The sequence below is a fragment of the Bos taurus genome, chromosome 2, assembly GCF_002263795.3.
Source record: "Bos taurus isolate L1 Dominette 01449 registration number 42190680 breed Hereford chromosome 2, ARS-UCD2.0, whole genome shotgun sequence".
Lineage (NCBI taxonomy): Eukaryota > Metazoa > Chordata > Mammalia > Artiodactyla > Bovidae > Bos > Bos taurus.
The window spans coordinates 14636973-14781151 of NC_037329.1; the positions used below are offsets into that span (position 1 = coordinate 14636973).

At 38.6% G+C, this 144179-nt stretch overlaps 1 protein-coding gene across 7 annotated transcripts; it reads right to left on the minus strand.

Annotated features, from left to right (window-relative positions):
• Window positions 1–17257: 17257 nt before the first annotated feature.
• Window positions 17258–114070, minus strand: ITPRID2 (ITPR interacting domain containing 2). 7 transcript variants are annotated; one of them, XM_005202266.5, is made up of 19 exons: window positions 113707–114070; window positions 53772–54020; window positions 53373–53418; window positions 50431–50480; window positions 49531–49587; window positions 48105–48144; window positions 47921–48019; window positions 46498–46706; window positions 44923–45623; window positions 38688–38760; window positions 34722–34810; window positions 31793–33001; window positions 29588–29665; window positions 29382–29509; window positions 28857–29007; window positions 27695–27760; window positions 26559–27023; window positions 18993–19109; window positions 17258–18424 (listed from the first exon to the last, which is right to left on the minus strand). In XM_005202266.5, exons 2-18 carry the CDS (start codon window positions 53983–53985, stop codon window positions 19005–19007), a joined length of 3780 nt encoding a protein of 1259 aa, XP_005202323.1. In that variant the 5' UTR covers window positions 53986–54020; window positions 113707–114070; the 3' UTR covers window positions 17258–18424; window positions 18993–19004. The 7 variants fall into 7 exon arrangements, with proteins under 7 accessions (XP_005202323.1, XP_005202324.1, XP_059731849.1 ...); XM_005202267.3 differs by lacking the exon at window positions 113707–114070 and having other exon boundaries at window positions 47921–48016; window positions 53772–54219; XM_059875866.1 differs by lacking the exon at window positions 113707–114070 and having other exon boundaries at window positions 53772–54219.
• Window positions 114071–144179: the final 30109 nt, after the last annotated feature.

The window sequence follows — 144179 nt, forward strand, 5'->3', positions numbered from 1 at the left end:
TATACAAGTCATGATTAAGTAAGTATCACTCCCTTAGCAATCCTTATCACCCAGAGCTATAAACTCTCCCTTCTAGAGACAAGATGCTAACTGCTCCATTGTACTGACTTAAAAGTTTGTGTTGAAATTATATGAAATTTCTGCCAGTTGAATATTCAACTTTAGGTTGTATGTCTTTCAGAATTATATTAGCTTGAAAATAATTTGACTGTTACATATCCATTAGAGCTCTAATATTCTAATAGTAGAACCTCTCAAAAGTAAATAAATAGTCCAGGTATAGTATATTTTATTTCTAATATTTCAGTGTTGATAATAAATTGGCTTGATATATTAGTTTTTTTCAACTTTTTAAAACCCACACCTCACCAGTTCAGAAGATTTTGAAAGGTTGTGTTTTAAAAGACTTACATGCCAAAGAATTATTTCTTCAAATATAAAATTATAAAACTGAATAAAAACAACATACCTATGCATATATGCATAAATTGAAACACATAGACAGAAAAGCTTGGTGTGCTGCAGTCCGTGAGGTTGCAAAAAGTTGGGCACAACTTAGTGACTAAACAACAGCATGCACATTCACACATACAGCATATATTCTCATAACTGCCTTTGGCCAACTGAGAATCTCTGCTTAGAGGATTTTTAAAAGCTCAACTCAGTGGTTCATTAATTCATTTTTTAAAACTGAGAAACAGAAAAGAAACAGGAGTATTATGCTAAGAGGAACAGGAGCTTCCCTGTAGCTCAGATGGTAAAGAATCTGCCTGCTATGCAGGAGACAAGGGTTCGATCTCTGAGTTGGAAGGATCCTCTGGAGAAGGGAATGGCAACCCACTCCAGTATTCTTGCCTGGAGAACTCCATGGACAAAGGAGCCTGGTGGGCTACAAGTCTGTGGGGTTACAAAGAGTTGGACACAATTGAGCAACTAACACATACACATATGCTAAGAGAATGTTGTCAAGGACATTCTTATTAAAAAAAAAACGATGAATGATTGCAGATAGCCAAAACTAAGGATTCGAGTTTTCTGAAACCCCAAAGCCTTCGAATAGGATTTGATACAGGATAAAGCATCTCATCATTGACAATTACCCTAATTAATCATTTATTGTGGTGCCAATTAAGTGTATTATAAATAATAGGAAAGATAAACTTCTGACAAATGTATCTAATGTTGAGCTTTTCCTGAATTAAATAAAGCTTTAGCAAAACAAATCGAAGAATTTTGATTATGGTTCATTTAACATAAAGTTGGAATAAAATCAACTGTATTTTCATGCATATTTGACTCAGATAATCAATACATCATCTTGAGAGTTAATACAGTACTGTCTATTTTTGCTTTCTATTCTATTGTTATTATTCCTACCTTTTGCTAATAGCTAATATTAATTGAGCTTTTGTCTTATGCTAGATGATATCCTAAATACCCTTATATTATTATACCTTATTAATCTCCTCTAGTAAACCGGAGAGGAAGGTGCTATTGTTATTTTCAGGAGACTGAGTAAAAAAGTGGCAGAGCTAAGCCTGGAACTGAGGTTTGTCTGCCTCTAGATTGGGACTCTTAATGCTTACATTCATCCACTCCCTTCAGTTAACAATATTTTCTCGTTAACTAAAAATATTGTAAATACTGTAAAAATAAATGTGAACACAGATGTCTTGTTTTTTTTTAGCACACTCAGTACAGATTCAAACATGTAGCCCAGGTCACAGGAAGAACTAGTTTGTTTTACATACCTAAAGTCTCAAGCTCATTGTTCAAGGAAGAGTGACATTGAAAGGAACATTTATTGATAAAATGTTATATTCTAAGCCACTTATGATATTTTAATCTATAATCAGATATGGTAATGCACAGATTTGAAAAAGGAAGCAATGTTCTTAGAGCAGAAAAGTAGGATTCAAGAAATCTCTTGGTGAGGAAATAATTTGTAGGCCTTGAAGGGCAAGAAGTAAGAAAAGAAGAGGAGAAAGGAAATGTTGAAACTGAGAACAAACTATAAAAGAAATACTCATTGCTCTAGAGTACCTGGGTTTTTCAATCATAGAAGTATTTCCTTATCTAACAGTTTAAGTTCATACTATTACTGATTGTCCTAACTGGCTCCTGTGTTCCTTTTATTTTTGTTATTAATTGGAAGGTATAGCACACTTTGAAGAACCTGGTTTACTGCCAGTTTTGGTACAATTCATTTAATCCATAAACCAAGACATGTTGTAAATGAATGGTTATCTGTTTCATTGGTGGTCCATGTTGGGTTCCAGGTTTTACTGATGAAGCCAAGCATTCTGTCACTTGGATTTCTAAAAATTAGTTTATTTATAAAATAGACACAATTCAAAATCTTTGGAAGGTTAAGCCTGTTTTGGGAAACTGTCCCCAAAACCATAAGTGATAATTACAACTGTATTCTGTATCTCACATAATTTCTGATCATGGATACAGTTTTGTTCACTGCTACTGTCTATGGGATTGCACAGAGTCGGACATGACTGAAGCAACTTAGCAACAACAACTGTGTCTTTTTATAAATAATTTCTGTCAAATATATATCTAAAGTCTAAAGAAGTAGAACATCTTAAAAAAGATGGGGTGTTTCACTCGTTTACCTTTCCTGTTATGTGCATTCCTGATGCTGCTGCTAAGTCACTTCAATTGTGTCTGACTCTGTGCGACCCCATAGATGGTCGCCCACCATGCGCCCCCGTCCCTGAGATTCTCCAGGCAAGAACACTGGAGTGGGTTGCCATTTCCTTCTCCAACACATGAAAGTGAAAAGTGAAAGTGAAGCCGCTCAGTCGTGTCCTACTCTGCGACCCCATGGACTGCAGCCTACCAGGCTCCTCCATCCATGGGATTTTCCAGGCAAGAGTACTGGAGTGGTATGCCATTGCCTTCTCTGGTTATGTGCATTACAGGCAAAATAGACCAAGAAAAGACTCTCCTAGGAAATTAACATTTACTCCAAAAACTGGTTTAGGATTATACCTGACAGAATCTGTGATGTTATTTGTGTTCTGGTTTTCACTTCTTGGACAGCAATTGAAAGACAACAACAACAACGAGAAGATGCGCCAAAATAAAATTTCTCTTTTGTTGAGAAAGTTGATCCAAATGCTGGCAAATTTGGTAATTTAGCCAATGTGTGGATGTGAGAGTTGGACTGTGAAGAAAGCTGAGCTCCAAAGAAGTTATGCTTTTGAACTGTGGTGCTGGAGAAGACTCTTGCAAGTCCCTTGGACTGCAAGGTGATCCAACCAGTCCATCCTAAAGGAGACCAGTCCTGGGTGTTCACTGGAAGGACTGATGCTGAGGCTGAAACTCCAGTACTTTGGCCACCTCATGCGAAGAGTTGACTCATTGGAAAAGACCCTGATTCTGGGAAGGATTGGGGGCAGGAGGAGAAGGGGACGACAGAGGATGAGATGGCTAGATGGTATCACCGACTCAGACATGGGTTTAGGTGAACTCCGGGAGTTGGTGATGGACAGGGAGGCCGGGCGTGCTGCGATTCATGGGGTCGCAAAGAGACAACACGACTGAGCGACTGAACTGAACTGAACTGAACTGAACTGAAAATAAAACCAAAGTGCTCCGGCCGTGACAGACCGCACAGAAGCAGGGCGGAGAGGAGCTACCCTACACCCGAGGTCAGGGACAGCGGCAGAGGAGCTACCCCACGTCCGAAGTCAGAGGCGGCGGCAGAGTGGAGCAACCCCACGTCCAAGGAGCGGTGGCTGTGCGGGTGCAAGAGGGCCGAGGGGAGCTACTCCACATTCAAGGTCAGGAGGGGCGACTCGCCCAAAGTAAGGAGTAGTGGCTGCGCTTTGCTGGAACAGCCATGAAGAGATACCCCACGTCCAAGTAAGAGCAACCCAAGTAAGATGGTAGGTGTTCGAGAGGGCATCAGAGGGCAGACACACTGAAACCATACTCACAGGAAACTAGCCAATCTGATCACACGGACCACAGCCTTGTCTAACTCAATGAAACCAAGCCATGCCGTGTGGGGCCACTCAAGACAGGCGGGTCATGGTGGAGAGGTCTGACAGAATGTGGTCCACCGGAGAAGGGAATGGCAAACCACTTCAGTATTCTTGCCTTGAGAACCCCATAAACAGTATGAAAAGGCAAAATGATAGGATACTGAAAGAGGAACTCCCCAGGTCAGTAGGTGCCCAATATGCTACTGGAGATCAGTGAAGAAATAACTCCAGAAAGAATGAAGGGATGGAGCCAAAGCAAAAACAATACCCAGCTGTGGATGTGACTGGTGATGGAAGCAAGGTCTGATGCTGTAAACCACAATATTGCATAGGAATCTGGAATGTTAGGTCCATGAATCAAGGCAAATTGGAAGTAGTCAAACAGGAGATAGCAAGAGTGAACGTTGACATTCTAGGAATCAGCGAACTAAAATGGACTGGAATGGATGAATTTAACTCAGATGACCATTATATCTACTACTGTGGGCAGGAATCCCTTAGAAGAAATGGAGTAGCCATCATGATCAACAAAAGAGTCTGAAATACAGTACTTGGATGCAATCTCAGCAAAGATAATGATCTCTGTTTGTTTCCAAGGCAAACCACTCAATATCACAGTAATCCAAGCCTATGCCCCAACCAGTAATGCTGAAGAAGCTGAAATTGAACAGTTCTATGAAGACCTCCAAGATCTTCTAGAACTAGCACCCAAAAAAGATGTCCTTTTCATTATAGGGGACTGGAATGCAAAAGTAGGAAGTCAAGAAGCACCTGGAGTAACAGGCAAATTTGGCCTTGGAATACGGAATGAAGCAGGGCAAAGACTAATAGAGTTTTGCCAAGAAAATGCACTGGTCATAGCAAACACCCTCTTCCAACAACACAAGAGAATACTCTACACATGGACATCACCAGATGCTCAACACCGAAATCAGATTGATATATTTTTGTAGCTAGAGATGGAGAGGCTCTATACAGTCAACAAAAACAAGACCAGGAACTGACTGTGGCTCAGATCATGAACTCCTTATTGCCAAATTCAGACTTAAATTGAAGAAAGTAGAGAAAACCACTAGACCATTCAGATATGACCTAAATCAAATCTCTTACAGTTATACATGGAAGTGACAAACAGATTCAAGGGATAAAATTTGATAGAGTGCTTAACGAACTATGGATATAGGTTCATGACATTGTACAGGAGGCAGTGATCAAGATCATCCCCAAGAAAAGGAGATGCAAAAAGGCAAAATGGCTCCCTGAGGAAGCCTTACAAATAGCTGAGAAAAGAAGAGAAGTGAAAGGCAAAGGAGAAAAGGAAAGATATACCCATCTGAATGCAAAGTGCCAAAGAATAGCAAGGAGAGATAAGAAAGCCTTCCTCAGTGATCAATGCAAAGAAATAGAGGAAAACAGTAGAATGGGAAAGACTAAACATCTCTTCAAGAAAATCAGAGATACCAAGGGAACATTTCATGCAAAGAGGGGCACAAAAAAGGACAGAAATGTTATGGACCTAACAGAAGCAGAAGATATTAAGAAGAGGTGGCAAGAATACACAGAACTATCCAGAAAAGATCTTAATGACCCAGGTGACCATGATGGTGTGATCACTCACCTAGAGCCAGACATCCTAGAATATGAAGTCAAGTGGACTGCAGGAAGCATCACTACAAACAAAGCTAGTTGAGGTGATGGAATTCCAGTTGAGCTATTTCAAATCCTAAAAGATGATGCTGTGCAAGTGCTGCACTCAATATGCCAGCACGTTTGGAAAACTCAGCAGTGGCCACAGGACTGGAATAGATCTTCATTCCAATCCCAAAGAAAAGCAATACCAATGAGTGTTCAAACTATCGCACAATTGCACTCATCTCACATGCTAGTCATTCCCCATGGCTCAGACGGTAAAGCATCTGCCTGAAATGTGGGAGATGTGGGTTCCATCCCTGGGTCAAGAAGATCCCCTGGAGAAGGAAATGGCAACCCACTCCAGTATTCTTGCCTGGTAAATTCCATGGACAGAGGAGCCTGGTGGGCTACAGTACATGGAGTCGCAAAGAGTCGGACACGACTGAGCAACTTCACTTTCTTTCACATGCTAGTAAAGTAATGCTCAAAATTCTCCAAGCCAGGCTTCAACAGTTCGTGAACCATGAACTCCCAGATGTTCAAACTGCGTTTAGCTGGATCAAATTGCCAACATCCATAGGATGATAGAAAAAGCAAAAGAATTCCAGAATAACATCTACTTCTTCTTTATTGACCATACCAAAGCCTTTGATGTGTGGATCACAACGAACTGGGGAAAATTCTGAAAGAGATGGAAATACCAGACGACCTTATCTGTCTCCTGAGAAATCTGTGTGCAGGTCAAGAAGCAACATTTAGAACTGGACATGGAACAACAGACTCTTACAAATTGGAAAAGGAGTACATTGAGTCTATATATTGTCACCCTTCTTATTTAACTTATATGCAGAGTTCAGTTCAGTTCAGTCCAGTTGCTGTCGTGTTCAACTCTTTGTGACCCCATGGACTGCAGCACTCCAGGCCTCCCTGTCCATCACCAACTCCCAGAGTTTACTCAGACTCATGTCCATTGACTCGCTGATGCCATCCAAACATCTCATCCTCTGTTGTCCCCTTCTCCCGCCTTCAATCTTTCCCAGCATCAGGGTCTTTTCAAATGAGTCAGTGCTTTGCATCAGGTGGCCTAAGTATTGGTTTCAGCTTCAGCATCAGTCCTTCCAATTAATATTCAGAACTGATTTTGTTTAGGATGGACTGGTTGGATCTCCTTGCAGTCCAAGGGACTGTCAAGAGTCTCCTCCAACACCACAGCTCAAAAGCATCAATTCTTCCATGCTCAGCTTTCCTTATAGTCCAACTCTCACATCCATACATGACTACTGGAAAAACCATAGCTTTGACTAGATGGACCTTTGTTGGCAAAGTAATGTCTCTGCTTTAAAAAATATGCTGTCTATGGGTTTGTCATATATAGCTTTTATTATGTTGAGGTATGTTCCTTCTATTCCTGCTTTCTGGAGGGTTTTTATCATAAATGGATGTTGAATTTTGTCAAAGGCTTTCTCTGCATCTATTGAGCGAATCATATGGTTTTTATCTTTAATTTGTTAATGTGATGTATTACATTGATTGATTTGCAAATACTGAAGAATCCTTGCATTCCTGGGATAAAGCCCACTTGGTCATTATCCTCAATGGTGAAAAATTGAAAGCATTTCCCCTAAAGTCAGGAACAAGACAAGGGTGCCCACTTTCGCCATTACTATTCAACATAGTTTTGGCCACAGCAGTCAGAGCAAAAAAAGAAATAAAAAGAATCCAGATTGGAAAAGAAGAAGCAAAACTCTCACTGTTTGCGGATGACATGATTCTCTACATAGAAAACCCTAAAGATTCCACTAGAAAATTACTAGAGCTAATCAGTGAATATAGTAAAGTTGCAAGATATAAAATTAACACACAGAAATCCCTTGCATTCCTATACACTAACCATGAGAAAACAGAAAGAGAAATTAAGGAAACAATTTCATTCACCATTGCAACAAAAAGAATAAAATACTTAGGAATATATCTACCTAAGAAACAAAAGACCTATATATAGAAAACTATAAAACACTGATGAAAGAAATCAAAGAGGACACAAAAGATGGAGAAATATACCATGTTCATGGATTGGAAAAATCAATATAGTGAAAATGAGTATACTACTCAAAGCAATCTATGGATTCAATGCAATCCCTATCAAGCTACCAATGGTGTTTTTCACAGAACTAGAACAGATAATTTCACAATTTGTATGGAAATACAAAAAACTTCGAATACTCAAAGCAATCTCGAGAAAGAAGAATGGAACTGGAGGAATCAACCTGCCTGACTTCGGGCTATACTATAAAGCCACAGTCATCAGGACAGTATGGTACTGGCACAAAGACAGAAATATAGATCAATGGAACAAAATAGAAATCCCAGAGATAAATCCACGCACCTATGGACACCTTATTTTCAACAAAGGAGGCAAGAATATACAATGGAGAAAAGACAATCTCTTTAACAAGTGGTGCTGGGAAAATTGGTTAACCACTTGTGAAAGAGTGAACTAGAACACTTTCTAACACCATACACAAAAATAAACTCAAAATGGATTAAAGATCTTAATGGGAGACCAGAAACTATAAAACTCCTAGAGGAAAACATAGGCAAAACACTCTCCGACATAAATCACAGCAGGATCCTCTATGATCCACCTCCCAGAGTAATGGAAATAAAAGCAAAAATAAACAAATGGGACCTAATTAAATTTAAAAGCATTTTTACAATGAAGGAAACTATAAGCAAGGTGAAAAGACAACCTTCAGAATGGGAGAAAATAATAGCAAATGAAGCAACTGACAATTAATCTCAAAAATATACAGCAATTACTGCAGCTCAATTCCAGAAAAATAAACGACCCAATCAAAACATGGGCCAAAGAACTAAACAGACTTTTATCCAAAGAAGACATACAAATGGCTAACAAACACATGAAAAAATGCTCAACATCACTCATTACTAGAGAAATGCTAATCAAAACCACAATGAGGTACCATATCATGCAGTCAGAATGGCTGCTATCCAAAAGTCTAGAAACAATGAATGATTGAGAGAGTGTGGAGAAAAGGGAACCCTCTTACATTGTTGGTGGGAATGCAGAGTACAGCCACTATGGAGAACAGTGTGGAGATTCCTTAAAAAACTGGAAATAGAACTGCCTTATGATCCAGCAATCCCACTGCTGGGCATACACACTGAGGAAACCAGAATTGAAAGAGACACGTGTACCCCAATGTTCATTGCAGCACTGTTTATAATAGCCAGGACATGGAAGCAACCTAGATGTCCATCAGCAGATGAATGGATAAGAAAGCTGTGGTACATATACACAATGGAATATTACTCAGCCATTAAAAAGAACACATTTGAATCAGTTCTAATGAGGTGGATGAAACTGGAGCCTATTATACAGAGTGAAGTAAGCCAGAAAGAAAAACACCAATACCGTATACTAACACATATATATGGAATTTAGAAAGATGGTAACAATAACCTTATATGGGAGATAACAAAAGAGACACAGATGTATAGAACAGTCTTTTGGACTCTGTGGGAGAAGGCGAGGGTGGGATGATTTGAGAGAATAGCATTGAAACATGTATATTATCATAGGTGAAACAGAATGCCAGTCCGGGTTCAATGCATGAGACAGGGTGCTCAGGGCTGGTGCACTGAGATGACCCAGAGGGATGGGATGGGGAGGGAGGTGGGAAAGGGGTTCAGGATGGGGAACACATGTACATCCATGGCAGATTCACGTTGATGTATGGCAAAGCCACTACAATATTGTAAGCTAATTAGCCTCCAATTAAAATAAATTTTAAAAAATATATGCTGTCTAGGTTGGTCATAACTTTTCTTACGAGGAGTAAGCATCTTTAATTTCATGGCTGCAGTCACCATTTGCACTAATTTTGGAGACCAACAAAATAAAGTCTGTCACTGTTTCCACTGTTTCCCATCTATTTGCCTTGAAGTGATGGGACCAGATGCCATGATCTTAGTTTTCTGAATGTTGAGCTTTAAGCCAACTTTTCACTCTCCTCTTTCACTTTTATCCTGAGGTTCTTTAGTTCCTCTTCTCTTTCTGCCATAAGGGAGGTGTAATCTGCATATCTGAGGTTACAGATTATTTCTCCCAGTAATCTTGATTCCAGCTTGTGATTCATCCAGTCCAGTGTTTCTCATGATGTACTCTGCATAGAAGTTAAATAAGCAGGGTGACAATATACAGCCTTGATGTACTCCTTTCCCAATTTGGAACCAGTCTGTTGTTCCATGTCCAGTTCTAACTGTTGCTTCCTGACCTGCATACAGATTTCTCAAGAGGCAGGTCAGGTGATCTGGTACTCCCATCTCTTTCAGAATTTTCCACAGTTTGTTGTGGAAACAACAGTCAAAGGTTTTGGCATAGTCATTAAGCAGAAATAGATGTTTTTCTGGAACTCTCTTGCTGTTCTGATGATCCAATGGATGCTGGCAATTTGATTTCTGGTTCCTCTGCCTTTTCTAATCCAGCTTGGACATCTGGAAGTTCATGGTAAATGTACTGTTGGAGCCTGGCTTGGAGAATTTTGAGCATTACTTTACTACCATGTGAGATGAGTGCAATTGTGCAGTAGTTTGAACATTCACTCTTTGGCACTGCCTTTCTTTGGGACTGGAATGAAAACTGACCTTTTCCAGTCCTGTGGCCACTGCTGAGTTTTCCAAATTTGCTGGCATATTGATTGCGGCACTTCCACAGCATCATCTTTTAGGATTTGAAATAGCTCAACTGGAATTCCATCACCTCAACTAGCTTTGTTTGTAGTGATGCTTCCTAAGGCCCTCTTGACTTCACATTCCAGGATGTCTGGCTCTAGGTGAGTGATCACACCATCATGGTCACCTGGGTCATTAAGATCTTTTTTGGATAGTTCTGTGCATTCTTGCCACCTCTTAATATCTTCTGCTTCTGTTAGGTCCATAACATTTCTGTCCTTTTTTGTGCCCCTCTTTGCATGAAATGTTCCCTTGGTATCTCTGATTTTCTTGAAGAGATGTCTAGTCTTTCCCATTCTACTGTTTCCTTCTATTTCTTTGCACTGATCACTGAGGAAGGCTTTCTTATCTCTCCTTGCTATTCTTTGGCACTCTGCATTCAGATGGGTATATTTTTCCTTTTCTCCTTTGCTTTTCACTTTTCTTCATTTCACAGCTATTTGTAAGGCCTCCTCATACAGCCATTTTGCTTTTTTTCATTTCTTTTTCTTGGGGATGGTCTTGATGTACTTGATGCAGAGTACATCATGCAAAATGCAGGGTTGGAGGAAGCACAAGCTGGAAACAACTTTGCTGGGAGAAATATCAATAATCTCACATTCGAAGATGACACCACCCTTATGGCAGAAAGTGAAAAAGAACTAAAGAGCCTCTTGATGAAAGTGAAAGAAGAGAGTGAAAAAGCTGGCTTAAAACTCAACATTCAGAAAACTAAGATCATGGTATCTGGGCCCATCGCTTCATGGCAAATAGATGGGGAAACAGTGACAGACTTTATTTTCTTGGGCTGAAAAATCACTGCAGATGGTGAATGCAGCCATGAAATTAAAAGACGCTTACTCCTTGGAAGAAAAGCTATGACCAACCTAGACAACATATTAAAAAGTAGAGACATTACTTTGCTGACAAATGTCACCATAGTCAAAGCTATGGTTTTTCCAGTGGTCATGTATGGATGTGAAAGTTGGACCATAAAAAAAGCTCAGTGCTGAAGAATTGATTCTTTTGAACTGTGGTTTTGGAGAAAGCTCTTGAGAGTCCCTTAGACTGCCAGGAGATCAAAACAGTCAATTGTAAAAGAAATCAGTCCTGATATTCGTTGGAAGAACTGACAATGAAGCTGAAGCTGCAATACTTTGGCCACCTAATGTGAAGAACTGACTCATTGGAAAAGACCCTGTTGCTGGGAAACGTTGAAGGCAGGAGAAGGGGATGGAAGAGGATGAGATGGTTGGATGGCATCATTGACTCGATGGACATGAGTTTGAGCAGGCTCCAGGATTTGACGATGGACAGAGAAGCCTGGAGTGCTAGTCCATAGGATCTCAAAGAGTCAGACATGACTTAGTGACTGAACTGAACTGAACTGTCCAACTTTCCCAACCCCCCTTGATGAAGAGCCTCTTTTTCCCATTGTATATTCTTGCTTCCTTTGTCAAAGATTAATTGACCATAAATGTGTAAGTTTATTTATGGGTTCTATGCTGTTCCATTGATCCATATGTGTGTTTTTGTGCCAGATCATGATGTTTTGATTACTGTAGCTTTGTATGATTGTCTGGAGTATGTGACCTACTTTGTGCTTTTCCCTTAGGATTGCTTTGGCAATTCTCGGTCTTTTAAATGGTTCCATATGAAATTTAGGATTATTATAGTTCTGTGAAAAATGTCATGGATAATTTGATAGGGATCATATTAAATATGTAGATCATTTTGTGTATTAAGGCCATTTTAACATTAATTCTTCCAATCCAAGAGCTTTGAATTCTTTCCATGTCTTTGAATCATCTTCAGTTTCTTTTATTAATGTTTTATGGTTATTTCTAGCATTGTCTTTCACCTCTTTGGTCAGGTTTATTCCTAAGCTGTTTTTTTTTTTGATGTGATTTCAAAAGCAGTTATTTTATTGTATCTTTTTGATATTTCATTGTTAGTATAAAGAAATGCAACAGATTTCTGTATGTTAATGTTGTATCCTGTGCTACTGTGATTAATCTTTTTATCCATTCTAGTACTTTGAATGTAGAGTCTTTAGGGTTTTCTACATAGAATGTAATATTTTCTGCATATTGTTGTCATTGTTCAGTTGCTCAGTCGTATCTGACTTTTTGTGATCCCATGAACTGCTGCACACCAGGCTTCCCTGACCTTCAATATCTCCTGGAGTTTGCTCAAATTCATGTCCATTGAGTCGATGATGCCATCCAACCATCTCCTCTTCCATCTCTCCCTTCTTCTCCTGCTTTCTGTCTTTTTCAGCATCAGGGTCTTTTCCAGTGAGTCAGCTCTTCTCATCAGGTGGCCACAGTATTGGAGTTTCAGCTTCAGCATCAGTCCTTCCAATGTGTATTCAGCATTGATTTCCTTTAGGATTGACTGGTTTGATCTCCTTGCTGTCCATGGACTTCTTAAGAGTCTTTTCCAACATCACAGTTTGAAAGCATCAGGTTTTTGCTGCTCAGCCTTCTTTATGGTCCAACCCTCACATCTGTACCTGACTACTGGAAAAACCATAGCTTTGACTGTCTGCATATAATGAATTTTATCTCTTCCTTTCCAATTTGGATACTTTGTCTTTCTTTTTCTTGCTTGATTACTGTGGAACTTCTAATACTGTACTATTGAATAGCAGTGGTGAGACTGGGGGATCTTTGCCTTGTTCCAGATTTTATCAGGAAGACTATCAGCTTTTCTGGAGAAGACAATGGCACCCCACTCCAGTACTCTTGCCTGGAAAATCCCATGGGTGGAGGAGCCTGGAAGGCTGCAGTCCATGGGGTCGCTGAGGGTCGGACATGACTGAACGACTTCACTTTCACTTTTCACTTTCATGCATTGGAGAAGGAAATGGCAACCCACTCCAGTGTTCTTGCCTGGAGAATCCCAGGGACGGGGGAGCCTGGTGGGCTGCCATCTATGGGGTTGCAGAGAGTCAGACACAACTGAAGCGACTTAGCAGCAGCAGCAGCTATTCACACCATTAAGTATCATATCAGCTGAGAGTCTGTCATAAGTAGCTTCCATTCTGTTGAGCTGTGTTCCCTCCGTATGCAATTTGGTAAGAGGTTTTTATCATGAATGGTGTTGATATTTATCCAATGCTTTTTCTGTATCCATTGGGATGATTATATGGGTTTTTTCTTTTGTTGATATGGTGTATCATATTTGTTTGTTTTAAACCATCCTTGTGGCCCTGGGATGAGTCTAGTCTGGTCATGGTCTTTGATGTGTTGTTGGATTTGGTTTGCTAATATTTTCTTGAGAATTTTTGTATCCATATTCATCAAAGATATGGGCTGTAATTTTCTTTAGTATCCTTATCTTGTTTTGGTATACATTTGTTTCCAGTTACTACCTTTGGGCTATAATGAAAAGTTCCCTGAAGATGGCCTCTAAGTTGACATACCTTTGGATATAAAAATTCCTTTTCCTGCTTACCAACCGTCACGTGAGTGTATGTTCCTCGGTTCTTTGTCTCGTCACAACAAAGATTTGGAGCGACGGACATTAAAGCCCTCGGCGCATCACAGCTCTTGGGTCTTGGACAAACCGTGCTACAGCTCTTAGGCAAATCAGTGTTACAGCTCTATTTTATTTAGAAGATAGCAGGAAAGTGAGAGAGAGAGAGAGAAAGAAAAGAGCGCATGCACGTGGGAGAGAGAGTCCATGAGAGAGCGCTTTGGCTCCTGCTTTTATATGTTTTTTTCCTCCACCTGGGCCTGCCCTATGCAAATTGGGCTTAGCCAGGAGTGCTGTTTGTTCTGTTTGTTCTGCCTGAAGTCTTCACTCTGGTCCTCAGACCTTCCTTGTCTTTTAGCCACCGCAATTTTGGACTCCTTTTCCCTATTCTACTAACACAACTTTCTCTCTCCAAAGTAACTAGCAGATAGGTAGTAAGACTTACTAATATAAATCCTTGCTACTAAAAGTACAGTTAATGGATTAGAAGCATCAGTTTCTCCTGAGTGCTTCTAGAAATGCAGGAATGTGGAGCCAAGAAAGTAGGACCAGGACCTACGCAATCAGAATCTTCATTTCCACAAAATCTCAGGTAATTTGATTTCCATGCGTGGAGAAATATAGAAGCATTACTCTAAGTGGTATTTCATGAGAATTTTTTGTTGTTGTTCCAAAGGAACAAAATTGAAAATTGAAATTCAGTATTGTCCACCTTCCACTTAAAAAAGGTGAAAGATATAACCAACTGAATTCAGTTTCAAAGAATAGCAAGGAGAGATAAGAAAGCCTTCTTAAGTGAATAGTGCAAATAGAGAAAAACAATAGAATGGGAAAGACCAGAGATCTCTTCAAGAAAACTGGAGATACCAAGGGAACATTTTATATAAGGATGGGCACGATAAAGGACAGAACTCATTAGCATGACTTAACAGAAGCAGAAGAGATTAAGAAGAGGTGGCAACAGTACACAGAAGTATACAAAAATGGTCTTAATGACCCAGATAACAATGAGGTGTAGTCAGTCACCTAGAGCTAGACATCTTGGACTTCACAGTCAAATGGGCCTTTGCAAACTCTACTATGAACAAAGCCAGTGGAGGTGATGGAATTCCAGTTGAGCTATTTTAAATCCTAAAAGATGATGTTAAAGTGCTGCACTCATTATGCCAGCAAAATTGGGAAATTCAACAGTGGCCACAGAACTGGGAAAGGTCTGTTTTCATTTCAGTCCCAAAGAAGGGCAAATGCCAAAGACTATTCAAATTACCTTATGACTGCGCTTATTTCACATGCTGTTAGTAGCAAGGTTATGCTCAAAATCCTTCAAGCTAAGCTTGAACAGTACAAGAACCAAGAACTTTCAGATGTACAAGCTCAGTTTAGAAAAAGGCAGAGGAACCAGAGATCAAATTGCCAACATCCATTGGATCATAGAAAAAGGAAGGGAATTTCAGAAAAACATCTATTTCTGCTTCACTGACTATGCTAAAGGCTTTGACTGTGTGGATCACAACAAACTGTGTTAAATTCTTAGAGATGGGAACGCCAGACCACCTTAACTGTCTCCTAAGAAACCTGTATGCAGGTCAAGAAGCAACAGTTAGAAACAAGCATGGAACAATGGACTGGTTCAAAATTGGGAAAGGAGTATGTCAAGGCTGTATATTGTCACTCTGACTGTTTAACTTGTATGCAGAGTATATCATGCAAAATGCTTGGCTGGATGAATCAAAAGCTGCAGTCAAGATTGGCAGAAGAAATATAACAGCCTTAGTTATGCCAATGACACCACTCTAATGGCAGAAAGTGAAGAGGAACTAAAGAGCCTCTTGATGAGGATCAAAGAGGAGAGTGAAAAAGCTGGTTTAAAACTCAACATTCAGAAAACTAAGATCATGGCATCTTGTCCCAACACTTTATGGCAAATAGAAGGGGAAAAGTAGAAGCAGTGACAGATTTTGTTTTCTTGGGGTCCAAAATCACTGTGAACAGTGACTGCAGCCACGAAATTAGAAGATGCTTGCTCCTTGGTAGGAAAGCTGTAACAAACCTAGATAGTGTATTAAAAAGCAGAGACATCACTTTGGCAACAAAGGTCCATAGAGTCAAAGTTGTGGATTTTCCAGTAGTCCTGTACAGATGTGAGAGTTGAACCATAAAGAAGGCTGAGCACCAAAAAATTGGTGCTTCCGAATTTTGGGACCCTTGAAGAATCCCTTGGACAGCAAGATCAAACCAGTCAATCCTAAAAGAAATCAATGCTGAATATTTCATTGGAAGGACTGATACTGAAGCTGAAGCTCCAATATTTTGGCTACCTCATAGGAAGAGCTGACTCATTAGAAAAGACCCTGATCTGGGAAAGACTAAAGGCAGGAGAAGGGGACAGCAGAGGATGAGATGGTTAGGATAGCATCACCAACTCAATAGACATGAATTTGAGCAAACTCTGGGAGATAGTGAAGGACAGGTGAGCCTGGCCTGTTGTAGTCCATAAGGTCACAAACAGTCAGACATGACTAAGCAACTGAACAACAAGAACTAAAATATTCTTAATTACTTAAACTCCATCCTTTCTATTTCCCATTAAGTCTTTACTGAAACTAAGTCTTCTTGGTAAAGACTTACATCTCCAACCATCCCAGGCTCCCTCCTGCAAATTCTTTTTATGATTTTCATGTTTTTTATTTGGTACTTCTAAACTTACCCATTCAGGAAAAAAAGGTGCCCTGTTCTTCCATTTAGACCCCCTCTCATTCATTTCAGCAGCTAGCAGGGTGGCTTGAATACAGTAGCTTTCAAATGTTTGAGTACACAAGCTTTACATGGGCGTCAACATGAAACTCTGATAGTGCTTGAGTTCATTTTATTTTACATGCCAACTCTGTAAGGGATTTTCCCATTGAATCAAGCTATTTAATACTGATTATCAAATTCTGGGTTCTTATATAGTCAGAAAAGAACTGTTAGTGGCTACAAAGCTGATTAGTTAAAAATCATTGATATCTGTATTAATATTAGTATTAATATCAGTGCTTGGTTTATATGTATCATTACTATTATTAGAATTGGGTAGTCAAATTGCTGAATTTGAATTTGGCCAGAGAATAAAGTAGTATTTTAATGTCTGTTCTTTGTAGCTTAACAGTACAGTTTAAAGAAAATTTTTGACTCAGATGGTAATAATTAAGACGACAGAACTAGATGAGACCAAGAGGCATCAGTGTGCATTCTTTCTCCATGGTGGTCTAGTATTAACCACATTTTTGAAAGCATCGTAGACGCCTTTTCAGGAAAAGAGAATTTTAGCCCAGTAGATTATATGCTCCAATTCTTTTGGGTCTTGTTACTTATCAAATCTAATCCAAATTCTTCATGTTGTGGTTCAAGAAAATAAATCACTAAAAACATGTTAGGCAAAATAAATACTTTATTAATTTTTTTTTAGAAATCAGCCTTTGTGTGATGTGATAATTCAAACATTTAAAAAACCTTTTAGATATTCTTTCAAAGTATATTGTTAACCTCTCAACCACTTTTGATTAAAATTTCACACAAAGAAATATAATAGGAGTTGAAAATTATAAATGCTAAAGAATAATTCTAATAACATCTGGTTGTTACTTTACACATTTATTTAACATATATAAAACCAAATAGGAAACTACCTTCCTTTCCCCCCCCCCCCCCCATAAAACAAACAGTTCTCACTGGTTAAGAATGAATTAAAATTTGTTTATGAGAAAACAAAAATCTAAATTACTTCCATTATGAAAAAACAAAACCAGCTTATTCATTTCTATCCATTCAAGTCACAGGCCCCATTATTTTGGCAATAATCTACTATTTAGTCTAAAAGAAGAAACATGTCCTTATAATAAAGAAGTCTGGACAATGCAAAAAGTACATAGTGTTTAACATAAGACATGTTTCCAAAAAAACAAACAAACAAAAATCCCCAAACTACATAAGCTACAATAAAATTACAATTGTCTTGGGTAAAATAACAATGCTTACAGTGTAAGAACATTAAGTAGTTTTAGGTAACATAAATTCTATCCTACTGCTATTAGTAACCTCCTCAAGAATTAAAAGCAGTTTTTACAACAGGATAATTTTTCTTCTTGGAAGTGACACTAATTAACAGCAGTGGAGGGAGTATCATTGGTTGTTTCAAGCTCTCAAAAAATGAATCAGTTATTGCACAGTAAATACCTCATAGAGGTCAGTGTTTTAAGAAGCTAGTCTGAAGAAATATGTTATTTATAAGTTGGTTAATTATGGAAGTTTTCAAGTTTTAAAATTAATTCTACCTAGGCAATCAACTGGAAAATACTGACATACAAATAAATATTAGGCTTTTCAAATGGCTATGGTTTTGATAGTTTAGAAAAGAAATAAAGTCAGCAAAGTGCCTATGTTTCTATGTTTTTTGAAAAGATATGCACAGAAGAAATAAACATTGTATACAGTAGCCCAGCTCAGCAGCAAGTATCTTCTGAAGCACAAATGACACCCCCACCAGTGTATATCCTTGATAACTCCAGTATCACGCAGCTAACAGGACCCACGCAAACCTTAAAAAAAGGAAGAAAAGTAAAAATTAAGCATTTTTCAATTATTACTGAAAAGTCTTTAAAAGGAAGGATGAGAATAAAGATTCTCCATTATCTATTATGACATGATTAGATATGAGACCTAATGTACTATGTACAATGAGATCTATGGGATATGTTTCTTTAAAAAACAAAAGACACTAAAAATTTATGATTAAATCTTGAAATCTTGGTATGCACGCATGCTTGAATTCTTCATCCATTTGAAGTAATATTATAATCAGGGCAGTGCTATCAAAATTCAGGTTTGAAGGTCCCAATTTCCCCAATTCCAGAATTTATTTACTATAATGAAATTTCAATAAAATGATAAAATATCAATATAACTTGGAGGTTTGAGATTATGAGATTTGAATCACTTACACTTCAAATGAGGTTATAAAAGGTTTTCACACTGTAAAATAACATATTACATACTTCCTAAAAATAAAAATTTAGCTAGGGAAACAGACCTATATACTAAGAAAAAGCATTAAAAACTAAGTACTAAGTTACATTTAGCTAAACAAAGAAATTCAGAAAAATTTACCTATAAATTCCATTAGTGACTATCTTGCTTAGAATTGGATGCTTTACTTGAAGATACTGCTGCCAGAAGTCCACTTACAATTTCCCGTCTGATTTCCCCAACAATAGACTCTTTAATCTAGAATGGAAAAAAGAAGAAAACAAGAACTTAACAGTATCACTATAATCCATTTTATTCTGTTATCAGAAAAAACAAGTAAATAACATTTAATTTCTACAGTCAGCTAAACTACAGAGAAAACTAAATCTTTGTGTAAATCCTTCATGAAATAGAGAGAGAGAGCAGGGAATCACATCCATCTATCCTCAAACTCAGATCATGTTCTGAGATCTTGTCTAGCATAATTCAAATAACTCCATTACAAAATAACACAATTCTCAAGTTGAGAGCATTAACAAATGTTAAAGCTTCATAGATAATTTAGCCTATGACACAAAATAACCTGAAAGAACTGATTAAATATTATGTTCACTTTTATGTTGTTTTTCTTTTAAATTAATGTCTATCTACCTAAAGGCAGAAAGCAAAGAGGGACTAAAGAGCCACTTGATGAAAGTGAAAGAAAAGTGTGAAAAAGCTGGCTTAAAACTCAACATTCAAAAAACTAAGATCATGGCATCTGGTCCCATCACTTCAAGGCAAATAGATGGGGAAACACTGGAAACAGTGACAGACTTTATTTTCTTGGGCTCCAAAATCACTGCAGATGGTAAATGTAGCCACGAAATTAAAAGGTGCTTGCTCCTTGGAAGAAAAGCTATAACAAACTTAAGACAGCATATTAAAAAGCGGAGACATCACTTTGCCAACAAAGGTCCATGGTTTTTCCAGTAGTCATGTGTGGATGTGAGAGTTGGACCATAAAGGAGGCTGAGCATGGAAGAATTGATGCTTTTGAACTGTGGTGTTGGAGAAGACTCTTGGGAGTCCCGTGGACAGAAAGGAGATCAAACAAGTCAATCCTAAAGGAAATCAACCCTAAATATTCATTGGAAGGACTGATGCTGAAGCTGAAGCTCCAATACTTTGGCCACCTGATGCAAAGAGCTGACTCATTAGAAAAGACCCTGATGCTGGGAAAGATTGAGGTAGGAGGAGAAGAGGAAGACAGAGGATGAGACGGTTGGATGGCATCACTGACTCAATGGACATGAACTTGAGCAAGCTCCAGGAGATGGTGAAGGACAGGGAAGCCTGGCATGCTGCAGTGCATGTGGTAGGAAAGAGTCGGACACGACTGAGTGACTGAACACCACCACCAAAACAACCATAAACTCTAAATAAGTCAATATTTAGTTGTATGGTACGTTTGTCACCTGACTGAAAATTTTGCTTTGGATGAGGATTTACATGTCATTTTATTGTTAGAAAACGCAAACAGATCTAGAGGCAATGACAATTCCCTCGAGATTTTCTTCTCCAGATGCCCAAACACTACACATGCACACCTACATCTTTTTCTCTCTGATTTGTGACCCCATGGAATGCAGGCCACAAATGTCTTCTATCTATGGGATTTTCCAGGCAAGAATACTTGGGTGGGTTGCCATTTCCTCCTCCAAGGGATCCTCCAGACCCAGGGATCAAACCCACAGCTCCTGCATGTCCTGCATCGGCCACAGATTCTTTACTAACTGAGCCACCTGGGAAGCCCAGTGCATCAGCTCTGAGTAGCCCCCTGAAGGCTTTACATGTGTGCTTCCTCAAATAAACTGGTAATGCCTTCCCGAACCAGCACTCAGGACACACTCAACCAGCTTTTAAAAATTCTACATTTTCAGTTTCCTGCCAGCCTGATCTCTTTCCTAAAATGTTGCTAAGTACATCCTGAACACATCTCAATGGAAGTCTTTCCAAAAATGGCTCTGTAATAATGTCATGCAATATATACGTTACAGAATATATATATTGTGGTGTTGGAGAAGACTCTTGAGAGTCCCATGGACTGCAAGGAGATCCAACCAGTCCATTCTGAAGGAGATCAGCCCTGGGATTGCTTTGGAAGGAATGATGCTAAAGCTGAAACTCCAGTACTTTGGCCACCTCATGTGAAGGGTTGACTCATTGGAAAAGACTCTGATGCTGGGAGGGATTTGGGGGCAGGAGGAGAAGGGGACGACAGAGGATGAGATGGCTGGGTGGCATCATGGACTCGATGGACAAGAGTCTGAGTGAACTCCGGGAGTTGGTGATGGACAGGGAGGCCTGGCGTGCTGCGATTCATGGGGTCGCAAAGAGTTGGACACGACTGAGTGACTGAACTGAACTGATACATAAATATTCAGAGAGACAAATGTTCCTTAACTACCAACTATCTATACTGAAATATATTTAAATAAATAAAATCTTCTCATTTTACCTTCTAAACTTTAAACATCAAAGGTCTGTTAAGTTCATAGTCCTTCAGATTTGTTTTTTAAACAAATATATATTGGACACAAACATGATACCAGAATTTCTTTGCCACAGCATACAAGTACAAATGCAGTGTGTTAAATTAGATCCTCTGTAAATCCATATTTACAAAAGACGATGACTTAGCAGAGTCTTTCAGTCCTGTTGTCCAATGCACATCTCATCACACTTCACTCAAAAATTCTTTTTCATTCTTCATCATTCAAAAACAAACTAGCCCAAAGTATTATCTACAAACCAAAAAAGTATGCCAACATTTGGAGGGTAGGGATGGGTACAGACATCACTGCAGTAAAACATAAAAAGTCTCTACCAAGGATGTCATTATCTATGTGTGCTCAGAACAAACATTTCATAAAATATTAAAAAGGAAAAACTGTTAACTCATTAATGACGTAAGAACAGAATAAAAAATGAGAGACTAGTATGGGATAGAAGAGGAAAAAGTTATCAGAGAATAGCGAATTTTAACATAGTGATGAAAAAGTAAGGCCAACTGCAGACAACAGTGAGGATGAAAGCAGTAGCAAGAGCACCTTAAGAGAGGGAGCAGAAAGAAGCCTAGCTGGTAAGATAGTCCCCACTAGTCAGAGAGCAGAAGGGAATCAGAATGGAAGGGGTGCACTCAAATGGAAGTTTATCAGTGTGTTCTGGCACACAGTAAATGCTCAATGAATGTCTGAATAAATGCCATCAATGAGAGAGTGAAAGAGTATCACACACAAAAAAGAACAGAAAGTGAAAAAAAAAGGACTACATATAAGCACTGGAAAATGACAAAATGCCTTTGATTATTTATTGAAGTAACAAATGTATGAACACAGAAATTAGTTCCAAAGTCTCCCACGTTACAGAGGTGGGGAAGGATAAGTAGTGAGAAAATCAGTGGAATGGATGGTGAAGTCCATTTTATAACTTCCAAAAAGTAATATCCACTGAAGACCGACTCCTTGAGATCAAGGAATGCACATTGGCATATTAACAAGATGACAGCAAGCCTAAAGTGTGGGACAACACATCCATTTATTAGCCTCTACTGAGTGCCTCCTGTGCGGCAGCCATTATTACAGAGATCACTAACAGAATTGTAGTAAGGACACAGGCAAGCTGTGTAGTTACCAAAATACATACAAAAGTGTGCCAGATGAAATACAGTTACTCAGAGGCATGGACCAAGCCTAGGAACGTCAATGAACAAAGAAGAAAACTCTATACAGAGCAATCTATCTTTAACTCTGACATTTAATTCTGTTCAATTTGCTTCTGTGGACACATGCTCATTTATTCTATTAAGTTATCTTTTTTACTTACTTTTTGTTTCAGTGTTCTCTTTCAAAAGAATTCTACTGTATCAGTATTATAAGTAATGAAAGCATTCTTTTAAAAAACTTCACATATGGTGAAATAATGGAAACAAAGGCCTGACAGACATCGTTGTTTTCATGCACCCATGAGAGCAATAAGAAAACTTCCCTAAAAGTGTTTGCCAAACATGCTTAATCCTCACCTGCAAAACTGTTCAACCCAAGCTTAAATCTTCCCTTCCTGAATAATGGCTTTGTTTATAGGGTTAGGGACCCAGAATTTGCTGGGAAGACAATTCTGTTTTTCTTGGTAGCTGATACAATAAGAGTTTAAAAAAACTGGAATTCAGTAACATTAAGGGAAAAGATTACCCATTTTAAATGAACAGAATCAAGACTAATCTGAATTTAAATATTTTACAAAGTTTAACAGAACACCATTGTAACTGAGCTAAAATGATAATAACCCAAATGATTTTTAAAATTATAGATGACATTAGACTAATTTATCCATTAACATATGCTTTTAAAGTGCTTCAAAAGTTTTTTTTTTTTTTTTAAGGACATCAATGTTCCTCTTATGCCCTGTTTCATCTACTATACAATTTGCTTGGTAAGCTCTTCTTTGGAGACATTTAAAAGGATCAGTGTTAAGCTAAAGTTCCTCCAAACTATGTCAAATTCTGAATCAGGAAGTTTCTAATTAACAGTAACAAATTCTGAAAAATTCTTCAACCATTTGTCTCACATGTCAGTCCTTCAAATTATAAAATCTCCGATATTTAATAGGGAGGTTCTTATAAATGATTAAGTAATTCTCTAGCACCACCACAGTATGATGGGAACAACCAAGTTTTCTATATATGCTAAGTTCTACCAGCCCAAAAAAATCAATGTTCTGGTTTAGGGATGCTTTGAAAGTGAAAGTGAAAGTCACTCAGTCTTGTCTGATTCTTTGTGATCCCACAGACTATCCATGGAATTCTCCAGGCCAGAATATTAATTAGAGTGGGTAGCCATTCCCTTCTCCAGCAGATCTTTCTGACCCAGGGATCAAACCAGGGTCTCCTGCATTGCAGGTGGATTCTTTATCAACCGAGCTATCAGGAAATCACTTATAGCACACATCAGGCCATCCATTAGCAACATTAAAAATGAGGACTCAAGTATGCATTAAAAGAGTATTTGTGCCAAATGAGTATATAAAGTCCAGTTTCCAAGGAAGTTTTTCAAACCAAAGCAAGCTAAAGGGAACAAAAATACCACATTTTGTGTCAAGGGAGTACCTTAAAACTGATTTCCTCAGTTAACAAATACATTATGAAGAAAAATAATTACTTAGTTCTACTCAAAAATTGATCTTTGACGTGAAACACCATCAGTCACACCTAACTAACTGAGCAAGGTGGATGTACAGAGCCTGCTAAAGAGTAGCCAGATACAACCAACCTACAAAATAATTACATTTATAGGACAAATAAATTTATAGAATTAAGATCTTTTAAATTTCAAGTTGGTAATTCACGTCATGAAAAGAAATTACATACATGCAGTGTCTTCCGCTATTGACAGAATGCTTGTTTTTTAAGTGTTAACTTGTCTGAATGCCAGCTGAACCTAGGAACAGAGCACCCAACATGCGCAAACATTGAACAGCTACCAGATGTCTTAGTTCACTGTGTTGTGAAGCACACCTGTCTGCACCTGGCATTACAATTTCTGTTAGATTTCATTATCACCCCCCTCTACCACGTCACAGTAACTCACAAGTAACTTATTTTGCAGCCCTTCCAAAATCCAATTCCAGAAGCAAATTTCAGGTCTTTTTCAAGGCAGTGTCACACTATTGTAGCATTTATTTCTTAACAAAACAGTGTTAGGGTTTTTATTAGGTTTTCATCTTTTCAAAAATCTGTCACTGACAAAAGTTTTGAATGTTATGCTTCTAATACTATTTTCCCCATGAGCTCTGTAGTTTTTACTACACAAATCTGCATAGCGTGATTTTTAGGAATGCATATATTAATGTCATATAAAGCAAAACTGACTTTATTTTCAAGGTACTTCTCAAGCTACTGTCATGCAGCTGTAAATGATGGCACCTCATACATAAACTAATCTTTGGACCCAGAGGAGCAATGGCTCATTTGAAAAAAACATTTTGGTATGTTGCCACCATTCTTAAAAAAAAAAAAAAAAAATTAATTTTGTACTGGGTATAGCCCATTAGCAATGTTGTGAATTTCAGATGAAGAGTGAAAGGACTCAGCCATATCAGCCATATATATACATGTATCCACTTTTCATCCAGGCTGCCACATAACATTGAGCAGAGTTCCATGTGCTACAAAGTTACCATTTTAAATACAGCAAGGTGTCCATGTCCATCCTAAACTTCCTAACTATCCCCCTCTCCCTTCCCCCTGCCAACCATAAGTTCAGTTCTCTAAGTCTGCAAGTCTCTCTCTGTTTGTAAGTAAGTTCAATTGTATCATTTCTTTATAGATTCCACATACAAGGGATGTCATCCTGTATTTCTCCTTCTCTGACTTAATCACTCAGTATGACAATCTCTAGGTCCATGCATGTTGCTGCGAATTGCTGCCACCATTCTTGACCTATAACCACTAAAAATTTGTTCAATGTTACTCACAAATTAATTCTAAAAATGTGTTACATTCACATTACTGAATTTATTGGAAGTACAAAGATTAAAAAGGAGCCACTGACTCTTATTTCTCTGGTTCATTTCAGTATTTTCCATTTCTAAATCCTTACTTCTCAATACATTATACTAAATGCTTTTCTGTATGATTTTTCAACTATTCCCTGAGTTAGTTCTATTTACCTTCCTACTAGACTTTAAGCTTAAGGATTTCATGGTCTTACATCCATTTTTCTTTTCTCCTTTACAGAGCAGGTACTCATTAAGACACTTGTAAACCATTTTTCTTAAAAACACTGTAGGCTATTCTTTTTACTAATGGAAAGAACGAATGATCCTTTTTATCATGGATTTTAGTATCCCAGTTGGAAAGAACTATGAATAATTACAGTTCTTCCTCAGAGTTATTCTTAAGACAGGGACAGAATGAAAAAAATAAATTCAACACGTGTAATTTTTATCTTATGCATTCTACTGAATTTTGCATCCGAAGACACAATGTAATTTGAGAAAAGGAAAAAACAAAGTCATACATAAATATGTACCTATAGCAGTTTCCTTTTTTAAATGATATCCATACTGTTCCTTACTGCCTGATCCTGGTGTCAAAAGCAACTATTTTACTAATTTCTGAAACATTTTGCCTTTGATTACTAGTCCTCCTAAGTTTCTGCAGTCCTTTCGGTAACCTAGAACTATTGCTAAATGTTTCAGGTCTGCATACTGCTAATCACACAAGGTAAACTTTAATTCTATATTTCTATCTTTGAATGACTTACATAATTTCTATAGGTCTCTACTCACTAAACCAAATAGATTAAATGCTTCATACTTCTTAAAATCTCAACTGACATTATAAAATGGCAGATTTTAATCTTGGAAGAGATCTAAATTATAATCCTTAATTTTACAAAGGTGGAAACAGAGGTCTAAAGTCCTCGTCACATGTTCACCTATTTTGAAACCCGCACATACCTTCTTCACCAGAGTGAATATAGAGAATTGCAATTACTTCACATGGGAGTATGAAATTTGCAGAAACAGCATTACAAACATAATAGACATGAGCTAGATCAATGGGAAAATTACTGAATACAGTGAATCAAAGGAGTACCTTATAAATAATTAATGTTAAAATAAAACCTATTCAAAATAAATTAATTAAGCATAGATTTTACTCACCTCCCTTATGACTTGCTGTAACTCATCTTGCTCCACATTTTTATGCACTTCCTCAGCAGCTGGCAATAATGAGACTTTTCCCTGTTCTTCCTCCACTTCAGATTTAGGTCCTACAGCTTCTGAGGTTTCTTCAGTTGCTCCAGCTTCCTCAGAACTTTCCACATCTGGAGGTGTCTGCACAGAGCCTGTTCTAGAAGGAGCAGTTGGTGTTAGGGCCACTGATGCTCGGAATAATTTCTTGCTTGGTACCAGATGGGTTTTGGGTTTGCCCACTGAGTCAATAGGAGGTACTCCAGTTCTTCTACTGGCATGAGAGGGACCAGAACATACAGACGATGACTCTGATGTTGCTTGGGAAAAAACAGATTCTGAGCTTTCTCCAGGAGGAATTTCAAATCCCATTTCTCCATGGCCCAGGCCCAATTCAGACTTTAGGTATGACTGTTCCCGCATCAGTTCAGTGACCTAGAGATCAGAAAAACTGTAATTCTTCTCTCTTTAAATTAATATTCGTAGTTAAAAGAAGATTAATATCCTCGATGCTGCCCCAAATCATTTAACTTGTAGAGACATGATTCGAATGCACTCATTTAGTTACTACTCAATTTCATTTGCAAAAACAGCAAGAAAAATTAAAATTCGCAGTGAGATCAAGCCATAAAATATTTAACTAGGCTATAGCTGGATGAAATTTTACTTGGTTCCACATGGGTGTCCAAATTACTTACAAAGAAAAGTAACCAGTAAAAAAAACTCATAATGCCCTCAAATGAACTAATTCATTTAAAATACAATAAAAATCAATCTTTGTTCAAAATGTAGTCATCTTAAAGATCCAATTACCTAAAGAACCTGGAATCAGACTGCAAAAGCACATTTCCTGAAATATAAATTACTTTTTATGATGCATTATTTCCTTTAGGCCATGAAGATAAATCATTATTGCAATTAACTGGCTTTCTAGTGGCCAAAGATGGCAACAGACTTCAAGAAGTGCCAGACTCACTTCTAATCAAATTAACTAACTTATCAAATTGTGTATTTAAATTTTTTTTTCATCTACATTAGGAAAACTGTGTGTTTATCAAATATGATATCATTCCCTTCCCCAGTGATTTAAAAGGAAAGAGGCTTACTGGTTCCATTACATTCAATGGAGAAGGGCATGACAAGTTATCAGCGCTTCTACTGCCACACATTCCCTGAAAAAGCAAAACAATATATATATATGTGATATATGTGTGTGTTTCTGTGTGTAGTTTTTTCAAATTGCAAGTGCTTTATAATAAAATGAGCTAATTATTTTTGCTCTAAAGCAGTCCTTTATGTCACAAAAGTCAGCCTCAGCTGTCACAGGATCCTATAAAATGTGTTACTGTGACTGAAGGTTGCATAGAAGATGTTCTGATTCTCTGATCTCACCAATGCACATTTCTCAGAATAATAGATCAAAACTGTTGATGAGATCAAATAGATCAAAACTGCCGATGAGATATTCATTGACAAGATATGCATAGTCTGTGCTATCATATACATATACACACACACACACATTCTTACTCTACTTGCTATGTGTGCATATATACGTGTGTGTTCATGCAATTGTTTTTAACAAAATCAGTTATGTTCAATTAACAAAGAGAAGAATTCACTGTTTCAACATTTCAAAACAATATATTCTACAACTGAAAGATTTTGGCAAAAATAAGAATACAATTGTTGAAGTTCAGATTGCATGAAAAGGAACATTAGGAGTAAGAATAGAGAGAGATAGTGTTTGTCTCTATTTTTGTTTGTATACAGGTTTTTCTGCTTTTACAAAGATCTTATTTGATTCCTCAAAAAACATACAGAATGGAAAAGATCCAAAATAAAGGAAAAATGTAAAGGGAACAGTATTTTTTCAAAGGCAAGAAAGGGTGGGGGAAAAGGTTACATGAAATACATATGTGTGTGTTCTTCAGTTATACACAATGAGTAACATCTAAATTAGTCATATGCTAACCTACTATCATTTTTCCTTTAAAATCCTTAAATTTTTGCATTGCTCTTTATTCTCTATTATTAAATTACGATTTTTCAATATATTTATATATATACAAATATGCTAAATATTTAAGAAGTTAACCACAACTTACACATTCCATTGATTTGTCAGAAAGACTCATTAAACACGGCATGTCTCTAATGCCATTTTTAAAATATGTTGTTTTTAAATTAAGGCATTTGTCTTAAATTGTGTGGAACGCTATTAACAAGTTCTGAGTGAAAAAACCGTGACAACCCGAGGAAGCATACCATGAGTGCCGAGGGGCGGAAGGCTGACGGCAAGTGCACAGGGCGGAGCTGCTCCTCCAGCCCCAGCAGGCGCTCCTCCAGCTGCAGCTCCAGGTCCTGGAGTTCCATTCGGACTGAATTTCTCAAACTCTGCAGCTGATCAACTTCATACCTATTAGTAGGAAACTCAGTGTCACAACTCTCACAAGCTTTCGGAAGTTACTGAAACTCCAAGTTCTATAGATTAGCACAACAGCGTCTGCAATGAGTATAACCATTATAACTGCTTTTTCTTCCTCTAGCTTCCATCACAAATATTCCAGACAATGAGAAACAGATTCCAACCACTGTCTTCCTCAGTTCAGCGAAGATAGAGAAGTTTACTTAGCAAAACATTGTGCCCAATTTTATTTACACTGGTTCACAGACTAGATAAAGGGTACACAGCAGTGTAAATAAAAGTCAGCTTCCAAGAAAAAAAAAAGTTAAAATGCTTTTTAGAATGAAAAATATTTTAAGTCAACGTTAAGACATATGAACTGTTACCTTTCCTCCTCAGTCATATGATGATAAACCATGGTTTGCTGACGCAGCATTGCCAATTCTAAATCCATCATTTGCGTTCTAAACAAATTCAGACTCCGCCTCATTACTTGGAGCTCCTGGAAAGTATTCTAAAATGCAATATAAGAGCATTAACTTCTAAATCACACAAATTATTCTGTAACACAAGGATTTAAGTAACAACTTACTTCATAAAGAGGTAGAACAGATGATTTCTGAGTACTATACGGAGCAGCAGCAAGATCAGGTCCTCTCATCATAGGGTACTTCAAAAGAGTGAAAGTCTGATTAGAAAGCAATGTTAAAGTGACTACTTCCACATCATCTAAGGTGTTAAAAAGGCAGAATTTGGGGAGTACATATGTTTCTCTTTGGGGCATAAAACAAAACCTAAAACCACTTCATGTTGTACGCCAAAATCAGATAAATCAGTCACCAGTACCACCTACTACTCCTATCTGTTGTAGTTATAAGTCAGTGTATTTGGAACAGGAAAGAGGCAAAGGAACACATATAGTTTAAATCTATTAATATGTCTTACAGGACCTCCTTCTTGCCTTGAGAAAGTAGAAAAATAAAAACAAAACTCAGAAATACAGAAGCAATAGCAAATGTCATTCTGAGATGACAGAAACGACTGACTTGGCTGAAGAAAGTAGCAAGCAATCACCACATTCACTCTTAGATATCTGAGTATCTACTATGCACCCCTTAGGTAGTGAAAAAGATAAAAGGAAGATAGAAGGCATTCCCAGCCTTCAAGCATTCTCACAGTGGAAGAAACAAGGAGAAAACAGAAGTAGAAATATATACATAATATTGGTTGGGGTTGGTGTGGGGACTGCTATGATGAAAACAATCAAAAATCCAGATTAGGTTTGGGGTTGGTATGGGGACTGCTATGATGAAAACAATCAAAAATCCAGATTAGGTTAAGTGTTTTCGACAGTGGTGACACTTGAGCTGTATCTTAACAGTAAACAGGACTTAGTCAGGTGAAGAAAGGCAAGGGCAGGCCATCCCAGGTTAAAAAAAAAATGTGGCATGTGTTAAAAAAAAAAAAAAAAAAAAAAAACCAGACAGCTAGGGACACACACCTAGGCAGGAGCCTGCATGTTATGTGGAGCATGCTCACAGGGAGTGGGCCTGGAGACACAGGCAGAGGCCAGGAGATACACAGCACCTGTCTCCTGAGGTGGGGTGGAGTGAGGATGGGGAAATCAGCGGAGTCACTCATGAACACTGAAGAGAAAACCACATCTCGAGCAGAACAAGCTGGTCTAGGCAGGTGGAACATGAAGGTGTAGGTGGACAGGACCCTGGGAATCCCCAGCTTCCCGTAACTGCAGCTCAAAGGTTAATTTCTCATTTGTAGACAGAACTACATTTTGTAAGGAGGAAAGAGAGACACCCACTTTCTGGTTAGACTGAAAATCATTAGTAGAAGACAATCATCATGAGGATAAAATCGCTACTTAAAAGTGTGTTTTACTACATAACTTGAAAGGTTTCCAACTTTCATTTTTACTGTCAAAGGGGCTTCCTGTCTACTACATCATCATGAAAAGGAACGTATCATATACACTCTAGGCTTCTCGACTCTTAGCTGAACACCCCCTTCATTACATTACACTGTCATTTTCTTCATTCCTCAACTGCCTAATCTAAGTAGCTCAGGAAGAGATTTAGAAAGGAAATGTGAAAGGCAAACCAACAATTTACTTCTCAAAACTTATTTTGGAAATTGTTCCCATCCCACTAACAAATCTGAGAGCAGGGACTTTAAAAGTGACAAGACATATAGACTAGATCCACACGTTTACCTGATTTTTTTCTCTTCTTTTAACCCAGTGGAAGCAGACTAATTCTGTACCAGGAGACCAGCATCAGGAGTCAGCAGACGAAGGAAAAGCTTAGTCAGAGAGCAACGAGTGGAACCAGGAGAACACACGGCCACACAAGCCAAGGGAGGAAAACTTAGAAAGAAGTGGTGAACACTGTCAGATGGAAGAGAAAAGGACAGACAGCACTTGAGAAGTTTTCTTTTTTAATGACAAAGACAACTTGACTAAGACAGAGACAATGGAGGATAGAGGCTAAAGAAAGGAGGACACCTAAAAAAACAAAATCTCCTCTCCAGAAGGGAAGGAGACTGTGAACAGAGACATTCACCTTGTTCAGAATTAGTTACAGCTTTTTCCTTGAGCTAGGAAGGAAGAGGCTGGGGCGGGGGTCGGGGGGTGGAGGGGGGGAAAGTACAGATAAATTTAAGGATGTAGGAAAATGAGGCTGAGGTGATTCATGTCTGATGGCTCCTAGCTTTCCAGTGAATTACGAGGTACTCAGACCAATAAAAGAAAACAAGAGTAAGAAAGATAAACTTGGTTTCATACCTGGGAAAGATTCTGCAGTGAGTTTCTAATATCATGCAACACTCTTCGCAACTGCATCTCGATGGCAGAAGGGGGGTTCACAGAGCACGCTCGGTAAGGGGAGGCAGCATGTCTGTGTGAGTAAGGACATCCGAGAGGGCACGGGAAGGCACTGCAGGCGGCGCCTGCTACACTGGGAACACTGTGAGTGCTCAGAGTTCTCATGTGTTCACACAGGTGCCTTTCCTGCCACTCCGAGTGGAGAGAGTGAAGGGAGCAGGTGGACTGAGATACAGGCGCTGGAGCAGGCAGCGAGCAGGCCGGAGTCCTCCGCTGATGGCACTCCTCCAGCCGCGTCACCTCACTCGGGGCATCGGCTTCTTTCTTCCCAGACGTCGGAGAGATGAAAATAGTGGATTTGACAGAAGACTGACCATCATGCTCAGTCACTTCTTTCTCTAATCTCTGTTCCTCCTCCTGTGTATACTTGTAGGTGAAGGATGGTGGACTGCATCTGGTCTCTTTTCCAGGGGACAACCGGACATTGACAGATGACACAACCCTTACTGGGCTCAGCAAGGTGGTTGGTAAAGACTGAGACCTCCTTAGAGGATAGCCAGCTTTTGCAAACAGGTACCTCTGTTTTAACAGATCTTTTGACTTTATCAAACTACGCCCCACTCTTTGATTAGACAGACTACAAACCTTCATTTGCGCTCTTTGTAAAGCTGTATTAACTCTGTCCACAGAAGAGGGAGACCCCGTTGTATTTTCAGCCCCTTTCTCACCACATTTAGCTTCAATAGAAGCCAATGATTTAAGAATATGGTGGGTGGTATACTGGACAAATTCACATTCGCTGCTTTTATCCACATCACTTTCAGCACTTGCTTCCCTTAGTAATTCCACAGGCTGTGCTGGAGACACATCCTCTTTCCTTTCAGTAATTTCAGTAGCGTGATCCCCTGCACTCCAGGTGGACTGCTGATGCCCTATGTTCTCAACAGTCTGGCACAGGAGGGAATCCTGGCCATCTGACCTTTTCTCAGCAACTGTTGCTGCCTTTTCTCTTTCTATCTGAGGACACGTAAGAGACTCCTCCTCTGATTCATTAAAATAACGCTGGTCTTGCACTGTTGGTGTGACAAGGTCTTCTCCAAATGATGTGACTGTTGTCTCACTGTCGCAGCTATCTGCACTACTCCCCATGGCCTGCAAGGACTCATGAACCTGTGAAAGGAAAACAGGTAGAAGGATGGGGAACTCAAATAAGTAGTAGCATTAACAAAATACCAAACTGCTGTGAGGCTTCTTCACTTTCGGGGTCTCCCACCTTGGTTTTGGCCCTGGTGCTGCTCTAAACTGCTCTCAGTGTCCTTGATCAACAACAACTCTGCTTTCTCACAAAGATTATTCCAGATCTTTACTAATTTCCTTAAATACCCCCTTTCAACACCCATCTCCTTTCCTTCTTGGAAGAGGAAATGGAAACCCACTCCAGTAACCTTGCCTGAAAAATTTCACGGACAGAGGAACCTAGCGGACTACACTGCACGAGGCTGCAAAGAGTCGGACATGACGGGGCAAATAAGCACTCCATTCCTTCCAACATATGACACTGACTCAGAGAAAACAGACAAAAATGTCTTAACCTCTTCCTCAATACCTACAAACTTCCCTGTACCTTACCCCATCATTCCCTCCTCTCCATTCTGAAAGAAAACTGTGTCTTTTTTCAAAGCGAATCCGTCCAATCTATACTTCTGACCACCTCCTCTCAAAGGTTAGGGTATTTCTCCAGGTTCATCCCAGACTTTTCTGCATCAAGCTCTCTTTCTCTTAGCCTTCTCTTAGCCAAACAACTTTCCTAAATCATTATTGTATAAAAAAGACAAAAAGACCTGTAATCCTTACCTATCATCCTTATTTGAAAAAAGAACATAATTCATATCTTCTCTGTCACTGATTTACTCTCCAATCACACTTCTCATTCAATGCATCAGAACTACTCACTTAAGTACTCAATTTCACAATTAAACAAATTTTCATCTTTTCACTCCAATGGCTACAGCTCTCCTTTTAAAAGTTTCTCCTCCATCTCTCAATTTTTATGCCTGCTGGATTATTCTTAGTCTCCTTAGAAACTTCTCACTGTCTACTCCTTAAATGCTGTTTCTAAGGTACTTTTTCAGGTTCTTTTTTTCTCTTATTCCAGTTTTCTTTAAAATTTCCTTACAGATGTTTAAAACACTTTTCATGTACATTATGTACTGCACACATAAACTATAAGTTCCTTGAGAACAGTTTAAGACATGCCTGTCTTCTGGATTATCTAACACACTACAGCATAAAAGTCAAGTAATATTGAGCAAGCTATGAAACCACAGTTTTAGTTAGTTATTAATTAATTATTATAAAATACTGAAATACAGGCACAAATTGTAAAGAATCTGCCTACAATTCTGGAGACCTGGGTTCGAGCCCTGGGTAGGGAAGATCCCCTGGAAAAAAAAATGGCTACCCACTTAAGTATTCCTGCCTGGAAGATTCCAGGGACAGAGGAGTCTGGCAAATCCATGCGGTAGCAAAGAGTTAGACAAGACTGACTGACTAACACTTTCATTTTCTCTCATTGAAATACAATGATGATAGAAAATTAAAAAAAAAATAAAATAGGTTAAGGATTAAAATACTCTGTTTATTGGTAGTTCAAAAATGAAGAAGCTTTTTTGGTTGTTGTTTTTAAATATTCAGTCAGAGAAAGATGAATAATTAGTGTAACTTAACATTTATAGACAAATGCTCAGATAATAAGACTAAAACTCTAGGATACAGATGCTATCATTTGAAAAATAAATACTGCACAGATTCTCTTGAATATATAGACAGTGAAAAATCACCTAAATATAAAGAAGTTAATCATAACGCCTACTATGATAGGAAATATTACCTGAAGATGATTAAGCGAGAGGCAGTCTGTCGAATCTTCAGCAAAACCACTGCTATCAGAGTGCTGACTTGCAGTACGTAATAATTGATCTACCAAAAAAGAAATGCAGTTATACAAAACTGCTATATAGGACTTCGGTGAGTACCTTTATTACATGATTTCCAAAAGATACATGGTACACAACAGTGACTCTTTCTGAGAAAAGTATGCATTACTTATGCCAAATTGTGGCTTCAAAGCATAGGAAGTGACCTGAATTCAAATAAAACTGAATCACATCAGAAATTCTCAGTGTTGCAAATTAAGCGCTAATTATCATGTATTTTGGTCTTATCCTTGGAGAACAACCTGCTGAAATGAAAAATGGCTCTAATAAAAATTAAAGTCCCAAATAAACCATTTTCATTATGTAAAATATGTAAAGACACTTAGGTGAAATCAGAAGTTTAAGTGCAGTGTATAAAACATGTACGGGCTTCCTTGGTGCTCAGTGGTAAAGAGTCCACCTGCTAATGCAGGAGACAGTGTGAGGCCTGGTCCACAAGGGCCCCACACGCCACGGAGCAGCTTGGCCACGGGCCACAACTACGCAGTCTGTGACTAGAGCCCATGTGCCACACCCCTGGAGCCTGTGCATCTACAGCCTGTGCTCCACAACGAGCGAGGCCAGTGGGGTGAGAGGCCCACGCACCATCGCTATAAGGCAGCCCCTGCTCGCCACACCTAGGGAAGGCCTGTGTGTGGCAACAAAGGCCCAGCATGACCGAAAATAAATACATAAAATTCTATGTATTTAAAAACACCTATTACCTTCCCAATAAGAAAATAAAAATACAATTAAGGCCAACAAATTAATAATTTATATGCAAGAAAACTTAAATGTCTCTGATGTTTCAAATGCTGCAAACATTTGTAAGTTATGAAACAATTATTTCTTAGCTGAATGAAAATCACATAGGTTCAACTAGAAGGTAATATTGTTAATTTTTATCATTCCTGGTTAGTATAAGCTAAAAAAAATTTTTTTAAGTAACTAAAAAAGCCAACTAAGCACAGTAGGCATGATTCCATGCCCAGTTACACTGTGAGCACCATAGTAGGGGAGACTTTACAGCTGTTACATTTACTGAGGATGACATTTCATGACACAGTCAAGTTCTGCAGAAGCAATAGGCTAAATACTCTGTGTTTACCAAGTCCACATTCATTTAAGATTTGAATGACAGGAAGTACTCCATAATATGTTTGAATAAAATCCAAATTAATTATTGGTTGCCTGACTTTGAAAAATATTCTAATTACCTTAGGTTCAACCTGGAGCAACATGAAATGGAATAATATTTTTCCCATTAAAAATGTAAAATAATTCTGTAATGTTTTGAAGTCAAAAAAATTGTATAATATAAGGAACTGATCCATATCTTGATAAGTTTAGGTAAATTGTAATAATTGTGAAACTGAATTAGAGTAAGCTGTTACTACAGGTACTAATTATGCAGTACATTATCCGAGAAAATGATTAACATGCCACAGGAGTCATCACCATAATTGTATGTTTGCATACCTTTTTAAAAAGAAAAACTAGATTGTCAGTATTCTGAAAACAGGAACCTTATTTATTCCTGTTTGTATCCCAAGTAACTAGAGCAAGCCAACAATAAAAACGTATTTGCTGAATTAATCAATCTCCATAAAGTTATCTCCATAAAGCAACAACAGACTTCAACAGTTGCTTAGAGGATTTAGAGGTGAAACTGCCCGATCTGCTTGGGCAAAGGGCAGCTGCCAAAGAGCCCAGGAAGCCCTGACCAGCTTCCCTCCGGTTCTCTCCCCTGAGTCGTCTTGGCCACCGTGCAGCACCGCCCGTGCCAAGCGCCTCCTCCGCAGTCAGCCCAGTCTGAATTCACACACACACCAGGTCAAGTGTGGACTGCTTAGGCTTCAGAGCAGATGTCAGGCAGTGGAAAGAACAAGGAGACCTGGGTCAAGTCCTGGCTTTATCATCGTAAGCAGTAACTCCTCTCCTCAGAAAATGAGACAATAGTTCTCCTACCTTACCGTATTACTTCAGAAACTAAGTAGAATGTAGGTGAAACCGTTTTTGTAAACTATAAATCACGATTGAGACTCTTTAGTCAGACATTTCAGTTTCACAAAAAGCATAGTTTACCAAAGAAAAAGGCAGAATTAAAAAGAAACAGACTTGTGTCCTAACTGAAGAAGTAAGACATTATTTCTAATTAAAAACTAGGAAGTTAAAGCAAACATTACAGTGAGAACAAAACAAAAGGTGCCAATTCTATTTATCCAGCATCACAGAGAAACAGTGCACCTGCATACCCTGCTAGGCCAAAGAAAATATTGAACATCTTTGGCAGTAAGGACACTATTGGACTGTTCTTAACATGCCAGTGAATGTTAACTTGTGACATGAGTTGCGTCACTAAACCTCTATTGTAAATCCTGGGACTGCATCTGAGATTTAGATTACTGTAGCTTCAGAAATTCTATTACCAAAGTGGGAAGCATTTTTATACATGCGCTGTGTGCACTTTTACTAAACTTGTGAGATGAATATATTACCAGTGATTCAAATTCTGCCACTAGGATTAACATACTTGCATATCACATCAAAATTTGGAAGGCTACTTTAAAAAAAATGACTAAAACACACTATTGTTCTTTCTCCCTCTTTCATGCATATACACAAAACTATTTTACTGTTAATTTACAAAGATGTGATTCAAAAAAGAGTTACCATTTTTAGTTATGGCACCAGAAATAAGAGCTCCTACAGAAGACAAGAGGAAGAAACTCAGATGTGAATACAAACCACATTCCATCTTTCCCACTACAGGAAGCTTACTCCTCAAGGATCTTAAGGTAATTATACTGTTTTCATCCCCCTTTTGACACAGGGCAAGCTGCTTTATCCAATGCATCCCTGTACCTATCTAAAGCAAAGATTCCTGGATGGCTATGAACTCTGCCTTACAGCTCAGGAACACATATATTTATGGGCTCACAAAGGGAAAAAAATTAAGCAGTAAAGTTCATTTTGTGTCTGAGCAGAACTGTGGTGCCCTAGGGAGAGTGGGGATCTTGTTTGTCAGTACTGTACTGCAATAGAAAAAGAAAATTTATATGCAGATTGTTTCATATGGAGTCACTCCAGAGATCAGAAGAGAACATGTAATTTCCTATTCTAGGAACACACATATGAATCTTGCTTTAAAAAAAAACAAAAACAAAAAAACAGGGTGGTTCAGCATGTGTGAAGTTTTAAAAATAAATACTCCTACCTTCAGTGGTCATTTAACTTCTCTTCTCCTTTCCTTTCTCCCTAAATCTCCAAAGCTTTACAACTTTGAAGATGATCAGACATGTTTTTCTTGTTGCAAGTTAAAAGTGAAAGAAATTGATTCAAAGGGTCTTTGGTCAATAATTAATAACTCAAGAGAAGAACAGTACCTACAGCAACTCACCTTTGATCTACTTTGAATTTAACTAGCTTTAACTATCGCTGAGAAACTGGTGTTTTCTGCCAGAGGTACATTCATGTATTATACCTAGGAGCTAGATTTAAGTAATGAAAACCCAGAGGTGGCTAATACAAGTCTACATCTCAAACATAAGCATGTAAAAAGCAGGCCTGACTTTGTTGCTCTACCACTTCCCATCTAGCCCTTGTGCAGAACTAAAACATTATTTAGAATACACATAACTGTGCAAGGAGGTCATTACAAGATAAGTGAATTAAAATTACTTTATGAGCACAAAAGTCTTCAGGAAGATACCAAAGATTCTACAATCAAACCATAATGAAGCATGTACACCTGTGTTCTTCATCTTCTTTTTATATTTATAAGCACTGCAAACACTGACCGATGAAAAAACCCCTTTTCCACATCACCCAAAGACATTTCGGTAATGTGCTCAGATACCAGTGAGTACAGGCTTACTTACCTCTTTTTGACTTGTTAAGACCTAGCTGGTAAGTGGTTGGAACATGAGGAGCTTCTCCCTCTGTACTTTGGACCTACAGAAGAGTTTTAGGTAGTTAAAACTTGAAGAATCGGTGGCAAAGAAGAATACTTCTTAATAATCATTTACTAACAACCAATCTAACTAAGAAGGTACCAATGCTTTATATATTTAAAAAGTGCAACCTATCTCAAAATTGTTATAATGTCCCACATCTCAATTTTATGATCTATTTTTCAGTTAACAACAGGACTTTCTAGCTAACAAAGAAAACTAACTACATGCGTAAAGTATAATACTTCATTAAAAATAAGTTGCTATTAAATGAAAAACAGAGCCATAAGAAAAAGTTCTTCTCTAAATGTTAAACTTAGAAGTGTAAGGTCAATCCCAGAGAAACACTAGTACACTCACTGCAATCACTTAAGGCGATTACAAGTCTTGTATCTTGAAAACCAGCACATCGTGCTCCCATTGCAAAATCTTATAAAAGTCCACAAATTTTCAGGTTTCACATAACCACTCATGTGTAAGATGGCTTTGTCTTGACATAAATGTTCTTTCAAGACATAACTTGGAAGTTGTATGTGGACAAGCAGGTTTCATTACAGGATTAAAATGTGAAAGATCTTAGCCATAAATTCTCCATGAAAATTACGTTCAAATAGATACCAAACCCACAGAAGCTGTCCTTTTATGCTGTCTTTTTGTTTTCCTACCTGAACAACTACATAATTTAGGAACTGCCTGATTCTTTACTCATCATACCCACTCCTCCAATATTCTATCTATCCTAACAACTTAACTCTATCCTAAAATTAAATACTTGCGGGAGTATAATACTAATGCCCAACCGTTTACTCTGAAATGATTTGTACTTAAAATACTAAATAACATCCTAGTAAAGTGGGAAAACCCGCCAAACGTTTGGGCTTTTGGCCTTGAACAAACTGGAAAGTAAATAGCAAACAAGTTTTAGATAGAACCCTGTTTTTGAGCTATGAATCCCATTCCAGAGTAAGAAATATTCCATAGGAATGAGAGTAGAAAAGCCAACATGAAAAACTTAAAAGGTTAAAGATCTTATTATCCAGTTTTAAAACTGCTCTGATCTGTGCTTTGTTCTTAGCAGTAGCAGCAGCTACATAGTTGAACATGAATCCATGTTTGTCTATCTTTTGAAAACTGAAAGCATACTGGTCATTTAAAACCATCACCTATAAATTACATATAAAACAGTTTCTACTATTCTTTGTTATTATCAAAAAATTATACTCTTCAAAGCAGCAGACATAAGTTCAACAGGAAAACCATTGTTTTGTGTGCAAAGAAACAAAATACATTTTCTTTTTATAGTCAACAGAAGGTCTATTATTAGCCTCTATTCAGGCCTAGCCTACTTCAAAGAGTTTTCTGTAAAACCAAATATCAAACAGACTGAAAAAGTATAACAGAAACCAAAATGTCTCCTTAATTTTATTCTAAGAATCTCAGCTTAGGCAAAAGATTATGATCTCTCGTTTTTAAATGCAGAATTATCACATATTCTATTCTTCGTGTGTGTGCTCAGTCATGTTCAACTCTTTGCAACCACATGGACTGTAGCCCTCCAGGCTCCTCTGTCCATGAAACTGTCCAGGCAAAAATACTAGAGTGGGTAGCCATTTCCTTCTCCAGGAGGTCTTTCCGACCCAGAGATCAAACTGTGTCTCTTGCATTGCAAGCAGATTCTTTACCACTATGCCATAGGAATTCCCTATTCTATTCTTCAGATTTATAAATTTAGTCACAAGATAACATGACTTTAATGTATATGTATCCTCAGTGAACTATCCTTCAAGATGCTACTCCACTGTCAAAAAAAACCCCAAAAAACAAAAAACTCCCTCTCCCTCCACTACAAATTCCATAATTAACAACAAAAAAAAAGAACAGGCCCTTAAAAATGAGCTGACAGTATCATATTTTACTAATAAAGCCACTAAAGTTAGGATCCTTCCTCCCACTTACTTAAAATCATCAATCACTTGGAAGACAGAAAAAGACTTGCTAGCGATAATGGTTGAATTTCACAGCTCATTATGTTTCAGTATTAGTTATAGTCTATGGAGTCGCACAGAGTTGGACACGACTGAAGCGACTTAGCAGCAGCAGCAGCAATAGTTATAGAAGTGCAGAGGAAAGCATTCAAATTCAAGATGGGGTGCCCCACAGAAAATTATAATCCAAACACAGATCTTAAGATTTATTTGGCAAGATTTTTCCTATTCCATGGTTTTAAATCCTTAGTGAAATTCTGGTCCTTTGCTATAAGTTGATCTTTTATCAACTACAGCTAAATATTGATAACTGAATTAAGTGACGGATAATAGGTGTTCCCTCTACTATTTAATCTCTGGGTAAGTTTGAAGCTTCTCATAATAAAAATTAAAAAAAAAACACTCAAAATGATAAAAATCACTGGGTCTCAGTGTTTTGGGATTTAAAGCTATAGGAAAACAGCTTTAGAATAATCCACACATTTGAGTTACGACATTTTAAAAATGTTTTAATCAAACAAAGATTTCTTTTTGAATCAATGTCCTGCTACTACGCAGATACCTAGTTTGGTTTTTCAAAACCTGTCACATTTATCTTGACTAAAATACATCTTCTTAGGCACAATACTGTTGTACTGTGTTTTATAGAGCAGCAAACACACAGAATGTTCTAACTCAACCCTTCCTCTAAGATTTAAAAAAACGTATACAGCAAAAAGGTCTTCCCAGGTGGCGCTAATGGTAAAGAACCTGCCTGCCAATGCAGGAGACATAAGGGACATGGGTTCAACCCCTAGGTCAGGAAGATCCCCTGGAGGAGCGCACAGCAACCCACCCCAGAATTCTTGCCAGAAGAAGCCCATGGACAGAGGAGCCTGGCGGACTACAATCCATAGGGTTACACAGAGCTGGACATGATTACAGCGCCTTAGCAGGCAAAAAAACAAAAACCAACTTAGTATAGCAAAAAACAAAACTGAAGCTTCAAAAATCACAATCCTAATTTTTAATGATGCCTCAAAAAATTCAAAGGAAAGCATTATTTTTCCAAAGAAGTGGCATGAAGCTGTGCATTGCATGACTTGAGTTCTTGCCAGTGTCTGACCCTATTAACCGTCAGACTGTACAAATTGTATGGCATAATCAAAAGGAGTAGGTTTGTACAAAGACCCAAATTCAAGTCTTATTCTGAAAGACCAATGGAACAAGTTAACTGTCAGGTATTTGACTGGTTTGGGATTTCTTTAACTCAGGCCAGTAAATGTAATAAGAATCCTGAAATTTAATGGCTAAAAATAAGTAATGAAGTACATAAGTTAAATCAGTAATCAGTGTGAAGACAGGATTAGAAACATTTACTAAAGCATCAGTAGGTTAAAAAATTGCATATGCAGCTGATGGTATTTTAATTTAAATATAAACTTATTTATAGAGACACAAGGTAACTTATTTACAGAAATACATAGATAAAAACTCTCCTTCCTTTAACGTTCAAAGTATAAGAAATTTTTCCTTTACACCTAAAAGATGAACAATTGCTTATAGAGTAAAATCATTCTGGTTTAACTGTGAATCATTCATACTACTAATCTGTGGCTCTAGACAGTTACCATGATGTATCTATTCGAAATAAATTATTTCAAGAACACAAGAATAATCCAAGCAAGTCATTAAGAATTAGAAAACTCAAGAGTAGGTCTTTAAAACTTTCAGATACAATGAAACTAGCCTGCAAGATAGTTTTTATAAGGAAAATTGATTTTTAATTGAAAAGTGTCTGACCCTTTTTTTTTATCTTAAGAGATAGTCATTTTCACTCTCCAAGGCCTGGCTCAGTCTTGTCATCTATTTAACTCTTTTTACATTTAAATAGTTCTCTCTGCTCCTGGTGACTGTCAGATCTTACCTTCTGCCTCAGGGGGACCACGCAGCTTCATACAGAGAGCCACGTCTGCAATTTTTTCTCCCACCTAGTTACCTAGAGCAGTTGGCATTCAAGGAACCTGAAAACTGGCTTACTGAGAGACAGTGTGTGTGCTCTAGCTTATATTATTCTCTGTTTTTACAAAAGGAAGAAAGTTCCCAATAGGAATCAAGCCTCAAGGGAAAAGAGTGCAAAAGAAAAAAGTAACAACCTACTTTGAATAGGATCTAAAAGTTTGCTTTAATAAGATTGTTCTCTTCATTTGTTGGTATGATTCAACAAGCTTGGGAGAAAAGGAAATTAAAGAAACACACTATTTCCTTTCTTTATCCATTGTTCTACAAGCTTTCTTTACAGTTCCCAAAGGGATTAAAAACACAATTCTAAGAGGTTTTTATCCATATTTGAAATATATCTGAAGAATAAGGATTATCCTTAAAATTCCCTGTATTTACAACATAGCTATGGTTGACTATGTATTATTTTTGGAAAACAGAAATCTTCAGTTATTCTTAAACCATCCATGCCTGTAATCTTGGACTTCAAAAAAATACACTTCCATGTCAAGTTACTTTCTTCAGTAACTGCTCTTGCCAGCAGAGGGAGCAAAAAAAAAAAAAAAAACAAACCCTGCCCATAAAAAAACAACCCAGTTTTAATGTTCACTTGCCACCAAAGTACATCTATCTAGCACTTAATAAACATTGTAAAGAACTTTTGTGTATGGTATCAGTAACAAAACTTTGGCTTAGAACTCAAGAATTCTAGAAATTAAAAAGCAACATGTAAGAGTGTTTTTTCATCTGAGTCACTAAATCAGGTCTACAAGTAACCAACAAGTATTTGCACTCTATTTGACTGTCATAGAAGAGGGGCCCTAAAGGAAGGCAAGAAGGTACACTTTATGAATGCTAGGACAAGTTTAGACCAAAACAAAGACAAAAGAGCAACTCAACAACAAAATGGAACAAAAAGGTTCTATTAAAGTTGTCATCTTCTGAATTCATTATAATGAGAAATAAAGCAGCTTACCAAAAAATGTAACATATTTCAAAGGCCTGCTCTTGCCTCCTTTTTAGTTGGAATTAAAGTACTAAAAGATGCATTCAAAGACCACAAAAAAGATATGAACAACTGGAATTTTGCAATAAATGAAAAGTCTTAACTGAATGAGGGATACACACTCACCTAAGAGGACATTTTATGGGCAGAATCAATTATCGCTTCCTAGTTCCCTAAAACAATGGCAAGCGATTCTAAAACAGCTGTGAACTATCACTATTCTGTAATAAAATTTAAAAAGAAAAATTACACCCTGTACAATTTATAGCCACAAATCGTCCAATTTGAAATTTATGTAAACTAGTAAGAAAGTCAGTCAATCCTAAAGAAAATCAACCCTGAATATTCACTGGAAGGACTGTTTTGCTGAAGCTGAAGCTCCAATGCTTTGGCCATCTGATGGGAAGAGCAGACTCATTGGAAAAGTCACTGATGCTGTGAAAGATTGAAGGCAAAAGGAGCAAGGGGTGACAGAGGATCAGATGGCTAGACAGCACCACTGGCTCCAGCTCAATGGATATAAATTTGAGCAAACTCTGGGAGACAGTAGAAGACCAGGGAGCCTGGCAGGCTACAGTCCATGGTGTCCCAGCGTCCGACACGACTTAGCGACTGAACACCACCACCACCAAAGAATATCATGTTTAAAAAAAAGTAACCACTCACTCACTGGTGGTCTTCCCGGGCTGCAGAAATTCTTTCAAACCTTCTTCCTCAAGGTTTCCTATAGCTTCATGTTCTTTCTAGTCCCATACCCAGACCTAACCTCAAAATCTTCACACTTACCCTTCCACTGAGATAACATTCAGAAAAGCTTGCCCAAAGGCACACAGCAATTCAGTGGCCCAAACAGAATTCAAACCCATCTGACTTCAAAGCCTGTTACCTAAATCTAACTACTATGCAACATTGATCTGAGTTTGAATATACTCTCTCAGGGCATTCTCACAGCATCAAACTGTTAAAACTGAGAAAGAAAAACAACGGTGACAGAAGATCCAGAGGAGCTATTATACTGACACCACACAGTCCAGTGACATCTTGGTCTGTGAAACAAAAAACCTGAAAAGTCAAAATCAAGAAGATTTTTTCTAGTATACATCCATTCACCAACTTTCATTTTAAAGACATTTGGGGGCACTGTTTTCCCTAACTCACTGGTTGAAACAGTCCTCATTAGTTTTCCACCTACCTCTTCCATTTCAAAGGAGTCCTTCTGCTGTGCCATTATATTTCTTATGGATGGGATCATGAGTGGTGCACATGGCTCTTTTTCAGGTGTGCACAAAGGGACATTTTTCAGCTCCCCGCTATTTTCCAGCTCACTATGACTGGACATGTTGAAATCACCACCTAAATCAGTTTCTAGAAAACCAGATTCCTCATCCAGTTTATTCTCATGACTTTGAGTTTCTTGACTTTGTCCACTTTCAGCTTCACGGTTAAAATTACTATTTGCTTCATCAGAAAGTCCATCAATGTCAGAATTCTCCACAAGAGCTGCTGAACTGCCTGACACTTCTTCTTTAACTGTAGCCAACACAGAAGACGACTCTTTCTTCTTCACAACTTTCTGAGACTTCTGATCGTTTTTATTGCCACTTTCTTCCATCACTGAAATGTTTACTATCTTTCCTTTGTCAACTGCCAGGGAAGGAGTACTGCCTTCTCCTTTCTCTGTTTTTTCAATACATAAGTTTAGTTTCGATAGTGTTTTCATTAAGCGATTTGCAGTGTTACTCCGGGTTAGAGGTGGAGGTGAGTCTGTCTCCTTGTCAGAGGTCACTGAGGACATACTTCCAATTCTCTGCAGGGGAGTCCCAGAGACTTGGGAATATAAAGAAGAAAATGCGTTGGCCACAGTAGTAAGCACTTCAATTTGACGAAAACGGCCTACAAAAGTAAAAAAATAAATAAATTATATATGTATATATATATATTTATGTTTATATGTGTATATATACACCTATTATTAATTAAACCATTATTATGGTTCAGAATTTCAATAACTGAACTACTTAGATCACAAAGATTATGAAACCAGATTCTTTTCTTTATCTAACACTTAAAACCTCTCTATTTACTGTGGAGAGGGAGAAAGATTTTTCACTCTTAAGTACTAGAATTTATGTTTTAAAAAATCACAAGGAAGGACAAAGCATAACGACAACACGGAATAAAATAGACAGGACTGCTATTGATCTATAGCTGCTATTGAACTCTTCCAAATGTTAAGTATATATAAGCATATATTTTATACCTAATGGGAGGGGGCTTGGATTTACAGATCTCTTAAAACTAATCCAAGGACCACCGAGTTTCCCACTGTTGGGAATGCCTGGTCAATAGAAAAAAATAAATAAATAAGCAGAAGATTTAACATGAAAAATCATCAAATTAGCCATACCTTTATAGATTTATAGGAAAAGCATCTGAAAGTGACTGACCTCAACTAATAGTAAAAGGCCTCTCCTTTATTTATTTTCTTTTGGAACAAAAGCAATCTGGAGATATGTGTAAGGTTCCACAGGTAAGTTACATTCTCCAATGTAACACTTAAGTGGAGAATGGGGTGGGAGGATAGGTAAATTAACTTCTATAAATAGAATAATAAAAATTTAGAATAAGCAAACAGCTTTTGTATTAACCTCAATAATTAAATTTCCACAATTATTCTTAGAAATTAGTAAGGCCTTAAAAACAAGACCATCTTGCTGTGTAGATGAAAAAATTTTTAAAATAATATGCTAACATTTAAAAACCTTACTTGTTAAAGCGTAATTTGGATTTTCTACTTCCATCCGTTGCATCTGTGCACTCAGAAATACTTTAATATCTATTCCTCTGGCAAATGATGATGAATTAAAAAATCTGGAAGGAATTTTGGAAGCAATATCTGGTTCATCTCGTCCAAATCCAAGATTATACAGGATTTCTTCAGGGTCTTCCTCATAAAGTTCCAACAATTCTGAAACACTAAAAAAGAAAAAAAGAAATCAAGATGTAAAGTAAGTTTATAGTCCACATCACATTATAAATGAATTCACATTCCTACTTTCTTGTGAAAAGATCCTATACCCCTTTTACTCTTTAAACCATTATTTATTTCAACATTTTTATACATTATGCACCAAATGCGATAAATAACCCTTAAAAGGAGTCTGTTCTTTCAAGCTGTTAGTTTTGCGAAAAAGAGCTAAGCCCTAAGAACACCAATAACACCCTCAGTAAAGAAACTATCTGATTCCTCACCTTATTTTTTTTGTCATTTTAAGAGATGTCCAGTAAAGCAGCTGAACAATTAGAGGACAGATGAGGGAGAATAAAGAGTAAACAGATTAAAGAAAAAATGAAAAGTGGAAAATGGACTAGGAAGTTGGTACAACTTTGGTATCAAGGGACACTCTGCAGAACTTGAGTTTTTCTGCTATCTTTCGCTGTCCTAGAAGAGGCAATACAGGTAACAACTGATCTCAGAAAGATGAGGGAGGAGCTTACTTTCAACTTTTTTCTAACCACTTGCACCCAGGAAGCAGGAGGAGTAAAGTAAGGAGAGTTTGGATAACACAGGGGTTAATTCCTGCTCTAATTCTATTGGGAATTGAACACTTTGTAACCCTTATCTCTCATGCCGGTGATAATCCAAGCTGAGACTCACTGGGGAAACCAGGAATGTTAGAGACAGAAGGTGAGCAGAAGGAAATTTCAATTTGTTTCAGAGAAAATGTTCAAATTTCACAACAATAATCTGGACAATAAGCTGCTTGTTTATGCATATGTATTTGCTTATTTTTATATTTTAAAGATATTTGGTTTTATATGAAGATAAATCTATGTTTCAATATCAAGCTTTAAATTACAAAGATTTATTCTGATATTTATATCAGAGTAACTCAAGACTCTAGCAGAATGGAAAATTTTGGAAGTAGAAATTATTCCACTATGGAATTCCTCTCTCATAGGGCTCAAAATACTCATTATGGATTCCAGCAACATTATTAACATATTTGTTAACTTTTACTTAATCTTAATTAAAAAAAAAAGACACTTCCGTCAGTTATGTTGATCTATGAAACACTCTGGATTCCTTTTGACTTCACACTGTCAAGCCAAATCCAAGGCTAAAAAAGTGATCAGATTAGGTCATCTACAACACAATGTAATTGCAGTATAAGCTCAGAATAAGGTACCTTGAGACTGTCCCACTACTTTTCCCAGATCCAGTGGAATTCATACTTCTTCCCTTCTGATGAAACTGTAGTCTTCTCTCTTTGGCCAAAATATTACTGCTATAAACAAAAGTATATTATATAAATTTTATCTCCACAAATATTCCTAATGTTTAGAAAGGAAAAAAAATAAACAGCTACATACCAATTATCAATTTGAGCATCAATTTCATGAAGGTGGTTCGCTAAAGGTAAAAAGAGTAAGTGGAAAGCACAACTATTAGCAAGACAATAACTAATGTGATACAATCATTTAAAAAGCAAATTAGCCACTGATTCTTTTCTTACCTATCTGTATATTATCTTTAATGACAGATTTAATGTGCCAGGACAAGAGTTTGGTATATTAGACATTTAGCAATAATAATGTGGCTAATTTGCCTTATTCTAGGTTCATCAACTGTAACAAATGTGCTAGTCTAGTAGGGGGATGTTGACAACAAAGAAGCTATGCATATATAGGGCAGAAACCATATGGGAAACCTCTGTACCTTCCCCTCAATTTTTCTCTGAAAAGAACTGTTTAAAAAAAATAAAAATGAAGTCTTACAAAGAAATTCCATATTGTGAGGCTACTAAGGTAGTTATTAAAAGTGCTATTTACAATAACATTGGAAATGCATTTTAATACTGATTGGGGAGCAGTAAGTTTAAGCTTTACAGTTTATTTTATAGAGTTTATTCCTGGAAAAGATATTAACAGAAATATAAAAACTAACATATTCACATATTCTATAGAGTTTTCAGTGTTAGATGGCTCTTAATAAGTAATCTATCACACAGATTGGCTTCAAACAGCAAGAGATCAAGAATATTAAATTCAGTGGGTAAATTCACTATACATCAACTTACAATTCAAAAAGATTTAATAAAATCCTTAATTCTTTTTTTATAAAAAGCACTCATTAATAACCTAGCTATACAGCAACGAATAATTTCAAAATACCAATAAAACAATAAAAAATTCTTAAGTTTACATTGTGGAAAGCTTTATTATGAATCCACAGGAAAAGATAATCTGCGAAAATTTAAACATAGCACAATACACTTTTAAAATCCTAATTTAGCTTTGAACAGACATCAGTATAATGATTTCTAATTAACTTCTAGTAACTCTAATTTGTCTTTTCCTTTAATCTTCTAAAAATCTGGAAAAAGAGGAAGGAAAGACAGGCACTTGAATGCAAAAAAAAAAAAAAAAAGACAAGCTGCAGCTTTATACCTCACACTAAAATAAGTTTCACTGCAATTTTCTCACATATAAATATTTAAGCTTCCTTTTGTGGGACAAGTCTTCCCTCAGTTATATCACCATTATTTGCCCCCAAACAGTTCCTTTAGAGCATTAAAGTCCAATGAAAACCTTTGAGTATTTCACAATGGTTTTTCAGAGCCATTTCTACAGGTCTCCAAAAGGCTCTCACTAGATTAACACCTAAAAGTTTCTGTAAAATGTGTCTGAGCCACTTTTAAGAACTTTAACTCTGAGGGTCATAAACCTGAAAACATGTCACTTTCTGTTTTTTTTTTAATTTTAAAACTATATGAAAATACAGTTCTTCCAAACATACCTTCAGCTCCCAATGACAAATCATCTTCAAAACTTCCCCCATTTCTCACAAGCACACCTGAAAGAAACATCAGAAGATTCATCCCAGTCATCTGTTCTTCCTGACCCCCATATAAAATCATTGTTTTAATTTAAACAAACTGACCAAGCAAAATATAAGACAGAGTAAAGGATTTCAGACATGAATGTCCTCATAAGTTACTCTCCTTATAATTTCAGGAAGAAGACACACGTTTTCACTTCATTGTGAAGGAAACCATCATTTGCAACCAGGTAAAATTGCTAGAAGCTAGAATCTACTGGCTACTTTATACTCAATAAGCCTTTAAGACGTTGAATTAGATAATGTATCTTACCCAACAGTTTCACGGAAAACCAGATTCCGGTACAGTCACTTCTTTTACCCCCTTATATTAAGTTGGGAGCTCAAGCTAGATTTTCCTGATACTGTAAATAGTTTTTATATGCCTTGCCACTACCTGCACATTCTTATTGTACTTTGAACTTTAGAATTCCACCTTGCACAGGTGGTAAAATTTCAGGTGTGGCAATTTCAGTTCATGTAAGCAAAGAAATGACCTAATTCACTCAATATATATTTTCCCTATGTTTACACATCACATTTCTGTATTTAATTAGTCTCTATAATATCTAACTGAACAATAAAAAAAAACGAGTTTCACATTGTGCAAAGGCTTAGTAATTTGTTTAAACTCACCACAGTTTCTATGGTTCATGACAAGGTTTCCCCCTTTTGGCTTTTATCTTAGAACTGCATATTTTATAAACATGAACATCACTTTTATAATTTATATATACACACGCACACATTCACTTTCACTCCCAGGACAATAGTAGGACCCTTATAAAGAACAGATTTAGAAAGGCAGCTTTCTCTTACCCTTGAGCGTACTACCGCTTTGTTCATCCAGTGAGGCTCCCAAAGGGGTACTGAAATCACAGAAACATATCAGCCTTAGTCTTAAAAAGCTGTCTGGAGAGCTGCCATTGCCCTGCCCGACACTTTAAAGGGTTATAGCTAAGCGAGCTTCTAATCACAGTTTAACATTTCTCCCAAACACATAGGGAATGCAAGTGGATTACATAAGTAATATGCTACCAAGCAAATACCTATCATCAAGTCAGCTCACCAGGAATGATTTAATCACATGTCTGATCTGCCAGCAATTAAGAGCAAGAATGGCAATTACAAATGATATGAATTGGCATTTTCTTTACAAAAACAGAAAAAAGAGAATGACAGTAGGCATTTAGAAAATGTCTGCTCCTCTCAATCCCTTCTCTAGAAACAGGAAACAGAATTAAAAGAAAACAAGTCCTCATCTCAATAAAATTAAAAAGTCAAAGTCTAGTTAGAAACAAGGCTCAACAGTTTTCTTAAATCTCATCTAGCATTTTAGAGCGCCACTCAGCACCTCCCTTACACCAACTATTATCTTTTCTGATACAGTAGAGAAGTTTGGAATTCATTTTATGCTTTTAAACTGAAAAAATACATATATTCTTCATTTAACTCTGAAAAGATTATTAAAAAGTTGGCTTGAGAATCTATCTTAAGAATTAGCCATTACTAAAATTCTTTCACGTTCTTATTGTTCAAACAAGTCTTTTAAATGCAAAATATTTATCTCTTTCTCAAAACTAAGCTAAAGAAACAGATTATTTTATTATAAAAGTTCTACTTTGTGTCATAAGTCTTTTGCCAGTAACAATTTGTACCTGTTATAGATTCACACCAGACATGGAATCAATCATAAAAATATCAGTTTCAAAAAAATATTACTGAAACGCCAATATTAAAAGTTTCTACAAACAAATATACAAGCAATGGCAATTCTTTAAAAATTAGTGTTTTTGAAATCTAAAAGAATAAGCAGTGACCATAAAATCTCTAAGTTTTTGCACATATTTTAAAAAGCTAAACTTTATGCCTTCAAAAAAAGTCATTCCTCTCCCATGATGGCTTCTTGTGTAGGACAAAACACTGCCTTACTCCTGCAGATATCTCTACTGGCCTGGGCACCAACAGAAGATGGCAAATGAGCAGACTATAACTGGCATTCTCCTTCAGAAACAAGTCTCTCATAATTGCTGTCTTACAAATCTTATCAAAAACTCTATATCTTCTTAGAGGCTACTTTATTCAAGCAATGTGTTTCCACTTAGCCTGTGGTGGGGGGAGGTGGATTTTTAAAATAAAGACTCCCTTTAAGAAAAAACAACAAGGTATCTTTATTCAGGATATAGAAAGCAATAAGAAAACAAAGATTATTTGAGAACCTATCATGGGGGAATATGCTGTCTTTAAATCACCTGTACATAATATACAAAGTAGACTGAGTCTAGGAAGGATCCTAAATTGTTACAGGGGAAAAAAAAAAAATACAGTCACATATACTCTACAGTCAAATCTGTGATGATTAAAACTCACAGTAAAAGACTGTTCTAGCTTTCCAGAGTACAAATGAATGTCCCTTTTGTACAGAATAGGTACAACAGTAGGGAACAAGAAAGAAATTGATGAAAGAAATCCATGAGGGAAGAAGCAAGAGAATTTAGAATCTGCCTATATAAATCAAGATTAGCAACAAAACTTCAGGAATTTTCAGAGATCACATGTCCTGGTGAATGTTAACATTTGCCCATTGCATTTATCTGTAAAGATGTACTTATTTATTGTCTGCTTGATGTGATCTCTTATACAATCTTAATTCCTACACGTCATAAAAACATGATTCTTCTCTTGCTCTTAAACATTTTTTTGTGTATTTTTACAAAGAGGGTCCATATATCTCATATTTCAGAAGGGTCTGTGATATCCAGAATAAAAGGAGTTCAATAATGGAGTGTTCAGCAAGACTCCAAGCAATTCACCAAAACAGGATACCAACAGAGCAGTGGCCAGTATTTTGGGTCTTTAGGAGAGAAAAACAAATTGGCATCTATAAGAATCAGTTCTCTCTCCTCTCCCAAAAGAGACTTCCCAAACTCTGGTACTTGGACAAAAAGGTGAAGAAAAGCCCAAATTGACATGGCAAAAAATATATACAGAAGCAAACACCTTAACAAAAGTTAAAAAGCCTACATTCTTCACAGGAGATTTTTTAAGTAGCAAATAAGTTGGAAAAAATAATTAAAATATGAAACAGGCACATTTTACTGTAATAAGATATGATCAATCTCCTTTGTACTTTATCAAACATTTCTGTGCCAGCTATCAAAGCATGTAATTAAACTGATTTATGTAGCCTGAATGTCTTCAAAGCTCTATTTCCCTTCTGTGAATTCCAGGGCCATCTGACAAATCCACGTCCAAGGTGTAAACTAGAACAAAATTAGCTAGTTTTAATAGCTCTCCAAACAGAATTAAGGCACCAGCATAAAGTTAAAGCCCAGTTAATGTAGTTAAGTAAATTAAACTCATTTAAAACACATTTGAAAAGGAAATGACTCTATGCCAGATGTACAGATGCCAACACAAATGCAAAATAAAATACTGTGTGAAATGTGACATGCCTTTCAAATAAAAACGGGCCAGCATAATAATATGGCATGATTATCTGTTTTAGGTTTCTGATCTCTGATGCTAACATCACGCTCCGGAACTGAAGTCCTAACAACTGTAAAGTCAACATGGTCACCAAATAATCGGCGGTCACAGCACTTCCATTTCTAATCGTTTAAAGGAGGAAGCTATCCGCCGGCTTACTTTCCGGTTCAGAGCTTATGAGGTTCACGGGACCCACAGGGACTGCGGCCCGAGTCACTCCGCCCGGGCGTCCCAGCTGAGCGGATCTCCCCCGGACGCGAGCGAGGACTCACCGGCAGTCCTTGAGCCATATCGCGATCTTCTCGTTGGGCACGTTTCCTGCAGGACAGAGCGAGGGGACAGCTCGTTACCGACCCCAAGGGAACTCTGTCCACGGGGTCACCCTGGATACCCCTAGGGAGAATCTTACTGGGGACAAAATGCAGCCTAAGCCACACGTAGCAGTGACCACCTGAAGGGAAATGATGGCACCGGGGTGTCTGTGTTGACGCTGGAGACGCCTTGCCAAGCGCGCGCGTTTAAAGGTCGAAAGTGTCCCCTCTCCCCCCTGCCTGGAGCCCAGGAGGTCTTCCAGAACTCAGAGCAGTCGCCCAAGGCGCACGAGACTTTCCTCCGCCAGCCCGCACTCCCCCGAGCTCCCCGCCCGCCGCTGCCCGGCCGGGCGCACGGACCTCTCCCTGCGGCCGCCGGCAGCTTCGTTCCGGAGAGGTCGTCCTCGTCCTCGTCCTCGTCCTCGTCCTGCGTCGTCGCTTCTGTGGACAGGTCCTCTGTCTCCGACGCCTGCCAGGAGCCGCGGCACTTGGCCCAGGCCTTCCTCCTGCGACTCGCCACTTGCCACTCGAGTTCCTCCTCCGCCTCCGCCGACGCCACCAGGGGCCGGTCCATGGCCACACTGGGGGCTCCGCAGCCCCAGCCGGAGCCTGTGAGAGACACGGCGGCGGCAGGGACCCCCGCCCCTAGCTGTCAGCGCCCGCCGGGCTGGGGGCCCCGGGGAGCGGGAGCGGGCGCGGGAGGAGGAGGAGGAGGGGACGGGAGGGAGGGAGGGAAGGAAGGGGAGGGAGGGGGCGGAGGGCCAGCGCTTCACATGAAGCCGGCCGGGCGCGGCGCGGGAGCGCGAGTGGCCCGAGCGAGCGCGGCTGGGAGCCGAGCGCCTGCCAGCCCCCTTCCCGGCTCCCCCGCCCCCGCCTCCGCCTGACGCCCAGGGGCCTGGCCGGCAGCCGCGCGTCAGCGCGCCCCTCCCTCGGCGGCATTCCACGCCCCCTTCCGGCCGGGGGCGCGCGGGGCGGGCGCGACGAGCCCGGGAGCGGGGAGACCCGCCCCCGAACCCCCGCCCTCCGCCCCACGCCGCGGCTTTTGCGCCTGTTTGTAGGTTAATAATCTTTGCTTTCTCTCAAGTTCTCCTCGCACCCTAAAAGAGAAGGAATGTAGAAATGCCAAGTTTCCTTGAACGCCCTTCTTCACCTCAAAACAAGTGTCTGCTTGGGCTCCCCGAAAGTTACTCTTCGAGGAGTCCAAAGATTTGTGTACAAGGAATTGTGAAGAAAGCTAGGAAAAAGAGGCGCATAATTGGTATTTGTCAAAATGTCTAAACAGGAAAAGACTAGACTTCGTGGAGTGCTACTTTATGCTTAAGAACGTTATTTAACGTGCTGTGTTATGTATGAAATTGAATTAAGAGTGATTTAAGCAGGAAGTTCCACGTTGAAATTGGACTTATAAAGAGGTGAAGGAAAATAGAGTGAGAAACGGCTGGGGAAAGTAGAAATATTTGAATTTGGGTGCTACCAGATACAAATGATGTCAAGGTTTGGAATTATTTTAAAAATGAGTTTGAGCATTTCCTTTTGTTGTTTTTAAACTCCTACTAGCAGAAAGACTATAAAATACTAATCAGCATCATATCCAAGATCCAGAATAGCTTTCCAGAGTCATCACGGTATCATTCTGGGCCTTCTACTGTAAAGTATGAGGGGGAACTATAACAGGGGTACTGGTACATCACTGCCTTGAAATTTCACTATTAATCTTTTTTTTGAATCTCAAAAACTTTCGTTTACAAGGGCCCTATAGCAAACTACAGCTAACAGTTGAATTGCCCTGCAAAATAGGCCAGAGTCTAGCTGCCTGTAGGAAAGGTAAGCAGGAGAGCCAGTGTGGATGGTACCTGGAGAGAAGGCATTGAAAGGGCTGGTTCAGAAGTCCCAGAGAACAAACCTTGCTGTCTTCAGTTTCATTCGGGGCCCAGAGGGACGCCAACTTACTTAGCTCTGTCATTGCCACATGCTGTTGTTGACTGTATCCTAGCCTCTCAGTTCATTCCTTTTCTTTCTATCCAGTACCTCCATGATCTTCAAGATCCAGCCAAGTCAGAAATTTTCCTGGACAACATCTTTCCACCACCTCTGGTCACATCTTTTCCACAGTTCCTTGGTATGTAACTGAATGTCTGTCTCATTTATTTTGGGACTGAACTTGTGCAGTAAATAATATGACTGGCTTCTAAGGGTATGTCTGGCTTCCTAGGCAGCCTATAAAGGGAGAGACCAAAGAACACTATTCTATATTCTTCTTGCATCCTTTACACTTTTAGCACAGTGCCTATCCCATGAGGAATATTGAGTTCTCAAGGTGAATTTTCTATGCTTCACATTCCTCAGAATGGATAGTCAAATGGATAAAATACTTGACTCTATGTTGTATCTCTTTGGCCTATTATCTTTAGTTTTGTTGTTTAAATACTTTTAAACAACGAAGAATTTTTTAGGGTAATGAACCACATTTTATATTTAAAAACCCAGCCACCAGGACCTCCCTGGCGGTCCAGTGATTAAGACTCTGCGTTTCCAGAGCAGGGGGCACCAGTTCCACCTCTGACTGAGGAGCTAAGATCCAACATGATGCATGGCATGGCCAAAAAGAAAAAAAAAAAACCCAACCAAGTCAAATAATAAAGGGGGGAAAATGCCAGCAGATCCTACAGGACTGAGCGACTTCACTTTCACTTTTCACCTTCATGCATTGGAGAAGGAAATGGCAGCCCACTCCAGTGTTCTTGCCTGGAGAATCCCAGGGACGGGGAGCCTGGTGGGCTGCTGTCTATGGGGTCGCACAGAGTCGGACATGACTGAATCGACTTAGCAGCAGCAGCAAGCTTAGAATAACATTAGATAATAGCTTCAGTGCAACAATTCTTAAATTTCTAATTACACAATCATGTTTTCTTCTACATGATGATTTTTAACCTAAAACACTGAGGGTACAGAAGTAATAGAGAAGGAAATCCTTGTAACAGGAGCTATTTTGAAAAGTAATGACTTATAATTGTATTCTCAACTTTGAGATTTTACAAAATTTACTGTGTTTCATTTATGAGGAGAGTCCATCTGTTTGCTTGCTTCTTCAAGGATTTTTCTTTTTTCCAAACAGCTACTATATTGTAGACCATCTGCCACTACACTTTGCAGAAGTTCTACATAAAGAATAATGTTTGAGTTACTAATCCCCATGGACTTCCCAAGTGGCACTAGTGATAAGTCTGTTCAGTCATTCAAGTGACCTCATGGACTGCATGGACCTCATGGACTGCAGCACACCAGGCCTCCCTGTCCATCACCAACTCCCGGAGTTTACTCAAACTCATATCCATTGAGTTAGTGATGCTATCCAACCAACTCATCCTCTGTTGTCCCCTTCTCCTCCCACCCTCAATCTGGGTCTTTTGCAATGAGTCAGTTCTTCCCATCGGGTGGCCAAAGTATTGGAGTTTCAGCTTCAATGTCAGTCCTTCCGATGGATATTCAGAACTGATTTCCTTTAGGATTGACTGGTTGGATCTTCTTGCAGTCCAAGGGACTCTCAAGAGTCATCTCTAACACCACAATTCAAAAGCATCAATTCTTTGGTGCTTAGCTTTCTTTATAGTCCAACTCTCACATCCATACATGACCACTGGAAAAACCATAGCTTTGACTAGATGGACCTTTGTTGGCATAGTAATATCTCTGCTTTTTAATATGCTATCTAGGTTGGTCATAACTTTTCTTCCAAGGAGCAAGCATCTTTTAACTTCATGGCTGCAATCACCATCTGCAATGATTTTGGAGCCCCCTCAAATAAAATCTGTCACTGTTTCCACTGTTTCCCCATCTATTTCCCATGAAGTGATGGGACCGGATGCCATGATCTTAGTTTTCTGAATGTTGAGTCTTAAGCCAACTGTTTCACTCTCCTCTTTCACTTTCATCAAGAGGCTATTTAGTTCTTTTTCACTTTCTGCCATAAGGGTGGTGTCATCTGCATATCTGAGGTTATTGATATTTCTCCTGGCAATCTTGATTCCAGCTATGCTTCATCCAGCCCAGCTTTTCTCATGATATACTCTGCATCTAAGTTAAATAAGCAGGGTGACAATATACAGCCTTGACGTACTCCTTTCCCTATTTGGTGGTAAAGAAACTGCCTGCCAGTATGGGAGACTTAAGAGACAACAGGTTCAATCCCTAGATCAGGAAGATGCCCTGGAGGAGGAAGTAGTAACCCACTCCAGTATTCTTGCCTGGAGAATCCCATGGACAGAGGAGCCTGACAGGCTACAGTCCATAGGGTCACACACAGTTGGACACAACTGAAGTGACTACTAATGCCTACAAGGTGGAGGAAGAAAAATATTTCTACTAGATGCAGATAATCCCATCCAGCATGCTATAGTGGAAACAGTAGAGTCTTTGGTGTCAGACTGAAGTTTGAAATCTGTTCCTATCTCCTTCTGTCTCTTGTATGGCCCGGGGGTAAAGCAGCTGATATCTCTAGCTATTACATTCCTCATCTATGAAATAGTGGTCATGATAACTGCCTGCCCAAAGGTGAAGTGAGGATTACAGGAAGCAAAGTAGATGTTCAGTGAAAGTGAAAGAAAGTGAAATCGCTTAGTCGTGTCTGACTTTTTACGACCCAGTGGACTGTAGCCCACCAGGCTCCTCCATCCATGGGATTCTCCAGGCAAGAATACTGGAGTGGGTTGCCATTTCCTTCTCCAGGGAATCTTCCCGACCCAGGGATCAAACCCAGGTCTCTCCCATTACAGGCAGACACTTTAACCTCTGAGCAACCAGGGAAGCCCACAGATGTTCAGTATCACTACTGAAATTGGCATATTGCACAAAACAAAAATCAATCTCATGTGGGGATTTATTCTTATAGTAAATGACATCTACATGCTTTTGCAGCTGAAATTTTTAAACATTATAAAGTCAGGCTAGGACAGAAAACCAACTCCAGTTAATTTAGCCAATTTTAAATGGAAAAGCATATATCAAAAGTGAAACATTATGCTCAGTATAATTCATTACTGATAAAGAAGGCTGAGTGCCAAAGAATTGATGCTTTTGAATTGTGGTGCTGCAGAAGACTCTTGAGAGTCCCTTGGACTGCAAGGAGATCAAACCAGTCAATCCTAAAGGAAATCAACCCTGAATATTCATTGAAAGGACTGATACTGAAGCTGAAGCTCCAATATTTTGGCCACCTGATGGGAAGAGCTGACTCATTGCAAAAGACCCTAATGCTGGGAAAGATTGAGGGCGGAAGGAGAAGGGGACGACAGAGGATGAGATGGTTGGATGGCATCATCAACTCAATGAACATGAGTCTGAGCAAACTCCTGGAGATAGTGAAGGACAGGGAATCCTGGTGTGCTGTAGTTCATGGGGTTGCATACAGTCAGATATGATTTAGCGACTGAACAACAACAGGGCCTTAACATATTCCTCCAAATTACAAAACAAGATTTGCTAGTGGGAAAACTGGCTCGTAGCTCAGTTGGTAAAGAATCTGCCTGCAATGCAGGAGACCCGGCTTCAATCCCTGGGTTGGGAAGATCCCCTGGAGAAGGAAATGGCCACACACTCCGGTATTCTTGCCTGGAGAATCCCATGGACAGAGGATCCTGGCAGGCCACAGTCCTCGGGGTCACGAGACTCAGACACGACTTAGCGACTAAGCCATCAGCCACCATACTAAGGCAATTTGGTTCTAGTTAAGGTATTGTTTCTTTAGTATTTACATAATTAAAAATTTTATTTTGTGCATCAAAATCTTAATAATTCAAAATCTGATCAGAACATGGTATAGTGTTGCAGTTTACCAAATTGAAATATAAAATGCTACACTTTTTATTTAATCTGCCACTCTATTTACTTAACACCTTCCAGATCCCTTTGTCATAATAATAGAATTATCTGGAGGAAAGAATTCTGTATAAAGTAAGTTTGGTAAACTCTGCTTATTCTCTCGTCTCCCCCAATCCCAACCCAGTCACAATGAACATTAAAGACCTGAGAAGTCCTCAAGTTTTTTTTTTTTTTTTTTTAAATAAAACTGTTTAACTTTGTTTAACCCAGCATTTCTAAAGTTCATTTTAGCATGTAATCTTTTGGGCCCCCTCAATATAACTGTTAACATTTCCAGGGATACTAGTTTAATGAACTACCGCACAATTGCACTCATCTCACATACTAGTAAAGTAATGCTCAAAATTCTCCAAGCCAGGCTTCAGCAATATATGAACTGTGAACTTCCTGATGTTCAAGCTGGTTTTAGAAAAGGCAGAGGAACCAGAGATCAAATTGCCAACATCCACTGGATCATAGAAAAAGCAAGAGAGTTCCAGAAAAACATCTATTTCTGCTTTATTGACTATGCCAAAGCCTTTGACTGTGTGGATCACAATAAACTGTGGAAAATTCTGAAAGAGATGGGAATACCAGACCACCTGATCTGCCTCTTGAGAAATTTGTATGCAGGTCAGGAAGCAACAGTTAGAACTGGACATGGAACAACAGACTCGTTCCAAATAGGAAAAGGAGTACGTCAAGGCTGTATATTGTCACCCTGCTTATTTAACTTAGATGCAGAGTACATCATGAGAAACGCTGGACTGGAAGAAACACAAGCTGGAATCAAGATTGCCGGGAGAAATATCAATAACCTCAGATATGCAGATGACACCACCCTTATGGCAGAAAGTGAAGAGGACCTCAAAAGCCTCTTGATGAAAGTGAAAGTGGAGAGTGAAAAAGTTGGCTTAAAGCTCAACATTCAGAAAAAGAAGATCATGGCATCCGGTCCCACCACTTCATGGGAAATAGATGGGGAAATAGTGGAAACAGTGTCAGACTTTATTTTGGGGGGCTCCAAAATCACTACAGATGGTGACTGCAGCCATGAAATTAAAAGACGCTTACTCCTTGGAAGGAAAGTTATGACCAACCTAGATAGCATATTCAAAAGCAGAGACATTACTTTGCCAACAAAGGTTCGTCTAGTCAAGGCTATGGTTTTTCCTGTGGTCATGTATGGATGTGAGAGTTGGACTGTGAAGAAGGCTGAGCGCCGAAGAATTGATGCTTTTGAACTGTGGTGTTGGAGAAGACTCTTGAGAGTCCCTTGAACTGCAAGGAGATCCAGCCAGTCCATTCTGAAGGAGATCAGCCCTGGGATTTCTTTGGAAGGAATGATGCTAAAGCTGAAGCTCCAGTACTTTGGCCACCTCATGCAAAGAGCTGACTCATTGGAAAAGACTCTGATGCTGGGAGGGATTGGGGGCAGGAGAAGGGGACACAGAGGATGAGATGGCTGGATGGCGTCACTGACTCAATGGATGTGAGTCTGAGTGAACTCTGGGAGTTGGTGATGGACAGGGACGCCTGGTGTGCTGCGATTCATGGGGTCGCAAAGAGTTGGACACGACTGAGTGACTGATCTGATCTGAAAAGAGGATGAATGGAAAAATGTTTCTGAACCAGTGAATTCTTCAAAAACTTTCAAAGATTTGTTTACAAATCATATAATTAAACAATGCAGAAAGGTGGTTAGTTTGCCTTAGGCTGTTTTTTTTTTTTAATATTTTAAAGTCATATTAGCCATTAAAGTATTTCTGTTTATTGTATATATTTTAAAGTAATAAAATTGAATATTTAAGGTCTATGATTTAAACCTATTACCTATTGTCTGGTTTTTTCCACATTAGCAAAAACTGTTACTATACTAGTTCACTGTCCTCATAAATAAGTATTAACATAACAAAATAATCTTCTATTTTGATTTGCCTCATTTTCCCGAGTATACATCAGAAGATACAGGTGTTAATACCACTGGAACTTTGCCTTACAAATTATTTATATAATCTGAGTAAATTTATATACTTTCTAATTTTGTGCAAATTAAAAACTTGTCATTTATCTCTCATTTCACCATTCCTAGGTCACAAGGTCTTCAGTTTGCCACACAGTGCTAAATTTACCCTCTCCATGGTAAAAGCTTTTAGTCTTCGTGCTTTCCTTTTAGTGGCTCAATTTTCTGGTGTTTCTGAGCAACAGGTAAAAATGGCTCATCTGTTCTTCATCAACAATGACATGAAGCAACATTATATAACAGAATAAGTTTTATTTGTTAAACTCATTAAGGAACTCAAAGAAGGTTTTGAAAATCCTCATAACTGGACATAGTAACACATGGGAAAGCCAAAATGTATTTAATTCATTTGTGAAGCTTTAAGATCAGTCCTTTTCTTCATTTTCTTTTCAGTCCTGCCTTAAAATATTGCCTTTAAAGGACTCTGATGTTTTGAATCATGAAAGCTTTGGAAAAGGTATATTTATTGATATCAAATGCTCAGTCTTTGCCACTTGAATTAAACATTTTTCTATGGTACACAACAAAACAGGAGGACGTCATTATTGCATTTTGCAGTTTTCACAGTTCTTTTATGTGATCAATGTACTGATACGTATTTTCTTCCTAATTTAAGATTAATTCCTAGCTCTTATGTTACCTATATGATTCTTCCTATTTAAAGGCATTTAAAACTTAAAAAAAATTATTTCACTATGCATATATTTGGAATTATATGTTTATTATAATTGTAACCTCTCCTTCTACCACATTTTATGAGGATCAGAAAAACAGGTTGGTAACTAGATGAGCCATGTATCTATATAATACTGATAATCTATAAAAGCTTTAAATGGTACAGACCTCACAAATGGTTCTTTAAAATATACACCACCGCCCCACCCCCCCCCCCCCAACACACACACACACATACAGTCCTTTTAAGAAGTAATTCTGATGTGTTCCTGAACCTGAATAAACTATAAACTGCACTGGCCTCTCCTACCACATTTCCCCTCTCTAATCTCCCTTTTGCAGCCCCTTCATGCCCATCTCAGAACAAACAATCTGCATTCAGAACAGGACCGTTTACAAGTTGAATGGAGTTATTTTGGGTGAGTCATTGAAAACACAGTACAAAACCTTTCCTCACTCACCAGAAATGCATTTTTAAAATAAAGCCAAAGAGAACAAGGCTTGGCAAGTTTGAGGACAAAATGGGGAGAGAGCGGGGTTTCTGCCAGACTCAGCCAGGATTCTACTCAACCATTTTTGGCTATTCTTTACATTCAGTTCCACCAACTTTCCTTACCATCATTAACCAAAATGTACAAGATTGAGCAGGTAAGCCATCAAAACTAGGGCATTCAGTTTCAACTAGCTCTGCACTGGTAGGTAGGGTCAGTAGATCCTTGAGAATTTAGTGACAGTTTTAAATACCCACTTTTGTCCCCCTGAATTCAGAAGTTACATACTTACTTAATAATTTCTTTTCTCTGATTAAATCATTTTGACAAATAATGATTATAGGCAATTTTTAAAAAGTTGTGTATAAATTCAGTATGCAATCTTTTAAAGTAAGAGAAGTTTTATGAGAGTTAATCCAACAATAAGATATTAAAGGAAATAGAGCTATAGAGACAGAAAATAATAATCTAGTTCCTAAGAACTTTTAAAATTGAATCAATATAAGTCTATACAATGGCTTGATAAATTTGGGGGTTTTAATATGCAGGTATTCAAGATTCATGCAACAATGTAAGGTCTTATTTATTTATCTATCTATAAAACATGTCACTCACCTTTTATCCTACAGAGTGCTTTCTAGCTGAAATACAAGTGATTACTCTTCTACAACCTATTACAAATCAGCTGAAGCTCACATCTCATAAATGAAGAAAAACCTAGAATCTGCAAGGAGACATCCTTAACATAAAATGGTAATTTAGAACTCTTTCACTGTAAAATTTGATAGTTCCTGAAAATCATGTTTGACTAATTAGCACATTACTGTGTGCTAATTAGTACATCCTGTAGAGGAAACTACTCTTAAAAGGGGTCCCTGTTCACAAAGAGTCTATCCCCAAGTGGTGGGGACAAGCCAGGCTCTAGTGCCTGGAAAATCCCATGGGCGGAGAAGCCTGGTAGGCTGCAGTCCATGGGGTCGCTAAGAGTCGGACACAACTGAGTGACTTCACTTTCACTTTTCACTTTCATACATTGGAGAAGGAAATGGCAACCCACTCCAGTATTCTTGCCTGGAGAATCCCAGGGACGGGAGAGCCTGGTTGGCTGCCGTCTATGGGGTCGCACAGAGTTGGACAAGACTGAAGCGACTTAGCAGCAGCAGCAGCAGTGGATATAATTATGCAAGTATTCTTGAACTCCCTGCAAATTATCAGTTTCCACAGTCAAGGTGAAAATTATTGGTTAGGCAGAATGAAAACTCTGTGTTTGAAAGTTAATCTGGCTATGGAAGCATGAGGGTCATAATAAACAAACACATATTTCCTGCTGTAGTTAAAATACAGTAAAGAACTCTGGTTTCCCACAATTTTTTCCTTTTGTGATTAAACAATTGCTTTAAAGTTATAAAATAAGTATTTACATGACCTTCAAAGCTTATCTCTCCTATCTAAGAATGAGTTTATTGTATTTAATTGTATTGAAATATGATCTACATATGATCAAAGGTTAAAGGACCAAATATCTATTGGTGGGAACCTCAAACTAAGAACTTCTTCACAATCTTATTTCAAAACAGAAAAATAAAGCAAACCTCCACTAAAATTTCTTTGAGGCAAGAAAGTTCATTACTGATGTTTCAGTGGCGTATTTGGCCTGGATTCCATTAGTATTAATCAAACAGCTTAAAGTTGTGTTTGTTAATAGATTGTTATTAAATGAAATAACTACAGGGTAAAGGTCAACACACAGGTTGTTTTGCTTAATTTTTTAAAATTCCCCTGAGCCTATGTCTTTCCAATATTTTTAAAAACAACTCAGCCCAAGTTGGCACCTTAAAACCTTTAAACACTGTAACTACACTAGTGGATAATCAACTTGAAGAAATGCTGTTAGAGAGCATTTATTTCAGTAAACCCAAGGAAATAACAGTGTTAAAAATGGGTACTTTTGATTGAGCACTTGCCTTGTTTCAGACACTGTATTTATACCTGGATTTACAGTGTCTGGTTTAATACAACTCTATACAAGTTTGTCCCTGGAGAAGGAAATGGCAACCCACTCCAGTATTCTGGCCTGGAGAATTCCTTGCACAGAGGAGCCTGGCAGGCTACAGTCCATGGGGTCACAAAGAGTTAGACATGACTAAGCGACTAACGCACAGAAGCGAGTTTGTAATACTTGGACTTTACAGATAAGGAAACTGAGCTTCAGAGGGGTTAGTGCTTGCCCCAGGCCACATACTAGTAAGGGGCAGAGTGGAACCAGGACTTTCCCCCTGCAGAGCCAGTGCTCCTACACAAGATGTGTGGATGTCTTAGATTCTCCAAGTCTAGTTAGAGAAACCTTGGCAACCATTTATTCTCGTCAAACCGAGGGCACTTTGCACTTACAGTTGATGGGCAGAGGAAATCAGTAACCTGCTACCACTCCTTAACTTTATGAAGGAGGAAACTGAGCTGAGAAATTTGCCTGCCTAAGGTCAGCCATCTTAGTTAGTGACAGAATTAATTACGGCTAAAAATCCATATCTTAGCAGTCCTACAAACATAAAGGCAGAGATTTTGTTTTAAAAAAATTGTTTTTAATCTCATCAATCTTCTGAAAAACTCAGAGAATGTAAAAACAAAGATTTGCGTATCCAGGCTCCTTAGCAGCATGTAACAGTACACAAGTAAAGTTGATACTTCAGGCCCCAAATCTGTAGCTCCACCTAGCCATATTTCTGGAGAGGACTTCAGGTTGGAGACAGTGAAAACAAGTATGTTCTCTGCAAACAAGTATGTTCTTCAGCTTATGTTTGAGTCCTTGCTTCTAGGATAACATCCTGTTCTCTATTAGATGCAAGACTAACCCAAGACAAGCCCAAGACTGTAATACCCTTGGCCCAGCCGCTTTTTTGCTCTCAGAGGACTTTCTCAAAGGGAACAATGTTCATGATCAAACCGAGGGGGTTTTTTCTTCTCAACCTAAAATCTGGTCTTCCCAGTAACTTTGACTGCCCAGTATAGGACATGACATTTTAAGACTTCGCCTATGACAGTTGCTCAGTCGTGTCCAACTCTTTGCAACCCCATAGACTATACAGTCCATGGAATTCTCCAGGCTAGAATATTGGAGTGGGTAGCCATTCCCTTCTCTAGGGGATCTTCCCAACCCAGGGATTGAACCCAGGTCTCCTGCATTGCAGGTGGATTCTTTACCAGCTGAACCATAAGGGAAGTCTTTGCCTAAGAGCTATTATAAACTCTTTTATGAAGAGAAACAACTTTCAGAAGGATTTTCTAAAGAAACTTCAGTCACTACTGTGACTAACATATGATATGTGGGCATTTTAATATATTTACTCATGATTTAAATACATGCATGCATGCTAAGTCACTTCAGCCGTGTCCAATTCTTTGTGATCCTATGAACTGTAGCCCGCCAGGCTCCTCTGTCCATGGGATTTTCCAGGAAAGAAGTGGAGTGGGTTGCCATGCCCTCCTCCAGGGGATCTTCCCAACCCAGGGATTGAACCCGCTTCTCTTGAATTGGTAGGCAGGTTCTTTACCACTAGTGCCACTCAAGCAGACCAGCAAAGAGCTGGGTGCCTTGTTAGTATCAAATTATTTTCAAGAAGATGGTTTTTACAAAATCACTGTATGATTTGTGCAATGGCATCTGCCTATATTGATTCTCAGTTTGAACAGTGACATGGAATGAAATGTGCCATCTCTAATAAGAATCTTGTTAAGTATATCGCCCTGTATTCTTTATAGGAGAACCTCAGGATAAATATCCTTTTACAATATTTGTTCCAAGAAGAGTTAAAATTACCAGGACATTTTTGTTTAATCTCACAGGCACTGGGAGTTGGATAACTGACAAAGTGTCTGTTTTCACACTGGCAGCTAGAAAATTGAAAGCCAAATGTGTGGCTCACTCATGGTAGATGAGTAGGTCATCATGGTATGCATCTTAAACCTTATTCATGGATCTATTCTGTCCCCACCCTTTTTTTTTCTCTTTCGTCTTTATTTCTTTTCCTTATAATAAATTGTATAATTTTTGTTATTTCTTTTCTGCAACATGACAAGGACTAGCTAAGGAAAGTATGTGAGAAAATATTATGCAAAATTGTTTGTTTCCTACACAAATGTTTACATTCTTAGAGGGACATTAGGAGGGATGTAAACAAAGATATTCTGTTAAATGACAATATTATGGCTAATATTTTTCCAGCCTTTTAGAAATTGTATTTACAATTTAAGGATAAAAACTTATTTGAACTTTAAAAGCTCTAAGTATTCCAGAGATACAAATGTGGGAAGTATGTGCTGACCCCATGCAGTGTACTTCAGTGTGATTATGTTAAGGCAAGTGGAAAACTGTCATCAACTAAGGTTGAAATGGTAGATGAGAGCTAAATTTTAAGAGCCCTGATGTGCTATTCCAAGGGAGTGTGTAAATGCCAGTGTGAAGTTAGAAGCAGCTTTCAGTTTTTAACTGAAGTGTTTTACTGAAAGCTATATAACTATAACTATATAGTTGGAAGAATAGGGCATGAGAAAGCCTCAGGCAAGAGACCCAGTTAGGAGGCTAATTAGTGGCAGGGGTTGGAGGATGGAGGTTTATAAAAACTAGAGTTAGACAGTGGAGATGGGGCTGCAATCAGATTTGACATATTAGAATCAGAAGGAAAGTTATGACCAACCTAGATAGCATATTGAAAAGCAGAGATATTACTTTGCCAACAAAGGTCCATCTAGTCAAGGTTATGGTTTTTCCAGTGGTCATGTGTGGATGTGAGAGGTGGACTGTGAAGAAAGCTGAGCGCCGAAAAATTGATGCTTTTGAACTGTGGTGTTGGAGAAGACTCTTGAGAGTCCCTTAGACTGCAAGGAGATCCAACCAGTCCATTCTAAAGGAGATCAGGCCTGGGTGTTCATTGGAAGGACTGATACTAAAGCTGAAACTCCAGTACTTTGGCCACCTCATGTGAAGAGTTGACTCATTGGAAAAGACTCTGATGCTGGGAGGGATTGGGGGCAAGAGGAGAAGGGGACGACAGAGGATGAGATGGCTGGATGGCATCACCAACTTGATGGATGTGAGTTTGAGTAAACTCTGGGAGTTGGTGATGGACAGCGGGCCTGACGTGTTGTGATTCATGGGGTCGCAAAGAGTCGGACACGACTGAGCGACTGAACTGAACTGATGGGTGGGGAGGAAGAAATAGAATGACCTCCAAGTTTGCTTTCTACTTTAGGTAAACGGATAAGTATTGGTGTCATTTAACATGACAGAGAATTTAGAATGATTAGTCTTATGGAATTAATTTGTTTGAGAATAAAGAGAATAGAGAAGAAAGGAAATGAGTTCATTATTGGACATATTGGATGCAAGGTTAGAAACATAGTACAAAGTTGGAACTATGGATGAAAAGATTGTAAAGGTGTAATGTGTGTCTATGTATACGTGTGTCTGTGTGTGTTCGGAATCGTTATATCAGACAGCCAGTTTTTCTTCCATATCATTCTGATCAGCCTTCTTCCTATTTCCTGGGTAAGCAACTCCAAGCCTACTGAGGCAGTAGTCATTAATGACTTCTGAAATGTCAAATCTAGTGGATCCTTTCAGCCCTCATTTTCTAGATTTCTTTATAGCTTTTGTCAGGATTGACTATTCCTCACATTTCTTTCCTGATCTTACATTTGCATACTTTATTACTTCCCAGTCTCCTTTACTAACTTTCATCCTTTTCCTAGTATAAACTATTAAGTTCTTATACTCTCTTTGACTGAAATGGAGAAGACTAAAGACGGAGGAGTTCTGGGAGAAATAAAAGTTTGTTCAGTGTGTTAAGTTTGAAAACCCATTAGACATACAAGTGGATATATTGAGTAGGTATTTGGGTATTATGAGGGTTTACCTGGTGGCCCAGATGGTAGAGAATCCACCTGCAGTTCCGGAAACTCGGGTTCAATCCTTGGGTCAGGAAGATCCCCTGGAGAAGGGAATGGCAACCCACTTCAGTATTCTTACCTGGAGAATTCCATGGATAGAGGAGCCTGGCGGGCTACAGTCCGTGGGGTCATAGAGTTGAACATGACTGAGCAACTAACTCTAACACTTGGGTAAATGAGTATAGAGTTCAAGGGGAAAATCTGGACTAGAACCTCAGTTTCGGCATCATCAGCATATAAATGGTATCTGAAGCTACAAATTTAGTTGGGGCCACCAGAAGGGAATTGGTGGAGAATGTTAAGATGAGGTATTTAAGGATACTGTCTTGGGGTGCTTCACATTTTCAAGGCAGATAAATGAGAAGCATCCATCAAAGGAGGCTAAGAAAGATCAGCTAGCAAGGTAGGAAGAGAACTGAAAGTGGTATTCAGAAGGCAACTGGGAGAAAAAAGGTTTTAAAGAAGAGGAAATAGTAAACTCTACCAACTTCCTGAGAAGTTGATTAAGATGAAAACTGAGAATTGACCTCTGGATTTGGAAGTTGAGATGTTATTGCTGACCTTGACAAATAATTGTGGTGGGATGGTGAAGAATGAAGTCTTGATTGTAGTGGGAGTCTCTAGGGCTAATTCCTTTTAAAAGAGGGAAACAGGAAATAGCTGGGGTAGTCAAATGATAACAATTAATTGGTTATGCCAGAACAAAAGAGCAGGAAAGCCATTACATATAAATATACAAGCATTCAAAATCATGAATATCTATGTCTGCTAAGGTTGGAGAAAAGCCAGTTCTAAAGTTTTGATCCCTTGGAGTTTATTCCCACTTGATTTTAATATTAGACCTTCTTATAATTATTATACTATCATTTCCCAATAGCGTAGTCATGAGAAAAGTAAAGGTAGGAAATTTCCATGTACACGGTTGCTGGCTCTTTCTTCTTCCTTTATATTAGTTCACATTACCCATGGTAATGTGAAATACAGACATCTGATGAAGAGAAGGATGAAGATAGGAAAATAGTTAAAAGGAAATGTTGAAGGATTTTTTTTTTTTTATAGTACTGCATGGGAATTAAAACATGTTTACTGGTGAGAAACAGGAACAAGTAGACAGAAAGGTTAACTATACACAGAAAATGTTAGGTATTTGAAGGGATAAGATCTTGAGAAGAGGATAAAAATTAATTTTAGAAGGTGATTTCTTTCTTTTAAATGGGAAGGAGATATAAATGCACCAGTGTAGTTAAATTTCCAGAGAAAGATAATTTAAAGAAATTCACACCAACTGTCCTATGTGTACTCTGAGAATATGGCCAGATCATCTGCTGAAGTGATGGAGTGTGAGCCATAAGAGAGTAAAGGTTTGGAATAGTTGCTATTAACAATGGAATAAAACTACAGGAGAAGTAGAAACTTCTATAAGCACCTGATAAATATTGCCTCGTTTATTCATCATAGTATCTCTATGAGATGCGTTCAGTTATTATTTCCTTCTTACAGATGAAAAAAAGGAGTCACACAGAGATCGTGCTATTTTGCTATGGGTACCCAGCTGGTAAGTGGAGGAGCCAAGAACTCGGCTTTGGTGGTCAGGCTCCAGAGTCCATGCTTTTAACCACTTGACAATGCTGATGACAGTGATGTAACTTCCTTTAGCAGGCTCAGGTACATTGAAGTGGAATTTCAAGAGACAAAATTTTGGATTCCTCCAGGAGAGGATTTCAGTGCTTAAGTGTGATGACAATAGAGAGATTAGTTGATGAGATAAACTACAGAAAGAAGGTTGGATAGAAGAGGTAGGGCAGGGGATGAAGAAGCAGGGTCATAGAAGGACTTAAAGATGTGAATCTTTGCTGTTTTCTTAAGGTTTTGGATTATTTATGAAGCCTAACTGTTAGTTTGCTAGAAGTAAAGAAGAGGGATAGTTGAAAGGAGCAGGAACTCAGATTAAGATAGAATGATTGTGAAATGTAATTAAGAGAGGTGAGGAGTTTCTGGGAAAGACTGGGTAGCATTGGCAGTAGATCACTGAAGTCCAAAGGAGTTAAAGGCCTGGGCAATAGAGGCGGTCAAGAAATGATGAGTCCAGGGTGTTGGGTGGGGCATCTCTGTAAATACTGAAGTCACGTATGAATCACTCCAGATGAGACAGGAAACAGGGTGGAGAAAATGGCTGCAGAAACCAGCAGATGACAATGTGAGTTTGATGAGGGAATGAGAAGTGGCCTAGGATGAGAGAGCAGGCTGACGACACAAACAAACTCCAGACGGTGGAGTCACACGGGCCAACCAAACTTTCTTGTAGCCACCTGCCTCTGTGAGTATGACAGGAAAGCCAAAACGGCCATTACCCCAAGATGTGTAAACTGGCAGCATTCCTGAAGAGCTTTTTAAAGGAGTTGAACTTTTGAAATGATTAAAGCCTTAAATTACCTCAGAGGCTCAACACATTAGCAAAGTAAATATTAGCACAGTTAATCTAGCCCATATAAAACCATTATCATGTAAGTACAAATAGGGCCCTAAGGATATGAATATGTTTTAAAAGGTGGGAGAGTGGAAGGAGGAAGAGAACACAGGAAATTGAGGTTTTGGCCATGGGTAATGTGAACTAATATAAAGGAAGAAGAAAGAGCCAGCAACCATGTACATGGAAAACCTCTAACACATGCCCTAGGAATGATGTAGAAAAGGGGAAGTATGCAAATGAGCCATTTCCTTCTCTTACTTCAGAATACTCATTAGAATTTTTTTACTCATTTTACATACAGTGATATGGGCCTTCCTTGTTCTAATGAAGTTAAAAGCCTCAGAAAACAAAAAATAAATTTTTACAGAAAAAGATCCCACCCCTGAATCAGAAGGCAGGCTAAATTACATAGTTACAGAACTAACTACCTAATATTAGAAGAAATTGTGTTTCAGTCAACAAAAATTCAGATTTGCTTTGGTGACCTGCCAAACCATCACTGCTCTACTTTCTTCCTTACCAACAGAATCCTTTTTATTCCACTGGATATTGGCATCTACATATAATACTAAATGGTATATTAACCATCTTATACCATGAGTAGAGAGCTTGCAAAGAAAAACCAAGATTCTGATAAGTTTCCCAGATTTAGGAAATAATAATGCAAGGTCTCCATTAAATTTGAAATTTCAGTTAACAATATCTCATGGGCTATACATTATTTAACTAAAAGTCAACTTGTTGATTCTGACAACTTGTTGATTCTCTGACAGAATCAGAGGTATGCAATCTGACAACTTGTTGATTCTCAGGATGAAAACATGGAAAGTTGGATAGATCCTAAGTCACGGATGAAGTAATTGAGTGGCTGAATAGCCAACTCTGCATGAATGCTAAGCCGCTTCAGTTATGTCCAATTCTTTGCAACCCTATGGACTATAGCCCACCAAGCTCCTCCTCTTGTCCATGGGATTCTCCAGGCAAGAATATTGGAGTGGGATGCCACGCCCTCCTCCAGGGGATTTTCCCGACCAGGGATCGAACCCGTGTCTCCTACATTGGCAGGTGAGTTCATTACCACTAGCACCACCTGGGAAGAATGTTTTCATATTGGGCATATCTTCCTTACTGTTAAGCCAATTCTTGTTGTGTTTTCTGTTACTCACAGCCCAAAGCATCCTAACTAATGCAGTTTTATCAGCCCTCTCATTTAGTAAGTCAGTAATACATATCATTCATCCGTAAGTATCAACTTACAAATTGTAATTAATAGTGTCAAATGGGTTCTTTGTGAAAGTTCTTCATTATGAAGCCCAGGTATATTTTCTGAATGTATAGTTTTACATCTTTGTGTAGTTGTCCATAAAAATTATTTATGTGTAATGCATAACATGTAATGTTTCCCTCTGCACAGTTTAGCTGGATTGGATGTTCTCTAAGATCTATTCTAGTTCAGAAAATGTTAATTATTATGGGACAAATGAAAGAAACATGGGCAGATATTTTCTTACTTGGTAAAGCACCTAACAATAAAGATTATTCAGTGTTGCTACTGCTGCTGCTAAGTCGCTTCAGTCGTGTCCGACTCTGTACGACCCCATAGACGGCAGCCCACCAGGCTCCCCCATCTCTGGGATTCTCCAGGCAAGAGTACTGGAGTGGGTTGTCATTTCCTTCTCCAATGCATGAAAGTGAAAAAGTGAAAGTAAAGTGGCTCAGTCGTGTCGGACTCTTAGCAACCCCATGGACTGCAGCCTACCAGGCTCCTCCATCCATGGGATTTTCCAGGCAAGAGTACTGGAGTGGGGTGCCATTGCCTTATCTGTATTCAGTGTTAAAAGGAATTATATAACAAAGGGCTTCTTTTGACAGTAGTCACTTATTTTAAGAGTTAACAGGGCTATATTTATAATATTTGATGAAAAGCAGTAATTCAACAACTCTGACATGGAGTTTCTTGAGTTATGAAAAGAGATTAGAATGAAGTCCTTTATGTAATTACATGGTTTTGATTCTTAATATCCCAGAGTACAATATAACTTGTGGCAAAATAAAACAAGATAAATAATGAAAGATTTCTAAATTATTATAATCACAGGCTAGGTGGCTCTGAAAGCACCAAAAATTCTGAATTTTCTATCCATTTCCAAAGATTTACCAAAGGGCCAAATCAGTTTGTAAATGCTCTTCAAGTTCTATTTTCTACCATGAGTACAACCACAGTGTTTTATAAACAGTACAAGTTTTGCTTTAACTGACCTCCTTCAGTCAGTTTGGAAATGGCTTAAGCTGACAGGTGCTTTTTATGTGGCGATATGTATCTGTGTGCGTATGCACAGGGCTGTGTGCGTGTATGTCTGTGAGTGTATATGTGCACTACTTATGCTTGTGAGCCGTCCAGAGGTTATTACAACAAGAAGCCTCTGCTCTAGCCCCCATGTTCATCCTCAAGGCAGATCCAGCTGCACAATACCAGAGCAGGTGAAGTCGGTTTTCCCAAGATCTACAGGCCTGGGTAATGGAGGGGGGCTACCAAGGAGATTGTAATCAACACCTTTATCTGGCACAGCAGCACTCTTCAAAATTATGCTCTTATCTGAAACTAGTCATCTCATCTCTCTCCCTTCCCTTTCTTTACACAGTTCTATTTAAATGTAATTCTGCTCTCTTTCCAAGCTTGCCTTCTAAGAAAAACTAAAACAATGCAGTTATAGACACCATTTATTTTAGAAAACTGTCCAATTACCACTGCTGTCACTCATACACACATTTTGATGGACTTCCCTTGCACACCCCTCAACAAGTATATCAAAGTATCCAGCAAAACCGAGTAATTCCTAAGAAAGAATTTTTTTTTCTCCTTAGAAAAATAATTTTATCCATATTGGATTTTAGAAAGAAGAACCATGGTACATGCATGCATAGCCACACACCTCTGCAACAGACTTGAGGGGAAAAAAAGAAAGAAAGAATAGAAACATTTAGCATTCAGTGGGTTGGTTCAAAAACACTGGAGATTGAAGAAATATATTTAGAAGTTAAAAATATTTTCATAAAATAATTTTCATTTGAGATTGATTTTAACCTATATAGCAGGATGTGTTGTTTCGCTGCTTCCCCCTAAAAATTAATAATCATACAATATAGGGACCATTCATTGAATTGACCTTGGAAGGATATTTCTAGCTTACTGTTTCCTTCTTTATATTATTTATTTATACTAGGTAAAATTTTGTCTCCATGTCTCACATAAAGAAGAAACAGAAATATAAACTATCAATGGAAAAGAACACTTCTCCAGGGTCATTTATTTGAAATATTTTTTAAGGGAATTTCCTTCCTCAATTTTAATTATCTAGTAATAGCCTTTAGTTTTCTACTGTATCCAAGTATTGCTACTCTCAGAGGTACAAGTTGAATTCAAATATCATTTCTCAAATAAATAGTGCTAACCATTAAATAAAATTTCTTAATTTATTTTCCAAATTATTTTTAAAAGATGATAAAAATTTAAAACTATTGCATAAATATGACATGAAAGATATGGGTTAGGTCATGGTGTATGCTTCCTAAATAGCCATATAGAGTATTCATTTGGGTCTACTATTGCATATGTGATTTTATTTTAAATTTTTTTTAATTGGAGGATAATTGCTTTACAAACATGTTGATTTCTGCTGTACAACAATACAAATAAGATACAACTATATATATATATAACCCCTCTCTCATGAGTCTCCTTCCTCCATCCCATCCCACCCCTCCAGGTCATCAGAGTGCCAGGCTGGGCTCTCTGTGTTATATAGCAGCTTCTCACCAGCTATCTGTTTTACACATGATAGTGTATATATGTCAGTGCTACTTTCTCAGGTCGTCCTCATGCATCAGTACAGTTCAGTTCAGTTACTCAGTTGTGTCCAACTCTTTGTGACCCCATGGACTGCAGCATGCCAGGCCTCCCTGTCCATTACCAGCTCCTGGAGCTTGCTCAAACCCATGTCCATCGAGTCAATGATGCCATCCAACCATCTCATCCTCTGTTGTCCCCTTCTCCTCCTGCCCTCAATCTTCCCTCAATCTTTCCCAGCATTAGAGTCTTTTCCAGTGAGTCAGCTCTTCACATCAGGTGGCCAAAGTATTGAAGTTTCAGCTTCAGCATCAGTCCTTCCAATGAATATTCAGAACTGATTTAGTTTAGGATGGACTGGTTGGATCTCCTTGCAGTCCAAGGGACTCTCAAGAGTCTTCTCCAATTCCACAGTTCAAAGGCATCTATTCTTTGGCGCTCAGCTTTCTTTACAGTCCAACTCTCACATCCATACACGACCACTGGAAAAACCATATTTTTGACTATATGGACCTTTGTTGGCAAAGTAATGTCTCTGCTTTTTAAGATGCTGTCTAGGTTGGTCATAGCTTTTCTTCCAAGGAGTAAGCGTCTTTTAATTTCATGGCTGCAGTCATCATCTGCAGTGATTTTGGAGCCCAAGAAAATAAAGTCTGTCACTATTTCCATTGTTTCCCCATCTATTTGTCACAAAGTGATGGGACCAGATGCCATGATCTTCGTTTTTTGAATGTTGAGCTTTAAGCCAGCTTTTTCACTCTCTTCTTTTACTTTCATCAAGAGGCTCTTTAGTTCTTCTTCACTTTCTGCCATAAGGGTGGTGTTATCTGCATATCTGAGGTAATTGATATTTCTCCCAGCAATCTTGATTCCAGCTTGTGCTTCATCCAGTCTGGCATTTTGCATATTGTACTCTGCATCTAAGTTAAATAAGCAGGGTGACAATATACAGCCTTAATGTACTCCTTTCCTGATTTGGAACCAGTCTATTGTTCCATGTCCAGTTCTAGCTATTGCTTCTTGACCTGCATACAGGTTTCTCAGGAGGCAGGTAAGGTGGTCTTTAAGAATTTTCCACAGTTTGTTGTGATCCACAGTCAAAGGCTTTAGCGTAGTCAATGAAGCAGAAATAGGTATTTTTATGGAGCTCTCTTGCTTTTTCTATGATCCAACAGATACTGGCAATATTATGTCTGGCTCCTCTACCTTTTCTAAACCCAGTGTGAACGTCTGGAAGTTCTTGGTTCACATACTGTTGAAGCCTGGCTTGGAGAACTTTGAGCATTACTTTGCTAGCGTCTGAGATGTGTACAATTGTGCAATAGTTTGAACATTCTTTGGCATTGCCTTTCTTTGGGACTAGAATGAGAACTGACCTTTTCCGACTAGAATGAAAACTGACCTTTTCCAGTCCTGTGGCCACTGCTGAGTTTTCCAAATTTGCCGGCATATTGAGTGCAACACTTTCACAGCTGTATCATCTTTGAGGATTTGAAATAGCTCAGCTGGAATTCCATCACCTCCACTAGCTTTGTTCATAGTGATGCTTCCTAAGGCCCACTTGACTTCAGTCTCCAGAATGTCTGGCTATAGGTGAGTGATCATACCATTGTGGTTATCTGGGTCATGAAGATCTTTTTTGTATAGTGGTTCTGTGTATTCTTGCCACCTATTTTTAGTATCTTCTGCTTCTGTTAGGTCCACACTGTTTCTGTCCTTTATTGTGCCCATCTTTGCATGAAATGTTCCGTTGGTGTCTCTAATTTTCTTCAAGCGATCTCTAGTCTTTCCCATTCTGTTGTTTTCCTCTATTTCTTTGCACTGATCACTTAGGAAGGCTCTCTCACCTCTGCTTGCTATTCTTTGGAACTCTGCATTCAGATGGATATATCTTTCCTTTTCTCCTTTGCCTTTACCTTCTCTTCTTTACTGCATATGTGATTTTAAATCTCTACCAACAATCTAGCATCTTTGAAAGAACCATGTACATATTTTCTACCACCAGTAATTTAACACAGTAACAGAAATGTCCTTGAATATTCAGAACACACTGCCTGCAAGCCTCTAGTACTTCTTTTGTTGAGTACCAAAGGTATACCATTTTATTATCCTTATGCCTACTTTAAATGCTGCTCAAATGCCTTCAGCGTGCTTCTTCAATTCAATCCTGTTTTACCAATTCAAGCTCGTATCCCACTGACACAAACAGTCTTCTCCATTTGGTTGTATCTTCTTCCTCTTCAGTAAATGTGCTCCCCCACTCACCACCCCCCCCCCACTTCATTTCCTTGTTCTTGCCACCAGGAATGCCTTCTCCTTTACCTTCTACTTTTATTTGAGTGCATCTTTTCCAAAAAACTCTTCCTTAGTGTTGTTGTCCATATGGTGCTCTTGCTGTCATTTAATATTCATTGTTCTAATTCCTGTTAACTAGTTTATTCTTATGCTTTTTGTAAGCTCCACCCCTTCTTGCATTCTGAAACACATTGGAAGTTTCTGTACCAAACTTTGTTTATTCATTGTTCATTTTTGTACAATTCAAATTTCTAGAAATGCTAAGTTAACAAGTAAAAGAAAAAAAATAAGGGGTTTACTTGTATGAAAAACTACATTCAGGATCCCTTTCCCTTATTTTGGAATGTAGTTTCTAAATCTTTCTCCTGCTGGCTACTAACAGGAATATCATTTCAAGTTTAGATCTGCTATTCCCCCCCTTTCTTCCTTATGGTGCACAAGGTAATACTGCTACTCCTAAATCACTTCAGTCGTGTCCGACTCTGTGCGACCCCATAGACAGTAGCCCACCAGGCTCCCCCGTCCCTGGGATTTTCCAGGCAAGAGTACTGGAGTGGGGTGCCATTGCCTTCTCCAATGCATGAAAGTGAAAAGTAAAAGGGAAGTCGCTCAGTCGTGTCCGACTCTGTGCGACCCCATAGACAGCAGCCCACCAGGCTCCTCCATCCATGGGATTTTCCAGGCAAGAGTACTGGAGTGGGGTGCCATTGCCTTCTCCAACAAGGTAATACAGTGGTTTTCAAATTTGTTTTTTTAGGACGAGTTTTTTGTTACACTCATTCTTACCCAGAATTTCAAATATGTGAAAGAGTTTCAGCAGAATAACTTTCATTAAAGAATGTAGTGTGTGAGGGGGAAAGTGAAGTCCTGCCTGCTTGACCCTTCCACAGCCCCACCAGTGGCTCCTGTGGCTCCTTGGAATTCTGGAGGCACCGTGTAGAAACAGCAGAAATCTTGTCTTGGCTCTGCTCTCTTTTCTTTGTTCAGGCTTGTGCAAGTCTCCTCAACCTTAAAAGCAATGATCTTGATCTTCAGAGACCATTCCTACGAACTGCAAAGTCTCACAATGCCAGCAGTACTCAAAACAAATGAAAGATTCAAGCCTAGTCTATTTTGTATTCTATTAGTGTTTTCAGTCAACATTTTTAGATACTTTATTATAAAAAAATTGGTTGATATTTGATAAAAGTTAGTATCAAGGATTGATTAAAGATTTGAACAATTCAGGGGGTATTTAGATTCTGGTTTGTACGTACCTTTCATTATCAGTAAATTTCAAAAATTCTACTTTGAGGTAGCATTTCAAAAAAGAAACCAAAGTGTGTATTCAACATTCACAACGTCTAACGGTCTGTATTCCTTCAAGGAAGCAAGCAGTGTAACACAGTGTTCCTACATAGAAACAATCTGGTATGAACATCAGTCAGATACTTGCTTTGGCGGGTGTTTTCACTTAACAGAATGTGTGAAGAAATACACAAACCTGGTGTCAGGCAAAGGCCACTGAAGAGCACTATCGTTCCAGGTAATAAAATATACGGGTGAAATTAGGCCATTTCATTTTGGCTGTATTTAAAAAACTGTCTCTACAGGGCACTGATTCATTTGTAAATGGAAAAAAAGTCAGGCAAAATACCAAAACAGTAAGTTCCATTTGATTCCGAGCAACCTGTTAAATAAACCATCTTTGCTTTTAACTGCAGAGGACTTAAATGTGCCTGCCAATGTCTGTAATTCCTTTTTAGAATTCCTGGTTTCCCCATCAGATAAACTTGATTCAACTATCAATATAAAAGTCCTTTAGCTTTCAGTTTGGCTTGATCAAAACAACTTTTGAGACTACTAAATCTTTTTACCAAAACTTTTCATTTTACAAAATAGATTTATAATGTGAAAATCTAAATGAAAAACCCAACTCATCCAAATGTGTATATATATGAATATATATATATACACAATTTTAGAAATATTTATTGCTAAATATAGTTATTTCTAATGAGTTAAACTTTGCAAATAAAAGTAATACAATTATAAAACTTACTGAAAATTTAATTTTTTACCATATAACCCTTATTACTGACAGGTTAAATAAAAATTTAAAAACACTTAAATTTATCAGTCTATGTACATTTTTATTCATTCAGTAAGTAGTCATGTCATGCGTTTTGTACAAGAAGATACACCCAGATAGGAACTGAGTACTAAGATTTTGTTTCTGATACCCAGAAACTTGCAAACTACTGAGAATCATAATGAGGAACGTCAGTATCAGGTAATTATCATCTTAATTGTATGCTGCTGCTGCTGCTGCCAAGTCCCTTCAGTCAAGTCCAACTCTGTGCGACCCCATATACGGCAGCCTACCAGGCTTCCCCGTCCCTGGGATTCTCCAGGCAAGAACACTGGAGTGGGTTGCCATTTCCTACTCCAATGCATGAAAGTGAAAAGTGAAAGTGAAGTCGCTCAGTCATGTCCGACTCTTTGCGACCCCATGGACTGCAGCCCATTAGGCTCCTCCTTCCATGGGATTTTCCAGGCAAGAGTACTGGAGTGGGGTGCCATTGCCTTCTCTGCTTAATTGTATAGGCAAGTATTTTAAATTATCACTTTAAAAAAATGTTGAAAAGCAAGTAAGTTCTGAAAATGAATCAAAGGGGAACATTTTTGCCTGGAGAAGCAGTGAGAGATTCCTGGTCATACTTTCTTTCCCTTTTCCTGTAGAACCAACATTAACCAGCTTTAAAAGCTATAGGTTATAAACAAAGAAACAAAGTTTCTGGTGAGGGTGAGGAGAATGATTTTGACTTGGGAAAGCCCGATGGAGAAGGGAAGAGTAAAGATACAAGAAAGAAATGGAACTAATATACACTGAGTACTTACTTAGCAATTGAACGTTTGAGTCTATTAAGACACTTGTTTCTGCTTAAAGGGAACCAGTTAGAAAGCTATTGAAACCACTGAGGTAGGAATAGTAGATGAGCAAATAGGATTTCTTATCTTGCTCTATTTAACTCTGTCCCAATTGGCCAGTCCTTGAGGGAAGAATAAAACTAATAGAAAATGTTAAATAAGATTTTCTTTCATGTATTAGTGCCTTGAATTTAGTGATCATCAATGTTTTTATTTGGTTTAATTAAGCTATAAGTTACAAGGGAAATGGGTAAATAAAGGTAATGCTCAGAAGAGATATTATGAAATGAGTTTTGGAATAGATGCTACCCATGAATATAACTGCTACTGATAAGGCCCATCAGAAGTGTAATATAACCATGAAAAGACACTTGAAAGTAAAAAGATGTTGAGTTTGGGGTCTTTAAGGGAAAGATCCCATTATTTTTCAATAGCTGAAATACATCAAAATAAAATCCCAAAGCAAAGCATTCTGACAGTTAAAATGTTGTAGTTTCATTTTTATTTAAAAGCAATCTCTAACTATACATTTGTGTTTCATTTATCTACATCAGTTCTTTATTTTATGTTCCAAATAAATTTCCCTCAAATTTCTAGCAATAGTAAATGGGAATCTGGTTCTTCCTATTTCTCCAAAGTTAAATATCTTAAGAGTAGAAAGACAGGCAATAATTTGAAGTTATGTATGCCTTCCAGAGACTCTATACTTAGTTCATTTTTATATTTAACTAGTGAGAATCTATTATCATTGGTACATTTTTACATCACATATCATAGAATTAGAGTGCATCTTGTCTGAAGACAAAGTTTCTGAGAAAAGAGCCAGATATTTGTGCTCAAGTATAAAACTCTCTGGTAGGAAATGATGACCAAAAGTAAATCAGCCTTAGTGCATATTTTAAAAATAAGAATTATTTGATAATTGCTTCTGTTAAGAGCTAGTTACATACCAGCTAACCTAAAATATTGATAGGAAAGGACTTGCGTGTCATACTAAATTACAATTGTATTAATTTCACTTTAAGAGGAAACATTTTTTGAACTTCTCTGGTTCAGGCTAGTCACAGCAATATCAATAAATCAAAATTCCCATAGTTATTTTATTGTCCACATGCCTATCTCGGTATGCTGCTTCCTATATTATAAAGTAATAGTGTTAAATGCTGTGGAATTCCATATTTTACTTCTTGTGGTATGCAAATTCCTCACAGAAAAGGTACATATAATGTTCAGACATTATTAATTTTGACAATAATCAAAAGTTTTAATTTGGCTATTTAAATATGGTTCTTAAGGGAAAATTGCTATAGCACAGGATCTCAAAAATTTTTTTTTCATTGAGAGGCCAGATAGTAAATGTTTTAGGAATTTATGAGCCTAATTGTCTCTTGTCACTAGTCAGTCCTGCCATTGCACCATAAGCAGTATCTAAGTGACTGAGCAGGGCTGCCTTCCAATAAAGCTGTGTTTTCAAAAGCAAGTGGTGGGTCAGATTTGGCCTCTGGGCCATAGTCCACTGACCACTGTTATAGGACATATAAACATTTTGTATTTTCTCTGTTTAACAAAGATGATTGCTGCTGCTTGCTGCTAAGTCACTTCAGTAGTGTCCAACTCTGTGTGACCCCATAGACGGCAGCCCACTATGCTCCTCTGTCCCTGGGATTCTCCAGGCAAGAATACTGGAGTGGGTTGCCATTTCCTTATATTTAATATATATTATATATTATTAAATATATTGAGATTTGTGAGGATCAAACAAACCCATGGGGAAGGACTTTAAACACTAAAAGTATTGATCAAATGGTACAAATGCCTAGTTTAAGATAAGTAAGTCCTAGGGACCTAATGTATAATATGGTGATTATAGTTAATAATACTGTATTATATACTTGCAAATTGCTAATTGAGTAGATCTTAAATGTACTGTGGTGTTGGAGAAGACTCTTGAGAGTCCCTTAGACTGCAAGGAGATCCAACCAGTCCATTCTAAAGGAGATCAGTCCTGGGTGTTCTTTGGAAGGACCTCATGCGAAGAGTTGATTCATTGGAAAAGACTCTGACGCTGGGAGGGATTGGGGGCAGGAGGAGAAGAGGACGACAGAGGATGAGATGCCTGGATGGCATCACTGACTCGATGGACGTGAGTTTGAGTGAACTCCGGGAGTTGGTGATGGACAGGGAGGCCTGGCATGCTGCAATTCATGGAGTCACAAAGAGTTGGACACGACTGAGCGACTGAACTGAACTGAACTAAATGTACTTACCACAAAAAATGGTAATTATGTGCTATGCTAGAGGTATGAACCACCAGGAAAGCCCATCTAGCTGTAAACATATCAGGACACTTTTTCTAATAGTATAGTCAGCGAGAATTATTTCATGTTTCTAACACTTGGGAAGATTTGGAAATATGTATTATTTATGATCCTCTATTATGTTTAATTCTATTATAAATAGGAATTATGTTTGAAACCAATTTGGCATTTTTGGACTTTGTATTTCAAATACATAGAACCAGCAATATTTCTTTTTTTCTACACCTAAAAACTAAGGTACTGATTTTTTTAATGAAATATAGCCTCATTAATATAAAATTAGTATCATTGCCATATGATTATTCGGTATGAGGAAATTAGGAAAAAAAGAAATGAGCTAAAGAAGTTACAGTATTAGCACTGTTGCCAAGGGAAGCTGATGTCACTGTCCTGTGGAAAAGTAGAGAAAATATTGAATCTGAAATTCTCCATGTAAAGTGGGAAATATAAATTCTGACCTAGCTAGACAAAGATACTCCTTTAAATTATTTTAATGTAAAGACTGTTTAGATGAAAAATTGTGATTTATCCATAATAAATTATCAATAATAGATTGAGGACAATTTATTATGGATTGAAGAGGGGTCGCCTGGTGACTCAGATGGTAGACTCTGCCTGCAATGCTAGAAGACCCAGTTCAACCCCTGGGTCAGGAAGATTCCCTAGAAAAGGAAATGGCAGCCCACTTCAGTATTCTTGCCTGGAGAATTCCATGGGCGGAGGAGCCTGGTGGGCTATAGTCACAAGAGTCGGACACAATTGAGCGACTAACACTTTCACACATTCAATAGACTGAAATATTCAGATTGCAGTGACAGATGACTCACAGATTTATTACATTAAAATGTTTCTGCTTCAAAGACAACCAAAAAATTGCTTCAGAGTTTTAGAGAAATACGTTTTGGTGTTTTCAGAGTCTCAAAAGAATCTTAATTGCATAAGTTATAATACCACATTAAGTGTTCTTAGGAATAACTATCACAATTTAGAGAGTTATGACTTTAAAAATATCTTGTAATAATATTACATAATCTAAGGAAACATTTCCAGTTAAGCAGGTGGATATTACATAATTTGCATTTTTAGAGCATATAAGGGGAGACAAGAGTGTTTCAAAAGATAAGGGAACTAACAATTCCAGTAACATCATCACTCATTTGAATTAAGATCAAACACTAGACAAGTTAGTGCTAATCAGATGTTTTTCTGACCTATATAAAATGATTCAGCTCTCCCACATCTAGTTACTAGTGAAAAAATTAATGAATTATTTAATTGTTTGCTCCAGGTTTGGGAATGTTCTCTCTAGATTCTCAAGCAGATATGAATTTGATGCATACTTCTATATTAGTACTTATCATATTACATCATAGGTATTTTATATTTGTGCACATAGACATTTCTAGTGCTTAACACAGAGTTGGGCACTCAGTCACATTTTATTGCTTAAATTGAATTAAAGACTGCACCACAGGAGTTCTGCTGTCACTGATATTAACAATATTAACAATGTGAAGATGGATGATTTCTCAATTTGCTGGCACCATGCAAATCACTTTTCTACAGACTATCCGGGGAGTCATTAGATGGACAAAGTTGTCTTTCAGAGTAAGGAAGGTACTGTGTTAAAATTTCCTAAAGTGCCCAAGTACCTCAGATTTTAATTACTTCTTAATAAATGGTTTCAATAGTAAACTTGTGCTATTAGGACCCACTATTATTTTGAGATAGTCTACTGTTAGGAGTAACAGAGAAGAAAATGGCAACTCACTCCAGGATTCTTGCCTGGGAAATCCCATGGACAGAGGAGCCTGTCCTCTGGCTACAGTCCATGGGGTTGTAAAAGAGGTGGACCTGACCTAGTGATTAAACAACAAAGACTGTTAGGAGTAAAGATTAAAGAGGCCCTAAGCCAACACTTTTCTGTAGCCCATCTGTAGGAACAAAGATGCTCTAGAGATGATGTACTGCTGTAAGAATGGTTAGATTGAAACACCAAAATTAGTATATTTTCTTCACACAAGAAATCAGGAAGATGTTTTTCCTTTAGAAACAAAGAAATTGTAACATATAATTCTAATGCAGATAAGTTTCCTCAGGGAAGAATACCTAGAAGAGGGAAGTGGCAATTTCTCTCAGTCATTCATGAGGTCATTTTCCCTGTAAAATATACACTACCTGTAGACAGATCTGCCCTCCCCAGGCCTGAGGCATACATTATATTTAAAAGTATTTTGACTTACGCCTCAAAATGAATGAGTACTAACCTGTCCATCTAAGGGTACTGAATGGGGCCTGTGCATCGCATACAAGCATTTGCGCGGCCTCTTCGTGACGCGTATTTTCGTGACTAGTAAAAAAGAACCACTTCAACTTCTTCCCCTTAAAACCAGGCCCCAACCCTACCCCAAACTCCACATTCCAGATGAGCTGATCTGTTGTAAATCCTGAATGTTTTGTGTCTTCTCTCATAGCCTTGTGGTACCTTCTCATGCTAAGCATCCTGTCCACTGCGTTGTCTGCTGTTGCCTCTGCTTAGGACGCTCTCCACCCCACCAAAGCCCATGATCTAATTCCTGTCCACACTTCAAGGCCCGATTTAGCTGTAAACTGCTGTACATGCCATCCCCAGTCCTTCCAGATGAGTTCAGCATCCTTTTACCCGTGCTCCTGCAGCACTTGTGCAGAACTGTCCATTCATTGTGTGTTTTTCTCTCTTTCAATAGTTAACCCTGATGACAACATCTGCTCCATTAGCTTGTCTCTAGTAACACAAAAGCAAGGAGACAGCATGGAGAAAGAGCTAAGATTTTGGAGTTTGTTGAGGCTGTGGATCTTAGTGTTACTTTAGGCAAATTGCAATCACTCTATGGCTTGATTTCATAATCTGTAAAACAGATATAATACTGTCTACTTTGCAGCATTCTTAATAAGCTTTCAAATACATACTTGCTGCCGTTTTTTAAGCACTTTGCCTGCCTTATCCCATTTATTCCCCAGCACAACTCTATGAGGTAGGTAGTTTCATTATTTATCTTCTATAGTTAACAAAACTGAAACATAGAAAAATTAAGTAACTTACCCACAAATACCTGGCTAATAAAGGCATAACCAGGATTTGAACCTGGGCGGTCTGACTCCAGAGCACTTATAAGTTCTGTACTGTATTTCCCTTTACATTAAAATTCTAGAGTGTGGTTCAATTAATTGGTTTGAGTTGCCAGTTCTACTGGATATCATACAGATATTGTATTTGAGGATCTTTATCTTCATGTATTTTCAGCTTTTAGGAAGTCTCACACATCCCACAGGTTCGATCCCTGGGTCGGGAAGATCCTGTGCAGAAGGGCACAGCAACCCACTCCAGTATTCTTGCCTGAAGGATCTCATGGACAGAGGATCCTGGCAGGCAACGCTCTACAGGGTTGCAAAGAGTTGGATACTACTGAAGCAACTTGGCATGCACACATCTCACAAGGCTTTCTATTTAAAGTATACTTAAAGTAAATTGTATAGATTGAAAAAAGATTATAATAAGGACAAGTCCTTCTTAAAACATGTTTTTAAGATATGTTATTCCAATTTAAGGAGCAGTATCAAATATTGAATATTTACAGTTTCTTGCGTTAACTCTTAAGTCTTTTCTCATAGGCTTTAATACATAAACACATCAGATTCTTGCTTCATTTCTATCTGACCTTGATATTAAATGCTCTCTTGTGAGATATTACCTCCTTAGGCTTCCAGAGTATCCTAGTGTGTCTGGGAGGCCCCAGCCTCACTCAGACAGGAGGCCAAATCCCTCTGCTTTCTGCCCTTTTTATTCCCTTTGTCAATGTATTTTTTCTAAAAATCTGTTTCCACAGTTGTTTATTCTTATTCCTGTTTGCAGAAAAAGATGATCTCCCAACAGATCTACAGATATGAGATTAAACAAACTCTGTTAAGAATCAAAACTCTCCTTACATTAAAATTCTCAGTTCTAAACTGTCCCTCTTCTATTTCAAAACACAGCAATTTAACTTTTCTTGATGGGATCAGAGAGTTGTGGTGGGTCTTGAATGTGCAGGGTTTAGACTTCATCCTGTATTCCTTGAAAAACTACTTATGATACAGAAGCATGGTATAAAATACTTTACAGAGATTCAGCTGGCAGGTTTCACGGGGAACTTGTTAGAGAATTGAGACTGTAAGTGAACAGATAGTTGCAATATTGCAAATGCAGGATGTTTTCACTTGGGGAGGGGCAGAGAAAAGTCAGAGGGTTACTTTTGAAAAAGAATGTGAGGCAAGAATCCACGTACTATCTGAGAGGAGAAAGGAATGCACGAAAAGAGGGAACAGGAAGAGCAAGGGGTTTCTCTGTTGTATTAATAAAACTGGGTGACCAAACAAAGGATGCTATAAACAGAGATGGAGAAAGCGGATTCTGGCAGCAGGTGTAGGAAATTGTTTAGGATGGTAGACAGGAGACAAGAAGAGGGATGAGTAATTCAGCTACAGGCTGTTTCATGAAAGGCAGTACAAATGCATCTTACATGTCACATACAAGATTCTTTGCGCTGAAATGAATATATTCTAAGAACCCCAAAGACTTCTTCTTAAATTCTATTTCTCTTAAGTAATTTCTAAATCATTAAAAACATGTCATTAATTTAAAAAATAGGACATTTAATTTAGACATATAAAAAACTGACAATGCTTTCTGAGTGTCCAGCAAATATTGAGACACTTCACATAATACTTCTTTCTAGAAATGACATGTTTTAAAAATGATTTCTCAAATATTCCACTGACCTAAAATAGTCCTTTCATAGTATGTTCTCTGCCCAGTGAATGAATGAATGAATGAATGAATAAGAGTATATAACCAATGGGGAGTTATTTTTAAACTGTATGTTGTTGTTCAGTCGTTAAGTCATGTCCGACTCTTTGCAACCCCGTGGACTGCAGCATGCCAGGCTGCTGTATAAAGGAGATCAAAAATAAAGCTGTCAGTTTGGAGCTATCCCTAAAGCAGTGACAGTTAGTCAAGACAACTCTAAGGGAGTGAGAGCCAGTGAGAAAAAGGCACAGGGTATAGGAATATATCTTGTATTAAAGCCAAATTTGAGATATAGAGAGAAGAGTGAGAGCCAAGCCAGAAGGTTGAGTAGGGTCACAGAAATGAGAGGGTACACAGAATAAAGGATGGACTCTGGTGATAAATGCAATTGAAGATCTAGGAGGGGGAGGGCTAGAAAAAGTTGTTGTGTGTGCATTCCAGTGGAGAAGCCAGTGAGTAGGAGAGCATGGAAATTATGCTACAATAACAACACTGGATATCGACGTAAAGAAACTGCATTACACAGTCAGGCTTTTGGCATTTGTCCCACACCCACAATTTACAACATTGGTTTGGTTTGCAAATGCAGGTAATTACAGATCAGTGCTCACCTTCATTCTGCACCCTGATGATTACATATGTATGTGTATATATATATATATATATAGAGAGAGAGAGAGAGAGAGAGAGAGTTTGCTGAAATGCTCAGTGCAGCTGACCATGTATCATTGTGCCAATCACAATTCAGGATCTTTTCTTTATTTGCCAGGTATTGTTTGAGCGTGAAAAAATAAAACCAAGTGACGCAAGTAGCTTTTCAGTGGCTGTATTATTTGCCAAAGCTATGATTGGATAAGGTCCAATACCTTTAGGATAGGCCCAGACATAAATTAAAAAAGCAGTGTGTATTTTGAAAGAAACTTCTAGAAAAAAAATCACATGATTTCATCATTTTAATTGACTTTATAAGTCAGAGCCCAGCCCTTCATTTACAGTGAGAAACACTGAATGCCAAAGGAGATCGAATGGCTTGTCCAAGTTCAGCAGACTGGTTATTGGCAAAGTTAGGAACAAAGTCAAATGTAGTTCTTGTTCCCAGGGCTCTGCTCATTTTATAAGCCGTGCTGCCTTCATGTGAATTCACAAACTCTCTGTTGCCAACAGTTTTAGCTCTGACATAGTCTAAAAATACCTTTTTTCTGTATAAAGCAATCTAGTTACAACACAAACAAGTACATTTAGTGTCTGAGACACTCTGAAATTAACATCTACTATTCGAAACTGAGTCTTGGTAGGGAAAATTTTAACCAAATATTTAATATCAGGTGTTTAAAACAAATTAGTTCAGTTGAAACACTTCCCATATTTTATCTGCCTGTTGTTAGGTTTCACAGGTTAGAAACTAGAAAACACTTTATCTTTTTCATGAGGGCTTGAAAATGGCTTTAATGATTAATACAATTCATATTTAAGAATGAATATCTTTTTAATACACGTCATTTTGCAGTGAGGTAACATTAGCTCAAGTTCCTGTTAGAGAAATCCAGTTACCATTTTCTCTCTCTCTCATCCTCTTGATCTTTGTCCTTGACAAGGAAAACAGTTCCCTAAAGACATTAATAACGTGTGATTTTTTTTTTTAAACTGTGCTCTCTAAACTGTGTGTGAAAATGAAAGTGGGGCTTCCCTGGTGGCTTAGACGGTAAAGAATCTGCCTGCAATGCAGGAGCCACAGGAGACAAAGGTTCGATCCCTGGGTTGGAAAGAACCCCAGGAGAAAGGAATGGCGACCCACTCCAGTATTTTTGCCTGGAGGATTCCATGGACAGAGAAGCCTGGCAGGCTATATAGTCCATAGGGTCACAAAGACTCAGAAACAACTGAGCAACTAACACTTTCACTTTCTAAAGTGCCTGTGGAAGGCACTACATCATCCCAGGCAAAAATGCTTATTGCCAGTGGCAAGAACACTATCTGATGTGGGTTTGTTTGGTTTTCATCAGTATTTACAGTTTATATTTAATTTCATTTTTCACAAGACCCCCTCATTTCAGTTCAAACTAACATTTAGCAGTACCTTAGCAAAACAACCCAAAGTCGATCCAGTATACACACACAGACACTCTATAGTCCTTTTGCAAATGTCAGATACCTGCGATACCTGCAGTGAGAGAAAACCTGATATTCATATTCTTAAAGATTCACCTCTAGAGCCTATCTGAACAAAGGGAAGACCCACAGAAGTACTATAATACAGTAACATAAAAGACAGTTTAAAGTAAGAGCTAACTTATTTTTCAGTTGTTTTTTTAGGACTCCAAAGGTTTTCCGCAGTTCACTGCTTAGGTGGTCATGAGGTTACGTAGGCTAAGTGAACATGCAGAGGAGTGTAATGAGCCAGATAGGTTCTGGCAGAAACCATCCTTTGAGAGCCTCGGGAAGGCCAGGGGAGGTAGACGCAAGGCTGGGAGGGGCATGAGATTGTTGTACTTTAGGCTGGCATCCAGGGAAGCCAGATGAGGGCAGGCACAGCTGACTAGAGCTGTGGTTCCAGGTAATCAAGGCCCAGAGCCCAGGAAATCAGAGCATGTTGAAAAGAAAGGTTCTGGAGAACACATGAAGCTTTGTTCTTTCTGCTGTGTGTGGCCATCACAGGTCCCTGATTACTGATCACCACCAGAAGGAGGTTAGAAGTCTGTTCAGCAATTGTGCCTCTCCCTAAAGCAGAGGAGCCAGGATTACAAGTGCATATAATTTTTCCATTTTAGATCACAGGTTACTGGCTTCCCTCTTTCAAATATACTGGTAGCCTTGAAAGGAAGTTACTGTGTATAACTATTACATTCTTTATATGCCAATCACAGCTAATATTTAAATCTGTGATATATAAATATGAGGAAATAAAAATATCAATAAAATGATAGTGTAGTTGGTAGGTGGGTCCATCATTTCACAAATTGTATTCTCTTGGGCAGGTTATATAACCATGTTGATTTTCATTTTCTTCACTTTGAAGACTTAATTCCATATAGTATACCAAACACTAATCAAATAAAACACTCATCTCTGGGCCATAGTGAGTACTTGATTAAATTACTTCCATTAATTCACTTATTCTTTTGTTAGCCATCAAATGCTTCTAAGGACCCTACCATGGGCCTCTCTAGATTCTAGATTCTGGAAAGAGGGTGGTCAGCCAGTGAGATGTCCTTGTCCTCAGGCAGTGTATACACTTGCTCACTTCCTCTGTTTATTCACGTAGGCCAGTTACCCACTTTCTTCTTCACATAGTAACAACATATTTGAGAACATGATTATGTGTAAGGAAACCTACAGATAGTCATAATGATCATGATCCAGGGTGTGGATCACTTAAAATATCAGGAATATACCTTGTCTCATTTCAAATTCTGGCAAATCAGATCATAGCAGATTAAATTCAGTAGTTCAAATTGTCCAAGATTAAATACAATGTTAACTTGAGTGGTTCCCATATGTGTATTTGCAATATCTGCTCAAACATCTGATTCATTTTACTAAGGATTACTTAACTGCATCTTATATAACTTAGTGGCTTCTCCTATTATCTAGACACAAGTCTTTGACTTTTCCACTTCTGAAATAGACTCTAGCTGAAACATCATCTTTCAAAAAAGTAAAAAAACACGTTCACACACAAAAAAATGGTCTTATTCACGTGCTTCATTTTATTGATCATCTCCTTTCATGTTACCATTCCACTAAAGTAAATATAGTTAGGGCCTTTTTCCTTCAAAAGACTAAAGATTGCGCTTTTGTTCTCTCTATTGGTTAAAATATTCAGCAGCTCATGAGATGAAAGGCTGTGAAATTTTAAGAAAATCTCTTCCAGAGTGCATACAAGAGAGCAAGGGCATTCAAGGTAAGATTGTGAAGATACCAAAACGTAGCTGAAGGGAACCTCGCTAAAGGAGGATCCACACCTAGAGGAGGTTCCTGCAGGACTCTGCAGAAAATAATCCTCCTCATTTTCCCTCAGACAGAGCAGTGCATTAAGAAGTGAGATGAAATTGATCCTTCTGTAGGTGGATGAGAGAAAGCTTTCTAGGCCTTTCTAAAAGGAGCTTCAATCTCATTCTTTTATAATAGATCATTATTCAAAGTATTTCAATGTCCACAGTCAGTTAATTGTTGAGTGCACCTAATGACAAATCTGTTGTATTGCTCATCCTTTCAGATCATCCATAAGGTTATACCCTCCCTTAATACATGAGTATATTTCAAATGTGTTTTCAAATATTTATTTTCAAATATTTAAAAAAATAAAATTTTTTTTTAATATTTTAAAAGATACATAGGCACCAGAGCTTGGCATGCACGCACACACACATATATATACACACAGTATTGCTCTTTGATTCAGCAAGAAGGGCATCTGTTCTGGGCCTTCTACTTCGGAAAATCTCTCTGCCCTTCCTCTGACTACCGCCCTTTGCACAAGACAAAGAATCAGGAACTAAAGGGGATGGTGCCTACCCTGTAAAGACTGAATGTGTCTCTCGGCCTTCTCTGGTTACTGGAATTCCAGACTACCCCACCCAAAAGGCCCCAGCCTGCTTAGTTTCTTCCCCAGTCCCCAGGCATGGGTTGTTCCATTTGCATGAAACATCCCTAACCCTGAGGGAGGCCCAAGAGGCAGCTGTCTACAGGGGCTATGATATGCATATGTGAGTAGATGTGGCCACCTGCTACTCTTGAGACCTCTCATCTTATAAGGTGGAGCTGGGGATGGGAAGAGAAGGGTGGGGGCCTTGGGCTGTGGGCTGTTAGGCAGGCTCTTCCAGGATTTCCACTCTTTAAACAGGAAGCTCCAAGGTTATCAAAGAATTTTAGAAAGTTTTAAAAAATATTTATTTATTTGACTGCACCAGGTCTTGGTTGCGGCAGGTGGGACCTTTTTAGTTGCAACGTATGAACTTTTAGTTGTGACATGTGAGATCTACTTCCCTGACAGGGATTGAACCTGGCCCCCGGCATTGGAAGTATGGAGTCTTAGCCACTGGACCACCAGGGAAGCCCCTTCAAAGAATTTTAAATTTTAACTTGGGGCTTCCCTGGTGTTTAGCAATAAAGAATCTGCCTTCAGTGCAGGAGATGGAGGAGACTTGGGTTCAATTCCTTGGTGGGGAAGATCCCCTGGAGAAGGAAATGGCAACCCACTCCAGTATTCTTGCCAGGAGAATCCTATGGACAGAGGAGCCTGGCGGGCTACAGTCCATGTGAACATGGCACAGCAAAGATTTATTTTTAAGGTAGGAGGAAAGAGCATACTTTATTTGAAGATACTAACCATGGCCACTCAGCAGTGGCCACAGGACTGGAAAAGGTCAGTTTTCATTCTAATCCCAAAGAAAGTCAATGCCAAAGAATGCTCAAACTGCTGCACAATTGCACTCATCTCACACGCTAGTAAAGAAATGCTCAAAATTCTCCAAGCCAGGCTTAAGCAGTATGTGAACCGTGAACTTCCAGATGTTGGAGCTGGTTTTAGAAAAGGCAGAGGAACCAGAGATCAAATTACCAACTTCTGGATCATCCAAAAAGGCAAGAGAGTTCCAGAAAAACATCTATTTCTGCTTTATTGACTATGCCAAAGCATTTGACTGTGTGGATCACAATAAACTGTGGAAAATTCTGAAAGAGATGGGCATACCAGACCACCTGATCTGCCTCTTGAGAAACCTATATGCAAGTAAGGAAGCAACAGTTCGAACTGGACATGGAACAACAGACTGGTTCCAAACAGGAAAAGGAGTACGTCAAGGTTGTATATTGTCACTCTGCTTATTTAACTTATATGCAGAGTACATCATGAGAAATGCTGGACTGGAAGAAGCACAAACTGGAATCAAGATTGCCAGGAGAAATACCAATAACCTTATATATGCAGATGACACCACCCTTATGGCAGATGAAAGTGAAAGAGGAGAGTGAAAAGTTGGCTTAAAGCTCAACATTCAGAAAACTAAGATCATGGCATCTAGTCCCATCACTTCATGGCAAATAGATGGGGAAGCAGTGGAAACAGTGGCTGACTTTATTTTTGGGGGCTCCAAAATCACTGCAGATGTGATTGCAGCCATGAAATAAAAAGACGCTTACTCCTTGGAAGGAAAGTTATGACCAACCTAGACAGCATATTAAAAACCAGAGACATTACTTTGCCAACAAAGGTCTGTCTAGTCAAGGCTATGGTTTTTCCAGTAGTCATGTATGGATGTGAGAGTTGGACTGTGAAGAAAGCTGAGTGCCATAGAATTGATGCTTTTGAACTGTGTTGTTGGAGAAGACTCTTGAGAGTCCCTTGGACTGCAAGGAGATCCAACTAGTCCATTCTGAAGGAGATCAGTCCTAGGTGTTCTTTGGAAGGAATGATGCTAAAGCTGAAACTCCAGTACTTTGGCCACCTCATGCGAAGAACTGACTCATTGGAAAAGACTCTGATGCTGGGAGGGATTGGGGGCAGGAGGAGAAGAGGACGACAGAGGATGAGATGGCTGGATGACATCACCGACTCAATGGACGTGAGTTTGAGTGAACTCCGGGAGTTGGTGATGGACTTGGAGGCCTAGCATGCTGCAATTCATGGGGTTGCAAAGAGTCGGACACGACTGAGCGACTGAATTGAACTGAATTGAACCATGTTTTATATTAATGTTTTTATATGTGGCCTTTACATGTACTGTTTTTCAAGTCCCACAAATGTTTCAAGTCCCACACAAAGGGACTGTTTGTGAGTGTGTGTGTGTGTGTGTGTGTGTGTGTGTGTATGAGTTAATTTTCCTTAACATTTCTGGTATGTGAATTTCCAAGAGGATAACAAAAAAATCTCTAAGTTTTATAAGGTATGCTTCAGACTGATTTCATAGTGAGTCCACATTACTTTGGATTGCTTTTCCCAACATGTCTCAGCAAAACATTATACAGCCTGACTAAACAAAGCTTCATTCCCACACAGCTCCACCTTCCTTTCTTGGCAAATATGTAATCTGGTAACACCCTTTCAAGACTACCATTCCAGCCACATTCAAAGGAAATAACCATTAGGACTCAATACAATATTTGTTTTGTTTTTAAGGTGAATTCTGTTTGTAACCATAGGGCAGGTAAAACCAAAGGAAAAAAGAAATCCCTAAAGAAATAACATACTTTAAACTTTTCTTCCCACTTATTTTCTCCTTTTTTTTTTTTTTAACCAAAGCTTTTTGAATTAAAGAAACAAAACTAAGAAGCCAAACAAAACTGAACCCCATGGGATCATTCTGATATTTATCTCCCTTGTACTTCCAGGCCATAATAATAATTCATCAGTAAATATTTACTGAGAACCCTCCAGCCCAAAGATATGCTCTTAGGTGTTGGCATTCAGCAGATGTATAACCCAGTGAGGAAAATAAGGCAAAAGAAGTGCTAGGCAAGAGGAAAGTGTTTTAATGTGAGTTTGAGGGAAGGAAGGATTATTTTAGGTGGTGGGTAGGAATGAATAAGGGCTTCCCTGGTGGTTCAGATGGTAAAGAATCCACCTGCAGTGCAGGTCTCCTGGGTTTGATCCTGGGTAGGGAATATCTCCTGGATAAGGGAATGGCAACCCACTCCAGTATTTTTGCCTGGGAAATCCCATAGATAGAGGAGCCTGGTGGGCTACAGTTCATGGGATCACAAAGAGTTGGACATGACGAGTGGCTAACACTGTAGGAATGAATATATTTGGTGAAAAGGCAAAAAGGCATCTCATAATTGCATTTTAATTTAGGGCATTCTGGAATGTTCCAAGTTTAAATATTGAAAATATCAAAACACCTTACTTTCACATATCCAGGCCACTTAAGGTTTGCCAACTGCCTCAAGTAACCCAAAACAGAAATCACAAACATGGTAAGAGGGAATAGAGAAATGTTGGGCCATTGATTTTCAGGGCATTACTGTCAAAAATATGACTTTTAAAGAAAAGTATTAACAATGTCTATAACTTTATAGACATTGACATTGTGCATTGAAAATTTCATAGCAAATATAAGTTCTCTTTGGTTATTGTTATTCAGTGGGAACATAGCATATAGGCAACAATGATTTGCTAACATTAACTCCAGTGAGTCATTAAATTAGCACAGCCATATGTGGCATAGATGACAAATTGAGCTCATGATACACACCCGGTGTGGCATAGCCTATGATGCTCAATGTAGGCTGTTCATAAGCCACCCATTTTCCTCAACATACAGCTCCTTGGAATTCAGTCACTGTGGTGACATTCACTACATTCCGTATTGTCAGAACACAAACATACAAGCATAGTTATAAACTGCTGAGGCCTGACTAACTATCTTTAATCACTCAAACCATTGCCAAGTCCCTGTTGAAAGTTCTGAGCCATAAATATGGCCCATAAATTACAATTTAGGAAACATCACCAAGGCATTCAGTTATGTTTGCTCAATTGGATTGAAGTTGCAATATTAGAAACTGGGCTTCATCGGATGTGAAATGTAATATAGGAAAAGTTTGGGAGTGTTTTGTTGTTTTTGTCTTAGTTTTAAATTTATCTAGTTTTGAAACATCCAAACAGAATCTTCTTAGATATGGTACAATATATAATCAATTATGGAAAAATGTTTTTAGAAAAGAAACTGTATTGAAATAGGGATGTATATAGAAATTATGCTCTTGGCATTAGAATTACAGAGGGAGGGAGAAAATTTGAACTCAGTTCCAGGCTTCTTAGCTAGTAAAGAATCCACGTGCAATGTGGGAGACCTGGGTTTGATCCCTGGGTTGGGAAGATCTCCTGGAGAAGGGAAAGGCTACCCACTCCAGTATTCTGGCCTTGAGAATTCTATGGACTATTTAGTCCATGGAGTCTCAGAGTCAAACATAACTGAGTGAATTTCACTTCAATTCACTTCACTTCTGGAGAAGGCAGTGGCAACCCACTCCAGTAGTCTTGCCTGGAAAATCCCATGGATGGAGGAGCCTGGTAGGCTGCAGTCCATGGGGTCGCTAAGAGTCGGACATGACTGAGCGACTTCACTTTCACTTTTCACTTTCATGCATTGGAGTAGGAAATGGCAAACCCACTCCAGCGTTCTTCCCTGGAGAATCCCAGCCTGGTGGGCTGCTGTCTCTGGGGTCACACAGAGTCGGACACTGAGTCACTTCACTTCAAGTATATCCCACCTCAGGTCACTCACTTGCTTCTCCTGCTGCATGGAACACTCTACCTTAGCACATCTGCATTGATAGTTCCCTGGAGACTTCCAGTTTCTGGCTAAATATTGCCTTAACCAAAGAGATTGCTCACTCTTTCTGCCTTACTCTCTACTCTCTTCCTCTGGCTTTCATTTTTTTTTCTTAATATGTATCAACATTAATACTTCACATATTATACATTTACTTCTGGGCATTTTGTTTTTGTTATTGCTGCTTCTCTCTAGAATGTATTTTTTGTTTATTACTGTAAGCTCAGCATTATATCCATAACCACATAGTAGACACTCAATACGTTTTTCTGGAGGAAATAAATGGATGAATTGCTGACATAATGTAGGTCAAGAATAATTACTTGTGGCAGCTCCCACCCATAATAACCTTATATACATTAAGTTATATATTTACTTTGGGGAAGAGAAATGCATTCAAACATCTGAGGTACTCAACGGAACAAAAGTCATAAAATATTCAAAAGCGAGAAGAGACACAGTATATACAAATCTACAGAACCAAGCACTGATACCTAAAGTCTCTCAGAGTTGAATTTGCTTACTAGGTTACTCAGTAACAGATAGCTAACATACCTGCTAATGTAACAGCTTCCCAGTGCATGGTTTAAAAGCATATGCAGTTTCAAAAAAGTGTGTTGGGATAACTGGATACCCACATGAAACAGAATGAAGTTAGATACCCGCTTTACACCATATACAAAACTTAATCAAAAGTTAATTTAATCTTAGACCTTAAGAGCTAAAATTATTAAACTATTAGGGAAAAAAAACGTGAAAGCAAACCTTTGTGACTGTAGCTTAGGCAATATTTTCTTGGATATGACTCCAAAGGAATAAGCAAGAAAAACAAAACAGAAAAACCAGACTTTCTCAAAATTAAAAAATTTTGTACTTCAAAAGAAATTGACCAAAAAAAAAAAAAAAAGGGAAGAGATAACTCACAGAATGGGAGACTATATTGTAAATCATGTATCTGAAAGTTAGGGTTAGGGTTATAAATAAATCTTATAACTTAATAATTAGAAAAAAACAACAATAAAAATGGGCAATGGATGTGAATAGACATTTTTCCAAGGAAGATATACAAATGGCCAGTAAGCACATGTAAAGATGATCAACATCATTAGTTGTTAGGGAAAGGCAAGTCAAAGCCATAATGAGATGCTGCTTCACTCCCACTAGGATGGCGGTAATGAGGGTTGGCAAAGGTGTGGAGGCTTCCCCGGTGGCTCAGATGGTAAAGCGTCTGCCTGCAACGCGGGAGACCCGGGTTCAGTCCCTGGGTTGGGAAGATCTCCTGGAGAAGGCAATGGCACCCCACTCCAGTACTCTTGCCTGGAAAATCCCATGGACAGAGGAGCCTGGTAGGCTACAGTCCATGGGGTCGCAAAGAGTCGGACATGGCTGAGCGACTTCACTTTCACTTTCAAAGGTGTGGAGAAATCAGAATACTCATACCTTGCTGATGGGAATATAAACTGGTGTAGCCACTTTGGAAACAGTTTGGCCTTTTCTCAAAAAGTTAAATGTAGAATTACCATACCAATAATTCTACAACAAGGTACACAAGCAAGGGAATTGGAAACATATGTTTGCATCAACATGTGTGCTAATGTTCATAGCAGCAATATCCACAATAGACAAAAAGTGGAAACAACCCAAGTATCCATGAACTCGTGTATGGATAAACAATGGTGGCACATTCGTGCAATGGAATATTATTTGGCGACAAAAACGAATGAAGTACTGATATATGCTACAACATGAAGGAAGCTTGGAAACATTATGCTTAGGTGAAGGATACCACTCACAAAAGGTCACATGTTGTATGATTCCATTTGTACAAAAAGGTCAGAATAAGCAAATCTATAGAATCAGAAAATAGATGATTTGTTACTTAGTGCTGGGTTGGGGTAGAGGGAGTGGGGACAGGGAATGACTACTGATAGTTCTTTTGGGGGTTCTTTTGAGGATGATGAGAATGTTTGAAAATTAGATAGTGGTAACAGTTGCACAGTTCTGAAAATATACTAAAACTCACTCAACTCTACCCTTCAAATAAGGGTGAATTTTGTAGCATGTAAATTATATCTGAATAAAGCTATTTAAAAAGCATATGGACAGTTCAAGTATGTGGGAATCACAGCTGGATGGCAAAATATCCCTGTTGGTACACCGAGGTTGTGCTACATAATAGAGGAATATACAGCAGCATGAAACCCTGTCCTGAGGAATGCAGATTATACAAAGGCAATAGAATTCTTCCCTTCAGGGTCAGTTCTATTCACAGGCAGGGCAAGAACCTTGGGTTTAAGAGGTGTTCAAAGCCCATTTGCTTACATTTTCCCCTCAGTTTATTGCTTCAAGGTCTGAAATGCCTTTTTATAGGTCATCCTGTGGAATAAGTCACGAATAACTTTATTAAAATAGAAATGCTGTATGTGGAAATGCATAGTACATTAACTTATTAACACTAATAAGAATAAGCTTATTATGAACTTACTTAGCCATGCGTTTCAGTAAGGCCCTAAAGGAATGAAGTGTTAATTAAAATTGAAGAGAAAAAATCTGGTACCTGGAACACTGCCCCAAGTATGAATTTTAGAAGTAAAATCTGAAAGACATAGATTCAAAACGTGGCATGGCACAAAAGACTATTTTTTTTTTTATATATCATAATTTACCTACCTTGCCTTACCTTTCTTGCTATGTAAATCAAAATGTAGGCTAGATTTATACAATTTTATTCTTTGGTTCTTTAAGCTTTAGCAGGCAAGTGGGAAATCTAGGATTATAAATCATAATCCTTGGCAGTGAAAAGTTACAGAAGTGTTTTTAAGAAAGCAAGTGTCGTGATCAGGTGTTTTAGAAATATCATTCTGTCTGCAGTGTGAACAGATTTGTGGAAACAAGACTGATTGTGGGGAGATAGTATAGGGATCATCAACCCACCAAGAGGGAATGTCGATTACTTCAAAATGAAAACATCTGCAGAAAGTAATCTTATCAGAACTTCCCTTATCTGACTAAAGCAGTGCCTTATGGGAGCCAGCTGCCACAAACCCAGTCTCTGGGGAAGTCTCTAGTCAGAGAGGTGGCTGGCCTTGGGCACTGGGGCATTCCAGAAAATTTTATGCACAAACCTCATCAGAACCTTCCATCTTTTGAATCCCTTATCTCCCCCACCCCTCTTCATTAAAACTGTATACAAACCCTTACTCCTAGATGTTTGGGGAGTCACTTCTTATGAGGTATTCTCACTTGCATGTGAAAATTAACTTTTCTTCTGTCAATCCGTCTGTCATCAATTAATTTTCAGGCCCCTAACCACTTGGACATAAGTTGGTAGAGCATGTTTTTTTCCTTCCAACAATAGGTTAGGAGGCTGTTTAACTAACACTGGTGAAAAGACAGTGGTGGTTTGTACTAGGGTAACAGTAGAAGGAAGAGAGGGGTTCCCTGGTGGCTCAGATGGTAAAGAATCTACCTTTATTGCAGGAGACCCAAGTTCAATCCCTGGGTTGGTAAGACCCCTGGGGAAGGAAATGGCAACCCACTCCAGTATTGTTGCCTGGGAAATCGTATGGATAGAGGAACCTGGGGGGCTACAGTCTGTGGGGTTACAAAGAGTCGGACATGACTTAGTGACTAACACACCAAGAAGGAAGAGAGATGTTTCCAGCAGAATTAACAGGGCTTGGGGTTTGGTTATGGTCAGGAGGGAATAGGGAGAACATGGGAATGTATCCTAGGTCTCTTCCCTAGGACTCTTCAAAAACTTAATATCCTGCTGGTAATAAGCAGGGTGAATGGCCTTGAATGGCCTTCAAGATGTGAGTATGCTGAAAAAAAAAAACCTGTCTGTGTGTGTGGGTGGGGGGACAGGTGGGCAGCTCAAGAGCAGATAACGGAATTTCTCATGGAAAAAAAAATGTCTTATTTAGCAAAAACATTTTAGTGAACCATCTTTGATCTGCATTTGGAGCTTGTCTAAATGAACTAAAAAGTGGACAAAGAAGACATTGCCTGCATCATGAAGAAGAATGTTTTGCTTCAGCCAGAGGTGGATGAATCAAGTGTTCCAAGACCAGGAAAAGCAGTGAAGAATAACAGGAGGTAGGGGAGATGGCCCTGCAAGACATCAGGGGCTAGATCCTAAGCACAGGTCCTGCCTAGTAGCAAGTACTGCCAATGGACAGAGACATCTGATATTCACTTTCATAGTATGTGCCATGCTGTGCTGTGATACAATGCTCTTGCATCCCAAGATACACACCCAAATATTTAACCCAACTGCCTGGTGTGATTGTGTTTCAGGGAAATACATGAATACACTTGTGTTTTATATTTGCATTTGTGCAGAATGGATGGTCAGGAAGCGACAGTTAGAACTGGACATGGAACAACAGACTGGTTCCAAATAGGACAAGGAGTACATCAAGGCTGTATATTGTCACCCCACTTATTTAACTTATATGCAGAGTACATTATGAGAAACGCTGGGCTGAATGAAGCACGAGCTGGAATCAAGATTGCTGGGAGAAATATCAATAACCTCAGATATGCAGATTACACCACCCTTATGGCAGAAAGCAAAGAAGAACTAAAGAGCCTCTTGATGAAAGTGAAAGTGGAGAGTGAAAAAGTTGGCTTAAAGCTCAACATTCAGAAAACTAAAATCATGGCATCTGGTCCCATCACTTCATGTTAAATAGATGGAGAAATGGTGGAAACAGTGGCTGATTTTATTTTTTCTGGGCTCCAAAATCACTGCAGATGGTGATTGCAGCCATAAAATAAAAAGATGCTTACTCCTTGGAAGGAATTTATGACCAACCTAGACAGCATATTCAAAAGCAGAGACATTACTTTGCCAACAAAGGTTCATCTAGTCAAGGCTATGGTTTTTCCAGTAGTCATGTATGGATGTGAGAGTTGGACTATAAAGAAAGCTGAGCACCAAAGAATTGATGCTTTTGAACTGTGGTGTTGGAGAAGACTCTTGAGAGTCCCTTGGACCTGCAAGGAGATCCAACCCATCCATCCTAAAGGAGATCAGTCCTGCATGTTCATTCGAAGGACTGATGTTGAAGCTGAAACTCCAATACTTTGGCCACCTGATGCGAAGAGCTGACTCATTGGAAAAGACCCTGATGCTGGGAACAGTTGAAGACGAGAGGAGAAGGGGATGACAGAGGATGAGATGGTTGGATAGCATCACCAGCTCAATGGACATGAGTTTGAGTAAACTCTGGGAGTTGGTGTTGGACAGGGAGGCCTGGTGTGCTGCAGTCCATGGGGTTGCAAATTGTTGGACATGACTGAGTGACTAAACTGAACTGAACTGATGCAGAATGGATAGAAGAGGAAGGATGTGAAAGAGATAATTCAGCAGTAGTAGGAACTGAAAGAGTAAAGTGGGGAGGATGAACCCCCTGACCTTTACCACATCTATTGGGAAGTAGGGTAGCAGGCGGGGTAGCAGCAGAAAAACCCCAAGAAAATTATGTTTCACACTATATGTGAGACCCAGGGTAGGGGCAGAAGCAGTGCCATTTCCAGTCAACTATTGTAGGCTACTCTGAGTGAAGGGAGTGACCAGGACCTCCATGCTGCTGATACATGTATAAATAGCTAAATGAGAATCTTTTAAATTATCTATTCATAAATCTAACTGCTGAATTTCCTCATTTTTCGTTTCTATGCAAAAATGTGAGTATTTCTCTATTTGTGAACATAAGTTATCTTGGACACACGGCTAATGGTTCAGAGTACTAAAGAACCTATTTCACATGTGTGATGTACCAGTTAGGTGGATGAGTTGAGCGTTGGGAACACAAAAGATAATATTGTCTGGAATAGAAAATAATATTGGACCATTTTTAATCTTATGACTCAGTGCTTCAACAAGACACAGGTTTTTCTTAATGAAGACTTCTGAACTAATGAAAATGTCTAAATTCCAGTATAAAACCAGTGCTTTCCTACCTGGAATATCTATTAAGTCAGTGAAATATATTTTGAAGGAAAATACATTGAATGTCTTATATAACATTTAAAGTTTATTTTCTTATTGTTTCAACTATTCTCTGTAGAGGCATCCTTGAAACAGAGCAATTTAGAAGTTAAATTATATACCTGCAAATTATCCTCAGGAGTTATTTTTTAAAAATCATGTCCTTCATTCATGATTTGCATGGAGACATGATTATACTAGCAAATTACTGGCGGTCTCTGTTGTTAGCACCAGGAACTCTGTTGAAAAATAATTGTTTTCTCCTCCTGTTGAGATCACCGCAATGTGTAGCACAGTACTTTTAATTTTTTAAAGAGGATCTAATAGAATACACCAGGAAAAGAAACTGTAAAATGAAGGTTTTTTAAAGTTGTAAGTTGCAGGTGTTTGGTCTTCTGAGTTGTATATTGTACCAATAAAAGGTATAAAACTACACTATTTTGGTTCTATGATAATGGATCAATTTAAAAACTTTTAGTAAATCAAGTTTTTTAGATTCTGTGGAAAATTTTAAATTAAATTTATTTACTTTTTCAGCAGTGAAAGAAAAGTACAAACATAAGCATTGTAGTTGGTCACTGTTATCTGTGTTATCTTTCCATGCAGACATGTGCAGTGGTTAGTTATGGTCAGTGTATCACCGAGCTAGCCTAACCTTAATTAGCCTGACATACTAACCAGAGATAGTTAAGATGAAGTTACTTTTTTATCTTTGAAAGATTTAGCTTGTCACCAAGGCTGGTTCCTAACATCATCTTATAGGAAAGATATGTTCCTGGATCTTTCACATGAAACAAGTCTACTTTGGCCGTAGACTTTCCACATACAACTTTTAAGTAAGAGTCACTATCTCTAAGATGTATAGTGGCAGAACATTTTTGTAATAGCTCCACAAAATGAGAAGTGAACAAAATGTCTCTGTTTTTGGAAATAACAATTCAGGAAATGAAACATAACTAGTCCTTTTATTTTAGCTCCTTTCCCCAGCCTGTTAATTACGTTGTCTAACCAAAATTGGATGCTTTATTATTATAATTAGACCTCTCCAGTAGTTTTCTCATAGTTTTAGTTCTCTCTGCCATTTGAAGAAATCTCAAGAAGAGTAATAGATGGTTCACTAATAACATATTCTCCTCCTCTCAGACCCTTAATGCTGTAGATAAAGAGTTAGACTCTATAAGAGTCTATTTGCATGTATGGAATGAAATCATTAAAAGTAAATTTTTAGCAATATTTTTTCCCTAGAGTATAAGTATTCTGGACTTCTTGGGAAAATTTCAGCAAAGGAAATCCCTTCTTTCTAATGAAAGAAATATTGGGCATTTGTAGGAGTAACCACGTTTATCACAAAGAAAAATGGGAGGATAATGAAAAGTTTTATTTTACTAATTAGAAAGAAGATGTCAATATTAATGTTAACTATTATTTTCAATTAGCCATTATTTCCCAAGAAATTAACACCTGCTATGTTATTCCGTATTCTAAAATACAACAGGTTTCAAGTCTTGAAGTCAGTCAAAAATGAGAATAATAAAAGATTGTAGCTTAAACTCTCTCACCCCTTCAGCTTCAAAAGATTTGTACACACTTTACCCAGATGATTAACATACCTAGTAAAGTTTTGAGTCTCCATCATCAGCCATTTGCAGCATTTGTGGGAGTGGGAGAAATGAGAGAAAATTCCTCTCGCGTTTCCCTCCCACTGTCCTTTCTTCATGATAAAGGTCACAGTTTTGCTTAAAGATTGGCTTATAGACTGTTGTAGCTAAAAGAGACTCTTTCAGTCATCTAGGTTCATGTTCTTATTTTACACAGAAGAGGAAACTAAGATCCAGAGAATTTAAATGACTTGCCCAAGGTCACAAAGCTAAAAATAATGGGATAGGAGCTAGAAAATACCAGGCAGGAAGAGTTTTCCCTGTAAATTATTTTTGTGTGTGTGGTTGTTAGTTCAAATATGTTAGCCCTATAAAATGTTAATTCAGGTGAGCCTGCTAAAAATACTTATTGTTTCTTGATATAATAAAGATAGGGAAAAAAAATCCAGAGGAATGAGAAGGGAAGTGGTCCACAGATCAAGTGAGACACAGCATATGTGCTTTGATTTTAATGCTTTGGGTCAAAATCACACTTACAATCTTGGTAACCAAAAAGAATCTTGTTCTTGGAATGCTGGTAGGGACCTGAATTACTCATAAGCCTCTTAGGAAAGAATTCACCATTCGTTTGATATTGCAGTGATTCTTGATCAGAATCAAGAAAGGCAAGCAAGTCTTGATCAGAAAGACAAGCAAGCCTCTTTTACTGTTATGAGCCTAGTCATACATAACAAATCCCTCGGAAACCTTCGATTGAAGGACCATCTATTTTGAATGATTTTAGTATGGACTAGATGCTCTACCATTCTTTCCCTGTTGGTGCCTGCACAGCAAACCTCACGTACTTGTATCAGGGAGTCAGAGCATCCAAAAATGATAGCATTTCTAATTGTAGACTTACTCAACTGACAACCATTTCCGAAGTATTGCCGAATCATTATTCTAAAAGGTTTAACTGAGGAGTACTCAAACGCCAATATTCAGAGTAAAGTAACTCCAGTGAAGTCATCGGCTTCGTACCAAATATTTGGATCATTTGATAACTTAAGTGACAGGCCTAGCTTCTGGTTTTCCTTCTACTCAATTCCTCCTCCTCCCCCTCCCACAAAGTATGTCTGTTACTGCCAGAGGATTAAAAATTCCTTTCTAATCTACTTTCACGGGTAGGAGACTGACCAAAAGCTCCATGGGGTCTTAATTTAAGTTTTCCCTTTTGCTAAAAGATAAGAAAGAAGCACTCTACCTTTATTTCTGAAGTCTCGAGGAACAAGTTTAGCCTAATATGATATTAAAGTCCAACATTCAAAATAATATCTGGCATTTTCTTGACATTCCAGAGGCATGCTTGAAATAAATGATGACAAAAGGAGCTAAAAATGGTGAAGGAAATTACAGAAGTGTTTGACTATCATCCAAAAGATTCTAACAGAGGAAAATCTCCCCCCATCCCACAGTCATCTTAAGGCTTTGTACCAAAGACTGCTAAAGATTTTAACTGGTTGGCAAAATACATAGCACGTGACAAAATATTTTTGACGTGGTAGCTAAAAAATCTTCTTTTTCATTACATACTTGACCATTTTATAAACAAACATAATAATTAGGAAACAATAAAAAATCAGGAGTAGGAAACTATATTCGATATCCTACAATAAACCATAATGGAAAAGAATATGATGGAGAACATACATGTACATACATGTATATAGGCTTTCCAGGTGGCACTAGTGGTAAAGAACCTGCCTACCGAGTCAGGAGACACAGATTCAATCCCTGGATCAGGAAGATCCCCTGGAGGAGGGCCTGGCAACCCACGCTAGTATCCGTGCCTGGAGAATCCCATGGACAGAGCAGCTTGGTGGGCTACGGTCCATAGGGTGACAGAATTGGACATGACTGAAGTGACTGAGCACGCATGCACATACACGTACGCACACACACACACACACACACACACACATAAAAACTGAATTACTTTGCTGTACAGCAAAAATTAACAGAACATTGTAAATCAACTATATCACAATAAATTTTTTAAAAATTCAAGAATAATTTATATATGATAGAGTCCTCGATTTGAAAACAGCGAGGCTCCTCAATCTTTTATAGCAAATAGAAACTCTTCAGTGCTCAAGTATTTGATTCTCTGGACTCCCTCTGTGTCTCCCTGCCCCCATTGAAATACTGTGAACAACTTTTCATGCTTACTCTTATGAATCAATGTGAAATTTGACACTTTCCCTTCCTCATTTCAGATGACTCATTACTCTTGGTGTAATCTCCAAGGACCAGAAGCTCTACTTAAAAGTGAGTAACAAAAGAAGCATCTATAATTCAACCTGGTTTACCTAGAGAACTCTAATAGTTATTGTTCACTGCCTTCTTAAGTATGCGTTATAAAGCTGAGCAAATGCAGAGAAGCTGGAGAGGTAAACTGACTGTTACACCTTAGACCTGAAGTTTATCAGCAGTTCTACCTAACCATCCATTATCTCTAGGATGCTATTGGATTTTAGCTTTGGGAGCATTTTATTTATTTTCAAGATTTTGGATCATCTTTCTTTCAGACCTCTCTAACTGTGCATATGGAAAGTAATAGATCTGAGCTACTTCTTAAAAATCTTTTTCATTTAAACCTTGACCTCTTTTCTGCTGTGTGATAACCACTACCCCACCCCTGAGTCTCTCTCAGACTTAGAAAGTACTGTGGAGCTCAATCCACTACAGAAATCTTAAATCATCTAGAAAAGCCTGTGGTCTTTTAAACAAGAAGGAAGCATGAATATGGTACTCTAAGTAAAATTCTGCTTACCCTTACTTGAAAATGAGGGGATGGGGAAACTGAGGCCCCTTTACTTTTCCAAATCCTAGAAACATCTAGTCCTGAGAGAAATTGTTTCTTGGTCTAGAAGCTGAGAAGGATTTAAGTTAAACAATGATCCTTTTTCCATTTCTTAAAAAAAAAAAAAGGCCAGCAGAGGCAAATGTTCTGTTGGACAAATTGTTTCAGCAGATGTTCATTGTCCCAGGGAGAAAACAGCCCCTACTTTGCAGCTTAGCATTTGCAAATTTAGAAACTTAAAATATTTTTAACTTGAAATGGTCCATGTGGTATGAGTGAGATGTAATATTAAAATCATTTCTGTGGCTACATTAGATATATCTGATACAGTGATGCAACAATTGTCATCTATCTGTGCTTTTCAAGTTTCTATAGATTGTTTGTTTTGTTTTTTTTTTTCCCCTCAATCATTTATAGTTTTTCACCTGGAAGAATATTAATAATGTACTAACATTTTGAGAATACTTATGATGTACTAAGTACTAGTAATTATCCTATGACGTAAGTGCTGTAAGGATGGCTATTTTAAAATGTGGAAACCAAGGCTCACAAAGATTAAATAACTTATCTAAATCACAGAGCCAAGGAGTGAAAATGGAATTTGAATGTAGGCAGCTGGACTCTAAGACAGGGATAATCTAACTTTTTTCTGTAAAGGGCCAGATAATAAATATTGGATGCTTTTTAAGCCAAAACACCTATATTGCAAATATTCGACTGTGTCTTTGCAGAACAATAGCAGCCTAAGACAATATGTAAATGAGTGAGCATGGGTTGTTCCAAGAAAACTTTATTTATGGACCCTGAAATTTGAATTTCATTTAATTTTCATATGTCACAAAGTATTATCTTTCTTTGAATTTTTTTTCAACTGTTTAAAAATGTAAAAACAATTCTTAGCGCATGGGCTGCACAAAACCACAGGACAGGCTGAATTTGGCCCACAGACTAGTCTGGCAGTCCTGGCTCAAAGTTCTTAAGGACTGAATTATATTTTTAGTAGTGTCTTTTAATAATTTTTTTAAAAGGCAGTTTATAAAACTATATTTACATTCTAGCGTTTTTAAGTCAGACTTTATCATAGAAAACTGTATTTTGGGAAAAAAGATTTGCTTTTTATATTATATGTATTAGGTTGGAACATATGATTTTTGCCAATTTTGATTGGGCTGCTGGACCTATAAAAGTGACAATGTTTCAATATTAATATTTATAAATGTCTGTTGTCTCAGAAGGTAACTCTTATTTTATTAGAGTAATAAAACATAGGCTAGTGACCAGGGAAACATAAGCAATTTAAGAATCAGATGTGTAACAAACTAGATGATCATTAAGTTCCCTTTACAATCTTTTCTATGAAATATGATAGTCTAGGAGTTATAAAAAAAGGCGAACATCATATTATCACTTAATTTCTCTTTGATAAGTACTAAACTGTAATATCTCATTTACTTTCCATAATGACACTATGCTACTGCTGCTGCTGCTGCTAAGTCGCGTCAGTCGTATCCGACTCTGTGTGACCCCATAGACGGCAGCCCACCAGGCTTCCCCGTCCCTGGGATTCTCCAGGCAAGAACACTGGAGTGAGTTGCCATTTCCTTCTCCAATGCATGAAAGTGAAAAGTGAAAATGAAGCCGCTCAGTCGTGTCTGACTCTTCGAGACCCCATGGATTGCAGCCTACCAGGCTCCTCCGCCCATGGGATTTTCCAGGCAAGAGTACTGGAGTGGGGTGCCATTGCCTTCTCTGAATGACACTATAAGATAAGTGTTTTTACTGAGTTTATATTGAGACAGTCTAGATTCTTGCCCAATTCAGTGCCTTAATCAATGTCAGTACCACTACGACTTTTAACGTAAAAATTTTAAAAATATATTCTTTTCAAATTCATTGCTAGAAAACCAATTGTAAAGGCATAGTATTCGAATTGCTCTCATTTTCAGTAAACTCTAGAAAACATACTCATATAATTGTTAAACATTTTTGTAGCCGCATTTATATTGTTTCTTTGGAATTTTTACACTAATAATCTCTGACTTGGGTATGATCTCAGTTTATTTTTAAACGGACGAGTGGAAGAAAATGAGAATCATAGCTTTTGGTAAACAGAAACTTCACAAGCTAAATGATTACTTGAAACTGATTGATAGGTTTAAAAAGTGAGAATTTTAGAGTATCAAATCTCTTTTTTCACTTATTAATATATTAGCAGAACTTTTAACTCCTATATGTACTAAGAAAACAACTATGCATACACTGAGAAAAAAAGCATTTGAAAAGGAAAGAAGCTACAAAATAAAATCAAAAGAAATATCTAGATTAGATCATTAAAATTATTAATACCTTTTTTCATTTATACTTCTCATTCCCTCTCTAAAGAAGAAACCAATAATTTCATCAGTGGCTACTAAGGAATAAACTATGACATTGGTAAGAAATTCTGAAGAATTCCTCAGGGATAAAAATATCCTCACAAGGAAATGAATTACTCTGGGATACAGTTACCCTGGAACTTTTTTCTTCTTTTCTTTTCCCTTTCTTTTATTTCCTTTTCCCTTTTTTTTTTGGCATAGCGAATAAAATAAATTTCAGGCACAGTTGGCTTCCTTCCACTCACAACTTTCCATCCTTACTTTTATGTCTTTTTTTCCTAAATGCCATATTGACTTCTCCTGCTAACATTATTTCAACTCATCAAACTATATTTTCCTTCATTCAAAATTTACTTCAAAAGTCAGTCTTCTCTAGGATGCACATCAAGCAAGTTGAAAATAGCGACATCGGCCAGAAAATGAAATTCAAAAATTAGTAAAAAGGTTCTTGGCAATTCCAAAGAAACAGAGGGTTTACATGAAAAAAATGTATGAACAGACTTTTGCAACGTGGTTGAAGAAAGGGAGATTTTCGATCTTCTGATTTCCACTAGAATGTAATCACAGCAAAAATATGATTTTTATCTTATTTACCACTGAATTTTCAACAAAAAGTGTTTCTGGAACATGATAGGTGCTCAGTAAATATCTACAGAATGAATGAATGGCTATTGAAAAGTAACTTCAGACATGAAATTAGGAGCACAACAATTAAGCAGATGATATTATATTATTGTCTTGCTTTAATGAGTCTTCTTTATTCTTTATTCCCTCATTCACAACGAGGGAAATATTGTACAAGTCACTTGGACACAGCACTATTTAGTAATATGATATGACATGAGTTTAAAGATAATGTGACCATTGTCATATTTGTTTTGTAATAATCAGATTCCAAAAAGCAGACTAGCAGATTATAAGCAGTTTCCAAAAAGTTCAATTAAAAATTAGGTGTGATCCTAGAGGCCAATATTATAAATAAAAGGAATGAAGGCACATGAGATTTCAGATTTTAGAAAACAACTCTAACCCATAATTATATATTTAGCCAGGATAAGATTTGTGAAGCCTGAAAAGCCATGTTTCTCAGTCTCAGCATTATTGACATTTGGAATCTGATACTTCTTTGCAGTAGGGATTGTCCTGTATGTAATGAGATGTTTAGCAGCTTCCCTGATCTCTATCCACTAAATGTAGGTAATACCACACCTCCTTTCTTGGGAAACCAAAAAATATCTTCAGATATTGCCAAATTGAGAACAACTGCTCTGAAGGAAAGAAGAGAGACAATATTCTCAGGTTTTAGAAATACTTATAAGCAAACGTGGAAAAAGGAGTTTATAAGAGTGATTCAAAAATCACATCACTGCAGCTGAGAAATTTAAAATGCCAGTTTAAAAAACTATATTAAGAATAAAAGAAAGGAATATCTCCTATGGCTTATCACAGCAAGATAAACTTTGGTGCTCATTGTGTATAGATAAACAATAGGACCATTAACATTATGAAAATATTTTGCATAATCTTCTCCATTCAGACAAATAATCTTCTAATATTACAGACCATTTTTAGGTAAGAGAGAAAGAAAGTACTTTATTCCTTTATACATTATTGTGATTTCTAAAATTTGGTAAATTTCATATCACAAGAGTAGGGGAAATTATCAAAGGCACAATAATGTTTTTAGAAACATTTGAAATTGTTTTAAAAGTTATACCATAAAGTAAACAATCCAGATTTTTATAAAAATAATTTAAAATAGGTGGTGTTAAAAAGTTGCTAAGCTACTTAGTAAGGATCCCTGAAATGATTCTAGAATGATCAAAGACATACTGAGTGCCTGTAATAGAAGAATTGACTGTCAAAAACCTTGATTGCACTGTATATGTCAAATTACTCTCCTACTTGACTGGGTTTCTTGAATTGTAGATCAGTGTGATACTAAAAATACAGTGAATTTTGATTTCCACAAAGGGTTTGTGAAATATTCTTAGGCTATCTGTGTTCTTGCAGACAGACTTGAAAAGCATTGGCAGATTGAGAGTTCAGTTTGTTTTCCCTACACCACCAGATGAGTATTCCCCCTACCTTCAGAAGGCTCCTTGTTATAATGCTTTTTGGCAATCTCTAGGAGCCTGGTGGGCTGCTGTCTATGGGGTCGCACAGAGTCAGACACGACTGAAACGACTAAGCAGCAGCAGCAGCAGGACTCCTCAAAATGAATGTTCAAAGTCATTAGACTCAATAATCAATAAGTGGCCTTCAAAGTCTATCATCTTATGGTATTTCAACCACTGTGATCTACAAACTGTCAGTGCCATTCAGTCTGTCTTTAATTAAGGTTGAACAAAAATTTTATAGATTTATTCCCATCCCATCTTAGGTGGACATCATACTTTTTGTAAAATTCTTAATCCACAAAGAAGCAAATCAGTATCAGTTAGTATTTGTTTAGTTTAAAAAATAACACTCAAATAAAAACAGGATTTATTGTTACACTATTAAGTATATTTAATAGTTTACTAGTGTCACAATCATTTGGTTATACTGACAGAGAAGAAATGGTATGCTAGATGAGAAAAAAAATCTGCCTATCAGATATTGTATCAGTCTGAGTTTTGCTCTACTCCACCCATTCCACATGTTCACCTGTCACCTTGCTCCAATAAATACAAAATGACTAGGCAAAAACTTTACTAGCATAGATATTTTAAGCACCATGTCTTAGCTGCTTCAGTTGTGTTCAACTCTTTGTGATCCCATGTACTTTAGACCACAAAGCTCCTCTGTCCGTGGGATTTTTCAGGCTAGAATAGTGGAGTGGGCTGCTCTGCCTTCCTCCAGGGGATCTTCTTGACCCAGGGATCAAACCTTGTCTCCTGCATTGCAGGCAGGTTCTTCACCGCTGAGCCACTGGGGAAGTACATAGCTTAGAGTACTATGGTACTTTAAGCACCACAGTACTAATAATATCAAAAGTATATTTTCAGGCCAAAGAGAACTTTTTAACAAGATAAAAAGGAATGTAAGCTCGAATGAAAAATTTAAATTTACATCTTACCTGGGAAGAAGTACACTGTTTCAAAAATGGTACCAAGTCACACCAAGTGTACATAACTATAGCCACGCAGTTATCTAAATGGGCTGCTTAATTTTACAACTACATAAATTAAAAAATACAGTGTAATGAATTGGTGATAACTGATAATACTGTGATTTATTGTTTTACTTTAAAAAGTATAGGAATTCTAGAAAGGAGATTCCAATTTGACAAGCTAAAAATAAATGGATGGTTTGCATGTCATATTCAATCATCACTTCATGATAATGATTCATATTATTTCACATAATAGTTTCCTAACCAGAGTATTGGTTCACTGCTGGAAAACCCAAATCATATTATCAGGTAAAGGCATGCTGCATTGCTTTCTCTCCAGCATCAGTGAGGGTCCTTATTGCACAGGTCATCTTTACCCTCAGGTGTCTTCAAACTCTGAACAAATGGAAACTTACTTAATAAGACAACAAACATTTGACCTGACTTGTATCCATGATGATGATCTTCCTTGTAAAAGAAATATATCCCTAGGAAACCCAGAGCCATGGAGAAGAGGAGGCAAAGCATGACTTTGAAAGAGAGAATCAATAACAGCACTCAGCTAGGATCCTCTGCAAATTTGACAAAACTTGTTTTCAACATATAGTCTATGTAAACTGTGTGATGCTGTAAGTTTAAGCTCACAGGGTTGCAGAGTTCAACCTGCAGGCTTGTGAAAGTGTGAACTCTTTAAGAGTGAGAAGGTAATTTGGCCTAACAAACTCAATACAGAGTCCTTGTCAAGCACTTACCCCAAATTATTACCCAAGGTAAGCGTTACATTGCCTGGGAGCAGCTAACTTTAAATCAAGAAATGCTATTTTCCTTCCTGAGAAATAAGAGTGAATTTTTTGTTTGTATCACATTTGGTCCATGTACTCACAATGAGTACAAGGACCCCTATTTTGTCTTCATCTTTAAGACATACTCATAAGGAAAATAGCCAACAGAAAACAGATAAGATAGAGATTTTGTTTTAAAAGAGAGACAAGTAACCAAGTTACTTGTTATGTACTTGATACATAAGATCAACAAGTCTTCCTTTTGAAGTTCACAAATATGAAGTCCATGTCTCAGCTGGAAACAGTCAGATTTGAAATCTTTTCTCCAAATAGAAATAATGATATTTGCTTTCATAACAATTATTTTAGAAATTTCGACCCTAAATACACTCACTTCTCCATTTACATGTATCCACTATTTGGAAATCAATGAGAAATGAACTCTAGAGCCTGTCTCACAGACCTCCATTATTAGGGCTACCTCTTAAAAAAATCTTTTTCCTCAGAACCTTTATCTGGAAGAAAAATCATTTTAGCATGCTTTTACTTGAAAACGATCCCAAGTAAAATCATCATTTCATATTCACTCATTCACTCATAAAAGCATTTAAGTGATTTAGGAAAAGTTAAGTATGGGAGAGGATAGCACTTTCAAATAAATCCAAATCTTACCTGGTAAATTGAAATGGAACAACACCCTGAAATCCTTCTTGACTTGCCTCCTCTCCTCAAGGGACGACTAAATCACAGCAGCCAATATTCTTAAACCCTGAAAGAAAAATCAGGAAGCTTGATCTGTGCACATAATGGCCTGCACAATGTAAGAAAGCGCCGTTTCTTGGCAACTAGGAAACAATCCTTTTCAATTAACTCAGAGCAATTGGCCCACGTTTGTTGTTAAACAGAGTAAAGAAAATGCTCTAAGAACTCAAAAGAACCTTGGTAATAGCTCACCAAGAAAGTCAGGGCAGTTTGTTCATTTTGAAAAGCATTTTAAATTAATTGACTGCCCATTCGACTCGCCTAACCCTTTCCTAAGAATTTTTATTGACCTACCTGTTTCACTTCCCTGTTGCATATTATTTACTTAAAACCTCAGTCCTGAAGAGTTGGATTCGTTGTTGCAAAAACACAGTGAAAAGGTGAAAGATAATTCTAACAAATCAGGGATGTGTAATGTTATCCTGCATACTATTTGCACACTATATTTTGCTTTCTAAATCATCAGCTTGAATGTAGCCCTGAGTGCTCACATAATTCAAAACAGTTGTATCTTCTATTCGTTTCATTGTTAAAGACCACCTCCAGCAGGCAGTAATTTCAGGTGATATGTAGGAAGTGTAGCTGGGCTAGGTTGACTTGTGTTGATTTAACTATCTGGGGGGATATGAATCATATATGAATACATAATTATCCTTGGGAAGATTGGTTCCAGCTCCCTAACCCCCACCAAGAGTAACAAACTCCATGGATGCTTAAATACTCTATGCAAAATGGAATAGTATTTACACATAACCTGTGCACATCTTCCCCTGTACTTTAAATCTTCTCTAGATTACTTCTAATATCTAATACACTATAAATATTATGGAAACAGTTTCCAGGCAGGTAACAAAGTCAAGTTTTGCCTTTTTGGAACTTTCTAAAATTTTTTTCTTCAAATATTTTTGATCCGTGGTTGATCTATGAATGTAGAACCTACAGATATGGAGAACCAACTGTACTTGTGAGAATTTGATGAACTCTTTGGGTGCTTTGCATTCTCCTGTACGTATTTGAAATTTAATGTATTAATTGGGGTCCATATGTGGGACCCTTACTTAAGAATTTCTATTCCAAAAGGCAAGTGGTGAGGAAAATACGTTATGTATAGATAATTTTTGTTGCTAATCAAATTTTACCATCGCAAATGGTAAAGCTTTAACTATCAAGTATGTTTGTATCTCCAAAGAGAGAAGACATTTTAAGATAGATAATCTCCATATTCAACCAATGTCAAATTGGATAAATTTTGTCTTCACACAACCCCCCTCCCATTTTGCCAAGGTTGATCAAGAGTATATGTTATGGTGTTTACTGTCAACAGCTCTTTTGCTTTCTTTTTTTTCCTTTTATCATCCAGAACTCCCTAAAATATGTGTCATTCTTGTTGTGCTATCATTAATGGGCAATTCTTCTTAGGTAATATTTTTAAAAACTATAACCTTTTGGAGGGATTGTCTTCACACAAAGCACTTTCTCTGCGGGTGGGAATTTGAGGCAGTGTCACACACTGTTGAAAGTGATGTGTTTAGGTAGACCTTCTGGCACCTTCAAATCACATTCTCAACAGCTGTATACACTTTCCATGGATAGAACTGGCCGGGATAATTTTATAAGTGTTTCTTCAACCTTTGTACTGACTCTTGTGCTTGTTTGCTCCATGACCTCAGGTAGATTTGTTAAACATTTTGTGTCTCAGTTCCCTTATCTGTCAAATGAAGTTAATAATATTTACATCATAGGGTTATTTTGAGGATTGATTAAGATTGCATATGTAAAGCTTAAAACAGGGCCCAGCAAATGGTATGTGCTCAAAGGTTAGCTATATTGTTAACATTGTTGTGCTTGTTTGCGTTTCTGAACTGACTAACTTTCAAGCTCCTTTTCAGATTCCCCAAATCCTATATAATCCTGAAATAAAAATCTAAAGTTATGTAAACAAAGGCTTTGAGATATATAAAATGACTCTTCCTTTTTTTTATAGATAAATCCTCATTCATCATCTAATATGTCTAATATTTAGAGCTTTTATATGCCCTTTCACTAACAGAGAAAAATGAAAATTGTTTTGAAAAGTTAAAAATGTCTTATTCTTTCTGAAAAATGCATTATTGTTAAATAGATTCACTTCATTTAACCAAATGCAGAGAGAAGCAGAAATTCTGCAAGAATCTTTTCTCACAAGACATTTTATCACATGCAATACAATTATTTGAAAAATTACTAGCTTTTCTTCTTATATTCTTAAAATGTATGGACCTTACTTCAGTTTTTGGCATCCATTTAGAAGTATTTCTAACCAGCAGCTTCAGATCCTAATATTTGAGAGGTAATGCATGCTTTTGAGTATTTGCTGTAAAAACAGGCCAGCCAGAGTAGGCCATAAAGACTCCATCTGATCCTCTCCAGCTTAAAAGGCAGGTTTAACCCTAGGTCTTAGCTAAATGCATTGTGCAGCTTCCTCAATCAAATACAAAGCCATGTCTCTGCTGGGAGAAAATTCAAAATTATTTTGAGAGACCAAATAAACCAGCCTTCTTGGAAAGACTGGATTCAGCTACTCAAGTAGATATTAATTATCATATACTTGGTACATAACAATGCCTCTCTTGTTCTTTATTTCTAGAAGTCTTATTTGCCTCAGTATCTTGAAATAACAAATTATGGAACAGGGGAAATTACCTATGAAATGTGCAAAAAAACTGAAAGGACAATATTTGTTTAAAAGTACTGAACTCTGGAGATTTTAACAGAAATACTCTGGAAAATTTCAATCCAATGTCTCTCTTTGCAGAAGATTGGGTGTAATGTGAAAACAGTGCTGCATAAGCTACTGGGAAATGTGAATTCCTCATCAGAAATTCTGTAATAGCCTAAGTCTCAGTATTATTTCCCTCCTATACTCTGAGAGGAGCTCTCCCAAGCCCGAGGTCAGGGGCGGCAGCCGAGAGGAGCTACCCAACGTCTGAGGTCAGGGGTGGTGGCTGAGAGAAGCAAACCCATGTCCAAGGAGCAGAGGCTGTGCGGACACAAGAGGGCTGAGAGAGCTACTCCACGTTCAAGGTCAGGAGGGGCGACTTCGTCCAAGGTAAGGAGAAGCTGCTGCGCTTTGCTGGAACAGCCGTGAAGAGATACCCCACGTCCAAAGTAAGAGAAACTCAAGTAAGATGGTGGGTGTTGTGAGAGGGCATCAGAGGGTAGACACACTGAAACCATAATCACAGAAAACTGGCCAATCTGATCACATGGACCACAGCCTTGTCTAACTCAATGAAACTAAGCCATGCTGTGTGGGGCCACCCAAGACGGGCAGGTCGTGGTGGAGAGGTCTGACAGAATGTGGTCCACTGGAGAAGGGAATGGCAAATAACTTCAGTATTCTTGCCTTGAGAGCCCCATGAACAGTATGAAAAGGCAAAATGATGGGATACTGAAAGAGGAACTCCCCAGGTCAGTAAGTGCCCAGTATACTACTGGAGATCAGTGAAGAAATAACTCCAGAAAGAATGAAGGGATGGAGCCAAAGCAAAAACAATACTCAATTGTGGATGTGACTGGTGATAGAAGCAAGGTCTGATGCTATAAAGAGCAATATTGCAAAGGAACCTGGAATGTTAGGTCCACAAATCAAGGCAAATTGGAAGTGGTCAAACAGGAGATGGCAAGAGTGAACGTTGACATTCTAGGAATCAGCAAAATAAGATGGACTGGAATGGGTGAATTTAACTCAGATGACTGTTATATCTACTATTGTGGGCAGGAATCCCTTAGAAGAAATGGAATAACCATCATGGTCAACAAAAGAGTCCAAAATGCAGTACTTGGATGCAATCTCAAAAATGACAGAATGATCTCTGTTTCGTTTCCAAGGCAAACCGTTCAATATGGTAATCCAAGCCTATGCCCCAACCAGTAACGCTGAAGTTCAACGGTTCTATGAAGACCTAAAAGACCTTTTAGAACTAATATCCAAAAAAGTTGTCCTTTTCATTATAGGGGACTGGAATGCAAAAGTAGGAAGTCAAGAAACACAGGGCAAAGACTAATAGAGTTTTGCCAAGAGAACGCACTGGTCATAGCAAACACCCTCTTCCAACAACACAAGAGAAGACTCTACACATGGACATCACCAGATGGTCAACACTGAAATCAGATTGATTATATTCTTTGCAGCCAAAGATGGAGAAGCTCAATACAGTCAGCAAAAACAAGACCAGAAGCTAACTGTGGCTCAGATCATGAACTCCTTATTGCCAAATTCAGACTTAAATTGAAGAAAGTAGGGAAAACCACTAGACCATTCAGTATGACCTAAATCAAATCCCTTATGATGATACAGTGGAAGTGAGAAATAGATTTAAAGGACTAGATCTGATAGACAGAATGCCTAATAAACTATGGAATGAGGTTCGTTAAATCGTATAGGAGACAGGGATCAAGACCATCCCCATGGAAAAGAAATGCAAAAAAGCAAAACGGCTGACTGAGGAGGCCTTACAAATAGCTGTAAAAAGAAGAGAAGCGAAAAGCATAGGAGGAAAGGAAAGATATAAGCATCTGAATGCAGAATTCCAAAGAATAGCAAGAAGAGATAAGAAAGCCTTCCTCAGTGATCAGTGCAAAGAAATAGAGGAAAACAATAGAATGGGAAAGACTAGAGGTCTCTTCAAGAAAATCAGAGATACCAAGGGAACATTTCATGCAAAGATGGGCTCGATAAAGGACAGAAATGGTATGGACCTAACAGAAGCAGAAGATATTAAGAAGAGATGGCAAGAATACACAAAAGAACTATACAAAAAAGATCTTCACGACCCAGATAATCACGATGGTGTGATCACTGACCTAGAATCAGACATCCTGGAATGTAGAGTCAAGTGGGCCATAGAAAGCATCACTATGAACAAAGCTAGTGGAGGTGATGGAATTCCAGTTGAGCTATTTCAGATCCTGAAAGATGATGCTGTGAAAGTGCTGCACTCAATATGCCAGCAAATTTGGAAAACTCAGCAGTGGTTACAGGACTGGAAAAGGTCAGTTTTCATTCCAATCCCAAAGAAAGGCAATGCCAAAGAATGCTCAAACTACCGTACAATTGCACTCATCTCACACGCTAGAAAAGTAATGCTCAAAATTCTCCAAGCCAGGCTTCAGCAATACGTGAACCATGAACTTCCAGATGTTCAAGCTGGTTTTAGAAAAGGCAGAGGAACCAGAGATCAAATTGCCAACATCCGCTGGACCATGGAAAAAGCAAGAGAGTTCCAGAAAAACATCTATTTCTGCTTTATTGACTATGCCAAGCCTTTGACTCTGTGGATCACAATAAACTGTGGAAAATTCTGAAAGAGATGGGAATACCAGAGCACCTGACCTGCCTCTTGAGAAACCTATATGCAGGTCAGGAAGTTACAGTTAGAACTGGAAATGGAACAACAGACTGGTTCCAAATAGGAAAAGGAGTACATCAAGGCTGCATATTGTCACCCTGCTTATTTAACTTATATGCAGAGTACATCATGAGAAATGCTGGGGTGGAAGAAGCACCAGCTGGAATCAAGATTGCTGGGAGAAATATCAATAACCTCAGATATGCAGATGATACCACCCTTATGGCAGAAAGTGAAAGGGAACTAAAAAGCCTCTTGATGAAAGTGAAAGAAGAGAGTGAAAAAGTTGGCTTAAAGCTCAACATTCAGAAAACGAAGATCATGGCATCTGGTCCCATCACTTCATGGGAAATAAATGGGGAAACAGTGGAAACAGTGTCAGACTTTATTTTTGGGGGCTCCAAAATCACGGCAGATGGTGATTGCAACCATGAAATTAAAAGACGCTTACCCCTAGAAGGAAAATTATGACCAACCTAGACAGCATATTAAAAAGCAGAGACATTACTTTGCCAACAAAGGTCTGTCTAGTCAAGGCTATGGTTTTTCCTGTGGTCACATATGGAGGTGAGAGTTGGACTGTAAAGAAAGCTGAGCGCCGAAGAATTGATGCTTTTGAACTGTGGTGTTGGAGAAGACTCTTGAGGGTCCCTTGGACTGCAGGGAGATCCAACCAGTCCATCGTAAAGGAGATCAGTCCTGGGTGTTCATTGGAAGGCCTGATGCTGAAGCTGAAACTCCAATACTTTGGCCACCTCATGCGAAGAGTTGACTCATTGGAAAAGACTCTGATGCTGGGAGGGATTGGGGGCAGGAGGAGAAGGGGACGACAGAGGATGAGATGGCTGGTTGGCATCATTGACTCGATGGACATGAGTTTGAGTAAACTCCAGGAGTCGGTGATGGACAGGGAGGCCTGGCTTGCTGAGATTCATGGGGTTGCAAAGAGTCTGACACGACTGAGTGATTGAACTGAAACTGAATAAAGAACTGACCTCATCTTCTGACAGGGTGGGGAGGGATTTCCCTCCTACCCCACCCACTCCATCCGCCATCCGCCCCCAAGAGTTACTGACTGAATGTCTTGAAAGAGGTCAGGAGATATGTATTTTAGTTCCCAGCACTGGCACCAGTGAGCTTAGGGCTACTGTTGAGAAATACAGGCAGTTGGGGACTCTGCTTCTCTGACAGAGGGAACACTTGGATAACTGAAAGAGGAGGAAAGTAACCAAAAGGGAAAAATGTGATTGGTCATGAGGAAAAAGAGGAAAATACAACTCAGCTTCCCTGAGCCAGAGAATAGGGTAGAGAAGGGTGAAGCGTGAATCTTGAGAGGCAGAAGATGTAGACTTACCTGTAATGGGCTCCCATTTCCTACTTGTAATGACATGTAATAGAAGCCAAATGTTCTTACAATAGACTAGCAGACCTGACCTCTCTCACTTCTCATTTCTCACTATTCTGCCCTTACTGATGACTTGGCTGCCAACTGTTCTTTAAAACACAGCATCCTCCTCTGCTTTCTTCACACTGTTTCTTAAATGTCATCTTCTCAAGAACCTTTCTCTGATTACTCTATCTGAAAGCACAACCCCCACCCGACCCCACTGACACTTCCTATTCCCTTCTGCCTTCACTGTCTCTCATTTATTACCACATGTGAAGAAGGCTGAGCACTGAAGAATTGAGGCTTTTGAACTGTGGTGTTGGAGAAGACTCTTGAGAGTCCCTTGGACTGCAGGGAGATCCAACCAGTCCATTCTGAAGGAGATCAGCCCTGGGATTTCTTTGGAAGGAATGATGCTGAAGCTGAAACTCCAGTACTTTGGCCACCTCATGTGAAGAGTTTATTCATTGGAAAAGACTCTGATGCTGGGAGGGATTGGGGGCAAGAGGAGAAGAAGACAACAGAGGATGAGCTGGCTGGATGGCATCACCGACTCAATGGACGTGAGTTTGAGTGAACTCCGGGAGTTGGTGATGGACAGGGAGGCCTGGCGTGCTGCGATTCATGGGGTCGCAAAGAGTCGGACACAACTGAGCGACTGATCTGATCTGATCTTGATACTTAGTTTATTTTCTGTCTGCCTCCACTAGATCATAGACTCTGTGATAGAAGGGATTTTTATCTGTTTTGTTTACTGGTATATCCCCAGCATCTAGGCACATTAAATCTACTACTACACAGGATTAAAGAGGGTCCCCATTAAAAAATACTGTGTTGTTAACATTTAGAGACAGGAATTTTACTTAGCATGAGAAGTAGAGAAAAAATTATTTAGAAGATTCATTTTAAATTTCCCTGGGCTCTTCTAGGAAAAAGAAAAGTAAGAAGGAACTAAGTATGGGAATCTTTTCAACTGTTATAGTGCTTCAAGGCATATTTATTTTCCATTCTTTCACAAAGGTAAGCATGGGTAGTTATTGTTTAACCCTATCAAAAGCTAATAATTGTGTCACTTTAGCCTTGGGGAATAGAAAAACAGGAAACATTTTATCAAGGTGCATAGATTCATAGGTAATATTTTAAAAGGTTATTTGAAGGGTGTTAACAGAATTGCCTTTGAACAGACCTGTATTAAGGTAAAATTAAAAGTCTATTTTTTTTAAACCTAGAAATTGGCCACTGATACCCTATTTATTTTTTACGTATGTAGCTAAGCTGAAAGCTTCCCTAGTGGCTTAGTGGTAAAGAATCTGCCTGCCAGTGCAGAAGACACGGGCTTGATCCCTGGGTTGGGAAGATCCCCTGGAGAAGGAAATGGCCTCCCACTCTAGTATTCTTGCCTGGGAAATCCTCTGGACAGAGGAGTCTGGTGGCCTCCAGTCCGTGGGGTCACAGAAGAGTTGGATACGACTTAGTGACTAAACAGCAACAAAGCTAAGCCAAATAGTATTTTTTCCCGTTATGGAAATAAGCCTTAAGCATTGGAACTTATTAAATTAATAATGGCAAGATTATTCCATCATATTGCTGAATACATTTCTTCCAAATAGCCTAATTCTACAGATTAAAACAGGAGTGGCCTCACCAGTTCATCTGAAAAGCAAGGAAAGGCCTTGCCCACCTCAAAATCTTTCTTTCACTCCTTCCCCAACTCTTCTTCCTTAGGAAAATTAACTTTTATTTTCATATAAAATTAGGCTTTCCTCCCATAATAATATGAATATACTTCTAAATTATTTGCGGTAACATTGTAATGGCCTGGTGGCTTTTCAACTATTTTACCTAGTAGATAGCTGAGTCTCGTTCAAACTACAACCTCTGACCTCGGATGTGTAGAAGTGCCAGGGGAAGGGCTGAGTAGTGACATGCGAACAGAAGAGGGAGCAGGAGGTGAGAAGTGATTTCAACTTCCTGCTTTGTCCTGTGTACAGGAGACAAGTGACTCTCTCAAAGTCACAGAAATCTCCAAACACCTCCTGACATTCCATTCCTTCTTTATTCTAATATCTTCAAAACTGAATGTACTTGCTTAACAAGTAAATTAGTATTGACAAATAACTATCACATTCATGTTTGTTGGTGTTTGTTGTTGAGTCACTAAGTCGTGTTCAACTCTCACATCTGCATGAACTGTATCCCACCAAGCTCCTTTGTCCGCAGGATTCTGCCTGCAAGAATACTGGAGTGGTTGCCATTTTCTTCTCCAGGGAATCTTCCTAATCCATTGATCGAACCTGCATATCCTACATTGGCAGGTGGATTCTTTACCAGTGAGCCATCAGGGAAGTGCCACCACATTCATACTACATTTTTAACTATGTTATCTATATGCTGCTGCTACTGCTGCTGCTAAGTCGCTTCAGTCTTGTCCGACTCTGTGCGACCCCATAGACGGCAGCCCACCAGGCTCCCCCATCCCTGGGACTCTCCAGGCAAGAACACTGGAGTGGGTTGCCATTTCCTTCTCCAATGCAGGAAAGTGAAAAGTGAAAGTGAAGTCGCTGAGTCTTGTCCCACTCTTAGCGACCCCGTGGACTGCAGCCCACCAGGCTCCTCTGTTCATGGGATTTTCCAGGCAAGAGTGCTGGAGTCGGGTGCCATTGCCTTCTCCAATGTTATCTATATATCCTTCCCCAAATCTTCCCTGTCCCTCTCCCTCAATTTCTATCCCTCAGTCTCTCTCTCTCTTCCACCCTCCCTCTCTCTTTTTCATACATACAGAGACACACACACACACTACCTATTAAAAGTATGTACACTCCCTCTTATCTGACTTGTTAACTATACATGTACTTTGTGCCAAGCCCTGGTCAGTAAATTACATGTGTTATTTCATTTAACCCTTAAAACAACCTTCGAAGGCAAATACTTTTATTTGTGTGTTACAAATGAGGAAAATGAGCCACAGAGAGTTTAAGTAAATTTCCTAGTCTTACTTATTAACCACAGAGGCTAAAGCCAGATCTGACTGACTCCAAAATGCTTGCTTTTAATCATCCTGCTATATGTCTTTCCTCAATCCCCTGTCATACCCAACAAATGATTATATTTGAAAATTCCCATGACTTTTGTGTGTTAAACAAATCATAGCATAAATTGGAATGCTGGCAAATCTACTGCTTATGACCTTCTGAATAGATTTCTTATTTCAATTAACTTTTTTTTTTTTTTTTGGCTTTTCATAAAACACCACGAAGTACTTTTAAGGACAAAAGGAACAAACATTTTCATGTCGTCTTACGTAATGATGGGCAATTTAGACCTAATCCTTTTAGCCCAGAGATGGAAGACTGACACTCTAAACAAAGCTCATTGTGTTCTTTTGTGCTGCCATAACAAGGTATTTAAAGGATGAAATTCTGCCTGGCAGATGGACTTCTTGGCATAACTATACATGCATCACAGAAATTGTTTTGTTTCAGAGGATTCAAACAGTGTGCCTGACATTTCTCAGAAGATATTTCTACTTGTAAATATGGTAACTTGTTAGGTAGGGGTGTTAAGGAACAGTAATGGAGGCTTTTAAATCTCCTGTTTGGCCTGTTTTTATGGTCCTGTTTATAACTTTGCATGATATGTAAAAAGTGCATTTACTGAAACTGATTCAACCTAACCAAACACTCACACTCGAGGTCCTGAGTTACTGTGTTAAAATTCCAACCACCCAAAGCTTCGGAGATGTGAGGAGACTAAGCAGATGTAGGGGCCACATGTGTGTGCACGGGGAGACAGGTGGGCTGAGCTCTCAGTGGACAGTGAGCATCAACAGCCAACCATGAGAGTAGCCTTTTTGGACATTCAGCCCAACTGAGCCTTCAGAGAACTGCAGCCCTGGCCAACATTTGACAGCAACTGCATGAGAGACTCCAAGCAGGATCTACCCAGCTGAGCCCTTCCGCAGATTCCTGTCAGACAAAATCATGAGCAAAATCAAATGAATGTTGTTTTATATAAGTAGGTTTTAGGGAGATGTGCTATGTAGCAAAAGTTAGATTTTGTTACCTGGAAGTAGGGTGCTGCCAGGACCAGTGAGCACTAAAGTGGCATCAGTGAAGGCCTTCCTTAAGGAGAGTGAGTGAAACGTTACTGGGGGCTGAAGATAGATGGCCTTGGATATGCAGTGCTGGGAAGGTCATTGCAGAAGACGGAACTGCACCTAGTGAACGGTTGATTTGCTAAGGATATTTCTAGGATAAACGTTAAAAGTGACAGCCAAGGTCTTCTAGCTGCTATCATAAAAATAAAGAGATATGAATTAAAATAGAAATTATTCCATTTTCAAGCAGTATGTATAACAAATAAAAATTGTCCTTGCTTTGCTAGGTTTAAAAAGAAAACAACAACAACAAAAAATCAATTCTCATCCCTAGCCTCTCGGAAAGGAAGACTCTCAAAAGTTAAAAAAAAAAAAAAAGAGCCTCAGGGCAAAGAGCAAATTCAGGGTGCTGTCTGGAAACATGATCTTTTACGGTAAATATGAAGCAAGCTGTATAACTATAAAATCCTTTCTTCAGACGTAGAAAGATTTCAGGTGATATCTCAGAGAATCTTTCAAACGCCTTGGATGGATTTTTAGGACGTGCCTCACAGAACCTCTATTTCTAATTGAACAACAGCCCTTCTAAGAACCTTAAGCAGTCTCATAGGGAACCCAAAGTAGAAATCTGAGATCAAATTTTCAGTTCTTGTACAGGGACACACTGCTCAAGACTGAATTTTAAGCAAAATGCAAGATATCATACTATTATATAAGCCAAAACCAAACTAAGTCTCAAATGAGGATTTTTTTTTTTTTAAGAGTTTATCTCAACAGACTCTAAAATATAACATTCTGTCTGGAAGGGGAAGTGTGTTCATGGCCCCTGTGACTTTGCCTGACCAAAGGCCCCTACCAAGCTGCATTTGTTGACAGAGTGCCCCAGGGGCAGGACATCTACTATTGAATCTGTTATCAGCAAGCTTTGGAATGTCATCAGAAGCTGCTAACCTCTTAACCATACACCTAGCTTACATTCTCAGGCAGTCCAGTTTTAGGGAACAGACAGTGGGACTGTGAGTTTGAAAAGAGCATATTGTGTTGTGGTAGTGGCAGGTATCAGAGGCAGAGATGTGAAGGAGATTAAAAGAAAATTTACAAGCTTGGCATTAGGAGGTACACATGATCTCAGTCCCGCCAGAGCTTCACCTGTGACGAAATACTTGACCTTGTTGACAAGTGTACTCGAAAATGTTGGAAGCTGCAGAAACTCGAACATCTGCTCCCCTACCATGCACCAACAAGACAGAGAAAAGTTCCCTGGAAATGTGTTAATACTGGAGTCTTTTGCAATCAGCTGTATGACAAAGTGCTATTGAAGAGTTTGAAAACTCAGATTCAGTCAAAGCATGTTGTTACAAGAGCAACATATAGTAAGGTGTTATTGGAGAAGCATTCGAATGGAAGATCTAAATTCTCCCTGTTAGCAAAGATTTACTCTGGAGGAAAGGTGATAGGTGCTGTTTTTATGAAACCCAACCAAATGGCAGACTTGAACTGGAGGCCTCAGTGGAGACATGGGGGCTTACAGTTGATGATGCTGGTATAACAGCCTTCCCAGTAAAATCAACTTCCCTACAAGTAAGGTCCCAAGGAGTGGTCTCCAACTTCCAGTTTTGGTGTGAAACTCAGAAAACCTGATGAGAGACTGTGTCATTTAACTTAATGTATGAAGTCTGAGCTCAGAGAGAACAGCCGGGACCATCCACTTTTAACCCAGGAGTTACTCATTTACCTGGTGTATTTTCAATGTCTAGAGTTGCCAGGTGAAAGTATCTTCCTTCGTCCTTTAAAAAATTTGCTTACAGGAAAGATGGGTATTTCCAAGCAAACAACACTTGCTATAGGAGACTTTCCTTAAGCTATCCAGAAACTAACAGCAGGAACCAAGGAGAAAACTAATCCCTACAAGCAAAATTGCCCAGTAGATATTCTGGCTCCTCCTTTTTATAGGAGGCAGAGATTATGTATGTAAGGGCTGAAAAGAGCAGAAGCTGATGTTCCTTCCTTGTATGTAGGAATCATTAAATGAAAGTCAGCCTTGATTCTGATAGTGGAAAAGCTGACAGAGGCTGCTAGTGGGAATTGTTTTTTTCCAGACCCATATTCTCTAAAGCTGTGATCTTCAGGCTGCAGGGACGCCCAGAAAGCCACATGCCACAGAAATGTCTGCTGGTGCAGGAAGACTTCCTGGTTGGGCTGGGGCAGTGGTGGTGTTGGCGTGAGTGACTAGCACTGTGTAAGGTGAGTGTGAGAAACCTTCCTAGTATCCAAGTGACAGGGCAGAGTCAAAAATAAATAGCTCAGGTGCCAACTCAAATCCTCAAAGGAGAAAAAAAGGAGTTATTTGGGCTCACAGAAGAGTTTGAATCTTGGGAGCCAAAAATGAATTCAATCCTGTCTTTTCAGCCATATCTCAGGATGCTGTATTTGATGCTGCTGTGCACCACCAATGTTCGCTTCTAGAACCAACTTCTCTACACTGATTGGAATTTGGATGCTGATAGTTCACAGCTGCATCCTTTAGGCATTGCCCCTGGCTCTAGAAAGCTGCCTTACCCACAATGCTGGCCTCTTCCTGGGCTGCAGCACACATTCAGTGTCTGGGTCATGCAGAGTTCAAAGGCTTGTCTTGCTTACTTCATTTCAAGACATCTCTAAAGGGCCAGTCCACCTTCCCAAGTGGATTTGTGGAATCCACTGAGGCTGTACTTGTAATTCACAAATCACCTTCCCTTTTCACATGTCCTTGGTTAGTGATAATCCTCATAACCAATTAAATATTTTGCTGCTAAAACTCAGTGCAAAGACACTTTGCTACATGCTGCAAAAAGCAAAATTATGAACTGGTCTCTGACTTCAAAGATTGTAACTTACAGAAATGATAAATGATTACAAAGTATTTTACGAGGTTGTATGGCCTAAGTGTGAAGGTGCTGAGTCATTCAGTCATCAAACTTTAAACACCTGTAGGTACAACAGACTGGTTCCAAATAGGAAAAGGGGTACGTCAAGGCTGTATATTGTCACCCTGCTTATTTAACTTATATGCAGAGTACATCATGAGAAACGCTGGGCTGGAAGAAGCACCAGCTGGAATCAAGATTGCTGGGAGAAATCTCAATAACCTCAGATATGCAGATGACACCATCCTTATGGCAGAAAGTGAAGAGGAACTCAAAAGCCTCTTGCTCAAAGTGAAAGAGGAGAGTGAAAAAGTTGGCTTAAAGCTCAATATTCAGAAAACGAAGATCATGGCATCTGGTCCCATCACTTCATGGGAAATAGATGAGGAAACAGTGGAAAGAGTGTCAGACTTTATTTTTGGGGGCTCCAAAATCACTGCAGATGGCGACTGCAGCCATGAAATTAAAAGATGCTTACTTCTTGGAAGGAAAGTTATGACCAACCTAGAGAGCATATTGAAAGGCAGAGACGTTACTTTGCTAGCAAAGGTCCGTCTAGTCAAGGCTATGGTTTTTCCTGTGGTCATGTATGGATGTGAGAGTTGGACTGTGAAGAAGGCTGAGTGCCAAAGAATTGATGCTTTTGAACTGTGGTGTTGGAGAAGACTCTTGAGAGTCCCTTGGACTGCAAGGAGATCCAACCAGTCCATTCTGAAGATCAGCCCTGGTATTTCTTTGGAGGGAATGATGCTGAAGCTGAAACTCCAGTACTTTGGCCACCTCATGTGAAGAGTTGACTCATTGGAAAAGACTCTGATACTGGGAGGGATTGGGGGCAGGAGGAGAAGGGGACGACAGAGGATGAGATGGCTGGATGGCATCACTGACTCGACGGACGTGAGTCTGAGTGAACTCCGGGAGTTGGTGATGGACAGGGAGGCCTGGCGTGCTGCGATTCATGGGGTCACAAAGAGTCGGACAGGACTGAGCAACTGAACTGAACTGAGGTACTTTGTACAGCCGCATGAAGGTCATTAAGCAGTGGGCCCTGCCGCTAAGGATTTCAGTGGGTTCAGGGGAAGAAAGTTTATTTATTAATTGGCTGCACTGGATCCTTATTGCTGTGCGCGGACTTTCTCTAGTTGTGGAGAGCAGGGGCCACACTCTAGTTGTGGTGTACAGGCTTCTTGTTGCACTGGCTTCTCTGTTGCGGGGACTTTAGGGCATGCGGGCTTTAGTAGCTGCTGCACGTGTCCTCAGGAGTTGCGGCTCATGGGCTCCAGAGCGCAGGCGTACTTGCGGTGCACTGGCTTAGCTGTTCCAGTGGCATGTAGGATCTTGCCCAACCAGGGATGAAACGGTGTCCCCTGCATCACAAGGCTAATTCTTAATCACTGGACCACCAGGCTGGTGCTTCCCTCCTGCCCCTTTATGCCCTAGCTCTTTGTGAAATAATTAATTACCTTTTCTGATCCAACTCAAGTTCTTTTTCTGCAGTGAGGATGTACATAAATCGAGACTCCATGAGGAAACTTCGCAGAGAAACTACATGAGGCTTCGTTGCTGAAGGAGCAGCATAAAGACAGGGAGTGGAAGGACGGTTCCTCACAATTGTTTCTAATAGGGTCTTTTAAAATTAGCAGCACGAGAGAGTATTTAACAAGAAATCAGAGTCGAAAGTGAGAAGAAGCCTGAAGACAAAGGTAAGGAATTCTGGTTTTGTTTAGTAAGAAATATAAAGGCTGTTTCTAGTTTATCTCCTCTACTTATTTTAAGCTGTATTGTCTAGTTCAGTCTCTATTTCATGTCCTGCCTTGTTTGACAGTATCGTGATCGCATTCTAGACATCTTCATTTTATGACTCATCTTCATTCCACTTAATTTGTCTCCGTCCTTGGCCATGTTTGTCATCTCGTTTGAAGAAATAATAAGCTGCTGTTGTTTTAAACTACTTGGTTTTGGGGTGGATTGTTACACAACAGCAGACAACTGATACATAACTTGGACTCTTGCCCAAAAGCTTCACTCAGGGTGACCTTGAAAGACAGCAGTGAGAGAGAGTCTCACCATTAGCAGAGGTTTGCATGTGTGGGTGATTATCTGTTTTGTATCAGAAGAGAAGTAGATTGTAAGATTACTCATGGGCTCATTAGCAGTGACATGGTTTGGCTAGCTGTTCAGGGGCTTGGAAGGATAAAAAGTGAGAAAAAGAGGTTTGAAGAGGCATGTGAATTGATATACAAACATAGGCATGAAGTATGAATATCTTTGTTTCGCATCAAAGTATCCACCAGAGGGGACTTCCATGGGATCCAGTGGCTAAGACCCCATGTTCCCAATGCAAGGGGTCCAGGTTCAATCCCTGGTCAGGGAACTAGATCCCATCTGTCACAACTAACAATGCAACCAATTAAATATCCCACAAGCTGCAACTAAGAGAGCTGGAACAGCAAATAATTAATATATATTTTTAATGCCGACAGAGAGAAACCACTGCAGAAGGGACACTAACCATGTAGGAGAACTTAGCCAGTCTTTGTTGAAAGTTACTGCAGTGTTGCACAGAGGGTTTATACAGGAGAAGCTACAGAGACAGGCTACATTGCATGAGCCCAGCAACGTGTACCACCACTCACCAGGGCCGACCAATCATTTAACCAGCCAGCAGCAAGACTAAGCCTTCCCTCTGGTATGGCCCCATGCCTTAAGGGGATCAACTAGACAAAGTTGGTTACACTGTGTCCGTGAAATTTCAAGAGGAATAAATTTTAGTTTGAGTGATGTTCTCTATGTGATTGCCTTTCCTGCTCATTAGGCTCATTGGCTGCACCATTATCCAAGAGCAAACAAAATGTTTGATCTACCAATATGTGATCCTACATAAATTGCATTGGACCAAGCCGTGCACTTTAAAGCAAATGAGGTGTGACAGTAGGCACCTAACCATGAGGTTCACTGGTCTATCGAATTTTACCACTCTGATTCTGCCAGCCTGATAGAGTGATAGAATGGCTTTTTGAAGGTATACACCAAAGGTGGGAAGTTGGAAATTATACTGTGCGAGAATGTGGTATATACTTTCATCCTCCAGAATAAAGAGCACACCCTATATCATCAACTGTTATGTGATACTGTGTTCCCCAAGGGAAATACATGGGTCTGGGAACTACGGGTTACAAGGAGAAGGGTCTGTGCTTATTATCACTTCCAGTGACCCATTTGGGAAAATTGTTCTTCCCATCCCCACAGTCCTGTAAAGGGTTAATGGACTTGATTCCCAGGGGATTCCTGGGCCTTCCTCCACAGGAGTCCCATTAAACTTCAGCTATGACTGTCACGTGGTTACTTTCGGTTCTTTGTGCCAGTAAGCAAAAAAAGGATCGACAGTTCCGACAGGGGTAATTGACTCTGACCAAGAGTCACACGCAACCGAGCACCTGAACAACACCAATAATCAGAAGGTAGGACCGCTGTTACATATTATATAATGTTGTTGTTTGGTTACTCAGTCATGTCCAACTCTTGCAACACCATGGACTGGAGCCTGCCATGTGCCTCTGTCCATGGGATTTCCCAGGCAAGAATACTTCCTTCTCCAGGGGATCTTCCCAACCCAGGGATCAAACCCACATCTCCTGCATTGCAGGCAGGTTCTTTACCATCTGATCCACCAGGGAAGCCCTAAGTTACATAGTAGGATCAGGGAAAAGTGGGTTTGGCACCCAAGTGATCTGCTTGGGAAAGGAGGTGAAGGGAAGTGGGCTTTTGGTATTCCTCTAACCAATTTTAATGGTAAATGCACTTGTGCAGAAGCCATATCCTGAAAAGGGCACAGCAACTATGAGCCCAGATCCCCCTCAGGAAATGGGGACTGGGTCATCCCACCAGGTAAATGCTTGAGACCAGCTGACTCCCAGTGGCAGTCAAGGGTGGGTGGATTCTAGTATATGAGGTTAAGAGATGAGGGAGACTATAAATATCAGTTTATGGTCTTGAATATAGTTGTAGGGCTGAGGGCAGGGGAGGAGGGAGAAAGGGAGAAGAAGGCTGACACTTAGCTTGTCCCACTAAACTTCTTCTAAAAGTTTTCCCTGGAAAGGAGGTGAGTTGCATTCCTGGAGAAGTTGTTGTTCCCTTGTTGAGGGAATATACTACATGAAGCAAGTGGTACTAAATGACGCGGGAAGGATTGTAGTGGATGCGTTTGGACACCTCCTAGATTCCCCTTCCTGGTTAAGGCTTCCTGGTCCCCTGTGCTATTGGCTGCTGATTACTTACAGGTGCACCCAGCTCTGGGAATTGCCCTCAGCTGAAGGAAACTGCCTTGCTCAAGTCTCTGCTCCCCAGTTCCTGGGGGCAGCCATATACCATGACTGATTGTTGTGGGGGCACATTCCTTAATGTGGGATGTTCTAATTCCATTGTAGGATCATCTTGCGGGATCTCTGTGGCAGGGGCTGAGGCTGCTGTTTCAACCATTTCAAATCCTACCTCTGCACAATTCACTTCCCTTGCAATGAGCACTTCTGCTAAACCTCCTGCATGCAAATTCTGGGGGAATTTTACCTAGGAGAGTACTGTATATTTACAAACCTAACCTTCTAAGAAAGGCAGATCCTGATACCTCCTTTATTCTGATAACCTCCCTAAGGGGTTTTTATGTATTGAGTGCTGAGGGCAGGAGATCGTTACATTCTACACAAAATAAGAATTCAAAATTCACAGAAAGCAGTTTCATAGAGAGGGAACAAAGACCACTTGAGAAAGTGAATGAAAGGTGAGGCGACCTGGTGAACATGGAAGGAGTAGATTTCTTGTTGAAACTGGTAAAGGGATGTTTTGTTTTGTGAAGGGAAGATTGAGTTTTTCATCCAGGTTGACAAGGAGGGAAGAGTGTAGCATCTTTGGTCCCTCCTTGGGATTTCTACAGGTCTTTGAAACTGGAAGGATTCCCTGGTGGCTCAGAGGGTAAAGCGTCTACCTGCAATGTGGGAGACCTGGGTTCGACCCCTGGGCCAGGAAGATGCCCTGGAGAAGGAAATGGCCACCCACTCCAGTACTCTTGCCTAGAAAATTCCATGGATGGAGGAGCCTGGTGGGCTACAATCCATGAGGTCACCAAAAGTTGGACATGACTGAGCGACTTCACTTCACTTTGAAACTGGAACTTTGAGGGGCAGAAAAATCCATGCCACCTATCAGATTATAAAATCATACACTAGGTGTATCAAGTCGTAGTCTTTAGAGTTGAATTTTTTTTTTTTCACCCTAGTATCTCTTCCTAAATGTATGCAAAAAATCATTTGGTGCTATTATTATTGTGATTTATCAGCATTGGGGTCATACTGGCTTTGCTTTCTCTCACGGGTACATCTAATATGTCTAGAAGTCTCAGTGACTCTACCTTCAAAATATATACAAAATTCAGGAAGTTCCTCTCAGTGACTCTACCTTCAAAATATATACAAAATTCAGGAAGTTCCTCAGGCAAAAAGGAATTATGAGACCAACCATAAGCCTGTATCTACATCAAGAAGTGAAGAGTATGGGAAATGGACTAAGGCAGGGTAGTGTGAAGTTTTCTCATTTTAATTCCTCTAAGAGATAGCTGTCTGTTTTTTAACAGGGTATAGTTGCTTTACAATGCTGTGTCAGTTTATACTATTCAATAACATGAATCAGATATATGGATACATATATCCCCTCCTTGTTTCTTGAGTTAGGCTTGTATTGCTATAAACTTCCCTCTTAGAACCGCTTTTGTTGCATCCCATAGGTTTTGGGTCACTGTGTTTCCATTGTCATTTGTTTCTGTGTATTTTTTTTTTAATTTCCTCTTTGATTTCTTCAGTGATCTCTTGGTTATTTAGTAGTGTATGTTTTTGTTTATGATTTTTACAGGTTTTTTTTTTTTTTTTTGTAATTGATTCCTAATCTTATAGTGTTGTGGTTGGAAAAGATGCTTGATTCAATTTCAAATTTCTTAAATTTGCCAAGGCTTGATTTGTGACTCAAGATGTGATCTGTCCTGGAGAATGTTCTTGAGCACTTGAAAAGTGTATTCTGCTGTTTTCAGATGGAACGTCCTATAAATGTCAGTTAAGTTTATCTGGTTTATTGTGTCATGTTAAAGCTTGTGTTTCTTTATTAATGTTGTCTCTAGATGATCTATCCATTGGTATAAGTAAGGTATTAAAGTCCCCCACTATTACTGTGTTACTGTTGATTTCTGCTTTCATGGCTGTTAGCACTTGCTTTATGTATTGAGGTGCTGCTATGTTGGTTACATAAATATTTTAAATTGTTATATCTTCTTCATGGATTGATCCCTTGATCATTATGTAGTGTCCTTCCTTGTCTCTTGTAATAGTCCTTATTCTAAGGTCTATTTTTATCTGATATGAGTGTTGCTACTCTAGCTTTCATTTGATTTCCATTTGCAAGGAATACCTTTTGCCATCCCCTTACTTTCAGTCTGTGGGTGTCCCAAGGTCTGAGGTGGCTGTCTTATAGACAGCATATATGAGGCTCTTGTTTTGCGTCCATTCTATGTCTTTTGGCTTCCATTACCTCTCTGACCTCAGCTCTTGGTTCTAGCCCCTCACTCATTCCGTTCAGCCACACAGCCTCCTTCCTTGCTTTCAGCTCATCAAACAGACTCCTGCCTTGTGCCTATCCACTGACTGACCCTCTGGCTACAACAGTCTCTCCTCTGAAAGTCACCTGGTTAACTCCTTCGCCTCCTTTAAAGCTTTGCTTAGATATGCTTTTCTCAATGAGGGCTATCCTGACCATCCCCTGACCAATAATAACTACTTGCCTCTGTCATTCCCATACCTCCAAACTTGCTGTATTTTTTTATATAGCATTTATCACTTTCTATTAGATCATTTTTATCATTTGTGTCCTCCCACTAGAATAAAGGCTCTTGGAAGACAGTGAGTTTTGTTTCATCCTGGTGTTCTGTGTTTTGTTTTTCCTGGTATATCACAAACAGCCAAAACAGGGCATAATGTGCCAGTCACTAAATACGTACTCACGGTATTGAGGAAAGGAGATGAGGGGGAGGGATGAATATAGTGAGGTGGGAAGAGGAGGGGAGAAGATCAAAGGGAAGAGAAATTTTTGCAATATAATTTTGCTAATATTTAATGATAGATACTATATTTGAAGTTTTGTTGCAGTGGACACCAGACTTCTTATTATAGAATATATGATTACTTTCAAATGGCACCCCACTCCAGTACTCCTGCCTGGAAAATCCCATGGATGGAGGAGCCTGGTAGGCTGCAGTCCATGGGGTCGCCAAGAGTCAGACATGACTGAGTGACTTCACTTTCACTTTTCACTTTCATGCATTGGAGAAAGAAATGGCAACCCACTCCAGTGTTCTTGCCTGGAGAATCCCAGGGACGGGGGAGCCTGGTGGGCTGCCATCTATGGGGTCGCACAGAGTCGGACACGACTGAAGCGACTTAGCAGCAGCAGCATATATGTGATAGAAGTTTCTATTGCAATTTGCATATTTCTCCCTAATTTTCTATAGTATTTCATAAATTTTCTGACCTAAGTCTAGCATTTATATGGGGATGGGGGTTGCCCCATGTATGTCTCCATGTTCTAGAAGTTACCTGTCAATGTACACTTGCATATTTAGTCTCAGGAAGGGATCTATATTCTGAAAGGAGTTTGTGTCTCAAAGTTTACAATGTTCATTAGCTGTTCATAAGAAAATTTAGAGATTAAGATGGTATGCCTTAGAATCAGACTGATTGTGATTCCTGGTTCTGCCTTTTACTAGCTGTATAGTTTTGAGCATGTGATTTAACATTCTGAGCCTTTGTTCCCTTTAGAAAATGGGTTGCTAAAACTAACCTTGTTGGTTCTTTGTAAGCACAAAAGAGATGGTACATGTACAAGGCATGGCAGAGTACTAAAGTGACAGTTATTACAATGACTAATATTTATAAAATCCCATTTAAAATTGATTATTTAAAACTCAAAATGGCATTTCATTTCAAAATGTTATCCATACTGGATGAATTAATTCCCAGACTATATTAGAAAACAGAAAGTTAATATAAATTACATTATATACCTAGATTGACTGTATAAAATTGTTTTCATAAAAAATAATTGATCTCTATGGAGGTTGGGGAAGTATCTTTCTTCATTTACTTACTCATTCACTGAACTTACTCATTCACAATTTTCCATCATCTTCTTTTTGGCAAGTACTAGGTGTGTATAGCAGAGAAGGCAATGGCACCCACTCCAGTACTCTTGCCTGGAAAATCCCATGGACGGAGGACCCTGGGGAGCTGCAGTCCATGGGGTCGCTAAGAGTCGGACACGACTGAGTGACTTCACTTCACTTTCACTTTTCACTTTCATGCATTGGAGAAGGAAAAGGCAACCCACTCCAGTGTTCTTGCCTGGAGAATCCCAGGGACGGGGGAGCCTGGTGGGCTGCCGTCTATGGGGTCGCACAGAGTCGGACACGACTGACGCGACTTAGCAGTAGCAGCAGCAGGTGTGTATAGGGGGCTTCCAGATGGTGCTGGTAGTAAAGAACCCACCTGCCAAAGCAGGCAGACATAAAAGATGCAGGTTGGATTCCTGGATAAGGAAGATCCTCTGGAGGTGGAAATGGCAATCCACTCCAGTGGAGAATCCCATGGACAGAGGGGCCTGGCAGACTTCAGTCCATAGGCCACAAAGAGTCGAACATGACTAAAGCAACTTAGCATGTATGCACTATGGAATCTAGGTTCTGAAGTTCATGGTTCTTCTTAGATTTTAATTGGAGCTACACTTTGTTCTTGAAACTCCTCCAGAGTTTTCCATTTCTTAAGATTCCATTTCTTAAGGTTTGCCCACAAATTGGTTTAGTTATTAAACCTAGCAAAAACGATTGACTTTGAGACAAGATTAGGTTTTGATTAGGTTCTGATTTCCTTAAAAGGGCCAAATTGGCAGTTTTTCATTGGCTTTGCTTTCCAGACAATAATAAACTAGCATACTATTTAAGTCTGCCTCAAAAATGGAATGCCATATACAAGTATGTGTTTATCAGTGTGGGAAGGGATTTTGCTTATTCTTACAGTCTCAATCCAGTTGAAACTGTATTAGAATGCTGTTGGGATGCCGATCAGCATTTCATAATCTCTCAGCCACCTCATGTTTTTCTGTCTAAAGCATAGCACTCTTTCTTCTTTCAGATTTTGAAAATTTAATTCTGAATCACTTTACTGGCTCCATGAAGAAGTTAAACAAAGCTGTGTTCAGCTTTTCATTATCTTTCAATTAATTATGATCCTCTAAACACGTTAAGCGTGAGAATTTAAACTGTCAAATTTGCCTTCTGGGATGCTTTTCTTTCACAAATTAGTGTTTCTCTGAAGCATCCCATAAAAATAATGATACTGACATTCTCAACAAACAAAGCAGCTGCTGTTCTTTCAACAGTTCTCTTTGAGCTAGGAGATATAATTTTATATCCATAATTACATCACAGGCTGCATTTAAAAAAATATTTAAAAACTTGCATCTGTGTCCTGCAGATGATGAAACTTAGGCTCCCTTGTTGAAGTGTATATACTTTGTCAATGATTTTTTTTTTAATTCAAAGAAACTTGGTTGGCCAGATATAAATAATGAATTTTTAGGCAGTTACTAATTTTTTTTCAAAGCAATTCTTTGGAAATGGAAGCCATACCCCTCTGTACTGCTTGTCTAGTTTCTTACTATCTGCTGCCACGGCTGTCATTGATAACGTGTGAACAGAGCTTCATCTCCATAAAACAGTTGGAAAATCAACAGATAATATTCACTCACTAGAGTTTTTTGGTCTGTGTATGCAAAGCTGTATGCTGTGTATTACACAGATAGAAAATATAGACATGCCATCTATCCTCAAGGAGTTTGTAAGCAAATAAGGGAGAAGAGACATTAATATAAATATCTTAGTCGTTAAGGAAGAAATGTCCCCTTAAAGATCCATTTTAACGTAGAAAACAGAAGTACAATCCAAGGTAATGTTTAAGAGGCTCACAAAATAAGAATCCTTGATATTTTTTGCTACTACTTTATTTCATTTAGTCCTGTTCCCATTTCCTGCACTCCTCCTCCCCCCTCTCCTGCATCTCCCACGAATAAATGTAGGCACCAAGCCTCAAGATTTACTTTTCTCGTGGAATATGCTTCACATAGGTGCCTTGTCTGAGGCTCTTTCTCTGCTTATCATAAAATAAGTTATCCAGCTCAAATACAGATATATGCCTTATTCCTCTCAAAGTGTCATGCATGCTTGATCTCATTTAGTATTAACAGCAGGGCATCAGTAGAGATTGATGTATTTACTAAAAGAGGCAATTGAGACGCACAGAGACTCTTATCTAGTATTTCACATATGCCATTACTTTTGAGGCTTACATTAGAATATGGTTTCTGGAAGCTCTGCCCAAAGGAATTCTTTATTAGGTTTTGATGTAGTTTACAATGATAATTAGCAATTTGTAGTAATCCTAGGAAAGCTAACCTTACCACAGAGATGGCCCCTCCACCGTACCAGAGACCAAAAAGTTTAGGGATACAAGGTATCAGGATATGGTCACACCAGGTGACCCAGTTATTCAGGGTGAGGAAGTAATGGTTGGATGCCCTCAGGACCCTGTTCCCAGCCATGAGCTAGGAACACAGAACTGATACTGGAAAAGCCAATGGTGTATACAATCTGGATCCTTTTATCTAGGTTCCAGTTCTTCTTTCTTTATATCTTTTTTTTTTTTTTTTTTGGTCTCACAGATTATGTGACTTTCCCCAAGTAGTTAACTGACAAAGTACACTTTGGCTTCCAATTCTGAGCCTCACTTCCACTTCAGATCTCATCTTTCTTTGCTGTTTTCCCATGCTCAGACAGTCCATTATTGCCTCCTGATGCCTCACCACACTGTAGGCCCTTAGAAAAACAAGCTGGGTCAGTGCTGACAGAGAAAGAATATTAAATGCTACAGCACAAGCGCTCTTTCAGACTTTGTTTACTTTTCACATCCTGTGTTCACCTCTGACTGTGAAGGGCAACCATGTCATCAACCAAAAATAATATGTCAAGCTCTAGCCCTGTTCCAGGAACTGTCTAATACATCATCTCTTTAATGTCTAGAGAAAATACCTACTGAATCACTGGGACATCCTTCTGCCTTGATATGTTTCTCCAATCTGTGTAGCTTTATACTTTTCAATAGAGAAATCTCTACTTAAGATAATAAAATGGAAAAAATAAACTTCAAACAACCTTGCATATTCATAAAACATAAGTATTCATAAAACAGCCAAGATATTAGATGTTAATACCTTTCATGGATTCATACAGTGAAATTTTCTTCAAAGCACCCTAAAGAACAATAGTGAACAAGATCCTAAATTCTCAACTAAGCATTAAATGAATACACATATTCAAAGCAAGAGTAGGTAAAAGAGTGTTTTCATAAAATCCCAAGTCCCAGTCAATTATATTAATACCAAAGCTTTCATAATAAAGGAGTTCTTAGTCAACGTAAGTTTTCATTAAAAAAAAAAAAAGGATAACAAAACAAGCAATAATATCACGCCTTATTTACCTCCAAAGTTATAGTTGAAGATGACTCCCTATAAGCCAGTAAGTTATTTCCAAATCAAGTGTGTCCTTGTAGATGTCACTACAGCAGATGATTCTTCATTACAGTGAATCCAGAAGAAATCCAAAATTCTACATTAAACAGCAAAACAAAAAGTCACAGTTGAGAGGAGCGGCTTTGGTTCTTAAACTTTTTCAGTTTCTGCTACGAGGCTAATTTTTTTTTTTTTTTAATTAAGAGTAGATTCATCTACATGGCATTGTTGGCAATAACTTCTCAGAGAGAGAAAAAGGTCAAAATTCGCTGAGTCCTTTAGTTTTTATTCTTTTGAAATATTCCCTCTAACCAATTGTTAGTCCATATTGAATAATCTGGTTCTTTTGTAACATACATGCCATTGGCATTTATCTGTGAAATGTTTCCAAGAATAGAGTTGGCCTTTCCTCCTTAAAGTAGTATCTCTTCAGGATTCCAGTAGGCCAAACTCAAGATTTCCCACATCCCTAAATGCCACTCTGTTACCACCTCTTAGATATAGCTTGCTAAACTTTCTGCCAAGATTTGCTCAGGAAGTTTGCAAAGAGATAAAAACTTTGAGAAGGGCAAAAGACAAAGAAAAAGTCACTGAAAACAAATGTTTCAGCCACTCCTTTTCAGTTATAACAAAAATGTGCTGATGTTATTCCCATTATCAGTGTTTCCTTTGATTACAATTTAATAGTGTGATGATCCACAGGGCAAGAACAGTGTTGATGGGTTTCTATTAATTCAGTCCTTAATGCTATGCCAACAATGGCACTTAATATATACTTTTAGATAATACCCACTATAATTGAATGGAGTCAAACACAATGTAAATTAAGAGAGAAATAAGCAAATTCCATTTAATTTGCTTTTCCCAATGTAGAAATTGAATTACAGAGTATGTATGAGTCATGATTACACATGGATTCCAAGTCTCCCTTCTAAGATGTCCCCAACTCAGAGCCACTTTGTGTGGGAAATATTTTTGCCTGGTCTTTTCAGAACTGCTTCCGCACAACGCCTCTACCAGTGGAGCATGCTGTCAGTACCTTGCTATTTCCTTCTGTGACCACTCTCCTTACTCTTTACTCTCTTTCGTCTCTTTAATTCATCCTTATCATCTCTAGAGAATGCAGTTAATAATCTTAAAGTATTTAATGTGTCCCATCTTTGAGCACTAACAGTCGTGTCTATACAACGTAATATAGTAATTGTACACCATGTTCCACCTCACTTGTGTGGACTTAATCTCCCCTTTAGATGAAGTGTTTTAAGGCAGAGTCTACATCTTATCATTTTTATTATCCCCTCAGTGCTTGTCCCAGTGATGGACACATAGGGAAACAAACACATCTCCCAAGTTCCCATACCCTGCAGCGCTCTGGACCTCCTCTGGACGGCCCTGCTTCTCTAAACTGTGCTGAACAAGGATCATGGCAAATCAGTGTTCAAAAGATCCGGAGACATACAGAGGTTTTGAAATCCCTAAAATTACATAAAAGTTAACTAAAATTACATAAAGTAGGTAGCCGAATATTCCAGCTAGGCATCTAGCTAGAATTAGTCCCCACTTTGAGCATTCAGCATGTTGTCTATACCAGTTCCTTTTGCTTCAGGGGTAGCTGTTATAGCAAGTGTTGATCAGAATATAGAAGATCATGCTGCTTTTCAGAAGTATAAAGTGCTCTGTAGAAAAGAGAACAGGTGAAATCTTATTATTTTTTTTAAATGTTTGACTGACTTAAGGATAAAGAACAGAACTCTGGAAATAATGCAGAAGACACATAGGAGAAAAAAGTGTTTTAAAGAACTCATGAATTGAGTGAATCAGAAAGAGAAGTAACTAAAAGTGAATTGACAATGCTGGAGAAAACGTTGAACTTTTTGGGAAGCACTGTAACTCAAACATTAGTAGAACTACATATTTATCTTAAGCTTTTCACAACTGGAAATGATGTTCATCGGAGAAGGCAATGGCACCCCACTCCAGTACTCTTGCCTGGAAAATCCCATGGACGGAGGAGCCTGGTAGGCTGCAGTCCATGGGATCGCTAGGAGTTGGACATGACTGAGCAACTTCACTTTCACTTTTCACTTTCATGCATTGGACAAGGAAATGGCAACCCACTCCAGTGTTCTTGCCTGGAGAATCCCAGGGACGGGGGAGCCTAGTGGGCTGCCGTCTCTGGGGTCGCACAGAGTCAGGACACGACTGAAGCGACTTAGCAGCAACTGGAAATGATGTTCAGATTTGTGAGTAGTGAAGCAGGGAGAGAGTGAGGGAAATAAATTTGTAAAAGATGATTTTTTTATGTAGTATTTGATTTATAGTAAAATTATAATCTTCAAAGATCTCTGGAAGAAGACTGATTTATAAAATTGTGTTTAATATTGAATTAGAGAATTGTATTTATTCAAAAGCTTCACATTGCGTCCAAGAGCATAGTTAGGACCAGGCTGTCCACAAATAGCTTTTTAAAGGAGTAGGACTGATTTGTGATTTGCAATTATTAGTCTATCATGAACACTATTGAACTGTTTTATTGTTGGAGTAAAACGTCTAGTTTCTTTATTTTAGTGTTTCATCTTACCCTATTCATATACTTGGTAAATCCAACTATAGATTTATGGCAGTAGAACTAGAATTTAATGAAGCAGGGTTTGCTGGTCATCAGACTCTAGTTCACTTGAGTCTATTAGATCTTGAATCTGTTAGTTTAGTGTGTGTAAACTTGGATAACTTCTCAATACATCATTTTCTCATCAGTAAACTGAGTTGCTAATAATTTGTACCACACAGGATTGTTGTAAAGATTAAGTAAATGAAAACATGCAAAACACTAAGTGTGAGTCAGCTAAAAAGCAGGTATTAGATTAATATTAGTTGCTTTTATTCCTGTGGTAGTACAGGTACCAAATCTTAAACTATGCTTTTAGAAAATGTCTTACGGAAATGTTTCAAAATCTGACAATCAGCACTAGAGAACCATTGTTTCAAAGATTCTGTGGCATACACATTATAGAAATTTACTTTGAGCTTTTTTGAAAAAACAGTAGTGGATTTCCAGGAATTAAGGTAGACATACTACAATGTTGATCATTACTGGGTAGTTTTCAAACTTTATAATGTTTTGCTCATAATGTATTTCTGAGCAAATTATTTTTTTCTGTGTGTTAGAGCTTGCCATGATTTAGGCCACTCTTCTAAAATAACACTTTAATGCTGTATATATGGATCTGGAACCACTGGCTTTTTTGCCTTTCTCACAATACTTTCAATGTATTCACCAAACAAGTTGGTATAAAATTCCAGTTATTTCTCTTAGATTATATTATTTTTTAACATTATTTGTAAGTTAAATATGCAAAAAAATATAATACTGGTAGAACGGAGAGGTGAAAAGAACATTAGACTGAGTTTTTATAGCTCTAGATTCTAGTCCTGAGTTTGCCACTAATAAACCACATGCGTTTGGGACTTCCCTGGTGGTCCAGTGGTTAAGAGTGCATGCTCCCAATGCAGGAAGCATGAGTTCCATCGCTGGTTGGAAAACAGATCCTATAAAACAGATCCTATTGGCTAAAAAAGAGGGGAAGAAAAACCAACACATACATTTGGCAAATATATTTATAAAATAACATTAACAACTAACATTTACTCAGTTTTTAGTCTTTATGTGCCAGATACTCTATTACGCTCTTTGCTTTATTCACTTATACAACTTCTTTACAACTTCTTACTGTTGTTAAGAAGGGTCTGAGGTTTTACCCTGCTTAGAAGGTAATGACTGTGCCTGCCACAATTGCATCATTGTTTGCGAAAGATGAGACTCCTTGGTCAGAGACCAAGGTCCTTCTTTGGAGTTCTTTGAGGGCCAGGTAATGCCAACACATGCCATAGGTTATGTTAAAGGAGAGGAATCCTGAGATTAGGAAGCCTAAATCTTTATCCTGAAGAGTAAGCATAACTCACCATTGCTCCACAGGGAGACATTAGCGTTATTTGCTGAACAGTAAGCAAACCTGTCCTTTGCTCTGGAGGCAGATGCTATCTCTGTCTTGCAAGGCTGTGATCCACATAAACAGCTTGGAAAAAGTATTCAGAGCAAAAGTAGTTAGCATTTCTGCCTGAAACAATAGGCAGAAACATGAGAAACCTATGGAGAATTTACCAACACTCATAATATACTATAGATATACGGTAGATACTATAATTAAGAAGCTAAGGAAGTGAGAGGCTAAGTAAATTTCCCCAAGACTTGTGCAGAACTGGATTCAAACCCAGTCAATTCCAAGAGCCTGGGATCTTCACCAGTATAATCAATTGATATTCTCTTGAATGTAAACACTTCTTTAAAATAGCAACATGCAAGTGTAAGTTCTTAGTGCCCTCGTCCTGCACCTCACTTCACTCATCTATAAAGTGGGCGATGGAGAGAGGCCTTGGGTTAGAGGCTCTCTTTGAGAGACTTAGATTTACTATGTCATGATTCTAATGTTTCTCTCTTAAAACGAAAAGACAGCATGTGTAAGTGGATGTGATGCAGACTGGAAACACAGAAAAGAAAACAAGAGCATCTATTTCATTGTTGGTGTACCTTTATCAGGATCTTTGCATTCCTTAATTAAGTTTTATGAGATTCGTTAGAAAAATGAGTGTTCAATTACTACTTAGGGTATTTCTGGCCTTTCTAATTATAGCTTATGGCTGGAGTAAGCAGATACTTTATTTTCCAACTACCCCATCATAAAACTTCCTTTTTCTATAATATGAGTGAGAATATTATCTAAGAATAAAGTGAGGGCGGTCTTCAAGTTGCTCATGCCTGGCATGTTACCAGGGAAGCATGTCCTGGATAGTGCATTACCAAAGAAGGGAAGGAAAAGGAAAGAAACTGTAATAACATCAGTGAGATAGTCAGGCTGAGAGCACTCTTCACATCCAGAGAAGCTCATGAGATG

Bases quoted from the DNA above. Each gene is read 5' to 3' on its own strand.
- ITPRID2 (XM_005202266.5), bottom strand. From the start codon at position 53,985: ATGGACCGGCCCCTGGTGGCGTCGGCGGAGGCGGAGGAGGAACTCGAG. The intron at 46,707-47,920 runs GTACCTTATTCT...TTTCTTTTTTAG, and splicing joins AGTAGTGGGACAGTCTCAAG to TGTTTCAGAATTGTTGGAAC. The intron at 29,008-29,381 runs GTAACAGTTCAT...TCCTACTAATAG, and splicing joins CATATGACTGAGGAGGAAAG to GTATGAAGTTGATCAGCTGC.